Source organism: Astyanax mexicanus, chromosome 10 (genome assembly GCF_023375975.1).
Source record: "Astyanax mexicanus isolate ESR-SI-001 chromosome 10, AstMex3_surface, whole genome shotgun sequence".
NCBI classification, from domain to species: Eukaryota; Metazoa; Chordata; class Actinopteri; order Characiformes; family Acestrorhamphidae; genus Astyanax; species Astyanax mexicanus.
The window spans coordinates 43,311,127-43,455,305 of NC_064417.1; the positions used below are offsets into that span (position 1 = coordinate 43,311,127).

General features: G+C 37.9%; 5 protein-coding genes across 6 annotated transcripts; 4 read left to right on the plus strand and 1 right to left on the minus strand.

Moving 5' to 3' along the window:
- Positions 1-393: 393 nt before the first annotated feature.
- enpp6 (ectonucleotide pyrophosphatase/phosphodiesterase 6) lies at positions 394-19,280 on the plus strand. Its single transcript, XM_007247474.4, has 8 exons — positions 394-707; positions 9,131-9,310; positions 10,097-10,208; positions 10,857-10,998; positions 11,394-11,573; positions 14,149-14,286; positions 16,124-16,247; positions 17,760-19,280. The coding sequence occupies exons 1-8, from the start codon at positions 470-472 to the stop codon at positions 17,972-17,974; spliced, it is 1,329 nt and encodes a 442-aa protein (XP_007247536.3). The 5' UTR covers positions 394-469; the 3' UTR covers positions 17,975-19,280.
- A 3,014-nt stretch (positions 19,281-22,294) lies between these two features.
- snx25 (sorting nexin 25) lies at positions 22,295-94,608 on the plus strand. The gene is made up of 19 exons (XM_022683538.2): positions 22,295-24,752; positions 29,353-29,437; positions 39,935-40,151; positions 45,212-45,384; positions 51,992-52,166; positions 59,717-59,787; positions 65,619-65,809; positions 69,094-69,225; positions 70,621-70,893; positions 71,307-71,471; positions 75,847-75,978; positions 79,881-80,021; positions 80,322-80,435; positions 82,160-82,321; positions 82,833-82,950; positions 85,864-85,930; positions 86,873-87,054; positions 92,357-92,457; positions 93,982-94,608. Exons 1-19 carry the CDS (start codon positions 24,426-24,428, stop codon positions 94,045-94,047), a joined length of 2,892 nt encoding a protein of 963 aa, XP_022539259.2. The 5' UTR covers positions 22,295-24,425; the 3' UTR covers positions 94,048-94,608.
- Positions 94,609-95,003: 395 nt separating this feature from the next.
- On the minus strand, positions 95,004-103,484 carry LOC103026521 (LRP2 binding protein). 2 transcript variants are annotated; one of them, XM_007247475.4, is made up of 8 exons: positions 103,141-103,484; positions 101,709-101,818; positions 100,560-100,673; positions 99,614-99,747; positions 99,416-99,521; positions 97,935-98,158; positions 96,132-96,297; positions 95,004-95,877 (listed from the first exon to the last, which is right to left on the minus strand). In XM_007247475.4, exons 1-8 carry the CDS (start codon positions 103,277-103,279, stop codon positions 95,812-95,814), a joined length of 1,059 nt encoding a protein of 352 aa, XP_007247537.3. In that variant the 5' UTR covers positions 103,280-103,484; the 3' UTR covers positions 95,004-95,811. The 2 variants fall into 2 exon arrangements, with proteins under 2 accessions (XP_007247537.3, XP_007247538.3); XM_007247476.4 differs by having other exon boundaries at positions 101,709-101,815; positions 103,141-103,483.
- Positions 103,485-104,572: 1,088 nt separating this feature from the next.
- Positions 104,573-114,261, plus strand: fnta (farnesyltransferase, CAAX box, alpha). Its single transcript, XM_007247477.4, has 9 exons — positions 104,573-104,799; positions 105,851-105,936; positions 106,086-106,200; positions 106,285-106,389; positions 107,490-107,616; positions 108,265-108,413; positions 108,568-108,630; positions 108,929-109,106; positions 113,564-114,261. Exons 1-9 carry the CDS (start codon positions 104,657-104,659, stop codon positions 113,723-113,725), a joined length of 1,128 nt encoding a protein of 375 aa, XP_007247539.3. The 5' UTR covers positions 104,573-104,656; the 3' UTR covers positions 113,726-114,261.
- A 22,942-nt stretch (positions 114,262-137,203) lies between these two features.
- LOC125804810 (transmembrane protein 271-like) lies at positions 137,204-139,397 on the plus strand. Its single transcript, XM_049484393.1, has one exon. It carries the CDS (start codon positions 137,941-137,943, stop codon positions 138,850-138,852), a length of 912 nt encoding a protein of 303 aa, XP_049340350.1. The 5' UTR covers positions 137,204-137,940; the 3' UTR covers positions 138,853-139,397.
- The last annotated feature ends 4,782 nt before the right edge of the window (positions 139,398-144,179 follow it).

Here is a 144,179-nt window from a genome sequence, read left to right on the forward strand (position 1 = left end):
GCTTTTGCAAGTCTGGTGCGTTTTTACATTCAGTAATAAATGCTCTTTTTTAGTTTTTAAAGTTAAAAAAGTTAAATTTTAGTTTGCTCAAATTTTATTAATCACATTATATAATATTGTCATGATAATACGTTGTTCTATCTTAAATCGCAACCATTGTGTTGTGATGCCTGTGGTTTAACACATACATTTTTTGGGTGTATTAAGTTTATGGTGTTATATTATTATATTATAGTACAGTTAGTGCTCAGTTTATTACAGAGTTTCTGCCACGAACTTTGATCCTCACTCCTGATTGGTGGACCGGGACTCGTGCTGTTGCTGCAGCTCGCCTCCGGCGCTGACCCCTCCCCTCCCACGCGGTCACACCGGACCCCTCCCCCGCCCCCTGCTGCCCCGAGGCTGCACCGCGTGCTCCCGCTGCTCGCCCTGCATCAGTCCGCTACATGGACGTGGTCGCGGAGACACCATGACGGGACTGGCGCGCGCACTCACACTGCTGGTGGTCCTGCTGGCGCTCGCGGGGAGCTGCGGGGCCCACCGTAAACTCCTCGTGTTTCTGATCGACGGGTTCCGTTATGATTACATCCACGAGCTGCAGAGCCTGCCGGGCTTCAGGGAGATCGTGCAGAACGGAGTCAAAGTGGATTACATGACCCCGGACTTCCCCAGCCTGTCCTACCCCAACTACTACTCCCTGATGACCGGTGAGACACACACACACACTGTATTAGTAACTTATATATACTATAAATTATTTTATGAATACAAAAGTTTGCTGTATTTATAAGCTCACATAAAACAGGTCATGAGCTGTCAGTAAAACATAAGACTGTAGGTTAACTATAATAAAAAAGAAGGGGATAATTGAACAACATCTTTACATACAGCTCTGAAAAAGAATTAGGAGACCACTTCAGTTTCTAAATCAGATTTTCTGATTTTGCTATTTCTAGGTATATGTTTGAGTAAAATGAATGTTGTTGTTTTATATAATTCCAAATTAAAATATAGCCGCAAGCGGCAATCATCGGGTTCAAGCACCAACTTGCACAATGGTGCCTACTGGAGCATTGAATGGTGATGTGTAAGAAGGTCTAATATGATTGGAGATGCCCTGTCACATTTAGAAATTATCAAGTTTTTCACCTGTTATTAATGTTGAGCAGAGGCCTTTCAACCTGATCAGTGCTTAAATTCACATGTAAATCTAGTGAACTTTGTAGGATATTCATTAAGTGAGTTAGAACTAGTCAAAAGGTGTCTACATGTTATTGGTATTGATCAGGTGGCTTCAACCAGAATGTTCACAAAGTGGTATTCAGATTGACCTTTGAACCTTTGCAGAACAAGCTGAAATGTTTGACCAAACAAGTTTAAATTAACACAAAGGAGTGAATGTTCTGATATGACATGTAATTACGAAGTTATTATAAATCTAGTTCTGAATTAAATGGCGCTTCATCAAGCACCAACTAGCACAATGGTGCCTACTAGAGCATAGGATGGTGATGTGTAAGAAGGTCTAACACAATTGGAGACATTCTGTCACATTTAGAAATGATCAAAAGTCTTTCACCTGTTATTAATGTTGAGAAGAGGCACAAAGGAGTGAATGTTCTGATATGACATGTAATGTCAAGTTATTCTTAATCTAGTTCTGTATTAAATGGCGCTTCATCAGAGTGATATTGTACAGAGGTCTTTAACATTGTGAGATTACAGCAAATACTGCAGAGTTACAGCAATTTAGGTTAGAAATTCCAAGGACGCACAGATTGCTTGATGCCTGGAGAGTATTGTATGTGAAATTTTCACAAATGTTTTTAATGAACATTTACCTAGAGACTCTACAGTGTGCAGCAAGACTGAAATGGAGGTGATAGGCCACATATCCAGAGAGTAGTTTCAATATAGCTATTTTCAAACAATTAGCAATTATGAATGAACAAAGCACTTTTTAAACATAGTTGTATTGAGAAATTTGTCAGAGCCACTGTACTAAATATGGCAAAAACAATTAGATGTCAAAATAGTACAGCATGATTGACATATACTCGTTTTTTTGGAACAGCGCCCCCCAGTGGGCGGATTGTTTCAGCACTTTGCAGGTCACTACAGTGTCTCCACCTGAACATAACTGCCAAATATCATCCAGATTGGGCAACATTCAGCCTGCCAAAATGTCTGCTGAATGCTGATTGGCTGATGGTGTTCAGCCATGTTGATTGATTAAGTTGCCCTTTGAACATCCTTTAGAGGCTGTATGATAGATTCTGCATGCAAAGTTTCAACTTGCTAGGTTGCACGGTTGCTGAGAAACAGTGCTCCAAATTTACCTCTTGAAGTGAATGGGGCATATATCCGGAAGGACTAATTTGCATATGGCGGCCATATTGTTTACATATTTAAACTTTTTCTTAATGAATATTGAAGCGCATGCTCTCACGAGTGTTTTGATACCAAACATGCCAGGATTGGTCAAAATTCCTAGGACTAGTTTGCAAAAGTAGGTTTTGCATATTATGCAAATTAGCAAAAAATCTATATAGACGGAAGTGCATGGTCCAAATTGGAAAGTTGTTGGTATTGACCCAAGGAATCCATCAAAAAAAGAATTTTGAATGTAGGTCTTATGGTTTTTGAGTTATTGAGAAAATTGTGAAAAATGAATTTCCTTGTTTATAGCGCCACCACTTGACCAATCGGTGCCATTTTTGTTGTCCACCGAGATGCACTGATCCTACATCTACGTACCAAGTTTCATTTCTCTATGACTTACGGTTTAGGCTGCACAACTGTTTTTTCAGGAGAAAAAGAATAATAATAATAATAATAATAAGAAGAAGAAAAATCTTAGCAAAAACAATAGGGTTCTACGCACCTTCGGTGCTTGAACCCTAAATATTGTCATTTAGAGCATTTATTTGCGGAAAATGAAAAATGGCTGAAATAACAAAAAAAGATGCAGAGCTTTTAATATTTGGTGAAATAACCCTGTTTTTTAATCACAGTTTTTATGCATCTTGGCATGTTCTCCTCCACCAGTCTTACACACTGCTTTTGGATACATTTCCGCCAATCCTGGTGCAAAAATTCAAGCAGTTCAGCTTGGTTTGATGGCTTGTGATCATCTATCTTCCTCTTGGTTATATTCCAGAGGTTTTACATTTTTAAGTGGTCTCTTATTTTTTTTTTCCAGAGCTGTATATGTACATCCCTACATATAGAAGCTACAAACCTATAAAGAACTATTTAATGTGGCAGTGATTTTAATATTTTACACGTTTCCTAAAATGAAATATAAGCAGGTTATGTTTGCACCATGTTTACATAAAGGTTGCATGTAAAATAATGTTATGAAGGGGGCTGCTTACGGTTTGTAAAAAATAAAAAAGGAAACAATAGTTTGCTCATTACTTAAAATTGTGTTGAGAATCGCTCATATATTTGAAAATTATCGAGATATTTTTTTTCTTACAATATTGGCATATGCATATGTTTGTTGTTTTATTGCCTTTAGCTTTCTTCATAATAAATAAATAACTATAAATAATATTATAAAAGGTTTGCTGCATAATACAAAAGTTATTCAACAGTTTGCTGCACCTGAGCTTATATAAAACAGTTAATTAGTTAATACATAACAAAAAAAGTGATCACAATGATAAAAGGAAGAACCACAGCAATTGTTCATTCTGTAGTAGTTGGTATTCACAAATGTACGCACAGGTATGACAAGTCATTTTACCCTATAATGGCACCAGCAATGCTAATTCTAACTTAAATTAATAAGGATTTAATTAGTATTAACTTTTATCTTTGATATCAGTTTTATGTTTGATCATATTACTAATAAAATGAGAGTTTCTATTAGTAAAAACTGCATTTGTGTCACATATCAGAGTTCTGTTCTGTAACATTTCTGGCAGCCTATTTAAATCTGTAAAAAAAATTGCAATACACCAAAACAGTGCAAATAAACGTCAGTCAGAATTAACAGAAAACAATGACAGATAAAATAAAAAAGAAGAAGAAAAAGAAGAAGAAGAAGTAGAAGAGCATCAACAAGAAGAGTTTCTCCTATTAATAATATAAGATGATGTTCTGTAAACTGGTCTGAAGATCTAGCTTACAGTTTATTTCCAGATTTCTCATGGACACCCAGCCAACACATAGATAAGTAAAATAAACGAAACCTCATCACCAGCACACTTGATTTAACACTTTTATTATTTTTAAAGTCAATTTGACCCCACTGAATAATGATTGATATTATTTCTGTGCTTCAGTTTAATTGATTAAAGGTATTGACCACCAAGCAACCATAAAATCAACATGATATAAAAATAGTTATATTGGGTCAGTTGTATAAAACATAAACAATATAAATATTTTGCACACATTTGTGTCAGATAATATTGAGATCACGTACAATTTTTTGCACCTTTGTTTTCGGCCTTAATCTAACAACTTACAGCAGGAGTAATGCCAGAACTACTGATAGTTCAACAAAACACATAAAATACTTGATACATAAACTCTGATCACATGTTCAGTTAGAATCATTTTCTGAAGGTTTAAATTGCTGGAGTTAAATTGAGCCCAAAGATAAAGAGTGTAAGTAAATGTGTGGAGGGTCAACTATAACTGAAGGCTTACTGAGGTTAGCTGATAAAAAAATTGATAAAAAAAATTATATCTTCATTATCTATCTTCATCTTCATCATTTTAAAATGAATATCATTGTTTTATTCTATGAACGGAAAAAAAAATAATATCTTCATTATCTATCTTCATCTTCATCATTTTACTCAAACATAAACCTATAAATAGCAAAATCAGAGAAACTGATTCAGAAACTGAAGTGGTCTTTTAATTTTTTCCAAAGCTATATTTATTGATATATTTATTTGATTACGTAGAAACACTCATTGCACATGGGGAGTGGAGAAAGGAGTAAATGATAGTCATGACTACAACGATTTTACAAAAACAAAGAATGATATTCTGTTATTAAATGTAAATACTTCCTAATATCTTACTTTTATTTACTACTTTCTATTGAATTGGCTATTGGCTAATTTATTACTATTTAATAAGCATTAGTATTTATTGTTTTTGAGATCTGTTTCTTTTATTCAGATTATTTAATTTACATTACTTTTACAACATTTAGCTGTAAGCTGCTTTTATTCAGAGCGACTTACAAGGTTGTTCTTATTATAGAGGTGGGTCAGTGTAGTGTTAGGAGTCTTGTCCAAGGACTCTTCTTGGTGTAGAACAGCATCCAGTAACCCAGACCTGGAATTGAACCCCAGTCTCTAACATGGTAGCTCATTGGCAGGTGGTGGTGTTATGTATACCACACCAACCATAATTATATAATGTATGATTAGATACGTATAAAGATGTTTTCTTTTATACTTTTTATACTATGTCAGTTTTCCTAAAATAAAAATGCAATATGTTGACTTGCTTACAGTATGGCAGTATGATGCAGTGTATCAAATCTTAACCCTTGTATTGTGATACTTATCATATCGGCAGGTGCTTGGTATGCATTGTTCTTTTATGCTATCCTTGGACTGGTTTCGGAGTTCTGATAATGGTTAGAGTTAGGGTTTGCACTTGACAAGAGGAATGTTCGACATTAAGCAACTCCAGAGAGTTCAGAGAGTTCAGCAAGATTAAAAAGGCAGTAAAACCTTCCCACCATTAAGACAATGCACATCCTTTTAGTGGCATGTGGATAAGTGATGGTTGAATGGTGCCATTGATTTCAAGAGCCTGGCACAGCGCATGGGTTTATCTCTTATCCAGCCACACAAGGACTCTCCACAGTGGTAACAGCTGGGCATCTTATCACCTCTCCCACTCTCACTGAGGCAATTGTGTTGTTTACACTCTGAGAGGCTGCACTGAAGACTGGGCTTTAAAATATGAAGGAGAACACTTGAAAACTCCATTTTAGAAGACGTTTTAGTGCATTAAACTAACTGAGGAGCTGCTGATCTGATCAGCCCTTCTGAGTATTTTTGGTTTCTCATGTATCAAATATACAAGGTTGTGGACAGAGCCTGTTTATGATTTGATAAGCTTTGATACTGGTGTCTCCTTAATAGAACATGAATGGTCTTAGCAAGTCATCAAGCAAGGCCACTGGATCATGGTGAGGGAAAGTGATAGCTGAAAAAGTGATAAAAAAATAATATCTTAGCAAGTGAAATCCTCTTAAATGTAGTCTAAATATGTAATATTTCTCTTTTTTAATCATTCATGTAATATTATAAGAGATAACAACTTATTTCTAGCTTGCTTGTAATTGCTTTTGGCATTTTAATCTAATCAAGTGTCTTGATCAAATATGTTCTGATGATACACGCTCTGCTTTTTATATTGCCTTAAATTATAGAGACAGCAAAACATGGGATTTAGATGGTGAGAAGACAGTTTGGAAATTTGAAATATGCTGATATGAAGTGAATAAACTTGTACTCTCTTGTGTTTGGGCACTTGGGGAGACAGCACTCTTGGCAGACAATGGAGGCAATACTGCCCTCTTAATACTTTGTATAGTGCATTGTACTTGAAAATGAATAATCATTAATAAATAAATAATAAATTATGTATCTCATTGTTAAACACTAAGAAAAATAAGTACAAATTTGTACGTAAAAGAGTACAAAGCTTGTCGCTGGGGCTGTACCTTATATTGAGATACAATAAAGTACCTTTTAGTAAAAGTCTTTTTTTGTACCTATGTTTTTTGAACCAGTTAAGATTATAAACTTTATATTCAACTGAATATGTGTGAAGAACTGATCCAAAATTGTCTGGCTTTCAAATGAGAAATGTATAATTAAAATACATATTGGTTATTAGTACAGTGATACAGAATACTGAATATACCATTTGGCTGATTAAATGGTACAAATCTGCACTCCTGCTGTTACGAATGACTTTGTACTTCAGAGGGAACAAATCTAATCTTCTAAAGACCAATATAACGCCTTTCACAGTACAATTATAAAAACAAAAAAGTACTCATATCGTACCTCAGTTTTTTACTGTGTACTGAGCTCTACTAAAGCATGAGTAGACTGATAAATCACTGTACTTATCAGGTACAAAACTTGTTCTAAAGTTTTTTTGAATGTTAATTATAAATTGTGCTTTTTTGTTAATTATAAATTGTGTTTTTGATAAAGTGATACTTCAGAATATTTTTTTCTAATTCATTCGCTCTCTCTCTCTCTCTGTCTCTCTCTCTCTCTGTCCCTCTTTCTCTCTCTGCCTGTCAGTGGAACAAAGAACAACACTAAGCCCCAGCACACTCACTTCCAGTCTAGCCTCTCCCATCACTGCTGCCCTGTAGGGACGATTTGCTGATGGTGGTTGTTTTGCTTGGGCTCATGCACCCCCCCTCTCCCCGCAATCCCTGGCCAGGGTCAGGAGGGAGTCTGTTCTGACTATTGGACTCAGGCATTAGCAGAGATACGATGAGAGAAACAATGAAGACAAAGCCCAGCCAACACGAGGGACGTCTGCTGGTCCCACCATCCCCAAACCAGACTGCTATTAGGCGAACCTCTCTTTTATAACATGCAGGGACTTTAACTGATTATAGCTATATTATTTCATGATAATTATGTTTATTTTAATTCCTAATCAGTTTTTGTAAGTTTTCTGGAAGTCTGTATGATTCACAAAAAAAATAATGGAGTGATATTTTGCCCAGATGTTTGTTTGCTTAAATACCCTCTTTATGGTCATAATGGTGATGGCAATATTTGGCTCTGAAAGGTTTATTAGAACTGTTCCTTTCTGGGCAGAATGAGTACAAGTAAAACTGTTAAGCATGGTGGTGGGAGGAGTGTGCTCTCCCACTTGTCATGTTTTCTTGCCTAGTTGAATTCATTCTTAATGCATACAGCAAGACAGCATTTATTATAGGCCCTATACAACAGATTATGTAATATATACTCAAGTGAATTAATTAAATACATTTACATTTGTTTTTTTTTTCAACAACTCAAGCACAAACATAGACACTGATCCAATCTATTGTCTATAACACTAAGAAGCTTTAAATATGTTCTTTTTTAAGGAAGCACTTCACTTTAGATGAGTAAGCAGAGCTTGGGCTTTCATGCTCAATAATAACATAAAACAGTCTGTGCTATTTCTTTTAGCCTAGATTTGTTACAAGTCTGGAATTGCAGTACTTCTCTTTTCCCTCCAGTGTCTGATTCAGCATTTCCCATTAATATTTTATTTTATTGGTTTACTGCTCATTCTTGCCAACTTTGTGATTAAATTGTTCTGCCTTTCACTGTACACTGATCAGACTTAACATCAATACAACAGAAAGGTAAACCAAAAAAAGTAAGATTATCTTCATTTGTGTGGTATTCTGTTCTTAAATAACACCATTCTGGGACGAGCAACATGCCTGAAGCCCCTCCTCTTAATGTATCGTCCTATAGATACAGCTCTGGAAACAACAAAAGGCCTCTTAAAAATGATGAGTTTCTTTGATGTAACCTAATAAAAAAAACTCTGCATAATCAAGAGGAAGATGGATGATCACAAGCCATCAAACCAAGCTGAACTGCTTGAATTTTTGCACCAGGAGTGGCATAAAGTTATCCAAAAGCAGTGTTTAAGACTGGTGGAGGAGAACATGCCAAGGTGCATGAAAACTGTTATAAAAAACAGGGTTATTCCACCAAATATTGATTTCTGAACTCTGAATTTTATGAATATGAACTTGTTTTCTTTGCATTATTTGAGGTCTGAAAGCTCTGTATCTTTTTTTATTGAAGCCATTTATCCTTTTCTGCAAATACATGCTCTAAATGACAAGATTTTTATTTGGAATTTGGGAGAAATGTTGTCCGTAGTTTATAGAATAAAACAACAACTGAAATGTTTTCTAGAGCCTTGCAAGTCTTGGCACACTCCACCACCAAGTCACCTACTCAGTATTGCAGGCAGGTGATGCTAAGGCCTAGGCCTTGGTCCATGCAATAAACAGACATTAATGGAGATAGATCGGTGTCTCCTACTCACCCTTAATCATGTGTTGCTACCCTTAATTAACCCTGTGTTTCTCTTTATCCTGCAGGTCGCAACTGTGAAGTGCACCAGATGATTGGGAATTACATGTGGGACAAAGACTCTCTAAAAGAGTTTGTAATTGGAACAAATCCAGACAGTCGCTTGCCCATGTGGTGGAATGGCTCAGAACCTCTCTGGATAACCATGCAGAAACTGGGCAAGAATGTCTACATGTATTACTGGCCAGGTCAGTCTAGTGTGTGTATGTTTTTTTGGTATACCATTCATCGTTTATTCTGAAATCAGTGGTATTAAAATGTCCAGAAGCATTGCTTTGAAGATTTGATTGCTTCCCAGCTCATTCCCAGACCTCCCAAGTCTCCCGGAAGTTGTGGGAATCTACCGCATATCAGTATCGACTCCCTGATGCACGCAAGGCAGATAAAATCTCTTGGAATCTATAATATGTGACTCAAAAGTGAGGGTTCTGATTGTCCTGTTCTCTACAAAGAGTCTGTGAGTCAGCCAATCCAATTCCAGGTCCGGAGGTACCTCCCTGAAGTTAATTTTTGCAACTTGGATGAACTGGATGGAGCACCAACATTCAAGAAAACACAGTTCCACTGCTCTACAGCTCAATACTTAACTTTTCAGATTCATGTTTATTCAATTCAATTCAATTCAATTTTATTTCTATAGCGCTTTTTACAACAAATGTTGTCACAAAGCAGCTTTACAGAGAAACAGGTCCAAGCCAGTGATGCCAACAGTGGTACGGTTGTGGTGGCAACAGTGGCAAGGAAATCTCACTTATACTAAGAGGAAGAAACCTTTGGAGGAACCAAGACTCAGTCAGAGGATCCCTATCCCCCTCATGTTGTATTATTGTTCCTTACAGAGCTTAGTAGACCAGCTGTGTGTGTTTGTGTGGTTGCACATTTATGTCAGCAGTGGGTGCAACATTAACTAGCTCATTGCATTTACTAGAATGTGTGTATGTGTTAAGTTTATTAAAAAATTGTATTCTGGGTAGGGTGTGAAGTGGAGATCCTTGGTGTCCGGCCATCATTCTGTGAGGAGTATGTTTACAACCCCTCAGAGAAGAACCTGACTGACTCCATTGAGAATGCTCTCAATGTGCTAAAGTAAGTCTTACACAGGCGTCTCTGGCCCGTCGTTAAAGCCACCACAGCATCAGCATGAGTGTATTAATGTGTGCTAAGTAGAGATCAGAGCAAAGTGCTATTGACAATGCAGTATATTCATTTAAGTCTATGTACTATTTAGGATGCAATATTTTATAAGTTAAGGATAATAACTTGGTCATTTAATCACTTGATTCATAAAATACACTAATTATCTAGTGATTTAACGGCATTGCATACAACAATAGAATATTAGAGATGCAGATACACAGATATGCCAAAAATTAGTCCACAAAACACATGATTAAACACTGATTTGTTTGTGTTTTAATGAATATAGTGTTGTAAATCAACTACTACAGCACTTTTTCAGAGAAAGCTAAGACTATATTCTTGTAGTTGGACTCTTCATTAACCTCATGACTAGTCCTAAATGCTCTAATTCCACTATATTGCAGGTCTTAAATGCAGGAATGGATGTATTTTGACAAAATACCAAACAAAAGATAAAATATCTCTATGCATTGTTTTATGCATACTTTTATTTGATATTGGGTTTATTTTAAGGTTTGTAACTGAATTAAGTTAATAAGTTATGAGGTGAGTGGTTTACATTTTTCCTATGTTCTATGCTCTTGCTTTCATAAGGAGTAATAAGGCGGACATGGCAGCTGTTTACTATGAGAGAATTGATGTGGAGGGGCACCACTATGGTCCTGGGTCACAGCAGGTCCAAAGGGCTGTTCATGGACTGGATGTGGCAGTTCAGACGCTAAACCGCAAAATCAAGGTCTGCACACACTTTATTAATTCAGCATTAATAGTGTAAGAATTTAACAGTTGCAGTGTTAATATAACACTAATATAAAATGTTTTTATACTGTTTTATAAATATATCACTGTACTTCTGTGATCCATATCGTCGCTGTCCAATGAAAAAAAACTTTACAGGAGAGAAAAAACTTGAAAACTTTCAATGGAAGTCAATGTAAAAAGAGTTTATTTCAGGCCATTTTGAAGAGTTTCTATTGGTCCGTTCATCAAGACATTTTGGCACATTGTAAGGGACAGTTTGTTCAAAATTATTATGTAAAAATCGACAAAAATGGAGATATGTGTTTTTCATTGGACGATATGTAAAGCATGGAAGAACATTAAATGACCGATATTGTAAATGTATTCCAGGAGAAGAACATGCAGAATGAGCTGAACGTCATCATGTTCTCTGACCATGGAATGACTGATATCAAATGGATGGAGAAGGTCATTGAACTGGAGGCTTACATAAACATGTCCGACATCATAAAGATGATGGATAGAGGGCCAGTCGTTAGTTTGTGGCCCAAGCAAGCACGATTTGAAGAGGTGGGTTCACTGTATTACTCAGGTATTCAGCTAAATTGAACAGATAAATTGAGCAGATAACATACGCTGCTCTATGTACTATGACTTTCTTTAGGACCTGGCCAGACTTTGTTCCAAGCTCGTTACACTTTTATGTCCAGTCATCACAGTTAAGTGTGCGTTCACTGGAATGTGCAGGACCAAAGGTTCTGTACTGTAGAGATTGGGTTTTTCTTGGAGAAAACCCAAACCGCTTAATATGTAATCCATTGTTCTATAAATTAGCAATTAAACCCACTCTAAAACTTTTATAGATGCTTTAAATTCGCTGTGAGGGATTTAACTGGTAACAGGGCCTGTTGTAAATGTCTTAAAGCTTGAGTTGTTAATAGGTAGTTTGCCCCCTACAGTTATAGTAGTAGTTTTTGGACATATGGTTCAGAAAATGACTTTTAACTTTTCAAATAAGTAAACAGTTTTATTCTTTTTTTATATGAACACCAATATGCCACTCATCATGGGTCAGGAACTAGTATGCTATATCTCTTGCCATGTCTTCTGAATGCTAAGGAATGCTAGAATTGCTGCAGTTGGTCTGCAGGTCTAGGTTCAGCAACAGTATGTGCTGAAAGAATGAGGTCAGCTGACTACCTGAATATACTAAATATAGAGCAGGTTATTCCATCAATGGATTTTTTTCTTCCCTGATGGTACGGGCATATTTCAAGGTGACAATGTCGGAATTCATGGGGCTGGAATTGTAAAAGAGTGGTTCAGCATGAGATCATCATTTTCACACATGGATTGAGAGAGTTCACCACAGAGTCCAGACCTTAACCCCATTTGAGAATCTTTGGGATGTGTTGGAGAAGACTTTGACCAGCGGTCAGACTCTACCACACATGTGTCAAACACAAGGCCCGCGGGCCAAATGTGGCCCGCCACGTCTTTTTATGTGGCCCGCGAGAGCTTGTAAAATCTTAGTGTCTATAATAAATAGGTCAGAAGCGTTCTTTGACCAAAAAATACATTTCCCACAATGCTTGTCGATTGTATTACTCGCAAAGTTATGGCTTACTGCCACTACACGGCAGTGTAGTCATTGATGTGGAAACCCTGCCGGAGGGAAGGTGTAACTTCGCGGGTGGAATTGAGACATGTTTATCCCATAATATCCAGAAAAAGAAAAGTTGATGCAGACGGACGGCTGTGCTTCAAGGCGAAAGACCGGTATGCATTTTGTGTTACTGACCAAAATAAACGCTTTTTAGAAGAGATATAAATTATGTGTAAATATTTATAAGACAATAGCTGATAAAATCTGTTTTAATGAGGTTAATAAACATCACTGTGACATCGCTAGTCGCAGTTTCACCTCAGCAAAGGACGAGGAGGTGAATCACTTATCTAACCAGCCTTTACTGATTTCTGCCCCCAATAACCCTTTCAATAACCTCCAATAGCCTTTAATAGTCTCCAGTAGCCTTCAACAGTCTAACCTTGCAGCCGTGGTGTGTTCTAAACTCCGTAGTTATAAACATCCTGAGGTTAGCAGCGCGCTAACTGACCTGTTTATAATGTAATCCGAGCAGTGACTCCGGGATGGCTGCTCTAAACTGCTGCTGTTAGCTGCTTGGGCTGAAATATGAACTGTAGAGAGCTGTATTATCCGGTTAGTGGGGTTATTTTATTTCATACACAGAAGAACTTAAAATCCTGTAGCCCGTGGCTGGGCTGTAGCTCTGACTCAGTAAAGACTGTGGGCTTGTGCTGCTGCAGCTCCCACTAGTGGTTGGATGAGGAAATGCTAAATCTGTCACAGCTCACAATTTTTGATTTTATATTTATTAAGCCTCTTTTCAGTATCAAACGTTTTGATCAAAGTTAATATAACTTGTATTTTATGTCATTTCTATTCACTTGTATAGTTTCGTTCTTGATTGATGGAGTTTTTGGATTTCATAACAGGATTTATGTTAATAGAGCAACAAGCAAACATTTTTTCCATGCAACTGTAATATTTGATTGAATAAATAATATATTGAGAGTTATTTAACATTAAGGAGTAATTACATTCATTTACATATATTACATTTGGTTACATTTTCTTATATTTATAAGTTACATCTGGCCCTCGGAGGACAGCCAATATGCCAATGTGGCCCTCGGCCAAAATGAGTTTGACACCCCTGCTCTACCATCATCAATGCTCAGAAGCTTATTGAAACAATTCCACAGTGATAAGTGCTGCAATCAAAGCTAAATGGGGTCCAACTAAATATTAGAGTGTGTGACCTTTTCTTTGGTGGCAACTTTTTTTTTGGCCTGGCAATTTACTATTAAGTCCCCTTCAAACTTGATCATTTGATACTAAGTTGCTTTTCCATGAGCACACTTTTTTAACATTAGTATTCATTAGTTTACAGGTGTGGACATACCCAAGCTGTTTCCCTGAAGTTACTTGTCATGCTAACTGTAGACACTGCTATCTCAACTCAGTGTATGCCAGCATGTACAGTATATTCACACAATATCACAGAATAACTCCCTTCCATTCCTCCCCCAAGTAATTTATTTCTATTAATCTTTCATTTAGATATACAGGGCTCTGCAAGTAGTGGAAAACATGAATGTGTATCGGACATATGAAATCCCAGATCGCTATCACTACAAGGCCGGAAGGTTCGTCTCACCGCTGACGCTAGTTGCTGAGCCTGGATGGTTCATCACTGAGGTTTGTGTCTCCTTTTCTTTACTAGATATGGGAAAAGTTGAGAAAAGGTGTTTATTAAGTGCAGAAGAACTCACTTATTAAGTATTTTAAATATTTTTTATGCATTAATACAATTTAACTGTAAGTGGGGAAAAAGTGATAAGATACAATGATGACACAATGACTACAATATTTACAACTCTGTTATTTTGCAATTGAACTTGCAACAATAAGCTTTTCTTTTGTTAGCAATAAAGCCACATGATGTCGCCTAGTTTTAACACTAATAAAAACTTATTTACAAGTCTACAAGTTTACTAGATGCTGTCCTCTTCTCTTCCTGTGTATGTTATGTTAGCTAGCTAAAGAGATTGTAGCCAGTTGGCTTGTTATATTTCCTCCACACTGAAAACTCAAAATTTGTATGAACTCAGATAAACTAAGCCTGTTTTACGTAAAAATGGGATATTTCCAAACATTTCTCAACTATTTTGAGTTAGCTGAACATTTGTAGGCACATATATAATGTACATTCAAACAGAGATCTTTGAGTTGAATCAACCTATAATGTAGTGTATAGTACTTGAGAAAAATAATTTTGTAAATAAAATATATAAATTCAGGAAATGTTTTATGTAAATATATGTATATCTATTTGTTAAGTTTACTGTACTTAAAACATTTATGTTTCTTAAGTAATTTTTTGCAACAAAAGTTTTGAGTTTAGTGAACTTATTGGGTTTTACAGTGCACTCGCTTCCCTGAGTTTGGGTTTGGCTTTCTATGGTCATATTAATAAAATAAAAGCTGATGTTTGTTTAGCTTCGGTTTGGCACTCGGTTAAAGTAATCCAGTTTGCTTTTAAGGAAGTGGATATTGGAGAGCATAGCTATGAAGAGGCTATTATTAGCCAACTGTCAGCCTCTTTTTGAACTTCTGCTGATGTAGCATCACTGGGAAGCTACACTCGGAGAAAAGCAAAGTGCCCCAGCTTTGATACATCAGATAACAGATGTCTGTGCTGACCAGCATCATATTATTGGGAGTGATGAGGGCAGAGGGTGCTATCTACCCTCCCAGAGAGAGCATGTCCAGTGTATGGCTCTCTCAGACTCTGGATGCTGCAGGTGAAGCAGTGTGATCTGGAATTTCATTTAAATACAGTTTGTAGGCCTTGTTTTAAATCTTGAAATAGCCATGCTAGTCTGACTCATTTGATCTCTCCTAACTCCTACTGTTAATCCTGTTAATCCTGCCGGAGGCTGGTCTCTGAGAACAGAATTAGGTCTAAAGCAAGAATAGAAAATATGCTGAATAAGTGCTGAATCACCACTGACACCTGCACATTAGCTAATGCTCAGAAAAAGGTCCCAAATCATATAGTTTATACTGGCATTGATATTCATCTTAACCAATTCGCCTATTCTCAGTAGAGGGTACTTGTTCCATCCCCTAGAGAACATCTGATATTCAGAAATGCCAGTCATCTCTGTATGCAGCATGGCACTCTCCTTTCATCCCTGTGACCTCCCAGTACCCCTGCTGGCTAGGCCGCTTCTTAGCATTCCTGTTTCATCGCTCACTCATGATTCAGTCTTGCATGTAACAGCCCTATTTTGCCCAAAACAATAGTCCTCTTCTCGATCCTTTGAGGGAAAACCTGGCAAAGTGTAAAGGGCCTCAATATCTGTGCGTCATCAGACTCTGAACACAAATAAAACAGCATTCCATGGTCTTCAGGACCTCAGAGGAGTCATGTACTGTATGTCAGGGTCTGAGGCAGAGATGAGTGCTTGCAAAGCAGATTCGGAGAGTAAAAACAGACTTATCTCACCCATCTCACTCATTCTGCTTACAGAGCAAAGCCAAGCTGCCCTTCTGGCAAAATGGCACCGGAGAGGCGGATGCCTGGCAGCATGGTTGGCACGGCTATGACAATGAATACGTGGATATGAGAGGCTTCTTTTTGGCACAAGGACCAGGTAATATTCGTATAGTACACACACACACACATTATATATACATATACAGTAGCAGTCACACCTTTTTATTCAATGTTTTTCTTTCTTTCTTTTTTTTTCTTACGTTAAATGAACACTGAAGTCATCAAGGAACACACAAGCAATCATGTAGTAACTTAAAAGTGTTAAACAAACCAAAATACTCTGTGAAACATTTAGATGGCTCTCATCTGGGGTACTGTTAACCCCTTAAGAGGCCAGCATTTTTGTCAACTTTCTGCCTGATATTACACACCTAAATCTGGAAGATTAATAGGCAAGCATTACATAAAAAGGTCTCAAGTTTGATAATAAACTTTACTACACATTCTGATTGCAATTGTAATAGAAATGATAAAAAAATGTAAGTAAATCTGCAACTTTAAAATTAAAATTAATAAAATCATAAAATTGGCTCTTTCCTAAAGTTCATTTTAAAATCAGTGGTTTCCTAAATACAACTTAAACATTTACTTTCCTCCAAACCTTTTGTTTTTTTATGCTTGTCTAGTTTTTATGTCTTTTTTAAATTCAATACAGGAGTCTTCAAAGCCCTTACATTTCCAGAATGTGAATAACCTATTTTACTGCAGAGAAAAATCTACACTTGTAGCCTGTATATGTTCCAAGGCATGTAAAGGGGGGTTAACTTGCAGTTTCTGAGGCTGGTAACTCTGATGATCTTATCCTGTGCAACAGAGGGAACTCTTGGTCTTTCTTTACTAGGGTGGTTCTGATGAGAGCCAGTTTCATCATACTGTTTTTGATGGTCTTTGCGACTGCACTTTAGGATACTTGCAAACCCCTAGGATTTGGAAAAACCCTACAAGAACCCGATGTAGAGAGCTATTTATCCAAGGAGCGGTAAACTTTAGCAACCTAGTTTGGCCCACAAGGTCTGTTACAAACCTACAAGCGTGGGTGATTTAAAACCCTTTTTCTCTTCAGTAAAATAAATTATAATCCTAGAGACTACTACAAGACACAAGGGGTCTACAAAGTGGACTATTACACATACTAATTTTAGATCAGTAAGAGCCCAAATTCTTAAGTTTGAAAATATAGACATAGACATAGAAACTAGTCAACAGTTACTAAACAAAAGGTTCGGAGGACAAGAACTTTTTAAAAATAAAAATAATTTATTTAAAAATCTGTAAACATTTCGGAACGCACGCATAGTATGATTTGTATTCATTATATATTTTTTTCATTTTTTTACAATATTTAAAATATTAAAAAATATTTCCTGTTACAATAATAATTAGGATTTTCAGTAATGTTTTTTTATCAAATATGGTAGGTGTGTAGGCGTGTAATACCAGGCCTATTGTATGTCCTCAAACGGGGGGTAATGCTAATATAGCAGTTATTGTAATTTTGGATTGGGCCTTCATGATCAGTTTAAATACTGACTTTTGCCATTTCATTGGAATTGTATGTGTTTGACCTGCATTGTATCTGATCTTATCCACTACACTTTCTATCCTTTAGACTTCAAGAAGAATTTCCAGGCAGGACCAATCAGAGCAGTGGATGTTTATAATATAATGTGTAACACACTGGGTATCAAGCCTCTTCCAAACAATGGCTCCTGGTCCAGAGTGGAATTCATGCTGGCGGACTCTGCTGGTGCTACACGGCCTGGGCTGCTTTATAGCTGCATGCTGGCAATACTGACGCTGCTGCTGCTGTCTGCTCAGCTCTAGAACTTTCCTCCTTTTTAGCCCTTCTTTCATCTGTGCTGTTTAAGGACATCAAACCGGAGCATACAGAGACACAAAGACCTACATGGAGTATGTAATTATTTAAAATGAGATATGCTCATGTGATTCAGTGCAGTGTTCACAAACACAGTCATAAATATAGCCAGTTACTTAAACATGTAGATAAAGGATGAACTCTTTGCGCCTGTACAAGAAAAACTGAAACATTAAGATCGTGAGGACAAAGAGATTTTTCAATTTATTTGAATACTTTTTAATCTATTCTATGAAATTGTGTTGCACGATGTTGCATAATATTTTGTATCCCGCCTGAATGTCTGTTTTTGTTTGAATGTCATACAATTATGAAGGATGCAATGTTTTTCATATTCTACCTATGATACCCAGAATCTTTGAAGTCTCTATTGTTTTGAATGTAAGTGAACATATTGGTTGTTTATTTTTCATTGAAAATCTCCATTATCTCTTTCTCATCACTATTTCCTTAATTTCTTTGTAAGATCATCTGTCTGGGTCTTTAAACTAATTTTAGTTTTCTCAATAAAATAAAATACATATAGACTTGTTGACCCGAAACATAATGCAACCTGTATTGCTGCAAAACTCACTGAGAGTTTCTACAGTTTCTGAATCACTTTCTCTGATTTTGCTATTTATAGGTAGATGTTTGAGTAAAAATTAAAATTGTTGTTTTATACTATAAACTATGGACAACAAAAATACTGTCATTTAGAGCTTTTATTTGCAGAAAATGAGAAATGGCTGAAATGACAAAATAATGAAACCTTAAATAATGAAAAAAGTAAGTGCATATTCATAATGTTTTAAGAGTTCAGAAATCAATATTTGGTGTATTAACCCTGGTTTTTAATCACAGTTTTCATGCACCTTGCCATGTTCTCCTTCACCAGTCTTACACACTGCTTTTGGATACCTTTATGCCACTCCTGGTGCAAAAATTCAGGCAGTTCAGTTTGGTTTGATGGCTTGTGATCATCCATCTTCCTCTTGATTATATTCCAGAGTTTTTTTTTCATTTGGTAAAATCCAATTTTAAGTGGTCTCTTATTTTTTCCATAGCTGTATGCAGAAAAACTGTATAAAGGATTACAGGTGTTGTCTGATTAGACACATGTATAAAAGCGCTTTTCCAGTTGCCCTATGGAAAGGCTCTCAGAGGATACTTTTGTGTAGTGCACCTCTTGGTGAGAGATTGTTGTCGCACATCATTGGATTGAGAAAAGCAGGAGAGCTGTTTTGATAAACTGCCTGCTATCTGGGCCATCTGTCAGTCAGCCTCAATCCCTTTCTGTTAAAGAATGTCATGGAAAAGATATCTTCAAAGCAAGAGACTGTAAGTGTATCATATTTAGTGACAAATCTTATTTTTTTGGCATCCAACAACAGTTGGTTCAAGTCTAGAGGCTTTGTGGTGAGTGCTTCAACCCTGCCTTTGCTATGGAGCAACACACACTGCCCCAAAGCCTGGCTCTGATCTGGGAGCAATTACGTACATGTACATTCCTAGTAGTAATACAATGGACACTAACAGCTTAGTGTGTGATAAGACATCCTGTGCGATAAGACATCCTGTGGCCATGTGTTACCTCCCATGACAGGGCCTCCATTTGGCATTTTCTTAGCAGGATAATACTCCCCCACACACAGTGTTTCCTAGAAATGTCTTTTCCAGATTTATCACCATCTAACAATTAATGGACCAGCTGGGATAGCATCATCTATTGCATTGTACAGTTTTCACCAATAAACATATTCTTTTAGTCTGCACACATACACATAGTATAAAGTTTATTTCCATTCCTATCACATTATTAGCAACATCAGCAATTTGTAGCACTATGTCTGGATCATTTCAAAACTTACCGATTAAGCTGTCTTTAGAATTTAAGTTTTATTGTGGCTGGACTTGTGCAGTTTAAGATCTTAAAGGCATTAAATGTTATTGTACTCCATCCTCATTAACTCTGTGAACTTCCTCAGCTACGAAAGGCTTGCTGAGTTTGGCCTGGCATGCAAAAGAGGGGGCATCCGCTCGCTTTTGTTACTGTTACTAATGGAATGGTGCACAATGAAACAGGTGCTGTCTATGTTTTATACATAGTCCACCAGATTTACACAGGAACACATAATGAAGATGCTTATTGAATACCTTATTGAATGTCCAGTCTAACCTGCAAGGGGCCAGTGTGGCTGCAGTGTCTTAACCCAAAGAATCCATAGTGACATTTGTGTCACAAACCCATTAAAAGCTGTGTAAATTTCCTAAAAGCACTCTGTCTTTTATTTTAACTTTAACTTGTGAAGTCCCTGAGTGACATAAACCTACTGAACATCCTAAAGGCATCACTACAGGACAGTGTGTGCAAATGTGTGTGTTCATTCATCTGACTTATTTAGATATGCTGGGTTAGTGCTGTTAGATAAAACTAGCTCCTATGAAAAGTGTATTTTTTTACTTTTACAGATCTGTTCCAACCATTAAACCATTCAAACATTTAAATAAAGGTTTTACATCCATATAACTAGTTCTGACTTGATTTCGAGGATATGTTAATTTTAATAATAGTTAGGAAATTGTTGTTGTGTCATTTATGTTTCATGATGATTTTAACCTTAAAATATTCACAGTCATGTTCCTGCAATAAGAAACAAACAGGAATGAGCTTCTCACAGAATTTAACTGATTTAATTTTCAATATTGAAACTGGCATCAATATTTAGAAATGGGTCTTGTCTGGACTCTTATGGGTTAAAATCATTTTATTGTTTTTACGTGTTAAACAGAGACAGAGATGCATACATGTCCACAATCACAACCCTTGGAGTTAGGATAAGATAATCTGCCCTTATTTATGATTTTATTGCTCGCAAATTTGCTTACGCTAGAGAATAATACAAGTGGGTCATTTAAGGTGGATCATAAAGACAGTGATACTGAGACTCCTGCGCCATCTGCTTGCGTGCTGAGGTTTTGCAAAGCGTAAGTACGAGAGTATAGAAGTGATTACTTATTAAATTCAGTCTCCGTTTATCGAGTTATGCGGTAAATAAAATACTGTTAAAACTAGCTAGCTTGTTTGTAAGACAGGTGTGGCTGCTGCAGGTTTTGATGTTCACATTCTAAACAGCAGAGGTCACCAAAATACAACAAGACATATAGGCCTGCACTGCAATGTGTGTTCAGCCTGCAGCAGACCCGTAACGTTTTTGAATTAATTCGTTTCCTGGTAAATTGAAGATAAAAACTGACCACTACTTGACGTTGGGGGCCCTAATTTGTCTACAGCAATTTAATTTTTACGAGTAGAGAATACCAATTTATAGTAAAAATGAATAACAAGAAAAAGTTCTTCCATTAAACGACATAAAACATGTTTTATCCAAAATTATAAATTAACATTAATATTTTATTAATATTTAATCCTTTTTTTCTAACTGTGGTGTAAATTATACATTACGTTATATAAACATATATAAGGATCATTCCTGGATCCTGGTACTTCTGAGCCTTCTCAATGTGACAGGGTTTAATTTTTAGCCATAACTCCATTCCAAATTGTAATTTTCATTTTTATTTATATAACAGAGTTAAAATGTTGAGCATGACAACCTCAGTTTGACATAACCTTTACATTTAAGTTTAAAAAGTGACGCTATATTATTTGCAGTTTTTTCTTTAAATGATGTGTGTGATATAACTGAGAATGTGTGTGTGTGAATTTGCTAATTTCATATAAAATATATGTATCTTTTGATGAAAAAATATATAATTAGGTAAAATAGACAAACATTTGGTTACATTATCAGCAACAATTTTTTTTTTTATTAAACAAGGATTTATTGTTCCAATATTACATTTTGTGAGAAATAATTATGTATACGGTTGGTAAGCTTTTTTTGTTACGAATTACAGTTTAGTTTTTATTTGTACATTTATGATTTTTTATGAGAATATGAGAATTATTTCTTGAGATTTTCTTTATTATTATTATTATTATTATTATTATTATTATTATTATTATTATTATTATTAATATTGCAGTCCCACCATCTAAAAAAATGATATGAAGTGAATAAGAAGTGATACATTAGTATTATTATATATACAGAAAAAATATGAAGGAAATAGAAACAGAAAAAAAATCAAAGTATAATAATATTTTAAGCATATTTAGAGCAGGTCATCCACGCCGGTCCGTGACGTACGATGTGCGCTGCTCACTGATTGGTCGAGACGCTTCACGTGAGCACTGGATCTGGGTCTCCGCCCACGAGTGGCCGCCAGCAGCAGAGTGAGAAACACAGCTGAGTGATTCACAGCGGAGTCAGGAATATGGGGGCATTTCGTGTATCAGTGATCTGTGGCTTTCGGTGGATATTTCGTGACCAGAATGCGAGGATTTGACGCCTTTCTCCGTTATTTTGGGAACTTAATCCACCCTAACTGCGTGAATGAGCGTTACAGGCTTTACAGCGGATAGAGAAACACAGGCGCCCTGATTAAACAAGTAAACCCGGCGGATTAATCCGCGGAATTACTGCGGACTTTTCCCGGTTTGGGAAATTAGTGGGATTGTTTTGAAACGGAGAGATCAGTTAACGTTATATTCGTGTAGAACTTCGCGTTAGATGGACTTGCTTTTATTATGAAGCTGTAGGCACTGTTTACCTTGCTTAACCGCAGCTTTCTTCTCCATCTGCTCCTGTCTTTTGCAGCTTTCAAGTCTATGTGAACATTTTTTTTTATTATTACGATATATTGATAACTTAGAAACACTAGACACAAAATAGATACACACAGCATATAGCTTAGCTAGGTTAACAATTGAGGACATCCAAGATTAAAAAGAAAAATAAATAACTCTTTTCATATAACCTATGGTAACTAAGCAAAGCTTTTTATTACTAAAACATTTAACTAAGCAACAAACCGCTCTGTTCTGTGTCTATAACTAAACTGACTCTATTAGTAAAAGAGACCACTAGTCTCATTTATCTCAGTGATCTCTGAAAAACGAGTATTCTGATATAACCTAGCTGTTAATATTCCTTTCTGGGTGGAATTAAAGGCAGCTACAGTTTCCCAGATTTTAAATAATCATTGTTAGCTTAAGCTAATGCCAGCTCTTTCACTTCAGCAGTTTTTTCATGGACTTGGTGTGAAGACAGTTTATTAGCTAGCTAGCTTTTTGTTAAAATAAAAAGGATGGGACGCTGTAAGTAACCTGGACCAACACTAGCTCCATTAATTAATTAGTTATATAGTTGGCTAATTAAATAATTGCTGAGAAATGTGTAGATGGCTCGCTAGTTGACTTGATTCCCTTCGTGCACTTGCTCCTTATTTATTCATCCTCTCGATTTAGCGGCTCCAGCTCAGTAGCAGAGCGTTTTATAGAGAGTCTGAACACTTGTTGTTACTGCAATTAACGTTACTGATAAACGCTAGAGAGAGCCAGCGAGGGAGACCTCAATGAATTGGCGTAAATGGAGCCAATAGGCTAAAACTTACAATAAAAATAGGCTCCAACTGATTGTACCGGATATTCCTTTAATTATAAAAAGGAGGATAAAATATTTTGTTTTTAAAAAAGTAAAGAAAACGAATGTGTATGTTTTCATTTTCGTACAGAAAACATGTTTTAGACAAGTAGCATTAAGTAGCATTATTGCTACTTCGAGCTGACTGTTGAAATGCGTATAACTCAAGTTTAAAAGCTTTAAAAAGTATGTCTTCGGGACTGAAACATTCCATATTGTCATATTTTTCATTATGGAAATGACCAAACATTAATAAACTATGATTTTACTCAGTTGCTCCATTTAAACCCATTCATTTTGGGCTCACTGTGGAGCGCTCCCTGGTGGTCAAACACAGCGGAAACGGTTTTTAAGTGGGTGTTCTCCTCTCTAGAGACTCTCAGTAAGTAGGTTGCTATGCAGCAGCCTAGCTAGGAGCTGGCGACTTAACGTTATTATCATCACTTGATGTAGCTAGGTGTACCATAGACATGTATTACTGTAGTTAGCTAGCTAGCTAACTAACTAGCCTAGCCGTGAAGACTCTGATTTATTTATGTTACGTTAGCTTAGCTAGCAAGCTAATATAACCTAAATAGCGTTATCTGTTTTGGTTAGGATACGCGCCAGTTAGCTATTAGCTAGAATAAATATTTAGTTCGTTTAAAGAGGGAAAACGGCTTCCTTTCACCCCACCACCGCTATGAATGTCATTTCAGTCCTCGCGTAGTTAAGTAAGTTAAGTCAGTTAGCTAGTTAGCTAAACTAGTTAGCTAGTTAACTATCCTTAGCTCCGCCACCAAAACAACAAACAAAGTGGAGCCAAGATATGAAAAGCGGACAAACTCGAGGGGAATAAAGTGTGCCGTGTGGACATGCCCTTTCCAGCAGCATGCAGGCTGATGGCAGCAGCAGCGGCAGCGTCGGTGGCAGTGCCCATGCCTCCCCGCCGGGCGCCGGGTCTTCAGCCGCCTCGCCGTGCCGGGTCCTCCCGGCGCTCACGCTCGGCATCGCGGCGGCGGCGGTGCTCCTGCAGTTTGGCTGTGGGGGACTCAGCCTAGCGGCGTTTTTCCTCAAGCTGTCCATTTCTGTCTCCTTCACGCTCTTCTGTTTCCTGCTGGGCTGCTTCGGTTTACTCGCCAAGAAGAGCCCTCTTAAACTCAGCAGATTCCCCACGGCCAAGAGGCAGCAGGCGCCCAACCTGCTGGATAAACTGATGGTAAGGATGCTGCAGCTGTTCGCTGCCCTTTGGGTGGATAGGTAGGTTAAAAAGCTTAAAGGAGAACTCCGGTGTAAAATGGACCTGGGATGTAGTGAAACGGGATAACAAGTAAGAACTTTTATCAGATAGCCCACCTCCATTCAACCCCTGCATTTCAAAATATAGAGCGTTTAGCCGATGCTTCCAACAGTAGGGCTGTGCGATACTACAAATTTTGGTATTAATCTAATACCAAGTAAATACAGGGCCAGTACTGCTGATACCGATACCAATACCGATACGGTTTACTAGGGGTGGGTTATATTGCTCTAAAATAATATCACGATATTTCAGGGTATTTTTGTGATAACGATATACTTGGCGATAGAGGAAAACTAAAATAATTCATTCATTTCAGGAATATAGTATAATAGTATAACAGAATAATCATAATGTGGCAAAATAAATAATATAGCATAAAGCAGGGGTCACCAACATGGTGCCCGCGGGCACCAGGTAGCCCGCAAGGACCTTATGAGTAGCCCGCAGACCTGGTCTAAAAATAGCATTTTTTTAAATCACAGTTGCATTGGTGTAATTTTAGATTATATTAGATTAATATTAGTTTAGAGATAGCCTATAGTTTATATATTATACAATATAATGTAATATAATATGTAATATTATATTAAAATATAATATAATATAAAATGTAAACAATTGCAGAGATTTATAAAAATAGTGTTGCATATTGATATGTGTCTTCACATAGATGAATGTCATTAATTATTAATAATAACATATAATTAAAGGTAAATTGAGAAAAGTTGTAATTTCATGTGTGTATCAAACTGGTAGCCCTTCGCATTAATTGGTACCGAAGAAGTAGCTCTCAGGTTCAAAAAGGTTGGTGACCCCTGGCATAAAGTAATATAATGCAGCAAATAATATTGCAGAATATTTAGTGCATGCATATAAACTGCAAACTAAAACAATTATACAATAAATAAACCTAAAGCTTCACAGTAAATAATAGACTACTTTTAAGACAAAACACCCCTATTATCACAATATGGATTTTTAATATCATGATATTTCTGTGTCACGATATATTGTATACGATATAATATTGCCCACCCCTACTGTATACTACTATCTACTTTTGTGTTCTGAGCAAATGTTGTCAGCACTGTGTTTTCCCTGAAAAACTACTGGTTTCTAAGACATGGTTGCATTTACCAGTTATCATTAATGACATGGCATTAATGAGAAAGAGGGGCTATTTGAGCATGAGTGAATTAAGAGAAGAGCAGTGTTGTACGGCCAGTCGGTCACTCTGTAAATGCCTTTAGTTGTGCTAAAGAGGAACTGAAACTTAAGAATCAATGTCATCACACAACTATCGATCAATACCTAATACCAACATTAGTATCATACTATCCATTAATTAATATTTAAAAATTTGAACTGCCCACTCCTACCCAACAGGCCTAACTACAGTGCTAGTGATATGGGGCATAGCACTCTCCATGCAAATAAATAGCTTAGAGAAACATATTGCAAAATGAATCCAGTGAACATGCATTAATATTACAGAGATAATTTCAGCAACAGCTGGAATTCATGCATTCCTACAGAATTAATTTTGAAATCTGTTCCCTAACCCAGAGAGCTACCCCTAGGTCCTGCACATTTTAAAGTTCTCAGTGCCTTGTTTTTAAAAATGTCAGGGCCCTCAAAATTTTACCAATAAAATGTGTAGCTACCTTGAGTTTTGAGTTAATGGTGTAAAAATAGTGATTTCTTTGCAAGACCAATGCTACGCCCCTACCGCTAGAGTGGTGGCCTCTATTCTCTGCAATTTTAGTTAAAAGAGTGGAATTCTAAGCTTACTGTAAATAAATGGAAGCACTTTGCTCACCCAAATAAACAGTTGTGTGTGTGTAGATTAACGTCCAGCGCTCGTTTGACTTTGCAATAATGTTATTTTTTTTAAGAGTTACAGTTACAGTTACTGTCGTCCCCCAGTGGCAAGAGCTGCTTAATTTGGGTCCTCTAATCTCGGCCACTTTTTGCACAGTTTTTGCACACAGATTTACAATATTGAGAGCAATACTAAAATAATGTTTTTTTTGACTGGATTTTTTGTGAGAATAAAGTTTGTGTTCGTATAAGGCAGGAAGTGGCATGTTTTAAATTTCCTTAATGCAATGAGCAGAGAGAGAGAAAGGAATAAGCAATTGGCAGAACTGGCTGATAATAAGGAAACATACGTAGCATTGAAACCTGTTGGGAGCATCAGCTAAAAGCTCTGAATTTTCGAAATGATGTGGGTGAACAGAGGTGGGGTATTTAACAAAAGATCATACTTGTTATCATGTTTCATTAGACCCCAAGTCCATTTCACACTGGAGTTCTCCTTTCAAAGATGTAATGCACCCAAAACATGAATGTTTATTCAGTGTTCTTTAGGATGCTCTCAGGGTAGTGCCTGCTTAACTTGACTTGTAGTCCTGCTTGGGCATGATGGTCGTACTGGTCTTTCAGCTTTCTCCTGTTGGTCAACTAGTTTGGCCATAATTTTCATGCTATGTTGTACAGTTGGGACATGCTAGTCAAGCTTGGTCATCCTGGTTGTTTGGCATGGTCAGGTTAATCATGTTTGCAGACCAGCTAAACTTAAACATAAAAACACAGTTACCCTATGCTGATCAAAAGCTATGCAAGTCAACTAGCTTAACCAGCCTGACCAGATTGAGCTGCCCATGCTGTTTTTATATCAGTAGGGCATGCAACAGTAATATACTAGAGTGCAGTTCCTGTAGAATCTGCGAGTGTGACTACAGTGCTGATTTGTTGTGTGGGGCAAGAAGCGAGGGATGAAATAAAATGACAAATAGAGGAGTGCTGGTCAGTATGGCTCAGGACTAGAGCTCAGTTACCTGCCCAGATGGCATACATCAGTTATGGTGGCTGTCAGTACACAAAGTCTCTGGCTTGAGTCTATGTAAAATTGAATGTACAGAAGAAGTACGTTCAGTTTGATGCCTGTGGGGTAAAAAGAAAGACTGGGGTTTGGTATGGGTGAAAAAAAGGGACTCAATAGAGGAATGAGGGATGGTTATAATGGTGCTCAATCAAGATCATGGACAGCCCAGTCTGTTTACGTGTAGTGACGAGCCAAACAGGTCTTGGTCTACTCTTTGATATTTTTGGGAACTGAGATACTTTTGGATTTAAACGGTCACAAATTAATATTGTATTTGTCTTTAGTAGACTGTGTCTGAAACATAGGAAATAAGGCAGGACTGTACCCAGTAATGTCTAAATGACAGTGTAGCTAAACTCTCACATCTAGCATTAAGCTGCTGATGCTTTGGCATTGTCAGGGTGTTATGTTGCCTCTTGAGACAGGGTGGAGGCATCAAGTCAGCAAACTACTTCCAGTTTTAGACACAACCATTGTTTTGCATGTTTATGTTGTCCCCATTTGTCAGTGACCTCTTGAAACGTGTTTAACATTTCTTGCAATAAAGAAAAATTTTATATGTTTAAAATTCACATTTAAGTAACAAATATGAAAAAAATATGACCAAATGTGCAAAAATAATCTTTGTAAAAAGGGATGAACCAAAATGTACATTTCGGCCTGAAACCAAATAAAAATGTAAGGATTTATCCAGATACTGAAGTTAAAAGGTGTTTTTTGAACACTAAACACTTTTAGCATTCCAGCAATTATACAAAGAACAGTATTGTTGGGTGTCATTTATTTGATCTTTTCACTTATTTGGCTAATTTTCAGCTGAATAATTTTAGTTGTCACATATATGGTGCATCCCTATACTTTGTAGTAAATCAAAATTGGTTAGTGGCTAAAATGAATGATTTGGTCCACAATAGAAGTACATTTTTCGGTGATGATTATAATGGTAAATATTGTCATATTGAACAGCTCTATCGAACCCCCTAGAGGAAATTAATTTTACAGCCAGGCACACTAAACACACATCATAAAAACTGAAAAAACATCAACAGCATCCACAAAAGTGCACAATATTGCTCATATCATTCTTTAAATCCAGAAGTATAAAAACATATCCCGCGTTAAATATTCTTTTAAATATTATATACTTTTAAGTCTGATTTGAGTCTGATATTTATTTTTGGGATGAGTTGTGATACTGATTTTTTTTAGCCTTAATGTTAATTTCTATTATAATATTAGTAACTCAGCCAGGAATAAGGTTGGTGTCTAAACATTGTTGTGAAAGGACTTACTATACATACTATGTTGTGAAGATTTGACCCTGGTGTAGAGCGTTTGAAACCCTGTGAACATAAGAACAATGTGTATGACTAGTATGTGTGCATCATTGTTCTACTCACTGTAAAACTGCTGTTTGCCATTATAGACAGCGTAACAGCTGTTTCAAAAGGAGCTATTGAACTTTCAAACAACATTATCAAACATTGCCTACCCATTGACATATGGACAGTGTGAAAATGGTATTCTGAGAAACAGTTGTGAAAACTGTTTGTGTTTATAAAATGGCTGATTCTATAGTTCTCTTGGACTAACTAGATCTCTAAATCTCTCTTTTCTGTGTTTTTATAGGGGCGTTTTTCTGTCCCGCTGCTGGATGCAGCACAGACCAGACGAGTGGTCGTGTCTCACAATATGGATAAAGCCCTTAAAGAAGGTGAGTACCCTAATAAATACTCAGGAATGTGGAGAATTCAAGTAATGTTCCTGACTTCTTTTAAACCTATTTAAAGCTTTCTGGGAAATTAAGTGTTCTTTCTTGAGAAATGGATAAAGAATGCATAATAGGCACACTGCACAAAATATGTTGTTCTAGCAGCCCCAGCACAATGTGGGCATGCACAGTAGTCACACTGCCAGATGTGCAATGTCATCAAAGTAGGGCTGCAACGATTATTTAACATTGACGTTTTTTAAAGTTACAAATTACCAAATTGTCCATTGTTGTTTTGAAGCAATACCAAAATCTTGGATACATGCAGTGCATTATTTATGCCATGCCATGCTGGATCTATGGTGCCCCCCCCCCCCCCCCCTTAGTATTATACTGCCCTGATTAGAATAAACAAGTGAATCTAAAGCTGAATCATATCCTTTCAGTGTGTGGAAACTCTATTGACATTCTTTGTTTTTGCTGTGTCAGCCTAGTTCAAGAACAAGCTGTACAGAGAAGGAAAAAACAGCAGAGCCAAGATGCTTGAAAATCCATCTTCTGCAGATGCTGCTGTTTCAAAGTCAGGAAAATAGTGGACACATTTCATGTCAAAGTCTATAAACCTCACCTGTCAGCTGATGAGGGAGTGATGGATAGGGTTGTCACTGACGAAGACAGCAGAGGGAGAATGAGAGAGCAAAAATGCAAGATTTTCTGCCTATATACACTGCCTGGCCAAAAAAAAGTCGCCACCTGGATTTAACTAAGCAAATGATAACTAAGCAAATGATGGTTGCTGCAGTTGGTCTGCAGGTCTAGGTTCAGCAACAGTATGTGCTGAAAGAATGAGGTCAGCTGACTACCTGAATAAACTGAATATAGACCAGGTTATTCCATCAATGGATTTTTTTTCCCCTGATGACATGGGCATATTTGAAGATGACAATGTCAAGATTCATGGGGCTGGAATTCAGGGAGCATGAGATCATCATTTTCACACATGGATTGGCAGCCAAAGAGTCCAGACCTTAAACCCCATTGAGAATCTTTGGAATGTGCTGGAGAAGATGCTGCTGCAAGATCTTGGTGAAAAATTAATGCAACACTGGATTGAAATAAATTTTGTGACATTGCAGAAGCTTATTGAAACAGTTCCACAGCGAATTTTTGCTATAATCAATGCTAAAAGTGGTCCAACAAAATAAAAGAGTGTGTGACCCTTTTGTTTTGTGTTGACTTCTGTTTTGGCCTGGCAATGTTTTTGGCATCTAAAATTATTTGTCCGAAAAAGCTGAAAAGGTCAAATGATTTATATAACCTGTGACTAGTTAAACATTTTTTTTACACACTTGAACATGAGCTCCACAGGGCTGGCATAGTAACATAAGCTGACCTAATAGCATTTTGTTTGTTTACCAAACTGTAATTTTCAAACACATGACTTAGAGAACACTACTGAAGTAAAGTCCTCATTAGAAAAGCACTAAGCTAAATTCATAACTATAGTTTAATTTATGACTAAAATTTCTCTGCTGTGGTAGCTAGCTAAATGTGTGAATAGCATAACAAAACTGAAAGAAATTCATTGTTCAAATAGCACTTCTAGGGTGAGATTTAATAAATATTTTTAAATTGTAGATCTGTAGTTGCATCTTTACATATTAACTCTTGATTAATACAGGTTGTAGTTGGCACTGTACGAATCACCACATACTGCCCATGCCTGCATGCCGTCTTGGCTTTGCCGCCATCTGTCTCTCTTAATTCCTCCATTCAGACACTCCTGCATCACCTACTGAATCTTTCCATGCCAGAGCCAGCCTGTAGACTTCCTGTTTTTTATTTCTGGCTTCTGATAGCAAAAGTCTTGGCTTATGTTCATTGAAGTTCACATTTAATGTGCTTCAATTATGGCTCAGAATAAGCCGTGATTCAGGAACGCTCCAGGGCTTCAGTGAACTGTAAACAGGGTGTAATTTGTGAGGGAGAGTGTGAAGCGTTGTATTTTTCTGTAGTTGTCTCAGACGTGGAGTGGTGTTTGAAACCTGGAGCTGGGGTATTTTTGGATGCTGAGCTCAGAGACCGTGACTTCTGACGGCGCACATTTCCGCTGCCTTAGCATTTGTTTTTCTCCTCTCCCTCCTCCCCTTTTGTTTTTTCCTTAGAGTGGGCGAAATTAGATTACAACACATGCCACTGGTTACACGTGCCAAGTGTGTAGTTCATCTTTGTGGCAGTTTTTTTATTATTATTATTTTATTATTTTAAAAACACTGATTGCTTTTAGTTTTTAATATTAAAGCAAGATGTGGTGTGTTTGATCTTCTGAATACATTCAAATTAATAGGCTTTGAAGAGAATATGCTTTGATTGGACAAGGTGGAGACAGCTGGTGCAAACACTAATTGGTCTAGACCAGTGACTGTAAAACAACATGAATGCTCTGGTTCCATTGCATTCTGTTCTGTGGGAATGGAGCCAGATATGGTTCCAGTTTGCTTTTATTTCTTATTCAATCATTTCAGCTGGTGTGAAAACAGTATTCATACTTTGTACACAGGTGATCTCCCTCTGGTCCCAAATAAATTATGAAGTATTTAATTTATGGTGAAAACATGATCCGACCTCGACCTGACACAGCAGTCAAATGTACTTCTCATGTTTGACCTAAAAGGCTGTTCAGGTGCAGTTTTAACTGATTTATTACCCATGTAATTACTACAGCTATTGACGATAGGAATGCCATTCCTGTCGTTGTTCCATGCCAAGCTACATTGAAATACATGCCAGTCCAGAACACAGAACCTTCTTCCTGTATTTACTTTCTTGCTCTGCCCCAGAACAGCTCTGACCAGTAAGCGGAGAGAGTGTTCTTACTTGGTTTATTGTGATGCCTTTTGTTTTGTGATGCAGTTTGTTGCACTTGCGATTTTGTCTTGTGCAAACCCAATGTGCTAACTGATTCTCTAATCCAGAGAAACAAACTACAGGTTAGGGATGTGCCATATCGTATGTTCTGCAATAATGCCTATATTTTTGAATATTGTGATTGATATTATACCCTGAAATATTGTGCCATGTCACACACCACTTTTTATTAGGGTACTTAGTTTTTGCTGTTTTCAGCAAAAAGAAAATCATTTCTGTTCAGTGTCATTTATTTTACGTTGATTCTGGATATATGGAAATATTTGAAGTGCATTATTAGTATCATGACATTCTGGATCACTTCTCTTCTGTTACAACAAATCTGATAAATTCTTGTATTTTTTATTATCTCAGTTAGGGGTGTGCCATATCATATTGTATGCAATAATAGAATTTAGTAATTTGGTAGTAGTGTATTCTTAAAATTTTTTTCAATGTTTTTAATGTTTTGTCATATCGCCAAAATCATGATATTATTTTAGGGCCATATTGCCCACCCACTACAGAAGTAAAAATACTGTTACAGTGGCAGGTTTTGTTTCGATATGAAAAGAGATTTTAGAGAACTAATGCAGTAATAGTACAACAGATCTCCTTGTAAAAAAAACAAGACAAAAAAGGCAAGCATAGTTTTGTCACTCCTCAGCCACCACACTCGCTGTATTGCTACTAGGTTACCAGATCCCTCGTAAAAAGTCCACACTAAACTGTTTTTTCTTCCCGCGAGACAGGTTTAAGCCTGACAAGAAATATCGTCAAGTTTTAATCTCGAGATCTCGTCAAACCCCTATAAATGCGCTCTTTATATAGACCATATATTCAGTGGATTTTAGATATGAAGGGTCCTGATGAACATGTCCCATGACTAACACTGGGGTAGGGATGCTGCATGAGGATGGCAGCTGACCTGATTTTGAGGCTAACTAAACTATTTTTTTTTTGTTCACAGATTTTGTTTTACTAGGGTAGTTTTCAAGATATTGGAATTATATTAATATATTTATATAAATTTAATTCATATGAAGTTCAAACTCAACCTTATCTGACATATTTTTAAATTTAAAACCTTTGCACTAAAGATAAGAGGTGGAGACAGACTTACTTGCATACTGTTTTGGTAGACCAGACACCTTTGTGCATGTGAAACATGTCTCAGACTGCCTTCCTTGAGCTCACAGCACAGGAGAAAAGCAAGTTTTCTCCACTGAATACCCAATTTGGGTATCCTGTAAGTGTAATTTTCCTACAATGAACATGCAGGTCATTTAAGTTTGGCTATAACTCAGCTACTCCATGTAAACAACAGAAGCGTCTTGCAAACAGTTAACTGTATTCAATGTTGTTAAACACGTAATTCTTAAGTGTAACTTGGCCTTCTTATGATAACAGAATAGCGTTTTAAAAACTGATCTTCTAAAGAACCAAATGTTGTTCTTAAAACAAATAACTTTTTTTTGCAGAGTTGTACAGATGGTACTAAAACGGTGCTACAAAATGCTTCATGCTAGCTTGATGTTCTCTGTAGCCATATGTAATTGAGTTCCAGGTGTAGTGTGAATGAGAAATCACACTGGTACACACACTTGCTAATTCTATTAGTGCAGTAATACTACAGCAGTGTGGTGGCACAGGCAGTGAGGCCTAGGATTACATCACAGTGCTGGCTTACATATGATTAACTCTTAGCATAGCGCCACAGTTGTATTTAAACAGTGTAAGCTAACACGTAAGTCAAGTTGTGAGCTGGTGCTCTAGTGTGTATTCAATCAGGCCTTGTAGTCAGCAACAGAGGCCTGTTGATCCAGTGTGTTGTGCTGTACAGATGACTCTGTGTTTACAACAACACATTCAGACTTTGCTCTCTTTCACAAACATGTGACTTATTTCTTTCATTAGCTAATGTACAGGAGAATGAAGAAATTCTCATGTATTTGTACAAAGTGTCACTGTCCCTAACATTCTCGGGTGCATTTTCTCATACACAGATTAAGTTTAAGGATTACACAGCATTTTTAATGCAGATCAATTTCAATTGAGAAGAAAATGGTCTATTTAGTTATACAGTTAGTGCTTGACATAGAGCATAATGCACAATGGTGAACTGTTTATGTTTACACCAACTGTTTCCCAGTTACCTTATGCTCCCTATTAGTAATGTGAATTGCGATATAAAGTGAATGCAAAAAAGTAATTGTGTAAAAAAAAAAAAAAAAAAAAAAAAATGCATTTTTAGGCAATCATAAAAAAGTGGTATCTAACAACAGATTACCACACTTTGATTTGACCCGACTACCAGCTATACTTCTTATGTTTGAGTTCATGGCTGTTCAGGTGCAGTTTAACTTGATTTATTACCAAATAATTACTATAGCTATTAGTGGTGCAGGAAAAAATCGTTTCAAGCTCGATTCGTGTTTTTAACATTGAACGATTCAGAATCGATTCTCATTTTCAAAAAAAAAGTTTTTTATTGCGGGTGCAGCTACTGTCTCGCGGAGCTTTTTAACAGTACCGTGGAGCTCAGCTACTGTCGCATGGAGCTTTTACTGTCCTGCAAAGCTCTTTAACTGTTAAAGAGCTCTGCAGGATAGTAGATACACTCCGCGAGACAGTTAAAAAGCTCCGTGCGACAGTAGGGTGAGTGTCACGAGACAGCAGCAACAGGACAGGGAAAGTTTTTGCTCTTACTGCCTTTCCCTATTGGGCTACAGAGAGGCGCGTAGTGTCGTGTTGCGGTGTTTGTTGTTGCGCCGCTAAAGTATGGAAGATGAAGAAAAAGAAATCCAACCGATTTGAAAATCAGAAAAAAATCGAATCGTGACCTTAAGAATCGATACTGAATCGAATTGTGGGATTCCCAAAGATTCACAGCCCTAACAGCTATGAATAAATTCTGTCTCTGCTACTACTCCATGCAAAGCTGGTTTTGTACAATGAACGTGGTATGTGGTGCTTTACACTGCACAAATATACGTGCTGGTCCAGAACACAGGACCGTCCGGTGTTTACTTGCTTGCTCCTGCCCCAAACAGCTCTGACCAGTTAGCAGAGAGAATAGGTTCACATGGTTTGTCGTGACGTTTTTTTATTTACTTGTGATTTTCCTTGTGTGAAAACAAACCAAACCAAGGGGAAATTGCTCCAAGTAAATAAAATATTTAACTAATTCAGACAAAAGAAACTAACTACAGGTGTGAAAACAAGCTCAGTGTTAAAGATCAGGACCAGGTAGAGTATTGAAACTAATGTAGAGATGGTTAATTCTACCCCACTGTCATTCAGAGCACAGACCTGAACCTTAACAACTAGACTCCTCTGGCCGGCAAATGTCTTCTGTGAAGCATCTTTATATAGCACAGTGCTGGAGACAGCCAGGCGTGCTGTGATTGCAGGTCTCAACCCGTCACAGTGACGCATAGTAGAGGGGAGAGATAGCAGTCGGAGACTTCAGTCGTTTGATGTCCCGGTTGACTCATGCATATTGTAAGAATCTGATTAACAGGAGGAGGAAGAGAGGGAGGCAGTGAGGGAGAGAGAGATGGGAACAGGAGGAAGACAGACAGGGCTTGCTCAGTTTTTGGATTCTGTGCTGTTGGTATTCCACAAGACAGTTTCTCCTTTAATAATTAAATAGACAATTTTCCTCATGAACTATTGATCGTCATATGTGGTACCTTGTGGCCCTTAGGGCCTGTTTTTCCCCCCAAAAATCTGTCATAAAAGAATTATGTGAATGAGTTGTTCTGCCTTGTTGTTCTGTAGTTCAGAGGCTCAGAACAAACTTTAAACAAGGACATGTTGCAGTCTTTCCTGTAAGGTTAGGTTTTTTTTTTATGCAGTTACAATTTTTTTTATAAACTTTTGACTGATCTGAAGCAATAATTTAACCATGTAAGAAGTAAGTGTAATTTCTTTTTCCCAAAAACCGTGCAGACTTTCTCTGTGGGAATTACTCACTCATTAGGCCTAACCTCCAATGGTATTTTTGACCATTTTCTGACCATGATTTCATTCAATCATTCAATCATTCATTCATTCATTCATTCATTCATTTTTATTTTATTTTATTTTATTTTATTTTATTTTATTTCATTTTATTTCATTTCATTTCATTTCATTTTATTAGTCATTCTCCTTGCTCTCAGTTTGCAGATTACTCATGCCTGACAGATCATGCACGTCAGGCAGGTAGAACGGGGACAGGAACAGGGTTTCAGTGTCTGCTGCTACCTCCATGATCCCTGTTTAACCCAGTGTCCATCCTCTGACCTTGCCTAATTGGATGATAGGCATCGTTGGGCCTGCAGGGTCATTCGCATAGGGATGATATGAACACGCCTGGCACATGTGAGCGAGAGAGAGAGAGAGAGAGAATCTCCTTCCCTCCCTCTTTCATGGTCTTTCTCTCTCTCACGTGCTCACTATCTCTTTACCCTACAGTATGTTGCGTGCAATGAAACAAGGCGCTTTCTCTCTCTCTCTCTCTCTCTCTCTCTCTCTCTCTGTCTCTCTCTCGCCATCTCCTTCTTTCTTTCTCTCTTTCTCTCTTTCTCTCTTTCTTTCTTTCTTTCTCTCTTTCTCTCTCTCTTTCTCTCTCTCTTTCTTTCTCTCTTTCTCTCTCTCTCTCTCTCTTTTCTCTTTCTCACTTGGTCCGTCACTTTTCCCGAGGCCTCATGCATGCCTCAGAGGCTTATACCGTGTGAGCAGTCGGTCCCTAACGAAGCACGGAAGCGTGCCCCCCACCATGCCAGCGTGACTCACTCTCGCTCATAAGGAGGGGGCTGCTCACAATGAGGCAGCTCATTGTGAGATGAATATTGTGAGCATGCCTAGTTCTGTTATTCCTCAGCACATCGATAACAGTTATGAAGCACTTTCACTGTGCATCTAATTTGCATAAAATAAGAGCTCATCACTCTGTGTTGTAGCTAATGAGGTTCAGTTCAGATGGGGCTTTGATTAAGAGCAGCTGTTTGGTGATAGTACTGTGCTGTTTGAAGCAATGTTCCTCGGCAAGATTTTTGTGCTAGTTATGAAAGGAAGCTGTAGAGCTACATTTTTTTGCTGAGAAACAGAAAGCACAGAAAAGAGGTCACTGCCAAAACATGTGGTTTCCTCAGCCATTGAAATATGTGCCATGGTTATCAGGGTTTTGATAAGCAGGCAAATCGACTATGCTCTAAAAAGCTGCTGCAATAGTTTGCAATAGTACCAGCCTGCTGCCATCTGTCACTTGGAACCACATCATCCCTCTGCAGGCCTGTTTGCATCTCTTACAGGCCCATCTCTCTGCTTAATGTAGCTCTAAACCTGGAGCCAATGGGGCTGAAAACAGGGCAGCAGAGGGTCATCAGACCTGCTCAGAAACTGGAGTGGCATGTTAAAGAGCATTTATACTTGTACAGGTAAACAAAAGAGAAGCACAGAAGGTTATGAGATGAGGGTAAACATAAGTCAATACCAGGTAGTCACAAATACACAGCTTTTATTATAATGCAGAGGATACGATTTAGTAGTTTGTGAAAAATTGCAATACTTTTAACTAGGGGTGGGCGATATGGCTCTAAAATAATATCACGATATTTCAGGGTATTTTTGTGATAACGATATACTTGGCGATATAGGAAAACTAAAATAATTCATTAATTTCAGGAATATAGTATAATAGTATAACAGAATAATCATAATGTGGCAAAAAAAATGATATAGCATAAAATAATATAATGCAGCAAATAATATTGCAGAATATTTAGTGCATGCGTATAAACTGCAAACTAAAACAATTATACAATAAATACACCTAAAGCTTCACAGTAAATAATAGACTACTTTTAAGACAGAACAGCCCTATTATCACGATACTGATTTTTAATATCTTGATATTTCTGTGTCATGATATATTGTATACGATATAATATTGCCCACTCCTACTTTTAACAAGGTGATTATATTATAACAAGATGATGTTTTCAGTGTCATAGTATAAAAACCACTACATAAAATCTGTAATAGTTTATTTCAGTTTTTTACCCCCAATGTGATTTACTAAAGTTTCTGATTTATTACCACTCCATGTGGTGGTGTAAATCCTGATATTTACTTATTTAGGAGTATTTCATCTTCTTGAGTAACACAGATGTCATGAAATATAGTAAACAATTGTCTTGTGTTGTATCAAATATCGCGGAGTTGCAGTATTGTGATATTATTGTGATAATGCCGTTCCGTTCAAATCCCACCCCTGGTTGGAGGTTGGGGTGTTTTATAGATTGCTGTAAGACGACTTGACTGTGGGTGACAGAAAAGCTTCTTGGCTCTTCTGGGAGGGGTCCTGCAGTCTAAATATTATTAATCATAATTATAAAAAAATAAGTTACAGGTCAACAAGCTATCTGAAGAATGTACTCGGAACCTCTCCTCAATATAGCTGATCATTTTTATTGCATAGCTTGCACAATACTACTACTGTATTTGCGTTTCTTGTAAATACTAACTGTGTTTCATTGCCTTCTACTTGTACTGAACAGTGAGATTAAATGTACTGGTAGCTTGCTCAGGGTGGAGTGTAGGTGATTGGGGTTTGGTGGTTGGAAAATTTGGGTAAAACAGTACATTGTGTTCATATCCTCAGTTCACCAACAGTCATGCAGGCACGGAAATGCCTGAAAATCTGGGCATCTGGGGAGCTTGGGAGGGCTGGTCTGGACAAACGTCCAGGGCTGAATTTAGCTTCCTGCCCAGGAAGCCTGGATGACATGAATGCCTTGTTTCATCCAAACGCCTACAGAACCTCATTTGGACCATCACTTCTAATCACTGGGTTTGGCATGGCACTTTGTTAGCATTGCTTGTGGCTGCTGGCTTGGAGAAGAAAAAACCCTGTTCATCCTAATGAAAACCTTTTTTATATCAGAATATGTTATTAAAGCTTTATCGGACTCATCCGTCCATTTTGACAATTTAACAGTTTGTCCATGTTTTTTCCACATATAGATTAGCAATTTGGAGATAATAAACTCATTTATCATAGCTTTCAATTCTGATGTTCTTCTCATTAAAAAAATAATCAGCTGAGTCAAAGAAACATGTTTTTGAGTTAAAAAAAATTAAAGTAAAAGATGCGTATGACAATTTAATTACTACATATAATGTAGGTTATGTGTGTTCCATATCATATAATAAGACCATAACCTAATTATCTGGACAGGCCTATTAGGTTATGTTTTTTTCCCCCAATTATATCTTCAGCCTTTGGCAGTATCATTATTATAAAGGTCAATATTGTGAGAGAAACAGAGGATGGATGATGCTGTTGTACTTTGTGTTCTGATGTCGCAGATCAGTCAAGATTGAAAAAGTGCCGAGCCAGACTGAGTGATAAGTATAGTGACAGATTTCAGATACCTTAATGAATTTGCTCCATAGAATCAATTGAGTCAAGGATATGAGAGGATGTGTTTTATTACATCTTGGAGTTTTTGCTTATTTTTGCATTTTATTTGATAATTATCTGCTGGTTTCATTAAACAAAAGCTTCAAATCCCTCTTTGTCTCTTTTCTCCTCTGTTCCAGTCTTTGACTACTGCTATAGGGACTATATCTTGTCGTGGTATGCCCCGCTGAGTCGAGATGAGGGGCAGCTGTATCAGATGCTGTCTGAAGATTTCTGGGAGATGATCAAGCAGCTGAGGGTTCGTCTCTCTGAGGTGGACGTCGTGAACGTTGTCTGCAACGACACCGTCAAGACCCTACATTCCCATTTCTGTGACCTCAAGGCTGCAAACGCCAGGTATGCTAATGACATTGCGTGTGTAGAGTTAGGTGTTGGAGGAGGGGTGGAAATTAAAGGGCATCTCCAGATACATTGTCCATGATAACGAGGATACTTTCTTAATGTGATTCTGTGTTACTCAGTATATTTCAAAACATTACTATGTTACTGAGGAGGCTACAGTACGCCTAAATAATCAAATATACCAGAAATACCAGGAATTATGGATTAGTTGGTGTCACTTTCAAAGAGTTTCACATGTTTACCCTATTCATAAGCATATGTTTCAATAAATATAATGATATGGCTCCATGTTTCAATGTTATGTGGTCAAATTATATGATAAATCAATATATTTTCTCGCCAATATTTTGGAATAGGGCAGCACAATATATTGTAATGTAATGCAAAAGAAAAATGTGCACTGTCCTAATTTCTATAACCTATCTATCAGGGAAATATTATATCCACCAAATATCCTTTATTTAATGCAGTTGTGGACCCTTGGAGTGCATCATTAATATCATAACATGTTGGATCATTGACTTGTGGTAAAATCTGGTTAAATATTCTGTGTTTTTAATATTGCAAAAAATATTGCAGAAAAAAACTACTGATTTGACTACATCGATTTCAATATAATGAAGCCCTGTTTTGGAGTTTCATTAGCTAGAGTACGCTGTCTAAAATGTATAACTTAATTCTTAATTTGATGTTTTTTATATTGGTATATATAATGTATATAATAGTTGCTATTTGTGAAAATACCATTTTCATAATAATCCTTATCAATTTAAATATTAGGCTACATTTTAGCATTATATTGTCTGTAATCTGTAATGATGGCACTGTTCTCTTACAATACAGAAGCTTTTCAGTTGTGATGGCATGAAGTTTCTATATTATCTTGTCTATGATCTCCTTCAAGGGAAGTGTGATTTATGTGAGACATAATAGAAATGCTCAGATGCTCTGTCTCGCTTTGCTTCCAGCTGAATATAAACTACGTTTGGACAGACTTGTGAATTTATTGTCACTAGCACTGAGCTACAGCCCTCTTACTGCAGGCTCAAGTCTTTGCAACCTGTAAGTAATAGTGGAGGCTGTGGAGGAGATATAAGGGGCTGACAGCATGCCTTTACTCCTGCTAGTAAACTTATGTTGGCTCAATTATTTATATTGGTAGGTGGAACACATTAAACTGAATAAATGTCCTTTATACATCATTTAACAATGCTGTTAATAGAAACGCTAGCAGAAGGAATAAAAGAAAGTAAAATAGAAAATTTAGCAAGTCAGTGAGGATTTTGGAGGAATCTGTCTTATTTATATATATTTTTTTGCATTTAGTTTGGTTTGCTCCAATATGTTGAAGTGAGTAGGATCACCATGACAAGATTAAAAGAGCATTCTGATGCCTTCATAAAGAGTGTTGTATATACAGATGTGTCTGGAAACATATTAAAAACATAAGCTAGGACTTTAATTAGAAATTAGATGTTCCACTCTCTACCTCCATTGCCTGGCTGGCTGTCCTAGCAAGTTTAACCCAACAGCAACTGCAAGATACCGTTAAAAAAAGGCTATTTTTTAGGAGGCTTGCCAAATATGATCTTGACAAAGACCAGGACTCCAGGAACGATATGCTTTGGATAGATTAATCCCAAAGTTCGCTATACGTTCTTCACTATATTAGAGGGTGCTTTAGAAAAGAGTGAGGCTGTCTGCCCCAAAACTTAGGCTGAAGCGCAAGTGGACCATGCAACATGACAGTGACCCAAAACATTCCAGGTAAATACACTAAAGAAGGGGTCAAAAGAAAGAATCGGACAGATATGGTAATTATTAAAGTGATATGGGGTGTTTTTAAATGGGCAGTGCATGCAAGAAAACATCATATACTGTATACCTGAAAGAATTCTTCATGGAGGAAAAGGAAAAACCTTTTTTATTTTTTTTTATTACATTTCTGTTAATTACATATTGTAAGGGATTTTTAAAAACACTTCTTCAGTTTATTTTAGGTTGTTTAAATTCCTCTGTATATTCAATGTTCTCTCAAATATTATGTGTATATATGTTGAAAAAGGCCGCAATTATATGAATATAGTGAAGCCTGATCTTCCAAAACGACATTTTATGTGTAAACATCTATCTACAAGCTACAAGATTTCAAGTTTGATCAAAACTGCTTTTTCATTAAGCATGAAAACATGTCAGATAACATGTCAGCATTTCAAATGAAAAGGAAAAATCAAAGAATCCTCATAGCATAAAGCATTTTTAATCTTCAGTGATTGATGTGATGTTCAAGCTTTAGCTTTTATATATATCCTGATGTGAAGAGCCTTTTAATGAATTTTCTAGGTTTTCAGTTGCACAAGTGAGCAACAAAATAGAAGCTGGGTTTTGGCTGGGTAGAATTAGCTTGCTGTCGAATAAGCTTTCACGTCTCGATGGATCGACTCTGAGAAAAGCTTGTTTGTTTATTTAAAAAGTCACAGACACTCGCCCACTTACTGTTCAGTGTTCACTTCTCTCCAGTCTCTAGACCTATAGCACCCGCTGGTGCACTTTAAGACCCTTTAATGAAGACACACAGGGACTAAGCAGTTGTGGATGGTCCTGTTGTTAGTCATAGCAGTGTAGTGGGCGTGATTGATTTCCATCCTCAGGACTATTGGCTCGACACACACACTCATACATATACAGGGACACACAAGCCAATGTCTCACAGTGTTGTGATGTCATTGCCCATCAAGTCTTTATTGCTGTCTTTCAGTGATCGATCAGCACAGCTCATTAGCTGAATGGAGGTTTGAAGCAGATTTTTATTATTCTTCTCTGTTTCTCTGTTTTTTTTACACTCTCCATTATTGTTTTTGGTGTCCTGTTTATCTCTTGGGCTTGTAGTGTTATTGTATTGTGCACTGGATGTTCTTTATTTTAATGGTAAATATTCTTAGCATTTTCTGCTTTTCACCTTTCATTAGTCAGGTAATCCTTTTAAATGTCTTACAAAAGTTCTGTACATTTTACAGGACAAAAAATACTAAATCATTTGTGATTCTCTCCTCTAATATGAAGAAATAGGGGTGTGACGAGACACTAATATGACGAGACGAGACACGATACTGGGTTCACGAGAACGAGACGAGACAAGATTTAAAAATAAAATTTTAAAGAAAATGTAAAAAAATGAAAAATTAAATAAAAATAAAACTTTTCTAGGTCTTATATAGTGTAAACAATAAGTGCAAACCACAACCAGTCATATTAAGCCTATGGTTTGTGTTTTTTCTCCTAAATCTCTTGTAATTTAACTATGCATAACCATAACCAGTCATATTAAGCCTATGGTTTGTGTTTTTTTTCTCCTAAATCTCTTGTAATTTAACTATGCATAACCATAACCAGTCATATTAAGCCTATGGTTTGTGTTTTTTTCTCCTAAATCTCTTGTAATTTAACTATGCATAACCATAGTCAGACAGACAGACAGACAGACAGATACTGTATTCATCCTGAAGGAAATGTAGGCAAAATGCAGCCAGATATACAACTTAAATTAATTAGAATTCAGTATGATCCAGTTAGAGAAGGTCCGGACCGATTGTTAACTTGTGTTATGCTTAAGTGCTATATCACGCTTTAGTCATGCCCAGCGCGCTCGGCATTGGACAACGTTTGGGTCCGGACCCGGACCGCGGTCCGCCCATTGGTGACCTATGTTCTATGCAAATGCCCGAATTTTCCTCTTCTGCTGAATAGCTACTGTGTTGCCAGATCCCTCTTAAAAAGTCCACACTAAACTGTTTTTTCTTCCCGCGAAACAGGTTTCAGCTTGACGAGAAATATCATCATGTTTAATCTCGCGAGATCTCGTGCCACGAGATCTCGTCACACCCCTATGAAGAAATGTTGGTAACAATAATTGAGACATTAGTTAACATATTTTTTGCACTATAAAGCACACATAAAATCCTTTAATTTTCCCAAAAAATCAACAGTGCACCTTATAATCCAGTGTGCCTTATGTATGAATTGTACCAGTCAGATAATAAGGAGCAGTAAAACCACTCCGCTGAAGTACAGCATTATAAAGGAGTTTTAGTAAAGTTTCTCCAGCACCGAGGCTGGAGCAGTATAAGCATTAGCCGCTAACTGCAGCACTAGCTCTTTCACCGTTCAAAGGTGAGTATAATGGACTTTAGTCTGCATGTTTACCGTGTTAAAACAAGATACGTGGGGCGAACTCCTAGCTGATAGCGCCCTGGCTTACTGGAACCCTCAGGGTTCCTCATGTGTGCTGCTTCTAACCCTGTTAAATATTGGAAATCTAAGGTAAATCTAAGAAGCTTTTTTTATTACAGTTTTGTTTACTTAGGCCTGCTGAATTAAAATGGAAATATGGTGACACCCATGTTTCTTACTATTATTGCTTAAAACTTTGCTTTATAATCTGTAAAATACGGTTAATATATTGTAGTAATTAATAATGTCTTAATTGGTGTGTTAACTAGTTGACACACTCTGTACTGTAAGTACTGTTGGGTAATGTACCCTTATTGGAAAGTGTTACTAAAACTTTATATGACATGGGCTACAGAGATGAGTAGTAGAAGTAGCATTGAGTTAATTAAATTTGTATTTTATCAGAATTATCTTTACAGACATTTACAGTCTTAATGTATGTTGCCAGGCAGGGCTGTCCCCCACCCTTGTTATGAGAGAACAAGGCTGAGCATTGTTTTAGATGAGCTTTGTGTTCAGCTTGTGTTCAGACAGAGTTTTAAAAACCTCTGTTGAACAGTTATGTGTCATAATTAGACCATATGTAGAGCCATTTACTATCTACTATTGATACTATTTATGTATATATCTATATTAAAATGCTATATATAATGTTTAAAATTGTAATGTTTATATCTAACAAATCTAACCCCCCCCTCGTCTGCCTCCTCTGTTCTTTTTTTTTTTTTTTTTTACCCTTCTCTTTTCCCTCACCTACTCACTGCCTTTCTACATCTCTCCTTTTCCGTCTTCACTCCCTGTGGCCCTGCTTACCCCCTCTTCAGGCAGGAGGAGACTCCGAGGCCCTTGGCGCTGCACCCGTGTCTGCGCAGTTCCGAAGAGGAGCTGCAGTTTTTGCGTTGCTGCTCACGCCTGCTTGTGCTGTGTGCGCTGCCTGCACGTGACGCTCGCTGCCGCAGCCTCCGCCTCGTCCTGGTGGAGGTCATTGCCACTAAAGGTGACCCTCATCACTCTTACTCACCTCTAACTCAACTCTGTGCTGAACTGCATGCAGTTAGGGATGGATTAGAGGCTTATTGCAAACATGCACTAATGCAGCTAACTGATTAGTTATTGAGGGATGTTTCCTGCTGGTCTGTGGAAATGTTTTTATATGGTAATTTACTTTTATTTGATTTTAGACAGTATGAACGCAAGATATATTTTGTCGGCTCTTTTGAGGAATTTAATTGCATAAAGGGCAAGGGAGCAAGCCTAAGCTGAACCCCAGTTACCTCAGATCCCTCAGATGGCATTGCATTAAGAACCATCATTCAACAATAGCTGATCGAACCACGTGAGTAAAAAGGATTACTTTGGCAACCTTTTTAATAAGCACTACAATATAGTAGTATAACCTTTAGCTAAACCAAGTAACGGGGTCTGTTGTAGTCTGGGATTGTCAGAAAAATTTTTTTGAAGCAGTATTTATGCAAAAAAAGTATATTAAAAGTATATTATATTTGAGGGATATATGCTGCCATCGTTTCTAGTGACATCCTTGTATTTTTAACAAGATATATATGCTATGCTATATGATATGGATGCTTGTGTTGTAAAAAAAGATAAAGATCCATCCAATTTAAAACAATCTAAGAGGAAAAAAATACAAGGATGGGATGACTGTTCTGATGTTCTACTCTACAGGACTCCACAGCTGTTCAGTTTTTTTTTTTAAATCTGTTAGCAGTTAGCAGAGATGAGTCATGCTTTTAAATCATTACCAGTGTTTAATTGGGTTCAGTAATTAGCAGGAAGCTCCCCACTATGGCTAGAAACCAACCTGCTGCACATTTGGATTCTAGATTGATTTACATCGATCAAGCGAGTTCTCTGAGTCAGTTTTCCTGTATCAGAGAACTGCTTAAGATTAATTGAGATTCATTTTCTCTTTGTCTATAGGAAAGAAAGCATATTTGGAACATCTGAAGATGAGCCTGGTATCTATGAACACAGTGACAGAACAGCATAGGCAGCATGTATTAAACAGACGACTCCAGTTCTGTGTGTTTTCATGTATAGAGAAGAATTGGCCCACATGCTCTGATGAGCGGGAATATGTTTGTCTCACAGACTCAATCAAAACAGCAGGGTGACGGAAATGTCCTCATGCAACCTAATTTAATCCCTTTTTTTGTTACTAAGCAACCCCTCTCTGTGCCCATAGCCAGCAGTGCAAATCCATGCTTTTTGTGCCTGTTTTGCCTTTTTGCCCCCCAGAGATCAGGACTGCTTACACCTTTCTCTTTTATAACAAACTGCTGTTCTCCTCTGCACTGCCACCGGCCCACGTAATGTCCCGACTGGCATCGGCAAGAATAGGGCACTTTAAGACCTGCTAATCAGATTTGGAAACTTTGTTTTTGGCTGGAGCACAGAAGTCCCCGCAGCTTTCATTTGATCTGTCCATAATTTCATTTGAAGGACAGACACTAGTCTGCTGCTGGTTGGACTGTAGCTGTCTTCAGTATGATCTTCATCTCTAATCATCTCCAATCATAAGTCTAATCAAATCATAAGAAGCAGTTATCTGCAATTTGCCATGAAATCTCTATTAAAAGGCAATTTCAGAATCCGAGTCACACAGAGGGCAGTCTGAAAAAAGTCTTCAGACCTCAGAGTTCACTCAGTGTATATTGCTTTTTCAGTTTAAGAGTAGAAAAAAGTATTATAAATTTAATGATAGTTAAAAAATAGGAGAGATGGAGGTAAAATAACTAAACATGTATACCCAAAAGATATAATGTTCAACACACACAAGTTGACAGTTTTTTTTTTGGTAAACCATTCAGATGTTTTGTACACTTGTAAAAAATATCTAAATATTTTAATTAATTAAATTAATTAATGGTTTACAATTAATTACCAGTTTCATGGTAAATATTTAGCATTTATGTTATTTTTCTAGCAGTACCTGTTAATAACACCTACAGTATAATACAGTATTTTCCAAATGAGTGTTATTAATACTCTATACTACTACTGCTTACAATACCTAAAACTATAATCAGGTGCAGCTCATCAACATGGTTACAAAGAATTTTGGAGGAGTCTTTTTATGGAGGAGAGTTTTATTTAAACCTCGGACATTAGTTTGATTGCTGATTGATGAATTGTGAATATCATGCTGAAATCCACAGATCTCTCTGATGCGTTCAGATGGAAGAATGTTGCTGACTGTGTCTAAAAAGCAATTCTCAGAACAAATAGAAGCCATTTTTCTGTCCACAAACTAATTTACATGTGGAAAAAACTCCAAACCTGAACAGATCAGGCTGTGCCAGCAAAGGCAGCACAAGAGCAGACTGCAAGATGCACAAAGATGTTTCCAACAATCATAAATGTCATTAAAAGTGTGCCAGTAGAAAAGAATGGGACTTTTGTGGCAGTGTGACAGTGTGAACAAGAAATGTTTAGTCTGAGTCTGTATGGATCTAATACTGGCCAAAATGACTGCATTAAATGTCGGAAGAAAAAAGTTGAATCTGATTCGATCCGTTATATAATACGATCATGTAAATGCTTACGTTAGAACCCATGTTTCAAGGCCTACCGTATTTTTCGGATTATAAGGCGCACCGTGTTATAAGGCGCACGATGAGTGAACGGTCTATTTTTAGTGTTAGTCCATACACAAGGCGCACTGGATTATAAGGCGCACTAAATGAAACTTTATTTATATCAGTAACAATAACTCTGAGCAATAAATCCTTCACAATATCTGTGAAAAATAACAACATCTCTGAGCAATAAATCAACAAGCACAGCAAGTAACTTACGTATTACTCCGCAACGCTCCTGACAACGGTAGCCGCAACGCTCCGACAGACCATAATATTATGTTGAAGCACAGCAAGTACGTATTACTCCGCGAGGCTCCTGACAACGGTAGCCGCAACGCTCCGACAGACCATAATATTATGTTGAAGCACAGCAAGTACGTATTACTCCGCGACGCTCCTGACAACGGTAGCCGCAACGCTCCGACAGACCATAATATTATGTTGAAGCACAGCAAGTACGTATTACTCCGCGAGGCTCCTGACAACGGTAGCCGCAACGCTCCGACAGACCATAATATTATGTTGAAGCACAGCAAGTACGTATTACTCCGCGAGGCTCCTGACAACGGTAGCCGCAACGCTCCGACAGACCATAATATTATGTTGAAGCACAGCAAGTACGTATTACTCCGCGACGCTCCTGACAACGGTAGCCGCAACGCTCCGACAGACCATAATATTATGTTGAAGCACAGCAAGTACGTATTACTCCGCGAGGCTCCTGACAACGGTAGCCGCAACGCTCCGACAGACCATAATACTACTTGAAGCACAGCAAGTACCGTATTACTCCGCGAGGCTTCTGACTATAATAGCGTGTTGTGCCGAATTCGGTGAATAAAACGGTTTTAAAACAGAGATAAAGATTGGATAAGTTTCATTTCTGGATGAAGTGATTTCCAGCGCTGTTTGGATATAACTGTGGATTACAGGAGACTGGATTGATGGATTCTCTTTAGTCTGGACGCGTTTTGAAGGTAGGACCTGTGGCTGAGCGCGGGTGTGTGTTCGGGGGGTGGCGGCAGTGACCGGAGGTTACCCCAGGACAAAAGGAGAGCCTTTTATTACTGGAAACATGCGCTCTGACGCAGCTCTAATTCATGAAACATACATCCTACAGTAAAAGCACAGTTCTGGAATCCGGAGAGCCAGACGGTTCGAATGGTGTATGACATGACCGCATTCGATGAAATATGGACGAACGATAAACGCAAATATGAGAGTTATGAATTATTAAAATCATAACCAAGGCATATTTCGCCCTAAATGTTTATTTTCTGAAAGGATATTCCGCTAAATAGGCTAAATAGCTCAAAAGCAGAGATTCTAAGCTTTAAAATGGTATATTGGATGTCTATATTGAACCTGTAACTGTTCATAACTATTCAGAAACACAGCCAGTTATGAAATATTAAATATTTCTGGCCCGCCGGTGGGCCAGCGCGTGTTAAGAGGTTAACTTTACTTAGAAGTGGGCGCTAAAAAGAAACAGTTTGTGCTATTACCCCAGAACGGGTGGAAAGGAAAGTTTACCGGCACCTTGTTCTGGCCACAGAGCTACAGTGGAAACTAGCTACCCTGAGCCACAGCCGAGAGGCAGTACGGCAGTCAAAGGTAACCGCGCGCTAGCCCAAGAGGGGGATCTTTTTCTGGCGTGGGTGAGGAATTCTGCACAACAGAGCGCCGTGTACCACATAAAAATCGAGGTCAGTAAACACAAGCAAAATCCATACACAAGGCGCACTGCATTATAAGGCGCAATGACGATTTTTGGGAAAAAATAAGTATTTTAAGTGCGCCTTATAGCCCGAAAAATACGGTACATTCCAGTATTCCAGGCATTATAAGGAATAAAGATGTTTTTAAAGGATAGCAATTTCCTGTTTAAAAATAAATTTAACTCTGCGTGTTTCAGAGTTTGAGCATGATGTTATTTAAACAGTATTCAACATGCATATAGAAAAAATATATTATAAACAGCAAAGTTAAAATGGAAACAATGGTATTGGATTGATATTGATATCAGCAGATACTTAAGAGTGTGCCATCAGTTTCAGACAGTTCAATTCTCCAATTCTTCAATCTGATTCTATAATTTGTTTTCCATTAAAAATACAGATGACTAGGCTTAATCCCTGTCAGGGAAACTGACCCATAGTCAATAGTATTAATTTATCGTAGACTACTTCAATTTATTTTCTTGCAACAAGGGTGACCAGGCAGAGCAGTGTGTAAACTCTGACACCAGCACATGTTAAAGTAAAGCTCAGGTGGGAAAACAAATAAAGCTAGAGAAAAATGTAAAATTTGGACACTTTTAATACTGCATAAGTGATGCATTCCTCATACTGTGGCCAGCTTTTCCCGACTAATTCATTACTCTGTATAGAACCTGTACCAGGTCTGAATAGAACCTTCCAGTTATACCTTTCTCCCTTAACATTTTTCTTCTCTTACTAGATGTGGTAAAGAGCTCATGGTTATGGATGGATGTGCACTCAGCTGCACTCTGGCAGCCTGGCACTAATTTGCAGAGTGAGGCTCCATCCATCCAGCTCTGTTTCCCTATAATGGACCGGTGGCTCTGGGCCATCTGGTGAACAACTGACATTGATTCTTTTTACGTTGCTTTTGGCATCTCAGCGTCTTGGGAGTTACAGATATATTTGCACACACTGTACTGCTCCAGCATCTGAGTGTTCTGTATTATTACTACCATACTCTTTGCAAAATCGTGAATTTAATTACTGTCTAATTTAATCAGCACTCATTTTAGGGATCACCAAAACCAAAACTTTATACTGAATAACAGATAATTAAACAAGGGTTTCTGTTAATTGTCATCTTTTTACAATTGCGTACATTAAATAGTATGAGGCTATATATTTGACTTGATTTTCAAAAAAAGATACTTGCAAACATACAGTCTTAAAATATTACAGACAAACCAACAAAAGATCACATGACCTAAAGTGGATTTGTCTGCTAATGCTATTATGTGTTTAAAAGTATCGGTTGCCTAATATTTGGTATATTTCTAATTTTAATTTACCTTCATTCTTTTTTATAATAATGCATTTCTGCTTAACTATTATGTAACTTTTGGTTGTTGGCACTAAGAGATGATATAGAACATAATATTGTTATTACCTACATGGTTGGTAATAATAATAATAATAATAATAATAATAATAATAATAATAATATATTTATATAGGGCTGGGCGATATATCGAGATGGTTTGGATTCAGATGAGCAGATGAGCAGAAGAATAAGGTTTTTAGGCGGACCTGGTCCACTACTGAGAACTAGTTCATTTCGACAGGGTTATTTTGAACTAGATGTTTTGATATATATATATATATATATAATTAGTATAATTTGAAATGACTTGCAGTTGTTGAGGCTACTCTAATATACAGGATATGGCACTGAATTATAAAGGTACCAATATAAACTTTGGAGCATGTAGCATTGTCTCAAAAGTATATATTTGATATTACCTTATGGGATGAAAAAAATATTGAAATATATATTGTATATCGCAATTCAGAAAAAATATATCGAGATATAGTTTTTGATCCATATCGCCCAGTCCTATATTTATATTGTCTCATTTCCAGACTTCAGGACCATGATGTAAAGTAACTAGGGGGTTTGGGGTGAATGTCCTGCTCAGTCTCAGAGTCATGAAGTACAGTCCCGATAACTTCCCCATAAGAGGGTTTCAAGACATGATGTAGAAACAATAACCACCCAGAAATGTCCTTTATTGTTATATTATATGTGCTGTAGCGTTGCTTCTGTGGTAGGTCGTGGAAACATCCAAGCCACACAATAAAGAAATGCTTTGGCAGGGGGGCTTGGAAACATATGAGTAATGTCTGCAGTGAGTCTCAGATTTTCAGTGTGTTTTGTTAGCTTTGGGGTTGCATGTTAAAACATGTATTGTATTCTCTCCCTCTCTCTCCCCCTCTCTCTCTCTGTCTCTCTGACACACAGTGCTAAAGCCATTGGTGGAGGTGCTAAGTGATCCTGACTACATTAACCAGATGCTTTTGGCTCTGCTGGAGCATCGCGAACAGCATAAAAAGGCGTACATCTACGCAGACTCTTACGAAGATTTCTTCAAACTAATCAGCAACAGCACTGACATTGACTTCCTCAAACAGCTCAGGTGAGAAACTCCTCACTCTCATCTAGAAATTCTAGACCTGTTTTCTATCAGAATAAGAAATGAAAGCTGTTGGCACCATGCATAAAGCAAAGTAATGTCTATAGGGGTATAAAAGTTTTTCAGCATTGAGCTATGGAGCCCTGGGATGATGGATAATACTTAACTCCAGCAGTTAGGGATAAGGTGGGGCGGGGGTCATCCATCATTATGACCTTACTAATACTTTTGTCGCAGAATGCAGTCAAATCCTTACAGCAATGTTTCTAAATCTAGTGCATTCACATCAGTTCTCTCAATACACTGTTTCATTAAAAACAGTGCAGACAGTCCATATTGTAAACCTATTGCTGTTATAAATCTTACAGCAGTCAGTTAGTGCCCTTTCATCTCCTAATAGAGTTAGTTGTCTATGATTTGATAGGACAGCCAGTCAGTTGTGGTTGTTTCAGACAGCTCTCACGTTGTGATTCATCTTTATTATACCATACGCTCAGGTTCAATTGGAATAAAGTATTCTATACAGTCTTTTAATTCTCATTCTGTGTTGCTTTATTGATTTAATGTACTGCTGTGGGATACATTTTGAGTAAGATTTAGTTCCACTTGTGTCAGACAAGACAAGACTAAATATAGATTTGTTATTTCAGTGAGTTGAAGCTCCGCAAGGCAGCTCCAGAGTTTGGCCGTGCTTGAACTGGCAATGAGTCATAAGATAGTGGCATTTGAAGTCTCCTAAAAACTTGCAGCATTATTGATCTAAACCAACGAAAGAAAAGTTCTGTGCTTTATTGTGAATTTGCGCACGGAGCTGGAACTCAAATACTTTTTGTTTTAAATGCTTTCAAATATGATTAGTTAAAATGGTTCAGAATTGCTTGAAAATTAAAGTAAATGGAAGATTAATGTAGTATAGAAATTAAAGCATTATATGCAGATTCTGCAGGTCAGATATTCCACAGTAATGGACGTAATTCAGTTCTGTATTAATTATACCCTTACATCACAGACAGTCACACGGTTGAACTAAAAACACACCTTGGATCTGAGACTCCTTTTGGAGTGTACCTATTGGTGAGAGTTCATTGATACGATCATTGAGAGTTCATTCATACGATACCCACCCAAGATGGCGGCGCGTTAACACGCAGCGGCCGCTCCGGGTCCGTTAAATGGTGCTTTTGTGTTACTATTTGTCGTTTTTTCCGTTTATTTCCTGCGAATATGTGCATCGGAACACCCGTGCACATGTTCTACCACCGCCAGACCCTGCTACAGTGGAGAAATCAGCCAAAAAACACGCTACCGGACGAGGTTCTGCAGACGCTACTTGAGCTTAGCCTGCTAAGAGACCCAGGCCGCCAGCCCGCGGTGTTTCCTGACGCCGGAGCCCAGCGGAAGTGCCATCGCAAGCGGTGCGAGCGTAAGCGTAAGCGTGGAAAGAGAGCCGGGATCCGCGCGAGGCTAAAGGCTAGTCCTAGCCGGCCGGCTATACCATCGCTCTTTCTGGCAAACGTCTGTTCCCTTGACAATAAACTGGACTACATCCGACTCCAGCGAACAACCCAGTGTGAGTTCAGAGACTGCTGTGCTTTGGTTTTTGTGGAATCGTGGCTGAACGACAACGTTCCGGACAGCGCCATTCAGCTAGACGGGCTAACCGCGCTCAGAGCGGATAGGAGCGCGGCTCTATCCGGGAAGACCCGCGGTGGAGGCGTGTGTGTTTACATCAACACAGAATGGTGTAACAACGCTGTGACTGTCGCCAAACACTGCTCTCCGCTGGTGGAGTTCCTGATAGTCAAGTGCAGACCTTTTTATTTAGTACGGGAGTTCTCCGCCGTGCTAATAGCTGCTGTCTACATCCCACCCAGCGCTAGCATTGGTGCTAATGCTAAAGAGGCTCTGTGTGAACTCTATGGGTCTATCAGCGATCTGCAGAACAAACACCCAGACGGACTGTTTCAACCACGCAAATCTCAAGTCAGTGCTCCCTAAATTCCATCAACATGTGGACTTTGCAACGAGAGGAGCGAGCGCGCTGGATCTTGTTTACACAAACATCCCCAGCGCGTACCGGGCGGAGCCCCGCCCCCACCTCGCTTTCTCGGACCACATGTGTGTTTGGCTGACTCCAACATACACACCACTCATCAGACGCTCCAGACCAGTTCAGAAGCAGGTGAAAACCTGGCCGGCAGGCTCCATCTCTGCCCTTCAGGACTGTTTTGAGTGCACTGCATGGGACATGTTTAGGGAGGCTGCTACTGAAGGCGATTCTGTTGATTTGGAGGAGTATGCAGCATCAGTCACTGGCTACATCAGCAAGTGTATTGATGATGTCACTGTCTCCAAGACCATCACTACACGCCAAAACCAGAAGCCTTGGATGACTGCTGAGGTACGTGCGCTGCTGAGGACCCGCGACTCCGCCTTCAGAGTGGGTGACAAGGTGGCCCTGAGGAAAGCGAGAGCCAACCTGTCAAGAGCCATCAGAGAGGCAAAGCGCGCACACGCCCAGAGAATCCACAGCCACTTCAAGGACACGGGTGACGCGCGGCGTATGTGGCAGGGCATCCAGGCAATCACCAACTACAGGACAATGCCACCGTCCTGTGAACGTGATGCCTCCCTCCCTGATGCCCTGAACAACTTTTCTGCACGGTTTGAGGCACAAAACAACACGATGGCGAGAAAGACCATGCCCAAGCCGGACGAGCAGGTGTTGTGCCTGACTGCAGTGGATGTGAGGAACACTCTGCGCAGAGTCAACCCACGAAAAGCTGCAGGACCAGACAACATCCCCGGCAGAGTGCTCAGGGAGTGCGCAGACCAGCTGACAGATGTTCTCACGGACATCTTCAACATCTCCCACCACCATCGTTCCCGTGCCGAAGAAGTCCACAGTGTCCTGCCTCAATGACTACCGTCCCGTTGCACCCATCATCATGAAGTGCTTCGAGAGGCTAGTCATGAGGAACATCAAGACACGACTGCCCTCTTCACTGGACCCCCTGCAGTTTGCGTATCGTCCCAATCGCTCCACGGACGATGCCATCACCACCACCCTTCATCTCTCCCTCACCCACCTGGAGAAGAAGGACACTTACGTCAGAATGCTGTTTATAGACTTCAGTTCAGCATTCAACACCATCATCCCACAGAACCTCATCAGGAACCTAAGCTCGCTCGGCCTCAACACCCCCCTCTGCAACTGGATCCTGGACTTTCTGACGGGGAGACCCCAGTCAGTCCGGTTCGGGGGCAGCACCTCCAGCACCATCACACTGAACACTGGGGCCCCCCAGGGCAGTGTCCTGAGTCCTCTGCTGTTCACCCTGCTGACTCATGACTGTGCTGAAAAACACAGTTCTAACAGCTTTATCAAGTTCGCCGATGATACAACCGTGCTGGGTCTCATCACCAAAGGCGATGAGTCAGCATACAGAGAGGAGGTGCAGCGGCTGACAGACTGGTGTACAGTCAACAACCTTCACCTGAATGTGGACAAGACAAAGGAAATGGTTGTTGACTTCAGGAGAGCACAACACACCCACTCTCCACTCAACAGCGACGGGTCCTCTGTGGAGATTGTTAAGAGCACCAAGTTCCTTGGTGTCCACTTAGCAGATAACCTCACCTGGACCCTGAACACCAGCTCTACAGCCAAGAAAACCCAGCAGTGTCTCTACTTCCTCCGGAAGCTGAGAAAGGCCCGTCTCCCTCCACCCATCCTCACACTCTTCTATAGAGGGACCATTGAGAGCATCCTGAGCAGCTGCATCACTGCCTGGTTTGGGACCTGCACCGTCTCTGACCGCAAGACCCTCCAGCGTATTGTGAGGACAGCTGAGAGGATCATTGGCGTCTCTCTCCCCTCCATCACGGACATCTACACCACCCGCAGCATCCGCAAAGCAACCAGCATTGTGAATGACCCCACCCATCCCTCACACAAACTGTTCTCCCTCCTGTCTTCGGGAAGGAGGTACCGCAGCATCCGGTCCAGCACGACCAGATTCTGCAACAGCTTCTACCCCCAAGCCATCAGACTCCTCAACTGCAGAGACTGAACTGATGGTTTTTCTGTACATGCACACACACTCTTACCCCACTTACCCCAGAAAATGGAAAGCACTAAAAACCCTACTACCTCACTGGACTCTATTGCACACTGTGTAATAGAGGTAATTACTACCTCACTGGTCTTTTTTGCACACTTTTTGCACACTGCATAATTTGCACACTGTCTTGTTATTTATTATTCTTTGTCTGTATTGTGTTGTATTGTCTGTCTGCACTTTTGTACTGTTGCACTATTGTTCTGTCTACACTGTGTTTATGTGCACCATGGTCCCTGGAGGAACGTTGTTTCGTTTCACTGTGTACTCTGTATATAGCTGAAATGACAATAAAAACCACTTTGACTTTGACTTTGACTACTAGACATGCCTCTACAATGTTATCAGGGACATTTTACCAAGCTGATAGACTTAAAAAGAGCGCATATGATTATAAACTAAGAGAAGCAGGATGGTTGTTGTGATCAATTACCTGCAGTCTTGGCCGTCCATTAGCCAGAAACTGTCTTTTATTTGTTTGCAGTGATGTCATGAAGAAACAACCTATACTGCTGCACTCTGATCTATATCGTTCTTAGCAATAAATTCAGGTTCTGTTTGGTATCTTATGACTCCTGGCTCCATGTAATGTCACTGCTAGTAGCGATACGAGGAACATTAACAGCTCAAGGTCACATGTGTTGCCTCAAGAATGTCTCCACCAATCAAGCATTTAAGAAACCTAAAGAGATTCCAGCTTTGGCAGCCTACGAGTGTGCATGAACTACAGGATGCCATACAGAACCTGTCTTGTATCCAGAAGACCAGGCTAGAGGTGGCCCATATTTCAAGCACCTTTATTTTTAAGAATGTAGTGGCTTTGTTTCCATGCCAACAACTCCCTCCATTTTTCATTGCTTTTTTTTTGATCACTGCAATTTTAATCACACTCTATTGTTATAAATTAAATCAACCTCAAGTGCAAAATGTGTCGACTCACACGGTTCTCAAAGGGTGATTTCAGACAATGGCATAAAGCAGGTTTCTGTAGCAGGGTGGTTAATGAATCTCGCACATCTAGGCTTTATCAGATCTTGATGAGAAACCTTAGAGAGAAAAAAAGAAAGAAAAGAAAGCAGCCGTGATGTTCGGATTTAGTAGTACAAAGATCTTTTCTCAGCCATCTTTTGCTCGGTGGGGTCAGCTAATGAGCCTGTTGCTAGGCAGTGCACTTAAACACAAGGCGGTGGATAAAGCTGAGCCAAAGACGAAGAGCACAATGCTTTGATGTCACTTCCTTTAATAAGACACAAAGAAAAAAGGAAGGAGAGTAATAAAAAAGATGGTGATCTGAATATATTAAAATAGGACAGTGTAGACTGTCAAGATCTATTGAAGATGAGCATGGCTCAGCTGTGTGTTTGCACTTATTTAAATCAGAATCGCTTTATTTGGCCAAATATGTTACACATACAAGGGATTTGGCTTGTTGAGAGCAACATGTGTGACATGTAAAAGTTACAGACACAATTACACAGACTATTGACAAACATTAACACTAAGACAGAAGGTACAATAAACAATTAATAGAAAAAGAATATAGTTAAAAGTACTGAAGATCAATAGAAGCTAAGGGATAAATGAAATGGATAAAATAAAAATAGAAATCAGAACTGTATACATATGAATATTTTATATTATTGTTTCCAAAAATTACTGAGGTAGGTTTATGTTAAATTTTGTTTATTTTAAAGAAAGTTGCAGATAATGTTAACATTACAGAAGAACATCTGTACAGCTGTGCATTTATATCCTGTCAACCTTTTAGTGCTTGATGCACTGGGATGCATGAGAAAATAAAGCACCAGTAAAGAGTTAAAGCAGCACTAGGTAGGATTTTCTTGATTTTTGATCTTTTTTTGACCAACGCTCATGAGAACTGCGACCTGCTTTCCGATCTTTAGTTCTAACAGTTCTACAAGGACTACTGATTCATTCTTTACAAACTAACATACAGACACTCTGGTAGAAGCTGGAAAGAGACCGGATATGTCTGTGAAAGCCAGAAAACGAGAAAGAGAAACTAATCTGCCTGAAACATATATTACACTCTGCAACTGTAGGGGGAGCCCCCAAGCACAAAATCTCAATCCTACCTAGTGGAGCTTTAATGGAATGGAATGAAGCTGTACAAGTGTGAAGATATATGTAAGTGATTTCCCATAAATGCTTGATTGGCGATGAATCTTGCATCTGGGCAAGCCAAAGATGTGTTGCACTGAGACGGGACCGCTTGCTGTGTGTGGGCAAGCATTATCCTGCTGCAAAATGCCAGTTTGATCCGTGCCATGACAGGCAACATACAGTATGTTGCTGCAGGATGTCTTGCATATATCACTGAGGTATTAATGTGACTGTTCCTCATTCCAAGAGTAGGTGTTAACGACTGTTGTATGCGGTGGCTCCCCATTTCTTCACAGCAGCAGTTAATTTCTTCACAGCAAAGACAGGATTATAGCACTCAGTATCTCAAACCTGACGGCCATTCCAAAGAGATTGTGGATTTGTAGGTAAAGATGATCCAGGATTCTCATTTACAGTACAACACCACTGCAAACAAAGGTGATGGCAGCTGGTTGACTGATAAGCTATATGGTGGGCAATTTGTCAAAATAACCCTCTTGCTTCTTTCAGTCCAGGGACGTACCCCCTATCAATATCTGTCAACTGGACAAAATGTAGTAATCAGTCTCTCACCAAGAGGAACACTACCTTAAAGTAGCAACGAGGGAAGCACATTTACATGCCCTTGTCAGGACGCAGTGTCTAATCAGACCACATCTGTAATATAGGTATCATTTACATATCTGCCTAAGATAAACTGTATCCAAAGTTTTTAAATCGATCTGGGGTGCTTTATTATTTTATTTTTGTGTTTGTTTCTCCACATCTACTGTGTAGCTTGTAATTTTTTTCGTGTCAATCTTCCAATCTAAACCCAGTCATTATCCAGAGCAGGGCTCTGAACTTTTAAAATTACTTCAATTTGACTTTCATGAGCTCATTTCATTCAACACATCTTTCTTTCCCTTTTGTCCTCCCTCTTAAGAGCTGGAGGGAATAGTAATCTGTAATGAATATTCAGCATTTTTTTTTTCTTACAAGATGATCCATTCCATTAATTTATGGCGATATTATATCTCTGGAGTTCTCCATGTTCCTTAATAAAACATGAGGTGATTCGACATCTTAATAGCCTATTTCATCACAGGTTTAGTGGTTTTAGGTTGTAATTTTGCACTGCAGATTGTAAGAAATGAAAGAAAAATGACTTCCTGCTCTAGCCAGCCCTGTGATTATGCAGCAATGGAGTGTAGAGAATTTGTCTCATTTGATTGCACTCTGTATTGCTTTGTTTTGAATAAAGTGCTGTCAAGTGTTTGTTGCAGGGACACACAAGCAGTAAATTGCATCTCTTCCAACATCTTCTAGGTATCAGATAGTTGTGGAGATTGTTCGAGCGACGACTCTCAGCAGCATCCCACAGTTCAAGAAACAGAAAGGTAAGCCTGCATTTTTGTCCTGTCTTATATGCTTAATTTTTAAACTGATCTCATCTTTGTATAAAAAGTAGTGGTTAAGTATCTTCAAGGAGTTGACCTTTGGAAACATATGGTTTGTCACAAGTATGGGGAGAAAAAAAGTGCAAAAGTAACACTTACTTCGGTGTATTTTATTTTGCAAGTCCAATTTGTGGTGCATTAATTCAGTGTAAATGTCTGTGCGTTCAATATGCTTCCACATTTTCAATAAAATATTTGTTTATTTTCAGTAATTTTAAATCCAAAGGTGACAACAGCGAGAGATAGGGCTGCACAATATATCGTTTAAGCATTGTCATTGCGTGCCACATCGCAGGAGTGAACACGAGGTAACCGCATGGCCCCCATCCACATGGTTGGGTCTAGCACAGTTTTGCAGCGCAGATATTTCCAGTTACAGCTGAATTCATGCTTTTAATCCCCCCAAAAAACGCTCTTATTTGCCTTTTTAAAAAGCCGTTTAAATACCTGATTAAAGGGTAGATTATTGATGTTTTGCTGGTTTCCTTGGGTTTTGAGAGCTCGGGGCTGACTCAGCTCTTGATCGGTCTGGTCGCTAGATAGCCTGCGGGTGGAGGCGGGGCTGGTGAAGTCATAGGCCCTGCATTGTTTATTATCGCAAAACATATAATCGAAAAAATAACATTTGCAATATAAAATTGTTTCAGTATTGTGCAGCCCTAATTTGGGGGGCTGGTGACCCTCTTATTGGCTATATTTGCCTGGGCTGGTGATGTCATGGGTCCTGCATAGTTTAATATTGCGATTATATATATATAATTGAAAAAATAACATTTGCGATGTAAACTTTTTCCAGTATCGTGCAGCCCTAATTTGGTAGGAATACACATACAGTTATGTTATGTACTGTTAGACCCCTACTATTGTTAACCCTGGTCATAGTGCTAGGCGATATGGGAAAAATCATATATCACGATATGGAATTTTTTTTATATCATGATAATGACATATATCAAGATATACCACGTTTAAGTATGTTTTCAGTTATTCTTCGAAAAATATGACAAAATAATATAATTGCTTACTTTTTTCCAACTTTATTTCAAAGTGACATTAACCCAAACATTCACAAATGAGAATTACTATCTTTTAGTGCAGCAATATATATGTATCAAATGAAAACAGATGAGGTAGATGCAGTAGCTAATTTTTTCAAAAGAATGCATCTCCATTGTTCAGCTCTAATGAGTTTAATAACGTAAAGCATGTTGCAAACCGGCGTGTCCGCGCGTGTCCGTCAGATAACGTAAAACAGCGTCACGTCACAAACACAACATTATGAAGCTTTTATTGCAAAGATTAGCTTATTATCACTTACATAAACCAAGTTTATGCAAAGTGACCACGCCAATACATTTCATCGTAGCCTACTTTATATATTTGCATAAATAATTGATGAAATTACTGTAGAAACGATAGGGATGATAGAAGGTAAGTAGCACGATAGACACTTTTCTGTCGCCCACATGAGATTTATTGCCATATCGGACAGCACTACCTGGTCATATAGATCTACCACCTTGCTGTTCCAGGTGATGAAGGCCTTCAGGAGCATCAGTTAGGTGTCTTGAACCTGAACTTTCTGTGATAATAGATCTCCAGGACCACATAGTTAGAGACCCTTATTCTGTTGTGCAGCAATAATTGTGATTTAAATGATGAAAAGCAATGTAAAGTTTTTTTAGGTTTCAAGTTGTGTCCATCTACTTTTCTTCACGTGTTCTGTGACCTTTCAGCCTTTAAGTTCTTCAAAAGCTATTTTTTCAGGAACTGAAAATGTGACAGTTTAACATTTGACCAACAAATGTCTATGAAGCACTTTTGTTGAGAAAACTCTGATCATGGCTGCAGATCGTTTCACTTCAGTTTAGCTGCCTCAGGATGTTTTTAGTTTGTCTGAAATTCTTCCACACTGTTATACTCTTATTTGTGGTTATTTGGTAGTGTTGGATATATGCGCTCCTTCTAATGAAACTAACTCGTAGCAAAGGGAAATGGTAAATGAGGACACTGTGTATCTCCAGTCACTATAGCAAAGCTATTCCACTTCATTCACTGCAGATATTTGCCTGTGCGAGACTGACAGGTCAGTAATTACAGCCAGATTGGCTTGCCGGCTCATTAAACGTGATTAGAGACGGAGAGCTGTGCTAGCCAGAGATGGCATTTAACGTGTCCTCGTCCAGTTACTCTGTAGTCTATAAAACACAGCAACCGCTATACAACTAAATGTCCCTCGCTGACAGTTTTAATTGTGTTGCATTTCCATGGAGCTCTCAGGCCTATTCTTTTGTTCTCAAAAGATATTGCCATTTGGGTGTTAATTGAATATAAATATGATGTCCCATCAGGCAGCTTAGCACAAAGGTTTTGCAAAAATACAAGATATACTACTGCGTATATGTAGCTCTGGAAAAATCAGTCTGAATCAGTTTCTCTGATTTTTGTTATTTATTAGTTTGAGTAAAATATATGTTTGAGTAAAATAAACATTGCTTTATTCTATATACTGCAGCATTTCTCCAAAATTCCAAATAAAATTGTCATTTAAAACATTTATTTGCAGAAAATGAGAAGTGGCTGAAATAACAAAAAAGATACAGAGCTTTCATAACTCAAATAATGCAAAGAAAACAAGTTCATATTCATAAAGTTTTAAGAGTTCTGAAATTAATCTTTGATGGAATTACCCTGGTTTTTAATCACAGTTTTCATGCATCTTCGCATGTTCTCCTCCACCAGCCTTGCACACTGCTTTTGGATAACTTGATGCCACTCCTGGTGAAAAAATTCAAGCAGTTCAGTTTGGTTTGATGGCTTGTGATCATCCATCTTCCTCTTGATTATATTCCAGAGGTTTTCAATTTGGTAAAATAAAAAAACTCATAATTTTTAGATGGTCTCTTATTTTTTTCTTCCAGAGCTGTATATAAACATACACATATACTAATTTGTAAAAAAGTAAATCATATAGTGTTCCTAGCCGACCACAGGAAATGGCTTGGGAATGCTCACACCAGTATAAGTAGTGAGGTGTTATCTTGTGAATGAGGTTGAACACTGACACATTATCAAGCAAGTTTAAGTGATGCTTTGAAGGTTGGGTGGAAATTTGTTGGTCAATTCCTTGATCAATCTTTAGTGTCACAATGTATGTACATTGCATACGCAGTAGAAATCATTACCACCTACATTGCCCACACACAGTGCATTAGTAATAATGGTCGTGACTGGTGGCATCTGGCTAGAATAGTCCATACGAACAGAAAACACATTCACATTTAGTGCCTGGTGCTGCTGCTTAAAAAATCCTAATGTTAGAGGAAACACTGCTGTACTACTTAAAGTATAACTTAAAATCAATTAGCCATTGTTTGCTATTAATGATTCTGTCCATTCCTTTATAACTGTGTTGGCAAAAAATTAGTGCATCACTAATAGAGATGCTATACTCCCAGTTACAAGTCTTCAAATTCATATAAGAGTGAGTGTGCTTCGACTAAACATTCTGCTCTTCAGTGTCCCTCTCCTCCCCTTCTACTGCCAGGAGTCACTTGTGTAACATAAGTGTGACGCACTTCCTAGTTCTGAGTCAAAGTTGGAAAAGACATTAAAACGGACCATCGTGTAGAACACCTAAGGCATTCATGCACTCTCTATAATGGCCAGGAATGTTACATTTTAATCTTTAAATAAGTGGAGGTATTATAGGCAGCTTGGTAAAGTGTCTGCATGAAGCTGGGTTCTTTTTGAGAGAGCAGGGGAGTAACTGCAGAAATAAAACACATAATGGACTGAAATAGGCTGATTTACTCATTTAAGTCCTTATTTATTTATATATTAACGTTCTTATCTGGCTGTTCTATCAAGCGGTTTGTTGATCATGCAGGTTCTTTGTCCTTCTTCCTCATACCTGGCAGCTCCAGCCACCCAGTAATGAACCAATCAATAAATCCTCACTGGGCTGTCGCTGTGTCACATTCTATTAAAGCGAGCAGGGACTGTGAGAAGTCCTCTCTTTCTTTCTCTCTCTTGCGCTCTCTCTCTCTCTTGCGCTCTCTCTCTCTCTCTCTCTCTCTCTCTCTCTCTCGCTTTCTCTCTCTCTCTCTCTCTCTCTCACTTTGTCTTTCAGACAGAGAGTGCTAAGATGACGTCTCAGTGACTGCTCATTTTTCTGCTCCTTTAACTTCTGTGGATTTGTCTATGATTTAGAGGTGACTCTTTTAACACACACATGCTATTGTAAGAACCTGTGATATACAATATAAACATATTACAATACATGGGTTACAAGGGGATATATATCTCAGTGTTTTTAATATCATCAAATTTTAGTATGTAATTTAAGTATAAAACACACAGTCATGCACAATATCTAAGTAAAAGTTCTCAAAGCTCATACAGGTTGCCTGGTAGAGGACAACAAACCTTTATTAACAAGTGCAAGATAAAAATAAGTAGAGTTAATATAGTCAAACTTTCTGTTCCTGTTGTATTATTCTCTCATGCTGGTTGCTGCCAAGGTAATAAACAGCTATGGTCTGTCTGCTCCTCTTTTTTGTGGCTGATGGCAGTTCACCTTAGCATAGTGCAGGATGCCAGCATTTGCCTGCACTAGTCTGAATCACTTCACCTATCTCAAATATTCTGCAGCCGGACCAGTTACTGTAATTGAGAGGCTTAAATGTTGAAATGACTTGAAATGCCCTCCCTACTAGCGGCTGTGATGAATTAGCTTGCTAGGATTAGCTAAAGTCTGAGGTTAGCTCTGTCTGAGAGAGACAATTAATTAGCTAGTCATGAGAAAATTGGCCAATTCTGCATCTGTCTTGTAGTTCTTCTGGGGTCTAAACAATCCTCGTCTATCAAACACATTGCCAGTATTTACTCATGTTTCACTCCGTCTCTGGTCATACAGCTTTTTAAAAGAATTTTGAAGCTGCTGTGTTTGCCTACTATTGTGTTCCATACCTAGCAATCTGGGGTATGGAAATAGACTTGCGAATGGGCAGTGGGTGGGGTAAGATGTTAAAACACAAACCGATTTCTGCTCTGTAATGGACAATTTAAGGAAGAACGCACTGTTGTTTAAACTTGTTGCATGTCTCTTTAATATCTAATGACACATCCTGATCATTTTAAGAGTATAACGGATATGTAATACATGGTTATCTGGTTATCTTCTCATAACAGCTCATGGTAAGGATGTTATAATGCTGTTAATCAGAATCAGAGTCACTTTGCTACACCAGGTATGTGAAACATACAAGGATTTTGGCTTGGTGAAAGCAACCCTTATGACATGTAACAGTTATACAGACTATTGACAAACATTACACTACGAAAGAAGGTACAATAAACAATAAATAGAATAAGAATATAGTTAAAAGTACTAAAGGCATAAGGAGCAATAAAGAGTTATAAAGCATTTAAGAGGAATAAAGAGTTAAGGGAAGATGGTTTCAGTGTTGTGTGGGCCTTTTGGTGTTAAGGAAAGGCTCACCGCCTCACATGACACATTTTCAAAGTGAGACAAATGTAAGCTAAATGCGCGGCGGTGTGCTGCCTGTCCTCCTACTCACTGTTTTATGGCCTTAAATGATGGTTTCTCTTTCATCTTCCTCCAGTTGGGCCCATCAGAATGTTCCTCTTGTTGCTTTGTGCTTTTCTTCTCACTGCTGTCATTGTTTTTTTTTTTTTTTTTTCCTCATTTTCTTTTCTCTCTCTATTTCTTTTTCCTGTCTCTTTCTCTCTCCCCTCTCCCGCTGTAGACAGTAAAGGGAAGGATGTAGCTGCTATGAAGGCAGACTTGCTGGGAACTAGGGATATCAAGCGCTACATCAATCAGCTCACAGTGGCTAAGAAGCAGTGTGAGAAGAAGATCCGGCTGCTGGAGGGTCCTAACTACGAGCAGGAGGTTGATGGCAACCAGGATGATGGATTTGGGCCTCAGGGCCAGAAGGTGAGGAGACTCTGATGAAGCCTTCTTGATTGATGAGGCACCTTAAGGATAAATAAAATTGAGGCTCTTACACATGTTAAATGCTGCAAATGAAACGTTCGGTGGAAGTTATGAACATTTATAGGCCTGTGCTTTACGCAAAAGATATGTAAAAGAATGTAATGCAGCATCACTTAAGTATTTTTGCAATTTCCCTATAATGTAGTTTAGGGCTGGACGAGATGATTCAAATATTATAAGATGATATTTAAAGATTTTCACAGTACAGAACATTTTTTGCTCTATAACATGCCATCAGAAAGCATCAGCAGTGTCAGATTCTTAAATATAGACATACAATTCAGAATTAACCGTACATTGTTCAGATAAATAAGGCTAATTTTACGCTCTGTAATTAATTACACAAGTGGTCAGTGTTCGTTTAGCACTAAGCACTGACTGTATAAAAGTAGGATGCCATGGTTCCCATTCGTTTCCTTGCTTTAGAATTAAGCCAAAAATGTCTGCCATGTTTTTGAATTTGAAACCAGAGTTCACAGTTAGAAACAGACTCGAATACTCCGTTAATAGACCAACCTCCTTCTCCCAGACTAATGTCTAAAATCATACTTTGTGTGCACACTGCAAGAGATAAAAATGTTCTCCAGATGTTCTCCTGGCCTGTGCAGCAGGCCAGCTTGTAGGCAAGCTTTATGCTGGACTGAACTATGTTTCAAAAAACAGCTTTCTGATTGGTAGTAGCTGCCATGTGTGAGCATCTCTTGTTCACTTCACGTTGCATTGCGGTCACTTTTGATACTGCCTCTTTCAAGTTTACAGTGCAGTCAAAAGAACTCAAACCAAAGCGTTTTTTTACAGTAAGTGCATTGTTATAGTAGTAAAAATTTGGTTAATGTATTTTATTATGAAGTGAGTTACAGTACTGGAGCTTAGCTCTGTTTGTTCTGCAGCAGCTCATTAGAATTGTCCATGCACACTGACAAGTGACTCTTATCAGAAATCACAACCATATTCAGTCCCTGCTGCCTCTGCTTAAAATAAAATCTTAACATTAGAGAAAACACTGCTGTATGACTTAAAATAAGTCAGCCATTGTTTATTAAAATCATAAATTTATTTTGTTTGGTTCAAAACATTCATTGCACCCCTAATAGATACACTTTACCAGGGATGTTATTAATGCAAAGCGACTATGGTACAGTTTTAATCCCTGAGCTGCTGTGAGAAAAGTTGCTACATTTTGTTTTTACTGGAGAATTTTAACACCCTGCTTGTGGTTTTTGCAGGACGTGTGTAGACATAATTGTACACTTTTTGCTCTGTTTTTTTTTCTCCAGAATCTAGATACAATACATTATAGATACTGTAAAAATGCAATTTTTAACCCCTAATATAAATCTATGTACTAGTACTATATTAGTTAATATATAATATAATATAATGTAATGTGATATAAAATAATATAATGTGAAGTATGCTTAGCAGTTGATTAATATAATTAGTAATATGTTGTAATATAATTAAACTGTTTATATTCTGTCAGTATGTGGCCCTGTCAGTCACAAATTAATCTACAATATTAGAGGTATAGGCTTATATAAAATCAACCAGGAATTGATACTTGGCAAAGCATCATAGTTTCCAAAAATAAGATGTAGCGTTGTGCTATATGCTCTGTTATCTTTATGCCCATATATTCTGTTAGAATCTCTGTCCATCCCCTTTTTGCTCCTCGGTCCCCCGCCCCCTCTCTCAGAGGAGATATGTGCTACAACCAGGGGGAAGACCTCTTTGACCTGCTCTTAATTGTATTACATGCTGTTCTTGTCAGGGCCACATGGGGCTGTCATAATGCAGAGCGCAGACAGGGCCGTCTCCGCCTGTCTCTGTGGACCACGTTTAATGGATCCAGCCGTGAGCTGCGTGTTTAGATTGGACATGGGAAGAGACTGACAGTGGGTTCTGCACTGATGGGCTCATGGTTATTCTTAGATGCTCAGTAGTAGCTTCATTCTCAGTGAGCCTCAACCCACCCGACTGCCTGACCAACAGGCCTCTGTGTTCTGACTGACACTTTTCATAAACGTGCTTGAGATTACACTCTGCATGTAGATCATGCTGAATCTGCGGGTCAGTCTCTGCACCACGTAATGAGAGAGGCTTCAGATGTGAGTGAGAGCAGTGTGTTGTAATTAGAGGTGTAAGAAAAGATCAATCAGAGCACTGCAATATTTTGTTGTGCAATGCTGTATAGATTTTCTAAAACACAGTATTGATTTTTTATTTGTTTTAATATATATAAAGATAGGTGTCATAGTGGTTCATTTAGTGCTGTGTTTGTACCCCACTCACTATATAGCAGATCCTACCAATCTGATTGAAAGAAAAATAAACTTTTCTTTTACTTAGATTTGATAAATATGTTGGTGTGTAAACAATATATCACCTTGCTTACAGAATTTCAATAAAACACAAAATATTGAATATATATATATATATATATATATATATATATATATATATATATATATATATATATATATATATATATATATATATATATATATATTATTTATTTTTTTTTTTTATAAGAACTGTATAACCAATTTCTCACCAATACACAGCCCTAGTTGTGATTTTTCGGAATTCAGCCAGAGAGCAGCCTTTTTGTACGGTCATAGTAATACATCTGTAACGCTGTTGATTGTTCAAAATTGAGCTTAGAAAATCAATTCAGCACTGTGCAATAATTGGAATGTTTTGCTAAAAAGCACCCCATTAATTATGGAGTGGAATTTATTTTTTGTGATGATACCAAGCATGCTTTGGGCACTCTCACTGCATAGAGGTTATTTTTGCAACATGCTCAGTAGAAAAGCTGCTTGTAAGGTTGATATGAGCTGCATTCTATACTAAAAGCTAAATTTCATACAATTTTCATTTTATGTAAATCTTTATTATATTCTTAATCTGTTTTTTTTTTATTTCATGATGTAAGAAAAAGTTAGCAGCAGCATTTTCTTACATTATGTTGGCACATCTTAAAATAAAAGAAACTAATTGGCACGCTGTTCTTTCTGTAAAAAAGCAAGAATCACTTATATTTTTGAAGATCATGATTTTTTTTTTTTTTTTTTTTTACATTTTTATTTATTCATTTTATAATATTGTCCAGCCCTATATCAAGCATATCGTATAGTGAAGTCCCAATCAAGATCCAAACAAAGTATAAATTACTTTGCCCTTTTAGTGTTTGACAGGCTTTTATTTCTGTGCCTCTACAGATTCTGCAGTTTGAGGAGATCATGTCTAATGCTCTTTACCGGGAACATTTCCGCATCTACATGGAGCGAGTTGATAAAAGAGCTCTCATCAGTTTCTGGGAGCTGGTGGAGACACTAAAGACTGCTAACAAGGTAAAATAAAACACATTCAGAGGGAGTTAACAGTTTTTATTTTGGTCTCCCTTTGTTAAAACCTATTGAAGAGTGTGTTGACTTAAACTTTGCTAAAATTATGTAAATATTCGTGTCTGAGATCATTTGTGATACACAGTCTTGTTATGGGTTTGTGCTGTTACCTGTTAAAGTTTATATTACATAGTGTTTCCTTCAGACTGTAAGTGTGATTTTTCCCTTTGAGAAACAGTTGGCATGACCATTAATGATAACATGTGATGAGCACAAGCTGGCCCACCACTGGCCTGGTTATCGTTGCTGGATTTGCTAGAGGCGTTATTTAAACAGAGAGCTTCTGTTTGACATCTCCTCTGTTCTAATGAACTGTGCTGAAGGATTATTTCAGATATGCTCAGTTCACCCACAGGCAAAGGTTGAAATCTGTGTTTCTTGTCACATTTGTTTAGTAATTTAAAATCATTTGACTGCACGCTTCACCGAGCAAATAATGCAAGGTAATGTTGTGGAAAAGCACCACCGGATCAGACAAACAAGCTGAAGCTTTTTATTCATACAAATGAATTCTAATATCAGCTCACTAAATTCTCAGTGTTGTAACTGTTAGACGTGCATATGGACTTATATGGAGAGCCAGCGTGCTCAGAAGATGGTACAGAACCTCTGTTCCGATACATCAGCTCACAGACGCCTTGTGCTGAGCAACATCACCCTTTAGTGTGATGTGAGGAAAGAGTGCCATCTACCCACCCAGAAAGAGCAAGTACAATTGTGCTCTCTCATGGCTCCGGCAGCAGATGGCAAGCTGTATGAACGGGATTCGAACCAGCAATCTCTTGATCATAGTGGCAGTGCTTTAGACCACTGGACCACTTAGAGCTCGCACATAGACATTTTTATTATAGCATGAGGACAAAAAAATGTACTAACAGTGTTTATAAGGGTGCTACAAAATATATACATTCTGAAATTTTGCTTGTTCTCTGGTGTACAGTGACCTGCCAAAAGTCATGGAATAGCAGTATGTGAGTTTGTCATGAAGGGTTACCTCGGGATGGCTTGGGAACATCAACACTAAGGATTCATTCTCAATAAATGCTTGATTGATGATTAATCTGGTGTGACTGGGCATTTCTATATGGTGCTACAACCTGTTCTAGACATGATAAACACTTACTGTGTGTGTGGAGGAGCATTATCCTGCTGAAAAATGCCAGTTGGGGGGTCTGCACATATCACAGAGCTGTTAGTTTCTCTAGATTTACTTTGATATATAATATAAAGCATTGCTAAGACTGGTGGATTGTCCGCTAGATCAGAACAGCAGACAAACAGGTCACGTTTGTTTTAGTCATGTCTCAAACGTGCACACCTGCACTATGTCTTCTTCCCCAGAATGAGGTACCGCAGCTGGTTGGGGAGATCTATCAGGACTTTGTGGAGAGTCGAGAGATCCCTGTGGAGAAAGCTCTGTTTAAAGAGATCCAGCAGACTCTGGTTGGGAACAAGGGCACGGACGTGTTCCACAAGATCCAGAGTGATGTCTATGAAACCATGAAGGAGCGCTATTACCCATCTTTCCTAGTCAGCGACCTCTATGAGCGGCTCATGAAGAGGGAGGAGCAGAGGAGCAGCTCGCAGTCCAGCAGCGAGGACAAAGATGATGGAGTAAGTTTCTACTCTTATTAAGATTGTCATACTTCTACATTTTATATTTATGGCATTTGTCCTACATTTGGATCATGTTATACAGCTAGAAGAATGTCAACACCTTGTGTTTGTCCAATTCTAATACCGGCTCACCAGAATTAATATCATTAAGCACTGATTTACCAAACTAGGTCTTGATATGATAAGAATTATAAATATAAATACTAGATTCTCCTGTAGAAAGCTAATGTTGGATGTGTTTAAAAAAAAACACTGCTTTTGTATTAATGTTATGTTTGCCTCTTTTTTGCCTTTTTACTGCAAAGCTTTAAAGCCACTCAAGTTGTAATTATATCATTATTAAACCACATTATGAATGCGTTAATCAGTCAAGGTTAATTCTACGTGTTTGTGTTTCTGTGTGTGTGCAGTGTCAAGTCATGGAGGGGGTAGAAGTGGCTGTAGACGAAGGCAGTAAAGGCATCAATGAACAGGCCAGCTACGCCGCCAACAAACTGAGCCAGCTGTGTGAAAGACTGGAGTACAAACGCCAAGCACTCGGCATCATACAGGGTGCACCCAGAACTGACAAAAAGGTAAAGAGGAGCCTCTCTGTGTCTGTGTTCACTGTGAGGATTCACTGTGGAATTAATACAGAATATACTCAGTAATTGGGGGGGTTACACAAGCCAGGCAACCAGGCAATACTGATCTAAGATCAGCTTTCATTAGTTAATTGATTGATTGATTTTAATGTTTGGTACCAGATTAGCATTTGATTTCTTTTAGAAGCGTGATAAATATGGGCCTTTGTCTGTGGTATAAATGCTTGCATGTGGCTCTCAGCGAAAAGCAGTACTGACTCTTCTCAGTCATGATTTATTAATCTTGTTCTCTTTCTGTTTGCCTTGCCCGTCAGTGCCAAGGTCAGTATTAGCATTCTCCTTCAGCGGGGTCGCTAATGTTAAACCACCGCTCTCTCCGCTGGCAGGAAATGACACGCCTGACCTTCCTTACTCAGTCACCCCTGAAAAATCAAAGAGGTGCTTTCTGTCGGGAGTGTGCTACTGGATCCAAACACAGATAAAAGACTGTGCGAAATGCAAATGATAATAGTTTAGTGTTACGGATGCACAATATATCTTAGTTGTATTGAATTTGGCATTGATATGGCCAGTATTCAGCTATTTTTTTATTTATTTTTTTATTAATTTTAAAGTTTGAAACTTATACCAGGGTGTTTAGTCTATCTGCAAGTTACAAATGTGTATATCTGTACCGGCAGGTTTGTAGTTACATGTAAAATATTGAATATGTGCATTGGCCCAGAATTCCCACATCAGCGCACCCCTATTTAGTATGAATGCATATTTCAATATGGGTGCCTCATTGCTTTGTGATTAATATAATAGCTTATGCAGTGATGTCAGTACTTAGTAACGCGTTACTCTAATCTGACCCTTTTTTTCAGTAACGAGTAATCTAACGCGTTACTATTTCCAATCCAGTAATCAGATTAAAGTTACTTATCCAAGTCACTGTGCGTAATCTCTCTCTCTCTCTCTCTCCACCTCACACTCACACACAGACACACACACACCGCTCCCTTTCCCGTCACCTTTACAATCCTCCCCTGTCTCTCTCTCGCGCTCGGCGTGTCTTTAGTTTCCGCCTGTTCTCATTTTTCCGCCAGTTCTCGGGCTCCCTATCTCTTTATTAAGGCGTTTTTTCCCGGCCGCGTCCCAATTCACTAGCCAGGGCAGCGGTCTGCACAGATCTGATTGGCAGAGGAGAGCGTTTCAAGATTTTGAGCGCGTATACCGCAAAGACAAGAAAATTTCTTACGCTTTAAATGAATGCTGTCAAAATTAAATACTTTTCAGTAGTTTACTTGTTTGGGTCCACACTGGACAACGTCTGGGTCCAGACCTGGACCACAGTCTGCATATATGTGATCCCTGGCCTAGACCATATACACGGTTTTGTTTTATAAAACCACTCTTTGCTGCCCTGCAGAGAACAACAGGTTCAATGTTCAGTTTTACAGTGTTAAATATTTCAGGTCAAGAAAGACTTTCTTTATTTTTCTTTTTTATAAAAACAAATATTTATGTTAAGTGAAATCAAGAAAGACCATATTTTATTTTTTATAAAAAAAATAATTTATGTTAAGTTAATTCAAGAGAAATTGTCTTTTATTTTTATAAAAAAACTTATTTTTTTCAGGAAACAGTTCAACTTTAAATGTCTAGAGATACATTGTTGCTGTTAAAAATGCATTTTCCAATAAAGGGAGTATTGGCAAAACTGGTTATAGTTTTTATGTTAAGGTGGCGCCGCGGCGGGAGGTGGTGTCTGCAGCTGCTGAAAGTAACTAATAAAGTAACTTGTAAAGTAACTTAGTTACTTTTAAAATCAAGTAATCCATAAAGTAACTAAGTTACTTTTTAAAGGAGTAATCAGTAATCGGATTACTTTTTCAAAGTAACTATACCATCACTGAGCTTAGGGCTAACATATTGTCTGTTAATAAGATAGCGTTAGTTTCTAGTGTTTCGCTTTCTGTAAAATTAAGTATAATAACATGTGAATAAAGTGTGTAAGTAGGGGTGGCTGTTATATTTTAGATGTTCTATCTCAATGATCAAAAAGTTGATAACTGAAAATGACATTGCTGTCCTTGTTAGGGTCAGACATGTATGATGATGTGTGTGGGACATTCCAGGTACATTTCAGAGGTGGTCACTTCTGAAAATTTGATCTTCAATTTGATCATTTTTAGTCATATATTTATTAAATACAGGTAATAGAACAGATGCTAACTGTAAAATTTAGCTATGTATACAAGATCAAGGACAAACATGGTTATATAAGTAATTAAAAAAAGATTGACTCTACTCATTATTAGTCTTACAATATGAGTAACAGGGTTGCGTTCACTTAGTGACACACACAACTTGGACAAACATATTTGGAAAAAAAACCTTGAAAATATTATTTTAATTGTTAAATTTGCCAAAGGAATTGGTCACCCAATGTGTGGGACAAGAGAAAACTGACATTTTTTCAGGTGGTCCAAAGGCATTCGGTCTTTTGAATAATATCTAAGGAGCTTATTTTTCCACCATATTTTACAGTTTGTCTTATAACAAGTACATTTTTCTCAAAAAATAGTCATTTAGATATTTTGGATATTTTGAAATTTAAGTGGTGGGACAGGAAATGTACCAAAATCCTGGAATGTCCTGTGTATTAAAATATGGACACACATGGTTATATTTAAAATACCATAAGAAAAAAATCTTTGTTATAATTCATGCATGAAAGGGTTAATTAAGGGGTGTTGCGTCGTTTTCCTACATTGTTGTGTTAAATGAAACTGTGAATTATAGTTATAAAAAAATCATTATTGTAATAAAATGTAAAAACTCATTTTTGTAGTAAAAATTTCTGCCTTTCAAGATGCAACCTTGGCAAGATGCAAAGAGGCTAACCTTAAATGGATACCACTCCTGATAACAGAGTTCAGATGGCAGGTATAAAAATCAAACACAGCTGGCATTAGAATGCTTTGTACTGAAGAGCCCACTGACTTCAAACTGAAGAGCTTCAAAAAAAAGTCAGTTTGGGAGATTTCCACTCTGCTAGATGGAGATCAAAGTGCTATTATTGTGAAACAGCAGTGTCTAGGAGCAGCAACAGCTCAGCCACAAAGTGATAGACCATGCAAACGCACAAAGTGGTGATGCTGAGTGCTGAAGCGTGTGGCACATGAACATCAGCAATTTTCTGTTACATCACTCAGAACTGCAAAAGAAAAGTTTGAAACTACCTCTTGAAGCAAAATCAGCACACCATCTAAAAGCAGACTGGTGCTCTGGAGTGATGAATCACACTTCACTGTTCTGCAGATTGATGGGTGAATCTGGGTTTGGCGGATGTCAGGAGAATTCTACCTATAGTACTAAACTGCAGAGTGCCAGCAGTAGAGTTTGGTGGAGGAGGGATAATGGTCTGGGTTTTTTTAGGGTTTTATCTCAGTCCTTTTTCCAGGGAAGGATATCATTAATGCTACAGCATACAATGACATTTAGGGAAGGTCTTTCCTGTCCTAGAGTGATTGTACTATTGGGCATAAAGACAGGGTTGACAAGTTTGGTGTGAAAGAACTTACGATCCTTTGGTATGAATTGGAGCGCTTTCTGTGTGTCAGGGCTTTTTGACCAACATCAGTGCCTGATCTTTACAAGTGTTCTGAATGATTTGGCACAGATTCCCTTAGATACTCTATAATCTTGTGAAATTCTTCTTTTCCTAATACGCACCTGGAGTCAGCTCATTTTTAGTAATAATTCCCTTTTTTTTTTTAATGGAAAGTCCAACAAGCTCGTGTGCGGGTTGGATATCTACATACAGCACCCATCAAAAGTTTGTACACACATTCTCATTAATATTTATTTATTTATATTATTCACTACATTGTAGATTAATATTAAAGACTTAAAATCATTAAAGGAACATATATTCAGTTAGGTAGTAGACAGAAGCAGTGTTTGCCTTTAGAAACACCTGATTAAAATAAAAATAAAAAAAACGTGGTTTAGGATGAGTTGGAGCACAGAGTGAAGAAAAAGCAATAATAATAATAATAATAATAATAATAATAATAGTTAATAAGAGCTCAGAACCTCTAGGAACGCTCCTTTAAGACCATTGGAGAACCATTCCAGTTTCTACCTAATGAAGCCGAATTTAGAGAATACTGCCAAGAGTGGGCGAAGATGGCATCAAAGCAAAAGGTGCTGCTTTAAAGAGTCTAAAGTATAAAACATATTTTTGCTTGTTTAAAACTTTTAATGAAGAGTAGTACCCAAACATTTGACTGGCACTGTACTATATTCATGTGCAATAAATTATTACTGTAAGTTATGTATATATTTACTAAAATTGACCAAATTTAACTGTGTGCAGATTGTGACCATGCTGAAGGAGGAGATCAGGGTGATGGAGAAGGAGCACAGTGACCTTCAGCTGCATATCTCACGCACAGACTGGTGGTGTGAGAACCTGGGCACCTGGAGGGCTGTCATCAACACTGCAGAGGTCAGCCTGTCACCAACCAACTGTTTCCCTAACAACAGCCAATCACGGCCTCTCACTGCTCTGACATCACTCACAGCTTTCACGTCCTGTGGCTACACAGCACTGACCTTACTAAAGCTCACTGATGTCCTGTATCATATTAAAATATACTGTATTAAAGAAGGCAGGTTGTGTGCTCCAATAACCTAATTACCTCAGATACAGTTAAACAAGTGCACTCTATAGTACATAATATAGTTTTTAAAGGGATAATTCACTAAAACATATTTGTTACCCGTGGGCTGGACAATAATTTAGTATCAAATATATTTTGCAATATAAAATATTTTAATAGCGGGGAAATCATTTTATTCAATGTTTTAAATAAGCATTTTTACAACCTTTTGCTGTGATCTTTATTATTATTGTTTATAATGATAGCAGAATTATTTTTTAGCAATTTAAGTAATATATATATATATATATATATATATATATATATATATATATATATATATATATTTTAAATTTATTCTAAATATATATTCTTAATCACAGCCCATTAGCCTCAATAGTGCTAATACTAGGGGTGGCCAATATTATATCATATACAATATATCATGATATTAAAAATCCATATCGTTATAATAAAGATGTTTTGTCTTAAAAGTAGTCTATTATTTACTGTGAAGCTTTAGGTGTATTTATTGTATAATTGTTTTAGTTTGCAGTTTTTATGCATGCACTAAATATTCTGCAATATTTTTTGCTCCGTTATATTTTTTATGCTATATTATTTATTTTGCCACATTATGATTATGCTGTTATACTATTATACTATATTCCTGAATTTATTTATTTATTTTTCTGTTTTCCTATATCGCCAAGTTTATCGTTATTGCAAAAATACCCTAAAATATTGTGATATTATTTTAGAGCCATATCGCCCACCCCTAGCTAATTCTAAACCAAAAAGCCTTATAATTCAGACATCGCACATGGTTTCTATTCTATTATGTGTTTGGGGTAAATTATTATCTTCTCATTTTAAAAGTTAAGTCACTGTATAACTGGTCCATTTGGAGTGGTTACAGCTTTTCAAATCTTCTCATAGGACCACTGTCCTTGTAATAAAGACAGCACTGTGCTTATTAACATGTAGGTATCCTTAGCTTACTATTATGTTCTGTTTTACTCAAGCTGGTGTATTTGCAAAAAACAAATTAATTAATAATTTACTTGTAGTTATATTGTCTAGTAACATGGAGAATACTATTAAATGACTAAGTTTACTTTCTGCAAAAAATACAAATCATAAAATGAAGAAAATATGTGTGTAGTTTTGCTGCCAGTTGGATTTTTTTTTTCTGAGGTTTTACACACACTGTATTGTTGGCTTCTAGGACATCCTCCATAATCTACTGATATCAGAGCCATCATATATATATATTTATGTTTTTATTTATTAATTCACATACTGTACATATCCATTAACTGATACTAGACTTTAGATTTTGTCACTTTTTAATGAATGCTTGATAAATCTGATCCCCAAGTTATTTGATTAATATTTTAAAGTTATAGGAAGTTAGACCCACATACAGACACACACCCACACAGACACACAATCTGACTGTCCTTTGCTCTGTTTTGCTCAGGCTTAATTTGCTGTCAGGCTTTAAGTGGTTGTTTGTCCGCTGAACGTTTATGAAATATCAACAGTAATAAGACTGCTGAGATCTTGAATTGCTCTCTTGAATGTCTGTCTTGGCTGCATTGTCACATCGGTTAGTGTGACCCTTCAGAAATGAAGTATAATTGAGAGCGTGAGTCATGTCTGAAGCGTTTCCTATCTCTCTAAAGATATGCTGCTCCTGCTATTGCTGATAGCTTTTAAATGACCTAATGCTGGCCTGTACAACTGAATCATCAGTTTATTAGGTTTATTTACTGTGTTTGTTATACGTGTTACTGTGTTTGGACGAAAAAAAAAACATTAGAAATCTACAGTTTAAAAATATGTTTAACACTGAACATTTTAAATATTCCAGCGGACGCAACAGCAAAGCACAATACATTTATCTTAGCATACATTTTAGTAAAAAAAATGTACGTCAGTAGTGCTATACTAATCATAAATGTACCTCAGCAGCGCAAATCGAATCACGTTTTGGTAAACCAAAATGCTAAGACTTATTTAGTTTACGGTACTATCCTAGCCCTGTATGTAGTATATATGTAGTATATGTAGCTCATATATTTTAGATGGAAAATAGCCTATTTGAAAAAGAATGCTTTGTTTGTGGTGATCTGAATTAGCCCCCTATGCTCAGAGTCTTACACCTGAAAGTTTGCTTAAGCAAAAATAAACTCGAGGTTTGGGCTATACTGTGAAACATTGACACTGGTGCACTGAAAGCAGAATTTACCTTGTTAATATAAGGTTGAATTTTATTTTCTGTGCCATTTATGGGTAACTGCATTTATTAGCAGTTGTTACCCTGAATCCTCAGCAGTTTGCCTAGCTCCAATGAATTTCTCTAATGTGGGTAGCAACAGTTGTAGCAACAACTGCACCTGCACAGGCTCAGCCTGTGGTTTGCCTGTGGGAAGTGAGTCTCTGTATCTTTGGGTGTGTTAGAGAACTGCCAGCCTCCTGCACAGCCTAAAAAAAACGTGTATGCCATCAGCGGTCATCACGTTACTCTAGCCAGCAATCAAGTGTGTAGATAAGCTCAGGTTGCAGTATAGTACTTACTGAAAGGCTGTGATTGGAAGGGAAGAGAGCTCTTGAATAAGAGCTAAAATAAGCTAGCACAGATCTGAAAGAGAGAGGAGAGGGATGCAGTGTTGCCCCTCCCCCACCTACATTAAAAGCCTGCTTTCATTCAGTTTTTTATATTCATTTTATCTTTACTTTTTAAAGCACTGAATATATTAATAAGCCTAGATGTTTTTTGTATTGCAGTTCAAAAAAACATCCAATAAAAACCTACGGTTTTATAAATATCTAACACTGAACATTTTAAATATCCCAGTGGACACACCAACAAAGCACAATACATTTATCTTGGCATACATTTTAGTTAAAAATGTACATCAGTAGTGCTATAATAATCATAAATGTACCTCAGCAGCGCAAATCGAATCACATGTGTGAAATTTACACAAAATCTCAAGAAAGCCTTTGGTGAACTAAATGCTAAGGCTTAAGTTGGCTTACGTTACTATCCTAGCCCTGTACAGCTTATATATTTTAAAGGAAAACAGCCTGTTTGAAAAATAATGCTCTGTTCCCTTTAATTTTGTGCAAGTGAAGTGTAAAAATGAACTTAAACTTGCAATTTCTGGCAGAATTTTACCTCTTTATAAAGCACTGAATATATTAAAAAGCCTAAATTAATGTTTGTGTTGCTGTTAAAAAAACAACCATTAGAAATCTACAGATTAAAAATATCTGTGTAACACTGAACATTTTATATATTTCAGCAGACACACCAACAAAGCACAATACATTTATCTCAGCATACATTTTAGTTATAAATGTACATTATAAATAGTGCTATACTAATCATAAATGTACCTCAGCAGCGCAAACCGAATCACGTTTTGGTAAACCAAAATGCTAAGGCTTATTTAGTTTACGGTACTATCCTAGCCCTGTAGAGCTCATCGATTTAGATAGAACATAGCCTGTTTGAAAAAGAATGCTTTGTTCCTTTTAATTTGTGCAAGTGAAGAGTAAAAATGAACTTAAACTTGCCGTTTGTAGCAGAATAATTTGGTTGCTAAATGTTTGGTGCATCCCTAATTGATTGATTGCCTATTTTACCAGCAGAAACACTGCTTTTCATATTCCTGGTGCACTAATGTGTGAATATTGTGTGTCTTTATGTGTCTTTCTCTGTGTTTGTGTGTGTCAGGCTTGCGAGGAGAATGGTGAGCAGATGCCGTGTTACTGTGTTGCTGTGAGTCTGTTAGAGGGAGACGACTCTAAGAACAGCTGCTGGAGCGTCACCAGGAAGCTGAGCGAGTTCCAGGCTCTGCACAGGAAGCTGACCGAGGTAGCTGACCTCACTCTGTCACATTAGTGACGTGGACGTGACTGTCCCCCGCGTTCCTTCAGAGAGTATTTGTATGCGGCGATGCAGACGGCTGAAATACCGCCGAGATTCGGCAGTGCCACTTCTGCCATGCCCCAACTGTGTTTCTATGGCAACGCAATGAGTCATCACACTGTTGCATGTTATGAGATGTGATACAAATTATGCATGACGGAACTGTAGCACCACAGGCCATTAATCTGTCTCTCTCTTTCTCTCACTCCTTCTCTTTCTTTTTTCTTCTTTTTTTTTTTTTTTTAGTGTTTTCCCTCACTGAAGAAGGTACAGCTTCCCTCTCTCAGTAAACTGCCCTTCAAATCAATTGACCAAAAATTCCTTGAGAAATCCAAAAACCAACTCAATACGTTTTTGCAGGTGAGTCTCAAAAGTGTCAGTTAGGCCTGTCATGATCATGTCGTTGACTGATTGTACAATATCAATATACAAAAATTAACTCAAATTTTCTGTAATTTTTGTAGACCTTCACTTGTGTTTGTCCATTATGTTTGCCTATGTTTACTTGTGTAAACATGCATTTAAAAATATACCGTAACTTTTGATAGGTGATACGAATTACCAAAAATCATAGAGTACCACTCAAAAGTTTGGACACACTTTCTTATTTAATGTTTTCAGTGTAGTGATCCAGACTATGAAGGAACACATGAGAAATCATGTAAACTTAAAAGTGTTAAACATACCAAAATAGTCTGTGAAGCATGTAGGTGCTCATATCTGAGGTTCTTTTAACTTGTGGTTTTTGAGTCTGGTAACTCTGATGAACTTATCCTGTGCAGCAGAGAAAACTCTTGGTCTTCCTTTTTTGGAGCAAACCTGATGAGAGCCAGTTTCATCATAACGTTTTTGATAGTCTTTCGACTGCACTTGTGGATACTTTCAAAGCTTTTTTAAATTTTCAGATTCGCTGACTTTCATTTCTTAAAGTATTTTTTTTATTTGCCTAATTGAGTAGTTCTTGGCATAAAGTGGATTAAAACACTACTCAAACAGAGCTATTCACTGTATACCTGTAACTCTACCTCTTCACAACTTTACAACTGATGCTCTCAAACACATTAAGAGACAAATTCAAGTTATTAGCTCTTGACAAATTTAGCACAGCTGTTAACTGAAAAAAAATATTTCAGGTAACTCTACCTCATAAAGCTGACTGAATAAGTCCAGCCAAGATGTGCAAAGCTGTCATCTAAATAAGATAATCTAAAATATAAAACATATTCTAGTTTGTTTAAGGTTACTTTTTGTTCACTTAATAATTCTGTATATGAAGATTTTTAAATACATATAAACAAAACAAACAAACACTGAATGTAAGGTATGTCCAAACATTTGACTGGTACCCTACATCTCCCAAACTGTTAATCATTAGAATCTAATTGTTCTTTAAAAGAGTGTGATTGTATTATTATAATTTTATATCATCAGTATATCTGTGGCAAATACTGTGTTTAAAAAAAACAAGAATATTGTTTATCGGCATAAAGCATGAAACAGGCCTAGTGCTAGTTAATATGCAGTGTGCACTGTGCACTGTGTTTTCCACCATGCTGCGTGATTGCCTTTTTCCACTGAACATTTTCATTTTACAGCCAGAGCCAATTTTAAAACTATTTCAGCTCTCTGGGTGGCTTGTTGGTGTATACTAGTTGAAGGTCTTTTATGTGATGAATAGTGTAATTAAAATATCTTTTTATAACTTAAATGTGTGCAATATTATGCCCATCTTTGCCATTTGTAGTAAAAAATTATATTATATATATATATTATATTATATTTCTCATCATATTTCTTTTCAATCTTATGGTTTATCCAAGACTAACCATTTATTGTGACGTAAAATTTGGTATTTTTGTATTTACAGTGTATCAAAATTTTATCTCACGATGAATGGAAATAGAAATGCTCCATAATTACTTAAGATTTTGCGTGTGTGTTAGCTTTACAATACTTTTTTGTTGAACCTACATAATTATACATGAAGCTAAATGTAAGTGCTTTAACTCAATTGAAAGTTTTTTGTTTTTTCATGTCTGTCCTCCACAGTGTGTTAAATTTTATGCTATGTCTTTCCATTATAGAAAATGCTGACGGATGAGCTCATGTGCCAAAGTGAGGCATTGTACGCTTTTCTCAGCCCTTCACCAGAGCACCTTAAGGTCATGGACATCCAGAAGAAATCCTCCTTCTCCTTCGCCTCGTTTCTGGGGAGACTGCCTCGCGACTTCTTCTCCCATCAGGAGGTTTGGACACACAAACAAACACACCCACACGCAAGCATTAGACACTCTGAAGAAAAATTTTAGTGACAGAAGTGAGAGAAATAGTTCTGGTAGAAATAGCTACTGACCCACTTTGAGAGATAAAGTTAAAACGCCTTAGAGAGAAGGTAGATGAGGCCTGTAATCATCTGTAATCACTACTCACCAATCAGCTTTTTACAACTAATGAATAAAACCCAGTTTTGTCAAAATGCCTGGCATGGTAATAAAGAACAATCATATTTAATTTATTAATGAGCTCATGCATGTTAATGATCAACACTCAAGACCAATTTGGGTGCCAGAATTGGCATGCTATATCAGGAAAGCCCAAACCCCAAAAACAGAGATTCTAATAACGATATCAATAACATCAGTAAATGTAAGCAGTGAAGAGTATGACTGCGTGTAATTGTTAGCATTTTGAATAAATGTGACGTAACATAAATCCACAGTTAAAGTATCTCTCTTTTGATCTTTTTGTCTTTCTCAGGATGAAGCAGATGACGACAGTGATCTCTCTGACTATGGTGATGATGCAGATGGAAAGAAAGATGACCTCGCTGAACCCTTCTTCATGCTCATTGGAGAGGTCTTTGAACTCAGGGGCAGTAAGTTGTATTTCATATGCTTTCTTTATGAATGAATGAATAAAAGAAGTTGCACGTATATAGCACTTTTTCTAGAAACCCAAGAACGCTTTACAATCATGTTTTTACACACAACCATTCATAGTCAGCACAATTGAAGGACTGGATTTCACACTACAGTATTTTATCCAGGATGAGTGCCAATTAATATGTGTGTACACAGTTGTCATGCATACATTTACATATACAAGCTTATTTACATACCACATACTTACACATACACACCAGATCAATTTAGAGCATTCCAATTTTCTGGGTAATTTTAGAGTATCTAATTTATCTGATCTACACATTCTCTATGCACTGAATCCAGTGTGATTCACTGTTTTACAAGTGAATGCATATATATATTTTTTATGTGTATTTATCTGCATCTCACGTGTGACCTATAGGGTAGAGGAATGGCCTGGGAAAATCTGACATGGAGGTGATTTGGCTTAACATGACATTACCATGCATCGTGAAATATCAGATTTTACCTTAATGTGATTTCTGTTTATTTGGTACCACTTTAAAATAAGACTACCTTTATAAAGGGTTCATAAATGGTTTTCAATTAGTTTATAAATGGTTACTAATTAGGTTATAAATGGCTTAAAAAACATTAATAATCAGTTATAACACATGCGTAGAAAGGGCAACAATGACCTGTTGTTTGCCAAATGGTGAACCCACAGCCATCTATATTGTTGCCCTTTCTACGTATGTGTTATAACTGATTATTAATCATTTTTAAGGCATTTACAACCTAATTAGTAACCCATTTATAAACCCTTTATAAAGGTAGCCTTATTTTAAAGTGGTAACGTTTATTTTGATATCTGTACACTGAGCATGATACAGTTTTATCTGTATTCTGTATTAAAATATTTGATGAATCCATCAAATATTTTAAAATATAATATTAGTTATAGTATATCAAAAAATCATTGTTTTTGAATCATTACCTTCAGAGTGATGTCCGTCATTGTCATTATAATTAATTACTTCAAAATAAGTGAACACATGCCTTTTCAAGCATATTATGTATATAATCATTTTTTCTAGAAGAAATGCCATTTTTAAAAGTACAGAATAAAAAATCAAGTCTTGGATCATGATAGTTTTTGATATTTTAGCTGTCACATAAAATATTTGTATCTCAGTTTTTGTAGATTTTTACTTTAGAACATAGTGTGAATCTGGCAGTTTTCTGCATATTATGTCAAAATTGTATTCCATGATAAGTGGACCAATAGAAATGCACTAAAATTACTTATTGGTGTATAAAATAAAATATTTTTACTTACTCTTTTTATTTAAATGTAAGCACATTCCTTCTATGGAAAACTTACCTTTTTTGAGAAAACCACAATATTTTTTCTCTTTTTATGATGTGTCATTACTGTCTCTCTTTCGCTGTTCCAGCTCATCAAAGCTATTGTGAAGATGTTTGGATGTGTACCCAACCTGTCATCAGTGCATTTTTACTCCACAGGCCATTATGTAGTTTTCCATGCAGCATAATCTGCCAAGAAGATAGTTTGAAGTGTTTATGTGAAAGGGTGTGAATAAGTGAGAATGAGGGCTAAATAAAGCTGGTAAATTGTGTTTGTGTAATGCACTTCTCTCTGCGCTCGTTCTGCTCTTTTTCCTTTTATAATAGGTCATCTCGTATTGATCGCTGCTATCTTTGCTGGCTAATTTGCTTTGAACTTATGGAGGTTTTATTGGGCTTCATGTAGGCTGGAATCTGAGCAGACAGACAGTCTAGAGCAGACACGAGAGAATTATTCCAGCATATATTTGACTTTATCTCTCTCATATTCAGTCTGCAGAACATTGTTTGAACATTGTGTACTATTTGGGGGAAGTTACAGAGTCTTTGGAGAGCATCTGTCGTTCTATGTTACTGCTTCCCCGAGTCTTAAAAAAAAACTTATGGTGTTCAGCCGAATAAGTGAAAAGTGTTTGCAGTTGTTGTAGTAGTCTCATCTACTTCTTATTATTATTCTTAATCTTGTTCTTGTTCTTCTTCATTATTATTCTTTAAAATATTTCTTTCTCAAAAAGACACAATTTTAGAGCTACAAACCATACATTTAACAAAAACTCGTAAAGTTGTTTCATAATTTGTATTGCTTTTTAAATCTGTATGATGTACAGTTACACCTTAGCAATGACGTAGCAGCCACATATCAACAATATAGCAACCACCTTGGGCATTTCATTAGCCACTTTACAAAACCATAGCAACCAGCTAATAACTATTAGCAACACCAAAGCAACCACCTAGCAAATCACTTTTTAGCAATCACATGGGATGCCATAGTAACCATTCGGAACCAAGTTAGCTGCACAGCCATCCATTTTAGTTTTGTTATAGATTTATGCAACTTATGAAAAAATAAATGGATTTTTTTTTTTTTTATTCGACAAATATTCTATTTTGGTTCCACCTCTCACAAAAACACACACACAAAACAAACAAGAATTTATCCCTTTTATGCCCGGTCCCACCAAAAAATGGCTGCATTAGTTTTGCTCCTGCCCTCAGTTTACACATTTTAGCCTTATGCCACACTCTGTCCAACATACTTCACAAATAAATCATTTTATTCTAAAATAATTCATTTTAAAACGTGTTTTATTGTTAAACAGACTGTTTATTTTTAATAAACCCAAAGAAAGAATTAAAATATAGAATGTTTGTCACTTGGCTATGCATTGCTGCCGGGTTAGAAGAACTATAGTTCAATTCGGTTGCCAAATATTTTTTGTGCTTCCCTAATTGCAGTATACTGTGTTGTGTATTGTATTCCATAACTTGCACAGCTCTATATGCTGCAGAGAAAAAAAAATAACATTTGTTCTGTTTTGACTTTTTTTCTGCAGTGTTTAAGTGGGTACGGAAGACACTAATTGCACTAGTTCAAGTCACGTTTGGACGGACCATAAATAAGTAAGCACAAATGAACAAATTATCTTCTCTTCTTCTGTCTCTTTAGTGTGATTTGGCTGTGCTGAAAGGTCACCACACTGGGCAGTGTGTCTCTGCTGAGTGGTTAAGCCGAGAATTTGAGGCTAATCTAAAAACCTTGTCTTTTTGTACAGGGTTTGTAACAGAACGAAGTGGTGGGTGCTACTTGGCAACCCTTCTATCTGTTCTGTTGTACTCTGCGTTTACAATGTTTTCAGACGTCTGATAACAGGTCATTATCTCTCTGTGTCGTGGCTCCTTTCAGCACAGCATGCTCTGACGCTTCTGTCACAGAGAGAAATGACTCCAGTCCTAATGGATCACAAATGCATGCATGTCATGAACATACTGGAGCTCCATTATTCCAGATAAGGAAATGTCCAATGCTCCATAGCTCTTTCTACTTCTGTAGCTGATCCATGCCAATGGACATGGTCACATTTAATTTCCTGCAATCATCGAAAAATGTATCCTTAAATTATAAATGTTCATTTTAATTCAAATCATTGTTTTTACAAAGCTGCAGTACATTTTCATTGTATCTTGAATTGTTTACCTTTTTTTTTTTTTTTACAAGCCCCCTGAAGCCATCTGCTGATGGGGGTCTAAAATAGTGTAATTGGCTTGAAAGAGCATAATTATCTTCGCACCCCCTCACTCATGCGTCAGTGTAATGCTGATCAACACGTTCTTCAGTTAGCTCGGTCAGGAGCTAGTGTTCTCCTCCAAGCCTGTTGAGCTGTCCAATGATTTAGTAGCATTAGTGGCATCTTAAGAAAAAAAACAGTGGTTATCATGATCCACCCAACCTTTTCAGCATTGGTAGCATCGTCATAAACCTAGCTTAAATTACAGTGGTCTCAAATCCTAGCATCCTCTATGGCTGTCCTCTAAATGTTCCCTCTCCCCTGTCCCTGTCTATAGGCAGATCAGAGACACAGTAAACTGGATCTTCAGTGAGCAGATGATGGTTTACTATATCAATATATTCCGGGACACCTTCTGGCCCAATGGAAAGCTGGCACCCCACAACAAATCTCGCTCGGACAGTGAGCGTCAGGAGACCAAGGAGAGAGCCCAGCAGAAGTTGCTGGACAACATTCCAGGTAATAGAACATGCAGTACTTTCAGGGGTATGTCTTCTAATTAACAAGGACTAATTCGAGTGTATTTTGAGGAATAAAATGGTGTTGTAGGACAGCAGACCATAAATTGATCATGACGTTACCTCAAAATACGGCTTGGGAAATGCCCACACCTGTATTAGTGGTGTAGTATCTTGTGAAGGACGAGCTTTTCCACAGGAAAAGATGTGGCTATAAGGGCTGTATTCCCAAATTTGCAGAGTCTGGTGTGAATGAGTTGCTCTGCAGTGTCACAAAGTCCTAAAGTCACAGTTGGGTTTTAGTTTATGGTTCGGGTCGGGTCGGGCTCGGGCAGAACGTGCACGGGCTCGGGCTGGGTCGGGTCGGATTTTTTGGGCCCGATCTAATCTAAGACTGCAAACAGAAAACAGGTTTTGGGGTTTTGGAAATGGCCTGTTTTCCATTTCTGTTTGTTTTGGTTGCCTTCTTAATGGAGATGCACCAATGTGGAAATCTGATATTACATAGGTGTACATCTGCCGATGCCGAAATAAACATTTATAATTTACAGAGACTAGACACCTTAGTGATACTTTAAAACTTTAATACTAATAAAAAATAGTAAAAACTAGAGTAAACCAATTCATTTTTAAATGGTCCTTTTTCTGCATTCAATAAAAACTTCAGCAAGCATTACTTTTTAAGGTAGATGCAAAAGTGTTTTAGATACTTTGAGTGTTATTTATGTGCACTAAACTTTCTTTTTCATTTGGTACAGATGAATAAAAAAGTTTTACATTGTAGGGCATCTTTACCCGAAGAGGTTATGATAAGTGTTCTACAAAACTTAACAAAAGTTCTTAGCGTTTAAAGGGATAGTTCGGTATTTTTGACATGAGTCTGTATGGCATCATCATAACCAGTGTCGTGCATCCACACTGACTTACCCCCCACAGCGTCCTGTGAGCCGAGTTCTTGTCCAGTTTAGGTCAAAGCGAAAGTAGTCCGGCATGTATGCTGGGGTCAGGAAAATAACTCCTTTTTCTTCCCAAAGCAGTACGTGTTCAAAAGAGTGATTTATTTACATCACAAAAAACTAACCCTGCAAAAGTCACGCCTCGTAAATCACTTGGGTCCTACTTTCTCTCGTTCCATATCAATGCGCGCAGCGCTGCAACCTGACAGCTAGCCTACGTGTTTGGGTCGCTTTGTTTACTTCTCGCTTGTTGACGCGTGCGCAGCTCGCTGTCAGAATGACGCGCACTGATACGAAATGAGAGAAAGTAGGACCCAAGTGATTTACAAGGCGTGACTTTTGCAGGGTTAGTTTTTTGTGATGTAAATAAATCACTCTTTTGAACACGTACTGCTTTGGGAAGAAAAAGGAGTTATTTTCCTGACCCCAGCAAACATGCCGGACTACTTTCGCTTTGACCTAAACTGGACAAGAACTCGGCTCACAGGACGCTGTGGGGGGTAAGTCAGTGTGGATGCACGACACTGGTTATGATGATGCCATACAGACTCATGTCAAAAATACCGAACTATCCCTTTAACAGAACCTCTTACAAAGAATGTTTTACAAAATGCTTAGACAGCTAAAGATGCTCAAATTCAAGACACTTTAAACTGTAATAATACCAATATTGATCCGCACAATAACTCTGTTCCAAGCAATGTACTTTTTCTAGAGTTAAAACTCCTCAACTGTACAAGAACCTGTTGAGAAAAACAAAAAGAAGCCATTTTAAGTGTATAATATTATATAAGCTTTATTAGATGTCATTGCCCTGTTATATGTTCATGAAAAAGGTGGGTCTTCTACTGCTAGGACAGCGAAAATCCTGGATGCTTTTTTTTTTTCATGCATCCTGAGAGACGGTGGATGATGGTGCAGATTGGGTTTTCAGCAGTTCCACTAGGTTGGGAGGATCTGGAGCATTGTTGGCTTTGTAGGCTTTGTAGATTTTAGGTTTAAGCCAGTGAAGGATCTGCAGTTATGGAGTAATGATCATAAGCTACAGATCCTGCAAATTAAAATGGTGGAGTGTTGATTGAAATAATTGCATTTTTGCAATTTTTTTTTTTTTTTTAAACAAACAACTTTTTGTGTGTGTTTCATAACCAATGACAAAGAATTGTCAGGCTGTTGATATGAAGTGTTCATATCTGTGTGGTGAGGCAGCAGTTTTAATTAAAGGTGATCTGGGGTCCACTAAAAACACATTTCCACTGAGAGGCTCTCCGCTGAGCAGAGACGTGCAATAATTACCTACAGCTCTGCTACACTAGACTCTCAGCAGCACACCAGAACACTGTTCCACTTCGCCACGTTCAGCACCTGCTTCCTGCTCACTCTCCGTGCTGCTGTTGCTGCGTGAGCAGGGGAAATGGGGGGCACTCAAGAGAGAGGAGAGAATTGTACAAAATGGTCTATTTGATGGACTGTCTTCGTGATTGGATGCTAATGTTCTCTATGTACTATTTTATCTGTTTATTTGTCATGCTGCGCTTGGCTAATGCTCAGGACTGTGGTTTACTGCAGTTCATTTGATGGACCTGTTAATCGAATGGATGAATTGCACTGACATGCCAAAATCTTGAGATTTGGATCGAGTATTGTGTCCCATGACTTTTGCCACATCCCATAAAAGCTAAAGAACGCTGCCTTGGCTTGTGGGAGATGCATATGGGGCTTTCTACATTGAATGTGAATGTCATTTCACATTTCTGCCAGAGTTGCTATTTTGATTACCTGGACAATTCTAGCCAGATTCCACTGGTCACAATCATTACCACCCATTGCTCTGACCACTGTGGATGGAAATATGAGTCTTCTAGGATGCATTTCTGGTCTTACATTTGAATGTTTGCCTCATTTGCCTCACTTGCTATAACTCTAATAAATCACGTTGTATAGTGCGAACTTACAACCTCCTTAATTACCGTATTTTTCGGACTATAAAGCGCACATTCATTTCTTTAATTTTCCCAAAAAATTCGCAGTGCGCCTTATAATCTGGTGCGGCTTATGTATGAACTCTACCAGTCAGGTATTAAGCAGCAATAAAGCCACTCTGCTTAAGTGTAGCATTATAAATGGTTTTCAGTAAAGTTTCCCCAACGCTGAAGCTGAAGGCTGCGGCATTAGCATTAGCCGCTAGCTCTTTGGCTGTTCAGAGGTGAGTAAATCAGACTGTGGTCTGCATGTTTGCCATGTTAAAACAAGCTACATGGGATGAGCCGCTAGCTGACAGCGCCCTGGGTTTTTGGAACACACAGGGTTCCTCAGTGTAGCACTATCGGTCGCCATTTGTTAGCACTAACCACAGCTGGCTAGTGCTGCTAACTGGGCTGGCTAAGCACTTGCTAACCGAGGCTAGCGCTCGCCCTTAAACAAAATACTGAAATTTCAAGCTTACTGTATATAAACGAAAGTGCTTTACTCATCCAAATAAACTATTTTTAGGAGAGAAATCTGTTGAAACAGGTGAGACCTGCTGAATTAGAAGAGAAATATGGCGACATCCTTGTTCACTTCATGTATGCGTTCTTACTAGTGTCGCTTAAAGCACCTTATAATTCGATGCACCTTATGTATGTAAATAGACCAGAAAATGTTCGATCATTGATAAATACACCCTAGAACTTCAACAGGATTCTGTGATCCCAAGCCATCCCCTGAGGTAATACTGTTATCCCATGACTTTTGGCATCGTATAATGGCCAGTGTGTAAATTAATGTGCTCTAAAGGATCTAATTAACACTAATTGATAATAATAGCCTTGTTCTTTTGGGAAGCAAGGGTTTCTGAAAGGTAAGTTACAATGATACTTGGTGTGAGTCAGCTTTTTTTTTTTTTTTTTTTTTTTTTTTTTTTTTTTTTTTTTTTTTACTTTTTCCATCTATGGTTTTTAAGTGTGTCTACACAGACCCGTGCACACATACACACACAGCAATTACCCAGCCACAGCCACAGCCACTTGGCACAGAGGGTAATAGTGTTCCACTTCAGAGCTCTTACCCAGTCCTCATTTTCAGTGGCGCCTGATGAGTGAGAACAATAGAAAGCACTTTGTAAGAAGAGCCGCGCTCCACTGAATATTGAATTTACAAGTGCATTTGCATTGATTGTATTAGAGATGTAAGAAAATTTCAGTATATCAAAGTATGAATTATTTGAATTATTAGCTTACATTAATTATGGTCTAATTATTAGACAGTGGTTTATTTTATGTTGTTTAAACCTAGATGTGCTTTTAGAGTGTTTTACTCTTTTGTTAGATCCCAATATTCTGCCTTTATTCAGATTTTCTAAATATGATAGTGTGTTTTTAAACAATGAAATGTGATTTATTAAATCGGGTTATATATTACCATGTTTAGCGTATCACAATATTATGTGATATTTTCTATCCTTACTCCTGTATCAATAAAACATACTGCTATTTGTATTATTATAATTATTTATATCTTTATTTGATTGCTTTAAATGTTAGCCTGTCCACTTATCCTTTATTCTGAATTATTTTAATTCTTCTTATTTAAATCATGCTTGTTTGTTTGTTTTTCTAATGCTTTTGTCATTCAGTTTTTATTGTTTTATACATTTCTTATGTTAGCTTAACCTGATTAAATACTTGGTTTTAATTTTTATTTTGTTCTTTTCATTCCCTTTATGTTGTAAATGCTCGGCTGCATAGAAAATGAGGGTTACTCTCAATGTATTCCAGAGTGAAAATAAGTAGGGCTGTATATTGGCAAGAATTAATAAAACTAATAGAGTATAGGAGTGGATTCAATATATTGGGACACTGTAAGCAAGCCAATATCTTGGGATTTTTCTGAGATACTGTCATAGGTTAAAGAACACTTATGTGCATACACTCATTGTTATATAGAGCTCTGGAAAAATAAGAGACCCCTTAATGACCTCTGGAATATAATCAAGAGGAAGATGGATGATCACAAGCCATCAAACCAAGCTGAACTTATCCAAAAGCAGTGTGTAACACTGGCGGAGGAGAACATTTAAACACAACACAAAATGAGTCACTGTTTGACACCAATTTTTATAAAATACTCAATTGTAATGTAACTAAAATGTAATATTGTGATTCTTTAATATATCTTTACACATATATTTACTTACACCCCTATCGCCAAATTCTTGCCAATACACAACCCCAGAAAGTACCTTAAACTAACCACTGCTAGAGCTAAATTAGAAAAAATGCAGCTCTGTATTTCACACTTTTCTATGATCGTGTGAACTTCACTAAGCACAATGCTGAAGTGTTCTCTTTATCTGTGTCTTATCAGTTGAACTGCAGAACCTCGTGGGGCAGCAGAATGCCAGGTATGGGATTATCAAGATCTTTAACGCACTTCAGGAAGCCAGTGCCAACAAGCATCTCCTTTATGTAAGTCTACGTCATGCAGAGTCACCACTGACTGAATTTAACCTCACTGTGTGCCTCGTTTGCAGCTGCCGCTCTCGTTTCTGCTTTCGCCTTGAGTTCTTTTTTTGCTTCACTACACATGATGAGTATTTATAAAAACAGCTAAATTCAGAAGCTCAGTAGAAGAAGCTGTGGGTTGGTATTTTTCCATTACCCAAATGTGTTTCTGTGTAACCTGAGATCATGCCTTAGTTTATTTATTTATTTATTTTTCCCCTGTAGTGGGATTATATAGGGATTATTGTTTCTTAGGCCTGGTTCTGTGAGCACTCTGGCCTTTACATTTATTTGAACTTGAATTTTGGAATTTTCAAGTTCCATGTAGGGCTGGATGCCATGAGTGGAAAAACTCATACCTCTATAGGCTCAAGAGGAAAGACAGTTGTGAGCATACAATATAACGAAAACTTTAACACAGTACACTACTAGTCAAAATCAAAGTTTGGACACCATCTTATTTCGTTGTTTTCTTTATTTAATGTATGTTCTACATTGTAGATTGATATTAAAGACATGTAAACAATTAAGGGACATATGAAATTATGTAGAACAAACGTGTTTGGTTTGATCTAAACCTGATGAACTGAGATGGTGATTTGAGGTGATTTGGGATGAGCTGGAGCTTCACAGCGTTAAAGAAAAGCAGCAGCTATTGTTCAGCACCTCCAGGAACTCCTTGAAGATGCTGAGAATACTATTCCTGGTGACTCTCCCTCATGGAGTCACTGAGATTAAAATACCAAGAGTGTGCAGATCTGTCCTCAAAGATAAACGTACTACTTAGAAGAATCTAAAATGTAAAATATATTCTGGTTTGTTTAACACTTTTTACTGATTACTAAATAATTCTGTATGTGTTCCTGTATAGCTTTACCTTTAATGCCTTTAGTATTGAATTTACAGTGTAAGAAATCATTAAAAGAAAGAAAACACATTGAATGAGAAGAAATGTGTCCAAAATTTGGACTGGTACTGTATATTATATTAAAGAATCAGTATTTAGTTGTAACACCAAAATTCCCTATATTTAAATACAACATATCTAACAGTTTTAGTTTTTAAAAACTAATAAACATAGTACAGTTTTGTCCTACTCTTTGTTTTATACTGACTGAAATTGTACTGGATTATGTTGTCTGAGAGGGTCAAAGGTGCACTTTTAATTCCAATGTTTCTACAACATAATTTACACTGTCCCTATAGACAAACCAAAGCATTTCCACACAAATTACCCATGAACATTATGATTATTATTTTTTTGAATCATATTGCACATAGATGGTGACTGCTGCAGGTGCAATATTGTGACATGAATATTGTTTTCGCTAAATTAAGGAAACAATTCTTTGGTTAAAGTGACATCTAGTGGTCATGCAGGGATAGTGTTGCTGATGCCGGCAGTAAAGAATCAACAGGCTGTTCTTAAATCTTTGTTCTTCATTTTTTTTGTGTCTCTCTCCACTCATTTTCTCTCTTTTTTCTTAGATTCTTCTGGAAATGCTCCTCAAAGAGCTCTGCCCTGAGCTGAGTGGAGAAACGAAGCAGGTCTGATCACAGATACCCGGGACTGAAGGATGAGCCTCCTCGGCTTTGGTTATTTATCTTTTACTTTGGTGTTTTTTTGGAAGCAATTTATTTTATTTCTCGATCTTTATCTGAAAATACTTGACTCAGTAGCACTCGTGTGAGGGGGGCTTCACGGACATCACTATTGCATATTTTTTTGTCACCTCCGTCCGTTATATCTCTCGCTGGATTGTATCTACACACCAGGTCTACTGCCAACCTACCACATTTTATTTGTTTTCGTTTCTTTTTTGTTGTCTGTGGGGTTTTTGTTAGACCTGGTAAGGTCAACAAATGTGAATAGTTGTGGAATGAGTGTTGTAATTTAAAAAAAAAAGTAAAGAAAAGAGAAAAAAATGGAAACCTGGACCTCTTAAACCTCCCTACCTACAGTACAGTACATATTGTGGACATATTTTGAAGGATTTTAATTGTTCAATCTGTCATGTAAAGTTATTGTGACAATTTCTTTGTGATATTATTATAGATTTTATTTTTACCAAAAATAGACTTAGATCATTTATAAGCAATAAATTGCGAAAAGAATTTGTGTGGTGCGTGCCTTTATTATTATTATTGTTTGAAAAAATGATTGTTATATTGTTTCTTTTCAGCTTGAATCATGGAAACGGACAATAAAACAATGATGTTAAAATGTATTTAGTTAAAAAATATTTCGTTTTGTATTTATAAAAACACAGGATCCAGATGGTTTCCAGATTTTTTGTTATACTCATACAATAGGATAATTAAGGATAAAAAAAACCCCTTAATTAAACCTCAATCCTAATAACACGCCCATCCTATTCAACACACTCACTTATCATACATATGTACATGAGTGTACGTTTATATAGCTATATAACATTAACACCACCAGATCCACTGTCCATATAGAAGCTTTTTCTAGTCCCATCATCATTACAGACTGCATTTCTGCATATGTTTCTTCGCATACTTTTATTAATTTCCCTTCTTTCACCATGTTCTTCAACGGCCAGGACCCCTCCCCCCACAGAGCAGGTATTGTATTATTTGGGATAGTGGATCATTCTCAGCACTGCATAGACACTGGCATGGTGGAGGTGTATGAGGTGTTAGTGTGTGTTGTTCTGGTGGCACAAGCAGATGAGATGCAGCAGTGCTGCTGGAGTTTTTGGTCAAGCAGAGACTTTTTTGGTTACACTACTGGTTTCTAAAAAAAATAATCTACTGGGCTATTAACTTAACTATTAGACCATATGTATCTAAGCTCTTTAAAAAGGCAGTAGCAGGCTCCGAGTGGTCCATCGGACTAAAGTTGCTGCCATTATGATCAGGAGATTGCTGGTTTGAATCCTGCTTATGTAGCTTGCCGGGGCCCTGAGAGAGCACAATTGGCCTTGCTCTCTCTGGGTGGGTAGATGGCGCTCTTTCCCCACATCACTCCTACGGTTAATGTTTATCAGCACAAGGTCTAATATGTATTGGAGATGAGTTGCTGAGCTTTCCTCTGAGAGCACTGTGATGCTACTCAGCAATGCTGCAACAGCAGCAGCTCGAAAAAAGGCGGTGGCTGACTTAAAATGTATCGAAGGAGGCATGTGCTAGTCTTTGCCCTTTGCCTTGTGTTGGGGAATTACTAGACAATTGGCCTTGTAAAATTGGGGAGAAAATGGGATAAATCTAGTTTATTGAAATCTCATCTCATTTGACTTTCTTGAACTCAGTGACCATTCTAAAGCTTTTTCGCTTTAATAGAGACTTCCATTATATCCTGCCATGTGCAATGTCCATCTGGAGGTCCTTACACACTTCTGGGTTCATCAGGGCTGCCTGGAAATATACAAAAAAACACTGTAATTAGGAAAGCTTGCACTGTCAATTTATAGTGAAATTCTACATCAGCAGTTTGGGTGTTTTTTAGACAAAAACATGAAGGCATAAATGGAATAAAACAAGCACTCATTCAAACATCAAACTAGCTAATAAAACAACAGAATTATATAGCAGTACAAAATCAATATAACATATACACTGTAAAAGCAGGCATTTCAGCATTTCAGCTCTTCTGCTGTTTGAATGAATACCTTGGCGTAATACTGCTGAGCTGTCTCCATGTCCGGAGGGACTCCCCGCCCCAGCTGCAGACAGCGTGCATAATAAAAGAGGGCAATAGCGATGCCTTTACTGATGTACTCAGGGAGGCAACCTGTAGACTTTGCTATAGCGCTGATGTCTTCATATTGGCAGATCCTGCAACAGAACACAGTAAATCCTGTTAGAAGATTAGATCGTTTATGAGCAATAAACTGCGTAACAGTAGAATGCATGTCGCTCGTCTTTATTGTTATTGATTTAATTCTCAGAGTGGGTGTAGGTCTGTCATTTGAACATCGCCTGTATCGATTAACTCCTGTAACACTCAGGTACAAAATTAGATGTTAAGCTATAAAACAGACACTGCTGTCAGAGTTACCCTATTCAGGTAAGACTGATTCATTTAAACACATATTGACTGACTCGGATCAGATACACCATATCTTATTTAACCTTTCAATATTCTATTACGTAATATTAAATAGTTATTTATAAAGGTTGAATCATTTTCCTGCCATTCATGAGACAAATTCCCATGACGTTAAGATCTGGAAGGTCTACTGTTTTGAAAATATCAGCAGGTTAAATGGTGTTATTAGCAAATATTGTTGTTTTTTTTTTTCAAGGTGAATCCAACAATTTCCCCAACAATTAAAATTTCAAACAGTTTTGAAAACTCTTGCTTTTTTTTTTTCTTTCTAATTTTGCCATAATGTCACCCATTTATTGTGCATTATTTTATATACAGTACCAGTCAAAGGTTTGGACACATTCCTTTACATTGTTTTTCTTTATTACTTTATTTAATTTATTTTCTACATTGTCAATTAATATTAAAAACATGAAAACAATTAACAGACGCATATAGAATTATGTAGTAAACTGTATTACGAGTGTTTGTCCCCATGACCTAAACCTGATTAATTGAGATTGAGAGTGATTTGAGGTGATTTGGGATGAGCTGGAGCTTCACAGTGTGAAGGAAAAGCAGCAGCTATTGTTCAGCACCTCCAGAAACTCCTTTAAGATGCTGAGAAAACTATTCCAGGTGACTCTCCCTCATGAAGACACTGAGATTAAAATACCAAGAGTGTGCAGATCTGTCCTCAAAGATAAATGTGACACTTAGAAGAATAGAATAAAAGTATAAAACATATTCTGGTTTGTTTAACACTTTTTGTGTACAAAATAATTCCATGTTTCCCTGTATAGCTTTAATATACTCTTCAATATTAAATTTACAATGAAATAAATCATAAAAAGAAAGTGGTGTGTCTAAACTTTTGTCTGTTACTGTAAAATCTATTTAAAATATAGAGGACTCAATGTTTTGGACAAAGAAGCATTTTTCCTTGCACCTTTGCTTCACAGATTAAAATTTCTAATCTGACATGATGCGTTCTAGGCACCATAATGTTTAGAACAATGCAATGATAGGAACCCTAAATTAAAGCAGTCATGTTTAGTGATGTGTTGCATATGTCCTGCATGCTTTAAATGTTTGAATCACTGACTGTAATTCATAGACATCACCAGGTTTTAGGTGCCTTCTCTGGTGATGTTTTGCAAAGTCTCTAAAGCAGTCTAAGCAGTCCTTGCTATTAATGAGCTCTTTATCCTTAATGATATTTCACACAGTGCATTTCAGTAATCCCAAATGTTGACTAATGGGTTTGTATTTCTTTTTCAGCCTCATAATATCTTATTTTTGTTTTATTGGAACAGTTCTTGTTACATGTTAAAAGCATGAGTCCTGAATTGAGTGATGTAATATGGTCGGTGCATTTCTGTACCTCTGAGCCAGAGCTGCTGCTTTGGTGTAGAGTTTCTGGTGGTAATAATGGGCTGTGAGGTGGCTCTGGGCGTAGACATTACCCCTCTCTGCAGCTTCCTTCAGGCAACACAGAGCAGCCTGCAGGTCTTTAGGCACACCGTATCCATGCAGGTACATAATCCCCAGTGCCCCCTGTGACTCTAGACTGCCATTACCACACGCCTCAGAGTGCCAGAAATACGCCTAGGGGACACACACACACACACACACACACACACACACACACACATACACACACCGTCCATTATACTGTATTTCACCAGAAGATAATGCATCTACACTGTAGAGAGAAAAACACAAAAACCCCTACAGGTAATATCTCTTTGGTAAAATTTGTTAAGATACATGTTAAGCAATACACAATTCTAATTTATTATACTCTTCGTAATATACAGTACCAGTCAAAAGTTTGGACACGACTTAAATTCAGTGTTTTTTCATTATTTTAATATGTTCTGCATTGTAGATTAATTAGAAATTCAAATATGGAACTATTTAGTAAACACGAAAGTGTTAAACAAACCAAAATATTTTTTATATTTTAGATTCTTCAAAATAGCACCTCTTGCTTAGATAGAGACAGCTTTCACATCTTGGCTGGATTTTCTCAGTCAGCTTTATGAGGTAGAGTCACCTGAAATTCAGGCTTTCAGTTAACAGCTACGCTGAACTCATCAAGAGTAAATTACTTAAATTTCTTGCTCTATTAATGTGTTTGAGAGCATTGGGTTTTGTTGTGAAGAGGTAGAGTTGGTTACAGGTAGGTTTGATTTAAGTGAATTGCTCTATTTGAGTAATCATCTAAAAGAAAAACCAAGAAGTTTGAAAGACCATCAAAACATTATGTTGAAACTGGCTCTCATCAGGAGCACTTAAAAAAAAACACAAGCGTTACCTCTGTTGCACTTGTTTAACATTTTTAAGTAACTACATGATTACTTATGCACTACTTCATAGTCTGGATGACTTCAGTATTCATTTACAGCTTAGGAAAAGTTTAAAATAAAACATTGAATGAGAAGCTTTTTGGACTGGTACTATTTGACTCATTTTTTAAGGCAAAGAGAAAAAGAAATAATATCCTCTTATGAACATTTGTTCTGTATTAAGAGTATGTAAATAAATAAAGCTTGTCTGCTGGATATCCTATCTGTTGGCATGTCTGCCTATTTAACCCAATTAGCATACACAATTTCTAAGTTTAGAAGAAATGAATTTATGCTTTTAAAATATAATGCTATTTGAAAAAAAGTACTTAAAACTAGAATACTGATTTTTTTTTTCATTTTACTAAATGTTCAACATATTTCAGAATACACCATATATACCAGTCTATTTAGTTATTTGGCTGCATAAAATTACTTCTAATCAAATGTGTATTTGTTGAGTTCTAAAATCAGTCATTCTCCTATAAAATAATTATATTTGATTTGTTGAGACCTTTTGGAGATCCTGGGTCTCAGGACTGGAATAGAATAGGCCGAGATAGGACTGTGCTTTGACACTGGCATTAGGGTTTCCACCATCAGCTGCCAAGAGGAAATACCTGCAGGAATATAGAGAAACCGCTAGCCGATCGCAAGCAGAGATTTATTATTTATTATTAATCAGATGAGTAACTCTGGCCCCAGAGCTCACCTCTCTGCCTCTGAGCTGGAGGCCTGAACTCCGTAACCCTGCAGGTAGGCCCGGCCCAGGTTATATAAGGCTGAGTATTTGATGGGGCTTGAGTCCCACGCTGCTACTCTTCTCATGTAGTCCACTGCTTTAACCTGTACCAGGACACATTATGACAGAAGATGTATCAAAGTATTACTAAATAATTACTTACATTTTTTGAATTCTAAGATATTCTTCTGGTCATGGAGTAAGATTGACTACAAACAGCTCTGGAAAAGAGAGAGACCACAAAGATGATGTTTTTCCTTGATCTTACCAAAAACCTCTGGAATATAAGCAAGAGGAAGATGGACGATCACAAGGCATCAAACCAAGCTAAACTGCATAAAGTTATCCAAAAGCAGTGTGTAAGACTGGTGGAGGAATGTGATTTAAAAAACAGGATTATTCCACCAAATATTAGTTTCTGAACCCTTAAAACTTTATGAATATGAGCTTATTTTCTTTGCATTATTTAAGGTCTGAAAGCTCTGCATCTGGCAACCAGCACATTAAATAATTAAATAAATGACCTGATGCACTATATAAAAGAAAAACAGTTATTCATTGTGTTTTGTAGTGTTTTTGATCTACACACTTGCCAAAAGCTGATATATTAAACTCCAAGCTAAAACACGGTACAACCCAATATAATATTATGATACATTATACTATCAGATTCCTATAATATCAATTCAATATGTTATGGTAATTTTATAAAAGCAATAAACAATTCAATGCTGTGCAATTGTAATTGTATTATTATTTTTAAGCACTCCACTTTATTCCTAATTTTAATATTACAGAAACGGAAAAGGGCTTTATTATGACGAGATTGAAATAGGTGATGTTAAGGAAATACATTCTACTCTAATTCTGTATGCTGTAAATGTATTCTGGGACACCATATTCCAGCAGAACTCACCTGGTTTACTGAGGTACCAAGCCCATCATAGTACATCACAGCCAGCTGGTAAAGAGCACAAGGTTCTTTGTCCTTAATGCCATCAAATATGGCCTCAGCCTCTGTATAGTGACCCTGCAGCATAAGATTTATTACAAATACAGGTGAATTATGATCATGGATAAATTTTTTTACTTTTTCAGATCGGCAAAATAAATAAAAAGAGAGACACCTGTAAGACAGTAAAGCTGGCCTTCAGTTTAAAAGTGATTTGCTTTGTTTGTATTATAGATTTGATGACAGGGTCTGTATGTGATGCAGCAGTTGAGTGGAGTGATTTTAGCTTATGCTTCATTCTGTTTAAAAGGTGTAAAACAGTGGAGTCTATCATTCTAAGATTGAATTACTTTAGTATGTTTCAGTTTTACACCCATTTTACACAGCATTATAGTTCAAAGTAATAATGGCAGTAAAACTTTATTCATTCATTCATCGTACCTCTTTATCCGTCAAGGGTCGCAGGGGGGCTGGAGCCTATCCCAGCCGGCATCAGCGGAAGGCAGTAAACACCCTGGACAGGCATTAAAACTTTATTCTGCACTGATATGGTTAAACTTTGGCGATTAAACTTGGTTTGGGGCGGTTACACATCTAAGGGGACATTTATAATTTCACTATGTATGGAAAGTTATCCATAAGCAGTGTGTAAGACTGGTGGAGGAGAACATGCCAAGATGCATAAAAACTGTGATTAAAAAACAGGGTTATTTTTCACCAAATATTGATTTCTGAACTTTATGATAATTATCTTGTTTTCTTTGCATTATTTGAGGTCTGAAAGCTCTGCATCTTTTTTGTTATTTCAGTCATTTCTCATTTTCTGCAAATAAATGCTCTTAATGATAATATTTTATTTGGAATTTGGGAGAAATGTTACTCAAATTTTACTCAATTTATTTTTTTTCTGAAATATAATTATTGCAATTAAAAATATATCGAATTTGTTTTACTAGATTTTACCAGGAGACACAAAATGTTTGAAATCCAACATCTGTACTGCACTCTGTGTATTCTGGGGGATCATAGCCCAGCAAATGATTAAAAAATGCAAGACATGTTTAATGCCAACTATACACTTAAAAACGATATGTGAAGAAAGCTTGTCATTACCTCCTCATAGTAGAGCTGTCCAATTAGGAAGCTGGCCTGTGTGTCTCCGGTCTCTGCCCGGCTCTTCAGCAGCCTCTCAGCCCTCTTCACCAGCAAGGAAAGACTTTCTGCTTAAGAATCCAATCACGTCTGGTTAGATACGTCCAATTACCACACTGATGCAACTTTAAAGTAATTTCACTCTCCACAGGATGTAAAGTCAGTGAAGTTCAAATAGAACATGAAGAGCCACGATTAAAACTTTCATTTCTGGATTTTTACCAGAAATCCATTAGAAATTAAGTTTTTAGTTCATTATAACTTTAATTACTTCTGATTTTCTGCAAATTAACTTCTTGTTTGACATTTCATCAAAAAGCAAAGACTGTTATTGTGTCCCATGATTTATGCCATGTCCCACGGAAGCTAAAGAGCAGTGCACTGACCTGCGGAATACAGTAAGTGTGTGAGATCTATTGCACTGAATGTGGATGTGATTTCTGCCAGAGTAACATGTCTGTTCACATGTTGGCTGGTATAGTGACTTTATTTTAAAAGAGTGGTTTTATTATATTTATATTCATTCATTCATACATTTAGCCAGTCATACATACATACAAATGTATATTTCAGAGTTAAAGGTTAAGTGTTCTTTGAAGGTTAACATTATTTACACTGTATGTCAAAAGTCTGTTTATTCAATGTTCTTCTAATATATATATATATATATATATATATATATATATATATATATATATATATATATATATATATATATATATATATATATATATATTTTTTTTTTTTTTTTTTTTTTTTTGCATTGTAGCTTTCTATTAAAGACATATTAAGGGACACAAATGAAATTAAATAGTTAATAAAATAAGTGTTTGTCCTCCACAATATCCTAATCCTAATGGTAATTTGAGGTGATTTGAGATGAGCTGGAGCAGCACCTCCAGGAACTCCTTCGAGATGCTGAGAAAACTATACCAGGTCTCTCTACCTCATAAAGACACTGAAATTAAAATACCAAGAGTGTGCAGATATGTACTCAAAGATAAATGTGTATAAAATATATTCTGGTTTGTTTTACCACATTTTCTTTACAAATTAATTCTACATGTTTTCCTGTATAGCTTTAATGCCCTCAGTATTAAATATAAAACAATGTAAAACAATCATAAAAAGAAAGAAAATACATTACATAAGGTGTTTCCAAACTTTTGGCTGACAATGTACATTGCAATTATGTCTGGGACAATATATCATCCGAAAAATTGATTATTGTGAAAGATACATTTTACAAATAAATAAAATGTTATCCCTTTCCTTTCATTCCTAACTAGTTTAGGAAAGAACAGTCAGTGTCTTCAGAGATAATAATGGGAACTTTAATACACGTTTTAAGGCACATTTTAAAAGGAAGGCAAGTAGATCTGCCTGAAGCTACCTGTGTTCTTGGAGAGGCTGAACTCATCAGTTTGATCCTGGTAAAGATCAGAGATAGCAGTGATCAGTCTGAGAGTAGTGTCAGTTCCATCTTCAGGAGAATCCCCCTTCCAGCCCAGCATAGAGCAGCAGTCCATCATCTGTCTGTTTTCAGAGCATCAGGGCGTGCCTTGGTACTTACTGTCTGGAAAACAGCTTTCTGACAGCTTTAAGATAAATAATACAGCTTAAATAAAACTGTTTTAGTGTACAGGATCACTAAATATACCATAAAACCTCAGTATCTGCTTTAATGACCCGCGAGCTCTGCTGCTTCTATTTAACAACAACAGATAGGAGGAGGAGCTGCTGTACAACTTCACACAATAGTCTTGTCCTTGGCAACCGGGGCCATAGCGACGGACCCTGATAGCAAAGAACATTGAATAAACGTTAATGATTTGGTTGCATTAAACTGTCTAAGGTTGATGATGGTAAAACAACTTTTAAACAACCATTACATCAGACATCAGTTAATGTTGAAATTCTAACATTGAATCTAAGCTAAAGGTTTTGAATGTTTTTAGGTGAAACCTGCATCCCACAAAAAATAATATCAATAAATATTATTTAAATGTCCCTTTCTACAGTGTAAGACCACAGTACGGTATATAAGAATAGAACACAAACAAGATATACATATTTAATACAAACCATATAAAATATATAAAACCTTAACGTTGAATCAGTGTTGAATCAACTTAAAATCAATGTGCACAAAGAAATACTTTCTCACATCAGAGATCAGCATTAAATAAATGTTAATGTTAATTTAATATCTAATGCATTGAAACAATGTAGTTCTCTGATGTCAGAATAAATAAATTTAAGGTTTTAATTTAAGGTTTAATAATAATAATAATAATAATAATAATAATAATAATAATAATAATAATAATAATAATAATAATAATAATAATAATAATAAAACTATAGCTACATTTTACAAATAAATATATATATATATATATATATATTTTTTTTTTTTACAAAGAAATAATTTATTTTTATAATACTGCAAATGTACAGGACATACAGGGGATTGAACTTGTGCTACTGTCTAACCCAAATTTAAGTTACATCAAAAAATAAATAAATAAATAAAACCATACATAAAATTCTAAATAATAATTCGAAATAATTATAAAAAAAAATATATAAATATTTGTCCATTACAACTACGTTTTAACATAGGGTTGCTCCTTTGCATTTTTGTTTTTTGGTTTAAATATTGTTGATTTATTTTATTAATTGTTTATTTTACTATACATAGCTACATATGTCTGTTAACTCTAAATTTTGAGGTTTTTATATTACATTTTACAAATAATAAATTTATTCACAACCAGCAACATTAGGCGTGACTCTTATTTTGAATTGTGCACAGTTCAGGGTGCTGTCAAACTGCAGCTAGCATAGCCGCTCTCCCCATTCAGCCGAGAGAGAGCTAACCTGCTAATCCACCAAGTTTCCTCAGAATGTCAGCGGTGGAAGAAATGGAAAATACGTCAAACTCGGTGCTGGAGGAGCCGGAGGAGGAGAAGGGGAGCAGTGAATATGTGGAAGGAGAAGCGGACATGGAGGAGGATGAGCCCGTGAGGGGAGGATATCTGTTTTATAGGTAAAGAAAGCTAAGGAGCTAGCAGAAGCTAGCGCTAATTCTCCATTAGGATGCTAACTAACTTTGCTAGCCAGCTGAACTGTTAGCTGGGTAATTTAGAGGCTAATTATGCTCGAACGGTTTATTTTATACCATAGCTGATATAACGTTACTCTAATTTATTTTATCGTGTAATATCAAGGCTGGCTATGTGTTTAAGTTAACGTTAACTAGCTTAGCGAGCTAGGTTAGCTAGTTACTGAGTGAAACTTTAGCACTGTCACTCTTTTAGCAAGATTAGCTAGCTAAAGCAAGCTAAGCCATTTTAGCTAAGATACCTTCGTATTTTCTGTTGATTTGGAAATATCTTAAGATAAGCTGGTTAGGCGGGTCAGTGTAACATTTAGCAGTTTGTAGACTGTATCAAGCTTATATTGAAAATAGAAAATTGGGTATCAAACTTAGTAGTTTTTTTTTCATTCAGTATAGTGAAGATGAAATGTTTTTTCATTAAAATGTTCAATTATTTATTTTTTAATTGCAGCCTTTCGTAAACACAATTTCACGAAAACTTAAAGGTTTTATCCTTTCTTGATTTTCAAATTTGTCCATTTTTGTGTCTTGTAACACACATCCGATGTTCTAATCCAACTTGCAAAATGGAAAAGCCAGAAAATAAGGAAAAGATTAAGTTTTTTTTTCTTCTCATTTTTCCTGAAATGTCTAAAATTGTGAAGGACAGAAATGAATAAACGAAAACTGGGAACAAATATAAAAAATGAGTTTTGAATTTTGCATTCAGTCAGAAAATTAAAATACTGAATGTTACACTGATTTAGGCGGCTCTGTTTGCAGTCAACTAACTTAACTTAGCTAATCAGGTTATAAGATAAACGTGACTTTTAGTAAATGGTTTGGGTAGCTAAAGCTAGTTAACTTTCTAGCTGATTAAATTAGTGTTAACTAGCTGTAGCTATAGGTTAACCCTCTACTAACTAACTAGCTAACTAACTCATATCATGGAAATGCATGTGCACATTTTAACCTGATTCCTGTCTGTTGTTCCCAATAGGGACAGGAAAGAATGGGCAGATCTGGAACCTGTTCCTCAGGACGATGGACCAAACCCTGTGGTGAAAATAGCTTATTCTGATAGATGTAAGTAACTAACTAACACAGCTACTGTATACAATATTATCTCTGTTAAGGCTTTCAAAACGAAGAAGTTCTGTTGTACCATAAACTAAACAGCATTGTGAGACCTAACTACTTTTTTCTTTTATTTATTTATTTATTTATTTTTACAGTCACAGATGTGTATGACTACTTCAGAGCTTTGCTGAAGAATGATGAGAAAAGTGATCGAGCTTTTGCACTGACTGCTGAAGCTATTGATTTGAATGCAGCAAATTACACTGTATGGTAAGCTTATATTTTGCAAAATATTTTATGACCAGATTTTATGGCACTGGGTATCATTGTAATGTTTTCTTTAATATTCTGCAGGCACTACAGGAGAATACTGCTTCAGGCTTTGGAGAAAGATTTGAGAGAAGAAATGATATATATCACAGCAATTATAGAAGACCAACCCAAGAACTACCAAGTCTGGTAAAGTACTCCTTCATCCCATATCAAATCTATTCATGTCCAACTGTTACATTCAGCAGGGTAACGAACATGCCACATAATTAAACTGATTCATAAGTAAGTGAAATGTGGTGTGATAATTTATTTTCTTCAAAGCAGTTTGCACCTTGATCAGATGATGTTTGTAGATTGATTCCCTAACATAAATCCAACTTTTAAGCACATTTAATATGTCAACATATTTTTAGTAGGGTTAAGGCAAATTTACTGTTGTATCATCCACTTATCTCCAGGTTTTAACTCTCTAGCTCATTGTTTGTGGTTGAGACATTCTGCTGTAGTCATTTATTTGTGAAATGTTCCAGTTACACTAGCAGCAGAACTGCTTTAGATGATGATGCTACCACCACCATGTTTAACATATCTCTGGTCATTGTCAACAAATGATCATATAGTGTTTTCAAGAAAACATTTTTTATTGTCAGTGTGGTATGCTGCTATCTTTAGCCAAGGTGAAGGTGTCTGTTTTGAAGTAGGCACTTCGTTCTTTGACAGAAGCCTCTTAGTCTATGGGGATGTAAAACTAAACTATGAACAGTGTTACTTTTGTTCCAACTGCTTTCAGTAAATGGCTTTGGGGTTATTGGGCTGTTCCCTTTCATCCAAGATACCAGACATCACACATCCCAGTAACTTGCACTTGCACGAATGTCAGTGACTTATCTTGGAACCTAAGGTTATTACAAGTGGCTACAAAAGAGACAGTCCTGACTTGTATAAAACTACAATCATATTTCTCAGATCTACGCTGAGCTCCTGGGTTGTTGGTTGGTCCAATCCGATCCTTGTTTTATTTGGAGAAAATAGAAGCTACCAGTTGTCAGTCATGATCTGTAACAAGAAGTTAAGAGGGCTTCACAAGTTGAAATATGCTTTGAAACCTTCACCACCAGTCAAACATTGCCATGAAATTAATGTAAAATTAAATGTCAGACCTCTGTAACTGTATTTATTGTTCAGTGAGTGCCTGATTTTTGATACCTTGTGTAACTCCTAAATACTGTTTAAAACATTTAAATGCTCATTTTATAATTGCACTGTACTTCTGTCCTTGGCTGAAGGCATCATCGACGCATGGTGGTTGAGTGGCTTAATGATCCATCGGATGAGCTGCAATTCATAGCAGAGATCCTCAGTCAGGATGCCAAGAACTACCATGCATGGCAGCACAGACAGTGGGTCATTCAGGTAAAGGTCCAAATGTCCGCAGTGGTATGTCTGTCTTCTTTAGAATACTGCTGGTGTTTGCAACATCCAATTTAAGGTTAACCTTCAGGCAAAGATGCCGTAGTGTCTTAATTATAGGAATAAATTACAAACGTGTGGTCAGACATTTTTAATCATTTTAAGATCAAAACTGTTCCACATGGGGGAACAGAGTATCGGAAGATAAGCATTATCTTTTGCTATACGATTCGGTTTGAACAAGCAGCCAAATAACAATAAGTTAATTAAAGTACTTAAAATCTTTTACAAAATTTACTTTTTTTTGTGTGTGCTAAAGGAGAATTTCTTAGGTTATGTTAAGGGTGGGCTGCATGACTATATTTATAATTGTGATAAATGGCATTACAATATGCTTTTGTATTTAATGGACACTGGATAACATGCGTTCTTTTAGAAATTTCTTTAAAATTTCATTATAAAGAAAGCTTGCTAATTATTCTTCATTAACTGGATTTTTTTTCCAAAACTTTATTTATTAGTACATTTATTCAATGCCAGCAATATTTCCTGAATGCACAGGTTTCAGTTGTAAAATTTATGATAAATGAATGATGATGAGAGATGAACTTGCTGTGGTGTAACAGTTTGCCTGTGGGGTGTGTATTTCAGGAGTATAACCTGTGGGATGGTGAGTTAGAGTATGTTGAGGAGCTGCTGGAAGAAGATGTGAGGAATAATTCTGCCTGGAACCAAAGGCACTACGTCATCAGTCACACCACCACATACTCACCTCCTGAAATACTGGAACGAGAAGTGCAGTGAGTGAGAAATTTCTATGAGGCCTGTTCAGTCACAGATACATTACATTAAACCATGTTTTTGCTTTTGCTTTTTTTCTAATGACAGTTATTGATTTATTTATTGAATTATGTATTAACAATAATGCATATTCTCTCTCTCTTAAAAAATAAGGTACAGCATAAAACAGATCAAGAAAGCACCTCACAATGAAAGTGCCTGGAACTATCTAAAAGGGTAAGTGTCAGTATAATTCAGGTGTAAAACTTTTATGTATCTTACTGATTTATTACTGCTTTTGGTCCAGCAGTGTAATATCAACCTGCAAACAGTAGATGGTGCCATTTACTGTTATAGCAGATTTTGTGAGAGGAATTACTCTCTTTCCTACATTCTGCAAAAGTGAAGCAAAATGGTAAAAAAAAAGAAAATTATAGAATGTACTATGTAGTAAATTGTATTGTATTGTTTGATCACTTTCTAAATAATTTTCGCAGTGTAGTTGTGTTCATTAAGAACTTTGTGTCTGTAATAGGATTCTGCAGGCTAAAGGGCTGTCGTCGTACCCTGGGCTGCTGGAGCAGGTTGAGGAGCTGCGGGAGACCTACTGTTCTCCGTATCTGCTTGGATTCCTGGTGGACTATTATGAGGATGCACTCGAGACCAACAACAACAAATACAATCAGACAGAAACTCTTAACAAGGCCTTGGAGGTGAGCTCAAATAAAAAAGTATACACAGCTCTGGAAATAAAATAAGAGACCGCTTAAAATGATGAGTTTCTTTGATTTTACCAAATTGAAAACCTCAGGAATATAAACAAGAGGAAGGTGGATGATCACAAGCCATCAAACCAAGCTTTTAAATATTTGCACCAGGAGTGGCATAAAATGATCCAAAAGCAGTGTGAAAGACTAGTGGAGGAGAACATGCCAAGATGCATGAAAGCTGTGATTAAAACCCACGTTTATTCCACCAAATATTGATTTGTGAACTTATAAAGCTTTATGCATATGAACTTGTTTTCTTTGCATTATTTGAGATCTGAAAGCTCTGCATCATTATTTTTCTCATTTTCTGCAAATAAATGCTTTAAATGACAATATTTTAATTTGGATTTTGGGAGAAATGTTGTTTGTAGTTTATAGAAAAAAACAACAATGTTCATTTTATTCAAACATAAACCTATAAATAGCAAAATCAGAGAAACTGAAATGGTCTCTTAATTTGTTCCAGAGCTGTATATTTGTGTGTGTATATACTGTATATTTTTTTCTTTCTAAAATCATACAGTTTGGGTCCTATCTTATGAAGCACTTTCAAATTAGACACTAATCCTGGTGAAGTTTCAGCCTAAATTAATTTTTGATGTATTACACAATGATCATCAGCTTATCAGCTTCCTCTATTCCCCCAGGTTTAGCTACTTTAGACTGTGATTAATCCTTGTTAGAATCATGACATTTGACAGACAACCAGTAATGTCGAACATGAAAAATGAGGTGCTTTTATTTATTATTATTATTTTTTATAAATTTTATTGTTACAATTGCTGTGTGCCTTCTATGACGGTCTTAACAATACTGCACATACTGTATTTTCAATAACCTTGAATGTAACCTTCCATGGAGCAGGTTAGGTTTGCAGTGTAGGTAACAATGCAGATAGACCTCTGCAAAGAGTGATCCACTGTGGTCAGGCAGAAAATCCATGGTAGGATTGAACTTGTCTTAAGATTTGCCAGCTGAGCAAGAAATACAGTGTTGTGAGACAGACCCCTGCATGTGTTTCTCACAGAAACACAGTGCTGATTCCTCTATAGAAGTCTATCAGGGGAAGCACTCTGATGCTGCTTCGGCTTTTCCTGATTTTATCCACGTTTTTTCTATGACAGGGATCCACTACTTTTATTCATGCTTGATTTTTCTCCAAATTGTCCCTCTAAATGTTCGAAGATGCATCTTATAAAACAGAATATGAAGAAACAGTGGTTATTAGCTTGTTTTTTTTTGTTTCAGAACCACACAGTGAAGAATAGGAACAAAGTACTAACAAAAGATCAGAGAGCAAAAGCTGGGGACCTCTGTGTCCATGTCTACGATTGGTCTGAATAATTTGTTCGGCCAGTCAATTTAAAATGTTTCTTCACTGTGTATTGAGAATTTCGATTTGTGGCTTGACTTAGTGTATCGCTTTCTGTTTGTAGCTAAATCGTGACCGAAATTGTGCCCCCTCATAGAAAACTCCTAGTCTTTTATCTCTCTAAAGTAATGAGGCACAAATAGATGTAGAAGTGATAAAAAATAATAAATATCTAATTATAAAAACTGAGCAAACTCTAAATATCAGTGTTAACTAATTGTTAATTTGTAAGTGCAATGCACAAAGTACTGGGCACAGAAGCACAGAAGAGGAGAGGATTAACAGCTGCTCACTGACTTCACACTAAACACAATAGATTGCATATGTGCTCACTAAATTCAGAACTTATCACAACATCTTCTGTGCATTTAAAGAGATTTTAATCCAAATTCAGCTGTTTCTATAGTTTTAAAGCAATTGAGAACGCTAGGAACAGGAGCCATACCCACAAAAATCGCAGATGGCAGAAGGGCATGGCAAAATAACTACAATTATTAGTTAACTACCAAAATAATCATTGGTTGCAGCCCTATAATAAAACAGTATAATAGTTCTGCTTTTACTACTTTTCATTTATGGTGTGCAGCTATCTTGGAATCTGAACTAGGGATTTGTGAGGCTCTCCAGACTTTTCAAGTAGGAAATCAGGCTTGTGAGGGCGTTCCACTTCAAATTTCTTAGTTCAAATGGAACACAGCACATGGCTCTAACATTTCTCTATGTAAAAACCTTAGAAAGGACTCCTTCTCAAAGCTGCGCACACAAGAAGAAAGAGTCTATTCAGTTTGATAACTTTCTCCACTGAGATCTGATCATTTACTCGCTGACATGAATAAAGAACTGTAATAATGTCTGTGAGATGACTGAGCAAACCCTATAAAAAGAATTTTATATTAGACATGATTAGATTTAGTCAGAGAAGGGGCAGATCTATAGAATAGAAGTCTTTCTGTATGGCAGAGTATTACAGCTGCTTGCATTCTTCTTCTCTAGGTTTCTATTGGGTTGTCTTTGATATGCTTTTAAATTTTAACGGAATGATTTATTTCTCTTTGTTAACTCGATTTACCCATAGCTATACATATTTCATCAGACGCTTAGATATTTTATCGTTCCGAAACCTCTGTATATGAAAACTGTCGTAAGACCTGTTTCCACTTTGATCAAAGAGAATTGGAGATGAAAGACCAATATTTTGCCGGAGATGCTGAAATATAAACCTGTGGACAGATTGGTAAATGATTGATCGGGAACAATGAACACTCTGTACACATAGCGGAAAGGAAGGAAGGAAGGAGAAAGGAGGAAGAAGGGGAAGGAAGAATCCGAGGCACACACTTGCCCTGTGTTCATTAATTCTGATATATTCCACCTCTCGCACTCTCTCACTCTCACTCTCTCTCTTTTGCTCTTGCTCTCTTCAACCTGCTCTATCTGTCTCAGTCTTTTTTTTCTCTCTCATATAATCCAGCGTTAGCTGTGGTGTGCTGTTTGAGTGGCAGCGCGCGTGTTGGATGAATATATGGCTGCTGTGGTTGGGTTAATGAGGTTTCAGTGCACTCTGTTTGCTGCACTGGGTTGTCATGATGATGTGGATGATTGGACAGAAGCTCTGCTTGATTTTATTCATTTTTTCCCCATTGCAAAGTGATATGACACTGCAGATACGCGTTCCAGCAGCACTCGAACTGTTTCAGTTCACGTACAGAGAGAGGACTGTTCTCCAGCAGTGAAGAGGAAATTAAAAATTAATGTTGTCTATTTTTTGAAAATTTAGTGTTTTTAGGAAAGTGAATACATGTTGCAAGTACACAAAAATTCCTAAATTAAGACTGTCCAACTCGACGTGTGTGTGTGTGTGTGTGTGTGTGTGTGTGTGTGTGTGTGTGTGTGTGTGTGTGTGTGTGTGTGTGTGTGTGTGTGTGTGTGTGTGTGTGTGTGTGTGTGTGTGTTTGTGTGTGTTTGTGTGTGTGTTTGTGTGTGTGTTTGTGTGTGTGTTTGTGTGTTTGTGTTTGTGTGTGTGTGTTTGTGTGTGTGTGTTTGTGTGTGTGTGTGTGTGGAGCATCTAAAGATAAAGAAAGGTTTTGTGGAAGCAAAAAGCTCTAGCTGTGCAGAATTGGAAGTGGTGACCTTTTTAGATGGAGTATGAAATGCTGAATATTGACAATTGTTGGCAGTAGAATCGCTTTTTCAGGAGCTAAAAGCCTTTTAAGGCCCCACAGAGAGGTCTGAGTATCCCTCAAGAATTCTACAGATTGTTTTCCTGTATGAAAAATGTCAGCTCCAGGCCAGCCTGTCATGCTGATGTTAAAATTGAGATAACAATTTACCAAGTCATTACATCATTTGGTATCACTTTACAATAAGGGTACATTAATTAACAGTAAGTGTGTCTCAACTGGTTATTTATTTATACTAGTTAAGACATTATTAATCTACAAAATTTATTATGATTTACAGCATTCTTAAAAATTAGCAATGCTTTAAGGAGACTTAAGGATTATATTTCCTGTATTTAGTTAAAGCACAGACATTTCATGTCATCTTGTCATCTTATTTGAACTTTGGTACGTCACGGCAATCTGTGTGGGTTTTAATCTTCCCGGTCCCAGCGCCATTTCCACACATTGGGTCGCCAGGTATAGACAGTATCATGAAACAGTGTGCCTCAGCCATGGAAATGGGCAAGCTGGCTAATTTCTTTGCTGAACAGGTAATTACTGAGCTTCAGTATGGTTGCTAACCATAGCTTGATCATTTATTACCACTACTAGCGTAGTAGAGACATTTTGGACATGATGATCTGTTTCTGACACTGCCCCCATGCAACAGGCCCATATTAGTGCCTAAGCAAGACTCCTGTTGCTTTATTGATGTGCTAATACCTTTTTATCATTTGTATAAATTTTAATTTCTGAATGCGAGAGCCTGTCAAATGTTTAAATGTAAAGTATGACTGTAAACATGCTGACTGTCCTTTTCTCTCTGTCTTTATCTCTTTCTGTTTCTCTCTCCACCTCCCTCTCAGCTGTGTGAGCTGCTCGCCCAGGAGAAGGACACGATTCGCAGGGAATACTGGCGATATGTGGCTCGCTCCCTTCAGAGCAAGTACGGCTCAGGAGAAATCTCTTCCCCATCTTCCTCCAACCCCACCCCTATGGAGCAGCAGGAGACCCCCAGCAGTGACTGAGAGGAGGATAAAAAACCGCGAGTGGGTAACAGGTTGAAGAGACTCTGACTTTGTGTTCGTGCAGCCTGGTTTTACCACATTGGTAAATCCTTTTATGTAATAGCTCTTGCAAGTCAAGGGAGGCTGGATAGCCTCCGAGTAGTCACGTAACAAGACTGAAAAGACTGCAAAAGAAGCAAAGCAGTCATAGTTTACTAGCAGGTATGGAGTATGTAAAGAGTTCGGATGTTTAAAACTATGGATAATGGTTGCAGGCACAGCAGTTATTGGTCTACATCCAACCTCTGAAGAGGAATGAGGTAAATAGATGGGGTGGGGGTTGGGGAGGGGGGTGTTGTCATTTAGCAAAGGAACTGTACATGCAGTAACTAATGCTGCAGATTTGACAAAAGAATTGCCAAAACATGAATTCACTAAACCGTATTTCAGAATCCTGCATCGCTCCTAACTGTATTGTTTTTCTTTTTTTTTTTTTTGTACGCTTAGAATAAATAACTGCATTAACTGTAAGTTAATAAACTGGAGGCTTCATGTTCTCATTGCGTCCTTTATCATTTACTATAAAATGATTGCATGTAGGTTAGACTCTCTTATAACTACAGCCAAAACTGTCAGATACTGGATTTATTTATTTATTGTTGTGCTGATCCCTGACGAATATGTTATATATATATATATATATATATATATATATATATATATATATATATATATATATATATATATATATATATATATTTTTTTTTTTTTTTTTTTTACTTTGCTTATAAAAGACAACACTTTCTCATCTATATACACACAGAGACATGCCAAAAGTCATGGGATGGGCTCTGAGTAGTCCAGCAGACTAAGGCGCTGCCACTATGATCGGGAGATTGCTGGTTCGAATCCCGTTCATGTAGCTTGCCATCAGCTGCAGGATCCCTGAGAGAGGACAATTGGCTTTGCTCTCTCTGGGTGGGTAGAGGGCCCTAACTCCCCACATCAGTTAGCACAGAGAAGGAAATTGCTGGCTACTTGGCAGTGCGGTTCGAAAAGAGGCAGTAGCTGACTTCACATTTGTCGGAGGAGGCATGTGTTAGTCTCTTTTCCTTGGAATTTGCCTTGTAAATTAGAGACAAAATAGGATAAAAAATAATAAACAAACAAAGTAGTGGGTTTGGAGTGTGTAACGTAAGTGTTAGTGCAGTGCCTGGAAACACACACACCTGTATAAGTCACTTGAAGCTAAGCAGTAGGTAAGTAGGTGGCCAGATGGATGGGACATTCCATTTATTAAGCTATGTTGGTATGACGGAGTCACATGTGTACCAGGAATTTGTCATACATCTATTATCAATAACAGTTTACAGCAATAGTGCATGGTAATAATAGAAATCAAATCCGCATTTATTTGCAGGAGGCCCCAAACACGCATCCTGCTGGTTCATGCAGCATTTTATGACTTTCATGAGCAATGGCAAAAGTCATGGGACACTGTACTAGTTTTGGTTCCTCTGTTAACTGCTTAACACCATGTGCCAAGACGACTGCTTAAAGACCAAAATACCCTCTTGTAATATTACAGTGATACAGTGTTAAAAAAAAACGATGCTGTATGTGGCTACTGTAAGCCATCGTTGCTACAACAACCAGACTATAAAGGTATAACCATTAATAACATAATTATTTCTTCCACAAATCTGCAATAAAACTATTATTAAAGGACAATCTGAAGCAAGCTATAGGTGTCTTAATATATGTTATACAATACATTTAAGCAATTAACAGTTAAACATATACATTTTCTTGCATTTGTAGCCATTTGTGATTCCTACACTATATGCAGTGCATGTCTCCATCCTTTCTCCAAGAATTCCAACTCAACTTTAGAGCATTGCTGTGTGTATTTGATTGCACTCATCTGCAAACTCACTGGTATGGTCATGTACTCTTGTTGGATGATCAGTTCTAGATCATAGACACCACCTGTGTCAACTCTTCCTCGAAGTATTGGTTGAAACATGCTTCACAACCCACTGCTGGGTGGTTTTCTACCCTCCTTCAGCCCACCCACTCATGCTTAGGATTGATTATGGTGACCTTAAAGCGTCCCTTTCTATATTGTCAGTGCATTTGCACGTCTTTGTCGGCAGTGAGCGCATGTTAACCCAGCCGAGTTCACTAATAAATCCGCAGGCCTAAATAGAGAGAGTGCACTCTTTCTAAATGAGTTCAGCCAGTGCTCGTGCAGGGTTTTATTTTCGGCTTGTCAGTACCTCCATGTCCGCAGTAGATTTGATTTAGGCCACTTTCCCTCCCATTAGGCCTTTATGAGGGGCTGGGACTAATGAATTGATATAGTTGGCCCTAATTTATGTTGTCTCTAATCCATTCTCATAAATTCAGCACTGTTCTAATGGAGGCTGGCCTGAACTGAGCGGGAATATACCAAGTTCATTACCAGGGTTACATGGCTAATGAATTCTGGGAAGACTATGCTGTTGAGGAACAATTAAACTGGAGCAAAGACCAAGTCGGAAAGTGGATATGAGGAAAAGAGCAGGGGGAAGGATGGGTGGGTTGGACTTCAAAACAAAGAGAAATGTTTAGATGAAATTACAGTAATTGAAAATAGAATTTAGCTTAGAAAATGTATTTTAATAAAGTATTTTAAAAGCACATATTCAATTGTTTGCTAAAGTTACGGTGGTCTTGTACAATAACATTAAATCATGGTATTGCAGTAAGTAAATTGATCATAAAGTGTTACCTCAGGGTCACCCACATCTGTATACGTTGTGAGGTAATACCTTGTGAGTGAACCAGAATGCTCATAGCAAGAATACTGTGTAGGGGTGTGCCATATCGTATTGTACGCGATAATATCGCCAACATTTTTTAATATCGTGAACGATATTATACCCTAAAAATATCGTGCCATATCACCTACCCCCACTTATTACATCAGGGTACTACTTTTTTTTTTATATTATAAATGTTCTTAGAAAAGGAAAGTTTCACACTGTTCTCATTTTCCGTTATAAATCTACTAGAGACAGATTATATCTGATTATCTGTCCAGTATCGTTTATTTTACTTTAATCCTGGTTATATGGAGATATTTGGAGTGCACTATTGTTAGTATCATGACATTCTGGATCATTGACTTTTATTACAAATCTGATCAAATTCTTGTATTTTTTAATTTCTCAGGTAGAGGATTAAAATTTTCATTTTGTATTTCATTGTGTATTCTTGAAGAAAAAAAAAATTATATCGCCACGAGTATCGTTATCACGAAAAAACCATGAAATATTGTGATATTATTTTAGGGCCATATCGCCCACCCCTAAAACTGAGTTCAAGAAAGACCTTCAAGTCCACAGTGTCTCAGTTGTATCAGCAGTGCACCTCAGAAAACATTACCACCTACGGTGGACAGTGTAGTAGGTGGGTGATAATAAATAATAATCATGACCGGCAGCATCTGGCTTCAATTGTCCATTAGAACAGAGCAGCAACTCAGTACAGATAAATTGACCCCATAGGTCAGTGCAGTGCTCCTTAGCTTCTGTTGGACAAGGCAAAAATCGTGGGACACGATTCTGGTGATTTGTCCCATTACATTAGGCATGCCAGCTTGACTGGGAATGTCAGTTTGACACCAGAAAGGGCAAATGGCTATTTGGGCACAATTTAGTCATTTTCACTTAGGGGTTTACTCACCTTTGCTGCCAGCAGTTTAGAGATTAATTGCTGTGTTTTGGGTTATTTTTAGGGCACAGCAAATTTACACTATTATGCAAGCTGTACACTGGCTACTTTACATTGGAACAAAATGTCATATCTTCAGTGTTGCCCCATGAAATGCAAAACTGTGAGGGTTGTACTTTTTTTGAGATAATGTTTATTTAGCCTCAATGTTTCATCTGTGACATAAAGGTGCACATATCATTGAAAAGTTACGTTGTTTCAGTCATTTAGTTGAAAATGTGAAACTCATATGTTATATAGATGTATTACACTCAGAGTGACCTGTTTTAAAAGTTTATTTATTCATTTTTTCTTATGATTATGGTTTCACCCAATGAAAATAAAAAAATGAATATCTCAGAAAATTTTAATATTATATAAGACCACTTTTGGCAGCAGTGGGCAGTGTGCCAAGTCCTGCTGGAAAATAAAATCTGCATATCTATAAAAGTTGTCAGCAGAGGGAAGCATGAAGTGCTGTAAGATTTTGTGGGAAAACAAAACTGCACTGACTTTAGACTTGATAATAAAACACAGTGGATCAACACCAGCAGATGACATGTCTCTCCAAAAAATCACTGATTGTGGAAACTTCAAACTAGACCTCAAGCAGTTTGGACTGTGTGTCTCTCCACTCTTCCTCCAGATTCTGTTCCCTTGATTTACAAATGAAATACAAGATTTATTGATGATCAGTGATGGTTTGGAGAGACATGTCATCTGCTGGTGTTGATCCACTGTGTTATATCAAGTCTAACGTCAGTGCAGTGTTTTCCTGGAAAGCTTCATGCTTTTCTCTGCCCACACATTTTAAACTGAATTACTGAAATAAAGTAACTTTTCAATTATATTAATATTTTTTAGATGCACCTGTAGACATTTATTTTCTCTTTTATTATAAAACAACAGAAAAAAAAACTTTCCTTAGAGCACTGAAGTCAACAAAGTTTTCTCCTGCTTATTTTGCTCTGCAGAATTCTGAAGTTGTGTTGTCATTCAACCCCATGCTCATAAAAGGATGTACAATCTGGATTTATCTGTGGGGAGAATGAGTGCTGTAGTGCACGCTGTTTACTCTGGTAAACAAAAACATTTCAAACATAGTGCACTTTGTCCAGTATGTTTTGTCCTGGTTGCTTAGGACTTGAAATATGAACAATCCAGGCTACATTCAGGCTAACAGCATGCCACTTAGACTGTGCTCTGCTACTGCCAAAGCAACCCGTAACCACTCTTCTGCTTCTGTTTTTGTGCAAAACAACAATAGTTTCTATCTAAATATCCAAACAATTAAAGTAAGTGTTGTTCACAAGAAAAGGATAGCTATAGGCTATAAAAGGATAGCTAAACCTTTTCAGCATGCAGTTTGCAGTGTCATGAAGTTGTGGACTGTCAAGATATGACCTGGACGTCCAAGTAAACTTGGAGAGAATTAAAGAAAACAGCTCATATGCTGCTAAGACAGGCAAATCAACTAAATTCAAAGAATAAAAAGGTTCAAGCGAACAATACAGGGAATGATACTGCCAATATCTGCTGCAGTCTCTCAGTGTTCAGGCTGGTGAGTAACTGAATACCCTGGAGCCAAAAGATATATGCCTCTGGAACAAGTGGACATGGACTACTCTCATCCTTTTTTTCTTCCTTCTTTCTCTCTGAAACTTGCATTTACTTATTCATCTCACTGTTCACTCCTACAAGCTCTGCTCTTGCAGAATCTACTATAGATAAGGAAGTACTTCAGCTGACACGTAACCTCACCGAACAGACATAACCCCACACAGCTTTAAAACCTCAAAACCTACAGCACAGTACAGTACAGTACAGCAGACATGCTATGCCAGTGTAGAGACTGGTATTCTGGCACCTGAGTACTATAGAGAATACTGCTCGTATACTGGAGTCTAATCATTTGAATCTGTTTTTTAGACCCCTGTCTGAACGCCCTCAAGCTTTGCTTCAGGGGGAGAGAACTCTAACAAACTCAATTACTCAACTAAATGTGCTTTAATTACTCCGCTTCAGGTTCTTCTGCGTCTAGTCGGAGTTCTCCAGTTTGTAATATATTGTCTGTTCAGTGTCATTACCGTGAGGGATTATAAAGTAATTTCCGCTCTGTTTTACTGCTTATATCTGGATTACACAGAAGTCACGATACCCCCAACCTGCTTCCAAAAATACATGGAAAACTGCGACCCATGTTTATTTGCATAGAAAAAAAAAGAGCTGGAGACAGAGGGGAAAGGAGGAAGCTTTATATAGCCACCAAGGGAAATGCCAGGAACAAGAAAATAAGTGAGGCAGAAACTCATCAGAGCAGGTCTATAGGAAATTATTTCTGATGTTCTGTCTCCGAAATACATCTATCCATTTTTAATCACTTGGCGTACCATGAGCTGCCACCCAACCCAAACTTTTAGCATGAAAGGTCATAAAGGTCAGTACCAGTCAATCTTGAGTTGGAGCTTCAAAGACGTAGGAGTGGGTTTGACATGGGGGAGGACACATTTGCTAAAATGAATCAAAGCCCACCCTATAGTGACTTAGAACAACATTTGCTGAGAGCACTACTTACAATGGTGACCTTTTATTTAAAAATACCCAAGATACTTTTCTAAGCTATGCTGACTCGTAATAAATAAGGAAAAAGAAACCTCACCTGCAGCCTCTCCCGAGAGGGGGTGCTTTTCCTGGCATGAAAAGGGCCCCCTCTTGGCAGTGCGGATGCACCACCTTCTTGATAAAAGCGGAGATAATAGCTTTGACTTTACTAAGAAATGCGCTCCAGAGAGGGGGAGCTGTTCATGGTAGGGGTGCAGATTTCCGTGCGCTTTTAAAAATAAAAGTTTAACAATTCCTGCTTTTTCTGCGGTCTCATTTTTAGGGTGGACAAATCCACCTATTTCTGATACCCCCCCTGGTTCCTACTCCAGTGTGGAGCACAATCAGGGGAACTTGGTCAGGCGTGTGTAAATGGGGAAACTACAATAATACTTTGAATAAGCATCGATTAACATAATGGGTAATCGACGTCAAGAAAAGGCTATAAGGTGTTTTCAGCGTGTGGTTTCAACAGTGTAGATTGTCATGAAGGAAATGCCAGTTCAGGGGAAATGTGGAAGTCAAGATGATTCCCTAAGGATCAAGTAATCTATTGGAGATTATTGGAGTTCATATACATTCATATGCTGATAAGACAGGCAAGTCAAAAACCCTGTATATGACTGTCAAGAACTTGTAAGAAGATTTAGCTTAGTCAAAAGCCCCTACAGCAAGATGACCAGTGTTCGATTCCTAGCTGAGGCGACTGAGGTCTTTCTGTTTGGAGTTTGCACATTATCCCTGTGAGTGCTCCCATTTGTTCTTACAGTTTAATATCATGGCGTTTATGTGAATTGGAGGTGTTTAAAAATAGCCTGTGAGAGTGAGTGTTTCTGTCTGATCCAATGGACAATTTGGACAATTGCATCACATCATCAGAGGTCTGTTTAGTATTTTCTTTTTTTCCCTCTTTTTCCCATTTTCTCCCCAATTTTCCTCATTCCACTCTCCCCTATCACCAGTAATGCCCCAACACACCAGGATGGTGAAGACTAACACATGCTTCCTCAGATACATGTGAAGCCAGCCACCGCTTTTTTTTTTCGAGCTGCTGCTGATGCAGCATTGCTGAGTAGAATCACAGCTCAGAGGAAAGCGCAGCGACTAGGTTCTGATACATCAGCTCACAGACACCTTGTTCTGCGAACATCACTCTTTAGTGATTTGGTGAGAGAGCCATCTACCCACCCTGAGGGAGCGAGGTTAATTGTGCTCTCTCTGAGACCTCCCGCTCATAGTAGCAGCGCTTTAGACTGCTGGACCACTCTGTGCCACTGTTTAATATATTCTGAGTCTAGAGGTTTTCTGTTTGTTTTACTAAGTACCATGAGCAAGAACTTTGGACTGCTACAGACTGGATCCACATCATCATTAGATCTTTAGTGATGAATCCAGGTTCTTTTTGGAAATGAATGATGGTTGGATTTAAGTTTGGAGGCTTTATGGTGAGTGTATCAATCCTGGCTTTGCTGTGGAACAACACACTGCCTCAACTGCTGAATTGATGATCTGGGAAACCATTGCAACACAAGGTGCCTTGCTCAAGGACAGCTTAGCTGTGAAGTTGGAGGGAAACTGCTAAGTTAGGATGAACAAACCTGTGACCTTCTCTACCTTCCTTTCTGTAAATATTAGGTCACATCTGCCCCCATCTATTACAGCTGGGGTAACGGTAACCCCTTCTGAATAGCTTTGTTTACGCCCTAATAGCTTAATGATGTCGAAAAGTCTGGCATCAGCAACACTTTTCTACTTCTACTGTTCTGCCTCTGAGGTTTGCACAAACCTCCTTAAACAGTTTCAAAACTTAGCCGGCACAGTGACTAGACCACACCTGGGTAAGAACTTGATTCTCCAGACTCTCATTATCTTGGTGTGTGTGCTTGTGTGTGACAAATGTAGCTCCTTTTGTGTCTCAGAGCAGGTAAAGCCTTGTTGGGCACAGGGAGAGAATACTGATGAACGCAGTCGCACTTATTTTCTGAAGCTTATTAAATTCTGCTCATGTTCATTTCCTGCTCGTAGCGCCATTTGAAGGTGTGAAGTTCTGTTCCCCCAAATTGGTGTGACTGGAACTCGAGTGTACAGCCATAAAACCTTCATAGACTGAAAGCTAAGCATATGCTTACCAGACAAGTTGTGAACACGAAAAGAGACAAAAATAGGAAATAGGAAAAGCACAGCAGTGTGGGATAACAGTAATATGTGCACTACTGTGAAGCACAATGATGTGTGAATGGATTTTGAAGTCTGTCTTTTTTACACTCATTGACAAAAAAAAGACTCCATGTTTTTGCAATTAACTTACCATACAGTATAGGTTAGGTATGATTAGACACTGGATTTTGGCACAAGAGGGTGAAAAGGTGCTTCCCTCCACTGCCCTATTTAAAGAAAGGCTTGAAAAGGAGGCAAATTTTGGGTAGTGTACCTCTTGCTCTTGGTGAGAGCTTGTAAACTAATAGACATGCTTTAAAACTCTGAAGATTTTGCCCAGTTTACAGGCTTCACGAGGCGGCACATCATTGTTCTTGGAATATAAGGATATAAGTGTATTGCCCAGAATATGGACCATCCATTCATCCATCCATCCATCGGCCTTTGTCTTTGCCTTTGTTTGCAGTGGTGTCATGAACTAGAAACCTAGGCTGCCACAGGCTGGAACCTTATCATTTTTAGTGAGAAATCCAAGTCCTTTTTAGGATCTGATGATGTTTAGGCTTAAGTATGAACGTCTTGATGTGAGCACTTCAATCCATGACACACTGCCTGAGCTTCTGCTGGTGTGATGGTCTGGGGAGCCATCGCATACAATGGTCAGTCACTCCTAGTAGTAATATGAGGGACACTAACAGCCACAGTTCAGCAACCTATGAGTGTGCAGGATCTACAGGCCCTGCTATAGCATGGCCTGTAGATAGCATGTGGGCAAGTTTGACGCAAGATGCCATACAAAACCTGTATACCTCCTTGCCAAACCGTATCCAGGCTAGAGGTGCCCAACAGGGTCCTAGAACCTCCTTTTAACTGAACAGTTTTCCCAATAAACAAATCCTTTTCACTCAAACTAATGTTATAATCACTTACGAGCAGTATATCGTCATTATATGCACGCAAAGAAAGTTTCATTTGATTCTAACAACTTTTTTTTTTTTTTTGGTGCTTTTTTGTCAGTGAGTGTATCTATCCGTCTATATATCTCTCAATCTATCAGTCCATCCCTATCTCCCTCTCCCAGGTCTGTCATGGTGTTGTAATATAATTTATTGTAGCCGTTAATCAATTTAGATTGCAGTCTTCCTTCACTGCAGTGTGACCTTCTGCTGAGCTGGTGGCTTTGAGGGGCATCGAGATGGAGTTTGCGAGAGAGAGGTGCCGAGCTCTTCTATCAGAAATGAAGGGATGAATAAAGGGCAGTTGCTTTCAACACTTCAATAAGTGCAATCTGACCTGTCTATGCCCACAAATCCACCCTTTCATAACAAGTGTTGTGAGACTAAATGATCTTTTTTACAATAGTGGCAAAAATATAATTCACAATGAATTATTTACAATATTTTATATTTTTAATCCATTTTAAAACGTCTAGTTGTGATCTCTAGACTGAATGAATGCCATGTGAGCCGTTGGTTTTTGTGAAAAAAAAAAGTGCTCCGGTGATCGGTATAACGCTGCTTTAGTCCAGTGGATGAGTGTGAGGGGGAGGAGAAACGATAGGATTTCAGCTCTTGCTCATGAATATTCATACATGCAAACATATCGCCTCTGATTGGCTAACAGCAATGTGACACCAGCAAAACGGAACAACAGTTAGAAATGTTTGTAAATAAAGACATTTTTACACCAATAAAAGTCTTTGCAATAATGTAATAATGCCCTGCTAAGTGCAGTTCAGACACTGACTTATTGTCTTAGAGTCTTTGTAAATGGCAAAATCCACTGGAGATCCTATGCAAAACTTATAGTTACACAAGGACATGGATACTAATTCATGGGTTGACATAGACACTGTGCTTTTCCTGATCGACTCATTTTTTTAAATATTTTCTTTTACTAGCAACTGCAGACAATGAAGGTTGAGGAAGAGTTTCATGTGCAGCATGCATACAGTATACAACTCAGAAATACCTATTGTGTTTCACAAAGAACAAGAAAAAGTGGAATATAAATATCGAAAGGACACCTTTAACATGTAAATGTGCTACGTTTAGCTTTGAGCAACCCCATACAGTAACTATACTTATAACAATATTGTTACAGTTGTGTTATTACAATGTTATAATGCAATTTTTTATAATGCAATGTGTAATTAGTGTTATTAATATGTTATTACAATAGCACATGAAGGGAGGCTGAACATTAGCACAGTGACACTGAAGAAACGTTTCAGGCTTGTTAAAGCAAGTGCAAACCTGATGCTAAGGCAACAGTGGTAATTTTTTGTTAATATCTAAAAAAAAAACATGATGATTAGAAAGTCAACCATCATGCCATTCACAAAACAAAGTCTGGACTTTGAAATGTTCTACTTTTTATCAGTTTTTGGTGCTGGAAGAAGGGTTTTTATATGTAACTTTTATTGTAATTGAAATGTGATGTGTTGTGAGGAACCAGTGTGCAGAGCATCGATTTCCTCGCCATTAGCAACGTGCTAATGTGCATAAATATGCAGCCTTGATGCTGATTTTGAATTTGAGCATAGCAATAAAAGTCAGCTCATGCGTTCCTTCTGCTTCCTCTCCAATTCTCCCAGGACTCTTATAGCAGCTGTTGCTGCCACCCTGCGCTGATGTGTGTCTGCTCTAATGAACATAACATCTCTCTCTCTCTCTCTCTCTCTCTCTCTCTCTCTCTCTCTCTTGCTCTTTCTCTCTCTCTCTCTCTCTCTCTGTCTCTCTCTCTTTATTTCTCTCCAGCAAGCATGCCATGCCAACCCGATGCTTAAGGGTAGGAGTTCAACAAATAGCACCCAACGTCAGTGTCTTTCTCATTTCTCTCCACATTCACATAAGCGCATGGCTGACAACCCAGAACAAATGCTTTCAAAAATAAGATTCTGAAGAAGCTGTAATGGCAACATTTCCCTTATAGCTACATTCATACTCTGAGATAAGGGTTTGTAACTTTTTTAAATCTTTCCAGACACCCAGAATATACTGCCTGAAAGATCCATAGCTTCAAGCCCTTAAAGCACAAATTACTCATGTATTTCCAGATAGATAAACTACAGGTAATTCTAAAATGCTAATGACTATCTCTTTTTCACCTTGTGTCTTCCTTTCTTCTCTTTGTTTAGTTATTGAACCTTCTGTTGTTTTGTTCTGTTATTTTGTTTTTGTTGAGCTATCAGACTAGAGACTTTTGCAGACTGATCCAAGGTCAACATTATAAATTAACATTATGAAATATGAAATTAACTTTATTTGAGTAAATGTAATGATGATATACAATAAGTATTAGGGGTGGGTATCACCACTGATTTCCCAGTTTGACTCGATTCTGATTTGCAAGTTCCCGATTCGATTCAATATTAATTCATTTAGGGGATTACATTTACAAGCTGTATGGACATATATACTGACATTTTAGTTGCATAAAACAAAAACATAACATGCATCATACATTTTTTTTAGTTATTTGCAAATAAAAGTGTGAAATTTACCCAAACCCACTAGTTCAGAGGTGACACTATAATAAGCAAAGTACCAGTAAAAACACGACAAGTAAAATTAATAATGTTAAGAGAGAAAACTTTATCAAACTCAAAGGAAAAAAACTCTTCATAAAAGGAGCTAACGCTGCCTCCTGTCGGTCTGAGCAGAGTTTATCTACCCTGTTGTAAGAGCCTCTTCCCCAGGGGCGCCGAGTGGTCCAGTGGTCCAATGCGCTGCCACTATGAGCGGGAGGTCGTAGGTTCGAACCCCCTCTCATGCAGCTTTGCCATCGCTGCCGGCGCTCAGACGGAGCAAAATTGGCCCTGCTTCCTCCTTGGGTAGATGGCGCTCTCTCCCCACATCACTCCTATGGTGATGTCTGCAGCACAGGGCGTCTGTGAGCTGATGTAACCGAGCCGCTGCTCTGTCCTCCAAGTGCGCTCGGTAATGCTGCATCAGCAGCAGCTAGAAAAGAAGCGGTGGCTGACTTCACATGTATCGGAGGAAGCATGTGTTAGTCTTCACCCTCCTGGTGTGTTGGGGCATTACTAGTGATAGGGGAGTCCTAATGAGTGGGTTGGGTAATTAGCCGTGTAAATTGGGGAGAAAATGGGAAAAAAAAATGAAATAAAATTATATAAAAAATAATAATAATAATAAAAAAAAGAGCCTCTTCCCCAGCCTGGTAATCACATTCATTCCTGGGGACAAAATAATCTGAATTAGTAACACAGCGCTTCATGGAGAACACAATCATAATTACACTATTTACACATTAAATCACTGAGTTACAGGTTAATCTGCAGTTATTCCATCTAACAGTTAAACCTTTCACACTGTAGGACCGCCTGACGCTGCTAGTGCGCCAGCAGGGTTTAGCTTAGCATGCTAGCGGGGGTTAGCTTAGCGCACCGGCTGCGTTTGGTACTTCGAAAATCCTCTTTGCACATCCGGCTAACGCGTTTAGCTTAAAAGGTGATTCGGCTAAGCTGTTAGCTAAGCTAACTGTAGCTTTAGCCGGTCAGGTGCTTAAAACAAGGCCTTTTTTTCTAAGCATGTTATGCGTACTATAGATAAATAGCTTTGAATACCTTATTTTTCCTCAGGTAGCCTCAGGTAGACTTCTGCACAGAACTCGAGCTACGCCTTGTCTGTGTACTCTGAACACAGTGTCCTACCATCTGTTTGGTCTTGTTGTTTAGCTATACTGTTGTTTCTGCTGGCCGATATGTTGCCATGGTGAGAGGTTGATGTGGTACCCAGCTGTCATTCCTCTTGCCCTATCGACCTGGATTGTCCTAATTGGAGTCGTTTGCAGGTGCCTTTATGGTGCAAAAAAATAAAAAAATAAAGCCTTACTTTAGATTCTATAAAAAAGGTAAAAAACATTATGTTCCTCTTGGACGCCAACATGTCAGATTTTCTAGTAAGCCTTGATTAATTTCTAACTCAGGCTTCAAATATTAAACATTTTGACTTCTTGAGTTTTTATGCTTTAAGCCAGAACTAACGTGATGTATCCATACAATATAATGCTATATTGGCAAAAGTATCGAGACCCTTGTTTATCAGAAACAAGGTTATTATAAAGAATTTTTCTCCCTTTTGTTGGACTAACTGTCTCTACTGTCCAAAAGGAAAACTTTCTACTGTTTTTAGAGCATTGCTGTGAGGATTTAATTGCATTCAGAAACAAGGATGTTAGCATTACTAAGGACAGAACATTGGATGATCACCATCCCACCTCATCCCCAACTCCTGGATGGAGTACTCAAGGTCAAGTGAATTACTGAAGTTGGAAATGCCCACACCTATGTTATGCTAAGAACTAATCAACTAACTTTAAGAAATGAAGGTCAGTTAATCTGAAAAAAATCATGAATTTTGAAAGTATCCTCAATTACAGTCGCAAAGACTATCAAAAACGTCATGATAAAATTGGCTCTCATCAGGACCGCCCCCGGAAAGGAAGACCAAGACCATTTCTGTTGCACAGGATAAGTTCATCAGAGTTACCAGCCTCAGGAACTGCAAGTTAACAGCATCTCAGATATTATATCAGAGAGAAAAAGGTTGTATCCCTACTTATTACCAACTGTGACTTTATTAAATCGGACAAGGCAGGACACAACAGCATGAAAAAATATTTTTAATGCGTCAAATATTCAACAATCAGAATCAAAAACTGAAACAGTTAACTTCAGGGCATTACCATAAAATAAATAAATAAATAAATAAATTATTCACTTAAAAAACAATTTAGGAGCACATGGAAAAAAAGAAAGTTCATGTCTTATAGTTTTGCTCAAAGGTACTACAGATTACAGTTGCCGACGAAGTGAGTGAGTAGATGTTGGGGCTGTAGGCAAAAAGCCATGTAGAGGAGAAGATTCGTCCTTAAGTATGTCAGTGAGGATGCGCAAGGTAGCCTCATCATGCCTTTCACTGAGAGGTGGAAGAAATGGCGATGGGATGCCAGTGATCCTGCAGCATCGTTTTGGCTAGAATTGTCCATGCAAACAGGTCTCAGCACCTCAGGAATCAAAACTCACATCCACATTCGAGGCAGGAGGCCCCACACAGGTTAGGGCAGTGTTCTTTAGCCCCCGTGGGACATGGCATAAGTCATGGGATGGTGTGTTTTCTAACAGAGTGCAAAATCTAAGCGAGATGGTTCTGTTTTTTAGGCTGTGAAACAATTTTATCAGTCATTCTGACTCCATGCTGTCTTCATTCCATAATTTTTTTGACTGGTATATATTCCTGCAGGGCTTGTTCCGACTTTTAAGAAACTTCTTAATCCCTCTCCAAGCACATCTCCTGTGAAATTCGGGAAAACAATGCTGAGGGATCTGCATTAACAGCTTGTGGGTGTAATGCCTACTTGAGGAGCTTTCCTGCACCCTGCAATCAAAACGATTTGGCTTTAGGGCCAGATCTGCGCAAGGACAGTCTTCACCTTAAAAGAACTCTAATCACCCTGAGTAGTCTTGTAAGCAACAGCTCTGTAGCTTGAACATCTCTCAGCAGAGCTCTGAGAGCTCGCTGCTGCTGCTCTGCATGTTAAAAAGCCAGCATCCGAGGCAAGCCAGAACCATACTGACACCTGCAGCTCCAGCTTAATTGCAGTGATTAGCGCCGTCATGGGGATAATTGTCGGTTTCTATAGCTGAAATTAGAGCTTTTCTGGGCAATTTGTACTGCTTTAATGAGTATGTATTGGGTTGATAAATAAACTGGTTTGGTGGAAGGGATGTAAACAGTCTTGCCCTTTGCCGACGGCTGCAGCTGAAACCAGCGATCCTCGTTTCAGCTCATCTCAGTGTTTTTCTGGCTCAGTGAAATATTGCTCTGACTTTTCTGTTGCTGTTTCCCTCTGATGTGAGGATCCAAATATAGAACTTAATAAAAGGCATCATGAAAGGAGTTGGCCTTTTATTCCACTTATTTAAATAATTTAAAAAAATTATACTTATTTAAATAATTTACTTTTTTTATTTACTTTTACTTTTTAATTTACATTTTCTTCCTGGTTTGGCTTGACCAATCACTCAATCCCTTTTCATATGAATTCCTCTATCACTAATAATGCCCCCAACACTAGATGGGTGAACACATGTGACCCCATCCACCCCCTCTTTGATGCACAGCAACTGTTCAAAAAGTGCAGCGATACAGCTCCAGTACAGTACCAGTCAAAAGTTTGGATATGCTTTTTCTCAATGTGTTTTTATTTCTTTTTTAGGGTTTTTTACATTGTAAATTTAATTGGAGACATTGAAGCTTGGAATCTTAATCTCAGTGTTTTCATGAGGGAAAGTCACCTAGAATAGGAGGTGCTGAACAATAGTTGTTTATTTTCCTTCAGCTCATCTCAAATCACTGCCTCAGTTGGTTGTAGGTCAGTGGATTGTTAATAATTTATAATGTAGAAAATACATTAAATTGAGACATTGTATGAAAAACCTTTGACTGGCACTGTACATCAGCCATTGTAGGGCACCATCTACCCACCCCAAGAGAGCATTGCTAATTGTGCTCTCTCGGACTCTGGCTGCTGATGACAAGCAGCATGACCTGGAATTTGAACAGAAAGTCATTGAATTATAGTGATAGCACTCAAGTCAACTGGAACCCTTTAAGACCCTGTATTGAACTTATTTGAGGAGTACTTTATTTTTACTTTTCTCTAGTTTTGCTAAATGTTTGTAATGGATAGTATGCAAATGTGTATGGATTAAGAATTTAGATTTATAATTTAGTCTACATTTCAAAGATCTCCTGCCAGTTTAGTCATTAAAAAGGTGCCAAATCAGTGTTCTTTAAAAGATTCTTACTCACTTCATCACTGCCGATGAAAATTAATATACCCAATCCACTGGTGAAGCTGTTCAATGTGTAAAGCTGAGGTGTTTTTAATGTTTTTTTCAGACAGCTATCTTTTCAGAGACATTTTTAACAGGCTGATAAAATAATTAAATGTCTCTGACCAACAGATAGAAAGCCAGAATGAGTGTTTATATGTGAATGTAATGACGTAAAATTGGTGAGTTACAAAACCCAGGAAAACAGACTGAAGATTTTAAAGAATAACAAATAATTATGTGATTGTTATTATCCGGCATTATGCCCATGGCTTTGTCTGTGTTAGAATTCACTTAAAGGAAGCCCAAAAACCAGCGGATGTCAGAGTTAGGCTACAATTTTCATCATCACACTCATTTTACAACTGTTGGCTTTCTATTGGTGGATTGTAGTTGGTTGGCTAGAGCAGTGATTTTGTATTCAACCCAGGTCCTAAGGGCACACTGCCCTATATAATTTAGTGTCTTCTCTACTCCAAACACACCTGATCTAACTAATCAAGCCAAAACAACTACCGTATTTTTTCAGATTATAACGCGCACCGGATTATAAAGCCCACTATCAGTTAACAGTCTATTTACATACATAAGGCACACTAGATTATAAAGTGCACCGGACTATAAAGCACATTAATAGCCTCCACGAGGCACCTGACTACAGTAGCCACAATTCTACGCACAATTCTGTTGGTCAGAGACATTTAATTATTTTATCAGCTTGTTAAAAATGTCTCTGAAAAGATAGCTGTTTGAAAAAAACATTAAAAAACAACCTCAGCTTTACACATTGAACAGCTTTACTAGTAGACTGAGTATATTAATTTCATTGGCTGTGATAAAGTGAGCAAGACACCATAATGTTATGTTGAAGCACAGTAAGTATCACCCTGTGAGGCTCCTGACTTTTTATGACTCCCTGCCATTAACAGCACCCTCGTTCAGGACGGGATGCAGGTAACTTGCTTCTTTTTCAGTTTTTTTGGGCTCAAAATAAACAAACTAATGTCAGCGGATTATCTTAGTTTTCGATTAGATCCACATGGTGCACAATCCAAAGAGAGGGTGCTTTTCCTGGCAGGGGGTGATGAACAGAGGACACTGGATTTTAAGGTGCATTTTCGATTTTTAGAAATATAAAGGATTTTAAGTGAACCATATAACCCGAAAAAATATGGTACTTCAAAGTAAGTTGTAGTAGGTGTGTTAAATCAGGCTGTCACACTTTTGTCCTTTTCGGTGTGTTTTATGGTCTTTCGATGCATTTCCTCGGTCTGCTTGTTTTCCTCACCATGTTCTCTGTAGCACATTGCCCTGTTTTGTTTCTGCCTGGTCTCTGCCCTAGCCCAATTTGTCTCATTTGTAACCCAGCCCCCTTGTTATCTTCCCCAGGTGTTCCTTTTCCAGGTGTTGTCGACAGTCCATGGTGTTTGAAGGTTTGTCTAATTTTTTTAGTCTTCTTTTTGTTTTTTGATAGTTTCTTTATTCTGGTTGTGGTGTTTTTGTATTTAGTTCTTGTTTCTTTTGGTTTCTAGCTTTCTTTGTTTATAAATATTATTTGCATTCAAGCCTACCTCTGCCTCCAAGCTCTATGAAATGACACAGGCACAATACTAATAGATGTGCCTCCAGGAACAGAGTTGGGATGCAGTGGGTTAGGGATTTAGCTTTGGCTTTTGAGCTCCCTCACCTGACTCTGACTTTCAGTTAGTTGGACATTTTGGACAAACTCAGGCTAGAAAACAATTTAAAAACTCCATGCAAGAAAGCCTAATCTTTTCAGCTAGCTAACTACACATCCTTGTCAAAATTACAGCAAATAACTTTTAATAAGGATTAAAATAAAAAAAAGTATTACAACAGTATTTTGCGAGTTGTATGGTATTTGGTAATGTAATCCAGCCAATAAATGCACAAGCCCTGCATGGAAGAAACATCATTATATGTTATTCAGAAGCAAAATAACAGGGTGGTAAATAGGTTTGTAAAACAGCATATGAGCATTTTCCTCACTTTGACAGAGTTATACTAAAAAACTTTAAACATATTGAGTATGTATTGGCACCTTTGAAAAACCATGTTTGTAAACAAAATATGCAATAGTTATGTTTGTAAACCCTCCACATGAAGTACAGTTTTGGAGAACAAATAAACAATCAGTTAAAGGAGAACTCTGGACTTTTGGTGTAGTAAAACATGATAAAAAAGTACCTACCTTTGATGAATAGCACCACTAAACTGAAAATAACATAGACATATACAGGGGTTGCACAATTAAACTTAAACACATGTCATTTTAGTGTGGGAGGTTTCATGGCTATATTGGAGCAGCCTGGTGGCCAATCTTCATTAATTGCACATTGCACCAGTAAGAGCAGAGTGTGAAGGTTCAATTAGCAGGGTAAGAGCACAGCTTTGCTCTAAATACTTTATTGCAATGCACACAACATTCTGGTTGACACACCAGAGTTCAAAAGAGGACAAATTATTGGTACACGTCTTGCTGGCGCATCTGGTACCAAGACAGCAAGTCTTTGTGATGTATCAAGAGCCACGGTATCACCAAGCAGCATACCACCAAGAAAGACAAACCACATCCAACAGGATTAACTGTGGACGCTGTAAGATGAAGCTGTCTGAAAAGGATGTTCGGGTGCTAACCCGGATTGTATCCAAAAAACATAAAACCACGGCTGCCCAAATCACGGCAGAATTCAATGTGCACCTCAACTCTACTGTTTCCACCAGAACTGTCCGTCGGGACAATAAGTTATTATGGTCTAAAATCAGATGTTTCAGTTTCAGTCATTGTCCAACCCCTGTATATATAAACTCTGCATAGCGTAGCAGCCTGCACCAGAAGGCAGGCTATGAGGAATATATGTATATATATGTCTATGTTATTTTCAGTTCAGTGATGGTGGCGCTCGGAGCTGAAGCTAGCGTTATGGGATGTAAACAGTGTTTTTCTCAGAAACAGTGGCTCTCAGGATTCTAGCAAGGAGGTGGGGAGCTACTTTGAGCTGGATAACAGTGGAAAAAGCAATTTATCGGGGCAAATTATGCCCCATGTCACCCAGTCTGTGAGGGGTGCTTGTACAAACTGTTTAAATTTCTGGATCTCAGAACGCTGTGGGAGAGCGGAGGTGCGCTATTCATCAAAGGTATATACTTTTTAGCATGTTTTACTGCACCAAAAGTCCATTTTTCAGGAGTTCTCCTTTAAGATCCTGTATCTGTTGGAGCATGCTTAGGAAATGTGCTGAATTTGGCTGCAGGGTGTTTGTTTGTGTGACGGATATTTAGCTCCTGGCCTCGGCAGCAGTGACGAGAAACCTTTAGCTTTGCCATTAAACACCTTTCTGTGTCACTTGCTGCCCAAAATAGGATCGTCAGATGTTGTCACACATTAAAGATCCTGGAGGTCTGGGTCTTTACTCGGGGGCTGTTTCTAATAAATTGGCACAGTGACTGAGGGAGGTACTCTCTCTGGGGGTTTGAGTTTGAGGTGTAATACATCTGAATCTCAAACCATCTTTTGCCTTCTTATTTTTGACTGTCACCAAAAAAAAAAAAAAAAAAGACTTGCTGTAGTTTGCAGAATAACCCCAGAAGTGAACAAGTCATAAAGAAGGACGTTAGTGGTGGGCTTCTCAACTACATCACAATCAGAATACTGTATTTAACACCATAGACAGTTCAGTAAAATTACAGAAAGCCAAAAGGGGCCAAATCATTTCCATTATTTAGTCTGAAAGTGCTATGAAATGTTTACTCTTATTGTTGCCCATATTTTATTAAGGCTTTAATCAACTTCTGTAAGAAAATGTGTTTTAGATATGTATATATGGACCCATATACTGTATCCAGTGGTATTTAAAGGTTTTCCTTTATAAAGCATTGGTTAATCGGATCAGAAATTTTAGTTAAATATATCATTCATACTAAAAAATACTAAAAAACAGAGGTACGATATAAGTACTTTCTTGTACTCAAAGGTACACTTTTCATAATTGTACCCTCAAAGGTATAATATTGGTCTTTACAGCATCAAATGTGTTGCCTCTGAAGTACAAAGTCTTTCCTAACAGCAATAAGTACAGACTTGTACCATTTAACCAGACAAAAGGTACATGTGGTATTCTGTACAACTGTACTAATAAACTATATATATTTTAATTGTACATTTTTCAGTTGAAAGACAGACTATATTGGATCATCAGGTTCTTGACACATATTCAGTAAATTTTAAAGTTTATAATCTTTACTCGTACAAAAAACATGGACAAAAAAGACTTTTACTGAAAGGTACTCTATTGTACATCAATACTACTCTTTTAAATACAAATCTGTACTTATTTTTCTTAGTGTGATAACAGATGAACACAGTGATACTTGAGAAGTGAAATACAGTTTATAGGGTTTACAGAAAGCAGGCAATAATTCTTTAAACAAAACAAGGGAGGTGCATACATTTGGGCAACCTTGTATTTATTTTAACTTAAATACATTTAGTTCTAATTATTAAAACACAATTTTTTTTTGTAAGCTCATTGACCCTTGACCTACATACACCGTGGAATCTAATTTTGAGAAAGGGTTAAGGTGGCCAATTGCAAGTTTTTCACCTTTTATTAAAGAAAATCATAAAAAAAAAATTAAGGGTGCCCAAACTTTTTCATACCACTTTATCTACAACACAAGTGTAGACATTTTATTTAATATAAACAAAGAACTGACCCCCACATGTTAGGAGTTTTGAGTGTACCCTAAAATAGTGATAAATTGTGGTGAAATCCATTTATTATTTCTGAACAATGGAAAGGAGAAAAACTTTAGCAGCAGTTTTTAGACTTTTAAACTAGTTGGAGACCCTCTGTGTAGATGGTAAATGTCACTGCGGCCCAAACCACCCCCACCCTATACCCAAGGTAAAAAGCAAAAAGCTGCAAAAACGGCTTTGCAACAGCTCTCTGTTCTCAGATTTTCTATTAGGTACCATTTTTAAAATGGTCGTACTAACTGAAAATCATATGAAATAGAAATACAACCTTTAATATTTTTCTGTGTCCATCCAAGTTGCATGGGTCATGGCCCCCAGTTTGTGAACCGCGGGTCTACAGCAAAATTAGAGACATTTTAGTATTTTATTTTACCTATTTTATAAGTATGTAGAACTTTTAAAAAAGCATTTAAGCATTTTCCTCATACAATTAAACAATTAAATATATAAAAATAAGAAATGAAATATTCATACTGTAAATGTATCTATCTTACTGGCTTGTTGAATTAAAGTAACCAAGCTGAACTGCTTGATTTTTTGCTCCAGGAGCGGCATTAAGTTATCCAAAGCAGTGTGTAAGACTGGTGGAGGAGAACATGCCAAAATGCATGAAAACTGTGATTAAAAAACAGAATAATAACTATTATAATTTAATAACAAGTAATTATGAATAATAACTTGTTTCCTTTGCATTATTTGATGTCTGAAAGCTCTGCATCTTTTTTGTTATTTCAGCCATTTCTCATTTTCTGCAAATAATATATGTTATAGAATAAAATGACAATGTTCATTTTACTCGAACATGTACCTACAAATAGCAAAATCAGAGAAACTGATTCAGAAACGGAATTGGTCTCTTAATTTTTTTCAAGAGCTGTATATATTGAGCCGTCTACATCTAAAACTATAGACATTTTATTGCTATAAAACAAAAAATAAATTTTTAAAGCTTCAAATGTATTCATGTAAAATCAAATCAAATAAAAAATACTGGTATATCTGAGAAAAGAATATTATTTTGCATTTAAATTCACATGAATCGACTTCTCTGCCACAAATATATTTCAGGAACATACTTTTTCAAAGTTTTATGGTCAAAACCTTCTATCTGAAACAGGGTCTAATGGATCAGGTGTGATGTATTATTAAATGGAAAGCAATACGTATTTTTGAGAGGCAGCTTTTACAGGCATTCAAAGCCGTATGGATGTCTGATAAACTGTGGATTACATACTGTCAAACCACTCAATCAACAATCTGACAACATCTGAAGAATAATGATTGAGGAGAAGCTCTCAGATCAGACATGGGCAAAAGATCTGTGAGGGTTTTTAAAGTTGGAGAGACCTGAGAGAGTAAAAGACAGGTTTCTGCTGACAGGTGGATAACATTACCGTATATTTGTCAGCTGCGCACTGGGAGGAATACGTTTTATAGTGCGCACAAGAACCCCATGGCACAGGCTGACACACACACACACACATGCAGATAGCAAGAGAGAGATTGATTCAGCTTTTTTTTTTATACAGGTTACTGATACATCAACCCTAAAACAATAAAACTCTACTGCTTGCATTGCATAGACTGAACAACAAGAGCCCTAAAAACAACAGCAACCAGCTAAATAATAGGCTTGAATGCAATTCACTTAAATATTATTAAATATATGCTTCAATTTTATGGGTTTTGTTTGGTGGCCATTGCTGTTAGCCATTTCTTTTACATGTTTTACCATAGATTGCATATACGGTCGTTAAGTTTTATTTCTCATGTATATTAACTGAAGTTCATGATAGAAACTTTGAATTTAATATTTTTGAGTGTTGTTTCAAATTTTAAGTGTCTAAATATTTCTGCTGTTTATTAAATCTAAAATCCCTTGGTTTGTTCAGGATTCACTGTACATGATCAGTGCCCAATCTCAATCCCAGCAGCAATATAAAAAATGATGGCATTATTTGACTTGTTCGCAAAACTACAACGTGCTAAATTAAAACTCCAGATTATTAAACATGCTAGCAATATTAATGTACTGTTTTATTTTCATTTTTGACTTTCTAAACTTGGCTTTCCTTTGGCTTTAATCAGACTTTCCAACTGCATAAACTCTTCAAGTTTGTTCAAGAACTTTAAATGAGTAGATCAGGTTCACCTAAGAGTCATCTGAATATTTTCAGATAATTTAATGCAGTAATCATAGTTAATATTAAAAACTGCCAAAATTCAGTATTATCATTTTTTATTGGTCAGCTTTTTAAATGTCTAATCCTTTCTGCTGTTTATTAAATATGCAATCCCACACTTGTTTCGGGTGCACTGTACATGCAAAACATACTATATCTGTAACAATGAATTTGTCAACTGTTAAACATGGTGTAGTGTGTTTTGTGTTCTCTCTCTGTCTACTGATGTACAGTTGTAACCCCGCGGGATTCTGGAAGCTCTGATCATCTGGACTAACAGTGACTGTGTTACAGCAGGGGAGGGGGCAGTCCTCCAGCCAGGCTCAGCCCTCACTGCGTGCGTGTCTCACTCTCGGCCAAGTTGAGAGCTCCGGCTCAAAGCCCGGTGCGCGTGTGCGCCGCATTCCGCGCGGTCTCGCGGCGGCGGCGAGGTAGCGGAGAGGAGGAGTGTGTGTGTGCGCGTGTCTATGCGCGCGTGTGGCGTGTATGTATGAGAGGGTGGGTGGACCTTTCCTCGCGCTGATCGCAGCAGCACAGCTCGGAGACGCGCCTTACCGCGTAGGGGAGTGGATGGCGGCAGAGGGTCATGAAGGTAATCACTGCCTTTGAGCGGGGTTCCGGGGGCTCTCACCACGCACGGCGCGCGCCCTGCCCATCAATAATTCATCGCGAGCAGCAGCAGCAGCAGCATCAGCGGCAGCGGCGGCGGAGGAGCGGGAGGGCGCAGCGCGCAGCGGCTCCCGAGCTCGTGGCTTTGAAGAGCGCTCGCCGGCTCTCCGCCATGCCCCGCTCGGCCGGCGCTTCGAGACGGGCTCACGAGGAGGACGAGGGAGGATGAAGGAGGGAGCGGCACGGGGCGAGGCAGAGGCAGCGGAAGAGGCAGAGGCAGCGGGCTATAATGAAGTGGGGCGGCCGCGGGGTGTGCGCCGTGGTGGTCTCCGGCGCCCTGCTCTTCGCGTGCGCCGCCAGCGCCGCGACCGTGGGCTTCAAGTGCGTGGCGCTGGGCGCACGCGTGCGGGCGCGCTTCCACCTGGCCACGGCGGCCGGCGCCTTCTACTCGGGCATTCTGCTGGCGATGGGCCAGGCGCTGCTGTGCGCGGCGCTGCTGTGCTGCGGCCGGCGCGGCGGTGGAGGCGGCGGCGGCGGCGTCACGTGCGGGAAATTCTTCCTCCTGGGCCTGCTGGTGTTCGTGCTCGGCGTGCTCACGGCCTTCTCGGGCGCAGTGGTGGACGGCGACGCCGTGGCGCTAGTGGAGCGCAAGCACGCGCGCTACTGCGCGGACGCGAGCGAAGCGGAGGCGGAGGTGCGCGACGCCTGCGACGCGCTCCGGGACTACCAGCGCGCGCTGCTCGCCTCCGCCATCCTCAACGCGCTCGAGTGCGTCCTCGGCTTGCTCAACCTGCTGCTTGTTAAGCGCTGCCAGAACGCGCGCTTCTACCGGCGGCAGCGGCGGAGGGAGAGATTACGGGGGTGCGCGCACAGCGGCAGCAGCGGGATCGGTGGCGGCACCGCCGTGGGAAACCTCATGGTGCTCAGCGCGGACGAGCGGGACCTGGCCGCGGCGCCCTCGCCGACCTTCCGCACCTACATCAACCCGATTCTGTGCCGCGGGGGGCCGGACGAGGGCACGACGGCAGAAGTGCACCGGGGTGGACACCCGTCCAGCGAACTTCCAGGCTACTCACCCAGCGACCCGGAGCTCAACCACTCCTACCCGTTTTCTTACCCACTGCCCAACGAGTCCCCCCCGGCCTACGAGGACATATTTCCCAGGGAGGCCCGGGAGCAGAGAGCGCGGACCCACACATAGCGCTGGGACACTTTATTTATTAGTTATCTCCAACGTGTGTGTGTGCGCGCGCGCGTGCGTGCGGTGACGATCAAAAAATCAAAAACAAAAAAACTCAACACATCCAAAAAAACACCCAAAAGCCATCAGCCACTATCTCTCTCTCTTTTCCTCTTTTTCTCTGATGGCTTATTAAAGCTGGCTGATTGGTTCATGTAGGCTGTTATTGCACTTTTTTCCTCTTGCCTCTTGGATGTTGGCAAACGTGATTGTGATTAAACACAATGAACTGGCCTTTCCAAACCAGACTGACGTGGTAAGACAGATATACAGATGATATATAAACAGTACATACTGAAGAACATATAAAGAGGTTATTTCACAATTTGATTTTTTGGACCATGATTTTGGAATGATTGCTTGGAAGGTTGATCTATTGGTTGGTTGGTTGATTGGTTGGTTGACTGTACTCAATCATCTTATGCTCATGTAGTTTGTTGATGTCATTCCCTTGTTTTCCTTCATTATGCCTACGTTTAGCTCATGAATAAAAAGAAAAACGTTGATTTACGCCTCCTTGCTGTAGATATTTAATCCGAATTAGCCTGCGTGCCTGGATTAGAAGCTTCCAAATCTAACTGTGAAGCACATGGACTTGTGGGGTGACTAGACTTGAGAGTAAGTAGCTGATATAGACTATATACTGCTATTGTAAATCTGGATGAGGGAGGCTGTTGAATGTCTAAAGCTGGGTATGAGTTAAAGTTGAGTTGCCATTACAACTGAAAACTTGACATAAACCTGTACGAAGGCTTACATCAACAAGTCTAACATTCTGTTTTAAGTCCCATTACTTTTGCCATATCTAATAGAAATTAAATATTGAGGCACTGTCCTGTGGGATATAAGTGTGAGGTATTCTCTACTGAATATAAAAGTGATTTCTTTCAGAGTCATATATCTGTTTGCATGGACAATTTTAGCCAGATGCAGCTGGTCACGATAATTACCACGCACTGCACTGTCCACTGTAGATGGTAATGTCTTCTATGTGATACTGTGGATTGAGTACATTTTGGAACTCCATCTGGCACCCACTGATGTGCCTCATTTTAATTCATTATGACAAGGATAATTCTTGTGGCTGGCCAGTGTTATACAACTTCTACAGGTGTGTGGCCATTACCAAGCCATACCCCAACATAACACTTTATTATCAATTTACATACTGCTAAATAAAGGTCCCATGATATTTGGCATGGCAGTGTAAAAGGCTTACATACAGTAAATGTCCTGAACCTGAACCCTTTCCTGTGAATGATGTAACTGCTGTGTTAACATTACAGCATACGCCTCTGAGCAAAAGCGAGTCAGGTAAGCAGTCTGTGAGCACTGGTGCACAAATGCAACAGGTTTTCAGCTCTTTCAGCAGCTGAGTGAGCAGTGATATACGCCTGCAGACAGCAGAAAGGATGGAATGCAATGAAACTCTACAGTGGATCAGAGTAGCCATTCAGTATTGATTCATGTTTGCCCTTTGCCACTGGTTCTTCAAGGATGAATGGGCACTTTTTGGCAGCTTCAACAAGACCTAATAGTACACCAATTAAGACATCAGAAGTCACTGAATGGTGTGTGAACAATGTGCTACATCAGTGTTTCCTAACATGAGCCATGCAGAACGTTCAGAAATAATCACATTTGCTTTTTGGTTCCATGCGTGACAGGTATACAGAACCACACTCCATTGGTCTGCATGTTAATCATGTCATGTTAAGTCAGTGAGATGCTTCCATGCATATATGTGAGTCTGAATGGGACATGCTGCGCTTGTAAAAGGATATGAATGGCTGATCTGTCCTTGAGATGCTCAGTGCTGTGGCTTTTGGCCTTTTGAATCATGGAATTAAATGATATTAAGATGTCATTTTCATTACATTACATTTACATTATCATTAGATTACATTTACGTTATTATTACATTACATATATGGCATTTGGCTGATGTTCTTGTTTGTCTTCTTGGTGACTTCCTACATTTAGACCCTTATTGGTGTAGTGTGCTGTGTTGGGCCTGCCCATCCAGGCAACCAAATAGTAGTCTGCCACAATATAGGCAGTACTGTTATCCACTATGCTACTCCACCCACTAACAAGAATGCCTATAGAAACTTTTGCCACTTATTTATTAGATGTTGGGTGATCGCTCTTTTTTTTCTTTCCTACCGAGCAGTCACCCTAATGCTGGTTTGATATCAAGCACCAGCATTGTACAGGCCAGGCGTTATATTTTGATTTCTTAACAATATGACTTAAATGCTTGAATTCCTTTCATGTTTTGATGCATGAATTTCATGTTTTTTCTGTAGACTTTTAACATTAAGGCGTAGACTTTAGAGTTGGATCTTCATACATTATCATATCATATAATTGTGTGTTATTCTACTCTTAAGTGCTACATCATAGACCAGGAACATGTGTTCTGTGGAATCCTGCACAAACGGTGATAAATCACGTAGTTTTGACATTAACACTTTGGTCAGTGTTTAACCTCACTCACTAGATAACACCTCACAACTTACACAGGTGTACTTACACAGGCATTCCCAAGCCGTCCCTTGAGGATGATTTATTTGCATGCTGCTCTCCCATGATGTTGGCATGATGACATGTTTGGTACATGAGTTTTTGAGCTGGCAATAGACGTTGTCCTGATGTTGAGTTTTGGTCACCTGATCACCTTTGGTCATAACCTACTGTACATTCAGTACATTACGATATGAGAGTAAGGGTTTGGTAGCAGGAGGTCTGCTGAATGCAGATAAAACCTAGTGTCTGATTTTATTTTGAGTCTGATTTGGTTTGGATGCTTAAAATGTGCCTGATTACCTAAAGTGCCTCTCAAGTCTGGAGAACCGTGAACCATTTAATATTCAGGAGGGATATACTCAAAGGGGAATGTCAGGGAGCGGTGTATGGTTTGAGAAATGTGGGGAAACATGACTAATTGTAAAGGCTCAATCATCTAGAAATGCCCCTGTGTCACCAAGAGTGCAGTAGGAGGAAGATGTGCTGTTGGCATTATTTTCTTTTCTGGCACTTGTTCAAAAAATGGCTTTCATTTAGCTAATGGAAGTGAAAGGAATTTAATGCAATTTTCTTTTTTTTCTCACTCTTCTTCCCTGTTTTCCATTATCTATTATTTAAATGACCGGGATGAGAATTGACAATGCTGTCTTGATTTTTATTTTTAGCGTGTGTATGCCTGGGGCGTTTTAATTCCAATAATTAAATGCTCAGTTTGGTAGTTAATACAAAATTAAAATCTACTTGTTTTGCTCTCTCTCCCTCTTTCTCTCTCTCTCTCTCTCTCTCTCTCTCTCTCTCTCTCTCTTTCTCCCTCACTCTTTGTCAGGGAGAGACAGTCAAGTGTTTGCACTGATGGAACTGGGCTGATTGTCGCATAGATGTTTGGATATCCTGTATAGTGTTTAATTCTCTGGGCTGAGCTTGCTATCTCTCCACAGCTTTAGAAGCGTTGAGGAGATTTTTGGTCGAACCTAATGTGCAACTCCCTCAGCAAAAGCCGTCGTCCCTTTAAGGAGAGAAATAACCTAACCATTGATGTAAATGGCTAATTAGATGCCACCAAATATGTCTTTCAAAACCCAAAGATGAACAGAGCTCTCTCTCACTTTATCTCTAAGGAAATTAATGTTGTTATCCACTACCCTAGGCAAACCACCAACTAGATTAGAAGAAACTCCTATTACTTGTTTATTAGATGTTTTGCAGAAGAACTTTGTTCTTACCCAGCAGCTACTAAACACTATGAAATATAATGTTCAAAATGTTTGATGAAAAACAGTTTGATGGCAAAATTGATTGATTTCTGAACATCATCATTTAAAGTCAACATCATCATTGTCATGCAAAAATCTTTTCCTTTTTTATTTTTTTTATTTTTTACTTTTAGACATTTTAATGAAAACTGCATGATGAATTGTCCAATAGTAATGCTTTTGGTATTTTTCTTACTTAAAAAAAAGCTTTCCAGATACCACACAGCAAATACTCCCATTTAATGGGAAAATAAATCCCGCACACTAATAACAATAACTGAATTATAGGGCTCAGCCAGTGTGAAGTCACATTGTATAGTAAAAAAAAGCAAATGGTAACTTGTCCTTATGCCCTTCAACACTGTGTTCAACCATTACATAAAATATAACTGCATACCAAAGGGAAGGTAGCCATGCTGGGGAAGACTACACACTGATGGTTCCCATTAGGCAAATAACTGATGGCAGGAGCCAATAGGAAAGATCCACTTATTGTGTAATATACTAAGAAATGTTAGATTGACATAACCTTATTTTTTGTGTGTTTTTAGTGAGCTCAAGTTGTTGCTGCAAATTGAAACAAAGCAGTAAAGGTAAATCAACACCAGTAGAGTTGAATCACAGGGCATCTCATGATACATGGCCTATGATAATGATAATATTATAATAATCATCTGTGTTACTGAAGAAAATTAAATTCCCCCTAAATAAGCAAATGCTAGAAATTATGGATTTACTATTTGATAAGCGGATTAGTAATGAAGCAGTAACTTTATTAAGTCAAATTGGAGGTGAGTCTTAGAGAGTTTAGAGCTCCTGTTTCAATAAAAAAATCCATATTTGATGCCACATATCGATAATATATTACAAAGCTAAACAATCTGATTGTTGCAGCATCAATATTTTTGTCCCCCCCGTTCCCAGTACCTTGTGAATAAACTCCAAAATACTCCAATGCCAAAGAGTACCCCTAAACTCAAGTTTAGTTTAATTTAGAGAAGATTATCCGTCTCCAGAGACTTGCTGTGAAGGTTTTTGTGTAACGGTGACAATATCAATATTTAACAACATTGAAATTTTTAGGTCTTTGTAGCTTGTGACCAAATTGTGGGATATTCCACAGCTTTAGAAGTGTTAGGGAGATGATTGTGTTGGGCCCAACGTGCGACACCCTGAGCGGAATCAATCATCCATATTTAATGAGTGAAATAACCTCAGCATTGCTGAAAAAGCAGCTAATTAAATGCCCCTAAATATGTCTTTCTTTCTCTCTCTGTCAAAACCTCAGAGATGGCTAGCGCTGCTCTCTCTCTCTCTTTATCACTGTGATACCATCTGCATATCTATCTACAGCAGAACTCAGCAGCATTTAACACCAGGAAGCAGTCCCAGAACCGTGAACTGGAACTGCTTATAGCAGTGCGAAGAAGCCAGCAGCCCATGGGAGGAGTGTTACATCTGTGTTGCACTGTATGGAGATGAGAGGATTTGCATCAGTCTTTGTAG

Bases quoted from the DNA above. Each gene is read 5' to 3' on its own strand.
- enpp6 (XM_007247474.4), top strand. From the start codon at position 470: ATGACGGGACTGGCGCGCGCACTCACACTGCTGGTGGTCCTGCTGGCG. The intron at 708-9,130 runs GTGAGACACACA...TTTATCCTGCAG, and splicing joins CTACTACTCCCTGATGACCG to GTCGCAACTGTGAAGTGCAC. The intron at 10,209-10,856 runs GTAAGTCTTACA...TGCTTTCATAAG, and splicing joins AATGCTCTCAATGTGCTAAA to GAGTAATAAGGCGGACATGG.
- snx25 (XM_022683538.2), top strand. From the start codon at position 24,426: ATGCAGGCTGATGGCAGCAGCAGCGGCAGCGTCGGTGGCAGTGCCCAT. The intron at 82,322-82,832 runs GTTTGGACACAC...TGTCTTTCTCAG, and splicing joins ACTTCTTCTCCCATCAGGAG to GATGAAGCAGATGACGACAG. The intron at 85,931-86,872 runs GTAAGCACAAAT...CCCTGTCTATAG, and splicing joins TTTGGACGGACCATAAATAA to GCAGATCAGAGACACAGTAA.
- LOC103026521 (XM_007247475.4), bottom strand. From the start codon at position 103,279: ATGATGGACTGCTGCTCTATGCTGGGCTGGAAGGGGGATTCTCCTGAA. The intron at 99,522-99,613 runs GTGAGCTCTGGG...ATATTCCTGCAG, and splicing joins TCCAGCTCAGAGGCAGAGAG to GTATTTCCTCTTGGCAGCTG. The intron at 96,298-97,934 runs GTACAGAAATGC...GTTCTGTTGCAG, and splicing joins GCAGCAGCTCTGGCTCAGAG to GATCTGCCAATATGAAGACA.
- fnta (XM_007247477.4), top strand. From the start codon at position 104,657: ATGTCAGCGGTGGAAGAAATGGAAAATACGTCAAACTCGGTGCTGGAG. The intron at 105,937-106,085 runs GTAAGTAACTAA...TTATTTTTACAG, and splicing joins AATAGCTTATTCTGATAGAT to TCACAGATGTGTATGACTAC. The intron at 109,107-113,563 runs GTGAGCTCAAAT...CCTCCCTCTCAG, and splicing joins CTCTTAACAAGGCCTTGGAG to CTGTGTGAGCTGCTCGCCCA.
- LOC125804810 (XM_049484393.1), top strand. From the start codon at position 137,941: ATGAAGTGGGGCGGCCGCGGGGTGTGCGCCGTGGTGGTCTCCGGCGCC.